The following is a 138,531-nucleotide window of genomic DNA, read 5'->3' on the forward strand; positions in this document are numbered from 1 at the left end:
TCCTCCCCCTGCTCTCCTTCCCCTGGATGTCCAAAAGCCGGGCTCCAGCTGCTGAGTGCCACCAGATCGGTGCTGGAGCCCTGGGTACTGAGAATTTCAGACTTTCTGTGCTGCCAGGCACTGAGCCCCAAGAGAACACTGCATTGACCTGAGGCCGTGGAGAAGGCTTCCAAAATTTAATGATAAAATTGAGATTATAAGTTTGAATAAAAGTAATATCACATACTAAAAAACTTAATGGTTTAGAAAATAATAATATATGTATATAAAACAATATAGAAGTTTTAGAGCAGTAGCTAGTCGTTCTTCACCTTCTTCATAAGTTCAAGGTGTATTGTGTAATTAGATAAAAAGTCCACATTACAAACCACAAGTAGTTAGTTATTAAGTTAAAAATAAAAGTAATTTAAGTGTCATTTCTTAATTAGACAGTTTATCCTTAAAAAGCCTTACAGAAAGAAAAATACAGCTCCATTTTTTCAGTTTTTAGTAAAGTACTATAAAACTCACAACTTATAAATATAGTATATATATATAAATGTGGTATGTATATAAGTAATAGAAATAGTGTATATAAAAGTAATAAAAATAAATATAGTATAGTATATATGAAATAATATAAATAAAACAATATAAATAAATAAATAAAGTAATATAAATAAATAATAAAGTAATATAATAATAAATCTATAAACAATAAATATAATAAAGTAATATAAATAAAAGCTAATAAACATCTAAGTCCAAACAAAAAATACCATCTCACACATTTAATCCTAACCTTAAAAAAAAAAAAAGAAAAAGGAAAAAAAAAAAAAGCAGCACAAGTTCTTCCCTTGCACATGGAGGTGGGGACCTGGCCTGGAGATAGTCCTGGAGCCAAAACTCTCAGCAGGCTTGAGGAGGCTCAAAGGAAGGAGGTTCAAACCTCTTGCAGGCTTTAAATCCATTTTAATTTGAGGCTGTGAAGGTCAGAACAGGCATCAATTATCCTCAGAGTAGGAGGTTTTTCCACATGACTGCCCTGGGTGCTGTTTGCAGCCTCCGGGTCAGGGGCCAAGGCCTCCATCAGTGCCCAGGCCTGGGGAAATGAGGCCTGTTCTGGCAGCCAGGGGCATGGGGAGCACGGGACAGATCCTTGGAGAGCTCCAGCACGGGCTCAGCTGGTGGGAGCAGAGCCTGGAGCTGCTGCTGGGTCACCTTGGGTGGCACCTGGGTGCCCACAGAGCCTGGATCACCGTGGGCAGGACGGGATCACTTCAGAGCTGGGACCATCAGTGATGCCCCGTGGGTTTGGGCTGGGGGAAATAACCCTGGTGAGGGCACAGGTTGTGTGAGGAACCCAGAGTTTCAGCCCTTGTCCAGGAGTCCCAGAGCCACTGAGGCTGGAAGGGACCTTGAAGGTCCTCCAGTGCCACCGGGGCCTTGCAGGGACATGGAGGGCAGCAGAAGGACCTGGAGGTTCCTGTCCCAAAGGGAGCTGAGACAGGAATCAGCATGGGAGAATGAGTGTGGGGCTTGGGGCATCCTATCCCAGCGCCAGGAAGCCAAACCCGGGGAGCAGGAGTGCTGGAAGCCGGGCCTGGCTGCAGGGACACTTCAGGGGTCTCAGGGCACCCGGTGCTCCCAGGAGAGCTGGATTTATGGGATCAAAGCAGCTCCATTCACTCTTCCCAGGGTGCCACCCTGATTATTTAAGATTTTCTAAGCCTTCTGATGTTTACATTCTTGTAACGAACTTTCTCACACACTTTCTGTAAATAACTTATTGTTTTGCATTCTTTTATAGAAGAAGAGAAATTTAATAGACTGTTAGTTTGTCCAGTGTCATTGGAGAGGTGGCACTGTCACCCTCCAATCCACTGTCACTTTTAGAAAACTATAAATGTTAGAGTCAGAAAATAAACTGCCCTTTTGTTCACCTTGAGAGCAGCAGTGTGTGCACTCGTGTTGTTTTGTATCCTATAGAGACACCAGGGCATTCCTTCATTCCTCAGAGCTGGGTCCAGCTGGGATCCAGCTCATCCCCAAGGCACTTAAGGTGCTGTTAGGCTCAAAGGGGCCATTACCCCAGGTGCCCACAAACTGCAGGCTGAACTCCTGTTTTTAACATTTCAAAGTCCCAGCTGAGCCACCCCAAAGCAGGGTGGCCAGCAGGGAAGAGAAGCTGCCATCAGCTTTGAAAGAACAGCGAGTGTTTCATCTCCTGCAGGGTAATTAGAGCTGTTCAAGTGCTTTTCGGGGAAAGCAGATCCTTTCCAATTAAGGACTGTGCTGCTGATTTCAGGCACTTGAAGAATTTCTTAGGGAAGAGTTGGTGTGGCTGTGCCTGCACTCCTGAGGGACAGGATGGGACAGGATGGCTGGGCAGGGACAGGTCACCCTCATGGGGCCAGGGCAGCTCTGCAGCCTCGGGCACAGCTGGAGGTGCCCCCTGGTTCATCCACGGGCTGTGATCCATAGGGAACACTCCCTGCCGGGGATGGGAGAGGAGTCTGGGGTGCTGGAGCTGCTCCAAAACTCCGGGGCATGGAAACAGCCGGGCCAGGGCAGGGACCCCAAGGAGTGTGCGGAGGGAGAGCTGAGCCGGGCCCTGCCCCTGAGCTGGGCTGGGCTGGGGTGAGCCCTGCCCCCTGCCCCTGAGCTGGGCTCTCCCCCTGAGCTGGGCTGGGGTGGGCTCTGCCCCTGAGCTGGGCCCTGCCCCTGAGCTGGGCCCTGCCCCTGAGCTGGGCCCTGCCCCTGAGCCGGGCTCTGCCCCTGAGCCGGGCCCTGCCCCTGAGCTGGGCTCTCCCCCTGAGCTGGGCTGGGCTCTGCCCCTGAACCGGGCTCTGCCCCTGAGCCGGGCCCTGCCCCTGAGCTGGACTGGGCTCTGCCCCTGTGCCCCTGAACATTGCCATCCAAACAAGGGTCCAGCCATTTTACTTATTAAATAGCCTGGAATTGCTTCCTCATTAAGTAGCTCGGAATGGCTTTCCTCATGGGATGAGGAGCTTCAGAGTGTCCTCAGTGGGACACTGCAGCCAGGCTTGGTCCCAAACCAGGGGATCTGTGGCTCTCAGCAAAGCTGCCTGTGAGCCCCAGGGCTTCCCAGAGGTGGGAACGAGCTGTGTGTGTTGTCTTGGTGGTGTTCCAGACCTGGGAGTGCTGTCTTGGTGGTGTTCCATGCCTTTGGAAATTGGATTCTGTGTTACTTAGCGCGGGTTTAAGCAGCAGCTCCCTTTGCAGTGTGCAGTCTGAGGACAGAGCTGAATGGCATTTTGGTCCTGTGCAGAGAGGACATTTATCTCCTGTGCTGGGTGGCTCATGTTGGATGCTTTGTCAGTGGGAATGAACCATTTTTATGGATCTCCTGCTGCCTGGGACATCTCAGTGCCCCATCCCAGAGGCTGGTATCCAAAGCTGAGCACCAGTTGCATTTATCCAGCACACAAAATAAGGGATTTAAAGTACCAGGGACATGAGCTGAACCATAAATCACAGGTTATTCCAAATACCAGAAGGAATACTGGACTATGAGCTGCCTGTTGCATATTTGGATGGCACAGGGGTGGGTGTAATCCTTGGGAATGTTTGCAGAGGGAGAGGAGCTCTGGGGAATTGTTCATGATCCCGATGGGAAGAGCAGGGGATGAGCAGTGGGCAGATCCCTGGCTGAGACAAGCCAGGGGAGGAGGCTTTGCCAAGCCCAATGCCATGAGATCAGCACCCAGCATTCCTCCTGGGCACGTGGCTTCCCAGGAGTACTGCAGGGACAGGCTCACCAGCAGGGAACAACAACCTCCTTTGAGATTCTCCCAAACAGGGTTGGGCCTTCTTATTTCTGACTGGCAGAGTCATTCCAGAATCCAGGAGAGAGTTTTGGCAAGGGAAGGCTGGGGGTGGTAAAAACTGGAAGGTGTCCCTGCCATGGAAGAGTTTAGAACTGGAGGAGATTTAAGGTCCCATCCAACCCAAACCATTCTGGGATTCAATGTGGGATTTTCTCCTCCAAAACCAAAAGCTGGTCCTGTAGCTTCCATGGAAAATCTAGGACTGCAAAGAACTGAACCATTTCTGACAAACACAGCCAGGTGCTGAATTAACCTGGATCCTTCTCATCCCACCTGACACAAATCCCAAGGGATCCTTGAGGTTCTGTGGACTCCAGAAGGTCTGGCCCAGCTGGACACTTTTGCAAGGTTTCCTCCACCACTTTCCTCCCAGATCTGGAAAAACACCTCTGGCATGGCTGGATTTGATTTTCCCTGTCTTGATGCTGCAGGTTCATGGATGGGGAGGAATCCCAGCTCTGGTGCAAGGCCAGAGCCTCCCCATCCTCTGGCTGTGCCACCACTGCTGTGGCTCTGTGGCAGTGCTCTCCTCTCCCCTTGCCTGCCAGGTTTTCATACCACAGCTGATATTTTGCTTATCCCCTTTTCCATGTCTTCCAGGTCCTTGTTGGCTGTGAGCAGTGGCAGAAGGGGAAGGTGCTGCTGAGACCATGATGTCCCTGGGTGTCACTAAAGGTAATTCCTTCCTCTCCTGGTTTTCCTCTGTTTCCCCTGCCCAGCTGGAGCTGCTGGAATGTCCCAGCTGGGACAGGCCACCAGGGAGGTGTGAAACTCTGAGTGACCCTGTGTGATCCAGCGGGATGCTGATCCCGAGGTCTGGATGGCCTCGTCTCCATCTTCCACCAGGGCTGGAAGCTCTGACAGGGAGGGGAGGGCTCCGTGCTGGGCTGGATCCCACCTGCCCCGGGGTCCTGTGAGTGCTTCCCTCCCTGTCCCTGCTCTCCAGGAGGGCTGATCCCGCCCACGGACGAGGATCGCCGCAGGATCATCCGGCAGATGAAGGTTCGCACCACCCTGCGAGGGGACAAGAGCTGGATCCAGCACCACAACTCCGACTCGGACGAGGAGAAGAGCAGCCCCCTGTAAGAGCATTTCCTTCTCCTTCCCTTTCCCCATCAGAATTCCCTGAGTTGGGTCGTTGATCCCACCCTGTGCCCGAGGGCATTGTCCGGACCCTCCCGGAGCTCTGGGCTCCCCAGGCTCCGTGGTCTCCAGCTGCACAGGGTGTGCTGTGACAGGCTTTGAGGTGCCCCTGGTGCCAGGCACTGACACTGCCTGTGGGAACCCAGAACATCCCTCTGGCTGTCCAGGATGGCCAAGACCCCTGCCAGGGGGCTCAGAAGCCCTGGCACAGAGCCCAAAACACCTGTGGGTTTGATTATGACCCGTGGAGCAAATTACCAACCTTAGATGAAGATCAGCCAGCCACAACAGTTTAGGTGGAATAATAGTGAAGTTATCAGGGGGTGGAAAGTAGATTTTGGGGTTTCTGGTATGGGGGTTCAGGAGGCAAGATGGAGGCATCTGGGCCTGTCCAGCCTTTCTCTTTCTTCTTCTTGGCCTCCATCTTCTGCTGTGATGGTGGCACTCAGATTGGTTTAGAGTAGAAGCTCACTGTCTAACACAGGTGATGGGTATTGGAAAGTAATTGTAAACATTGTACAGGTAGTTTTTAGTATAAAGACATAACCCTGCCCTGGGGGCAGGCAGAGTGCCTGGAACTGTCCTGCTGGATGGACCTCAGCAGGGCAGGAGAAAATTTTTTTATAGATAAGGAACAATAAACAACTTTGAGACCAAGAACTGAAGATCTCCAACTCATTCTTCAAGTGCTTGGGCTGGGAAAAGACTTTCAGCAATCTCGGGGTTGCAGTGACCCAGAAAGACCCTGAGAACTGCCAAAGGAGTTGCTGCTCCTCTTTATTTCTGATAAATGCAGGGTGGGCAGAAGCTTGGACAAGTGTCTTCTGCTGGAGCTGGGATTCAGCAGCACAGACAGATTAGGAGGCTCAGGAGAGCTCTGAAGTTTTGTGAAGCCAGATTGTGCTTTGGGGTGACAAACTCAGGGCAGGCCTGGAGGGAGTTTAGGATGGGAGGGGCAGGAGATCAAACAGTCCCTGGATGTCACACAGTGCCCTGTGCCAGGGAACACCAGTCTGCTCCAGCTCCTCTTTACTTGGGAACAGACCCAATTCCAAACCCCTCTTCCCTTCCCCTCTCTCCAAACCCATGCTCAGCAATCAGTTAACCACATCCTTGTGTTTGCTGTTCCCTCAGGTCTGGCCAGGCTGGTGGGGCACCCCCAGCCCCCAAACCCGCTGCTCCCCAGCAGGACAGGTAATTCCAGGGGCCCATTCCCACCCCATTCCCTGCTCTGCTGCCTGCTGGGCTCAGTGCCAGCCCTCACCTCGCTGTGTGCCCCCCTCACCTCCTGCTGCCAGCACAGCTCTGGGCACAGCCCTGCTCACAGGGATGTCTCACCTTGGAGAGAGCAGGGAGTGGCTCCTGAGAGGTGCAGCAGGATGCAGGGATGACTTTAATTCAGGGGAACGCAGCCTTTGAGCCACTGATGGCACAAGGCTGGGCTGGGACATCATCTGCTCTGCTGGTGCAGCCCCTCAGTGCTCCAGGCAGGGGCTCCTCAGGGCAGGGGGAGCCCTGGGTGGGGCTGAGGTCAGTTCAGAGCATGAGGGGTCTCCAGGAACTCAGGAACTTGGAGGAATATCCTGAAATACCAAACTCTTGGGAAGGGCCTGGCCCTGTGTGAGAGCTCTGCCCTCTCCCCTGAGCACTTCCCTGCTTCCCTTTCTCTGTGGCAGCTCTCCCCACTCCTGGTGCTCTCCAGAGGAGCCATGCTGTGCTTCCCCCTGGGAATGCACCTTGGAGGAGTTGGAGTGCAGCTCTTGCTCTCCAGTGGTAAAATAATCAGGGTCTGCATCACAGCTGATTTCCCCCTCCTGTGCCACCAGCCTGGGCCAGAAAACACTGCCAGCATGGCTAATATTAATTGGCTCACTCTAAAATTCACTTTCCCTATAAAAAATCCTCTATAGAGCTTGTTCTGGTGATTATTCATTTGAAAACATCCCTCCAGAGTCAATCCAGCTGTGGGATCCCTCCAGGCCTGCTTAGCTGGGTTTTTGGTTTGACATCCACATGGACTCTCCCCTTCAGTCCTGGTGCTGCTGCTGTTGTTTTCCCCATGTTTTTTACTCCCTGATGTCTGTTCTTTGTACAGGTCCTCTGCCTCCAAGCCCCAGTCTGGATACCTCATCAGGTGGGTATGGAATGGGAGAGATCTGGGCCGCAGGGGGAGGAGGGCTGGATCAGGAGCAGAAAATGTTCCCTGCTGGGTTCCATCAGCTGGGAACATCCCAGTGCTCAGGGCCAAGAGCCAGCCCTGTTGTTTCACTGCTGGTTTGAACTTGGCTCCAAACATTTTCCATTTTATGTAAGATGTCCCTTCCCTCCCCAGGGGGGTGTTCACCAGGACCATCGATAAAAGCTCCTCCGCACCGGATCCTTCACCTTCCAGCCCAGCACAGAAAAAGTACGAGGGGTCCCCCTGTCCCCTCCCCTCCAGCTGAGCAGCATTCCCTGCAGCCAGAGTGGGGATATTTGGGGCTATGCTGCTGTCCCCCTCCCTGTGGAGCTCCCCTGGGGAAGGGGGTGGGGAGGGATGGAAAGGTCACATTCCCAGGCGTGGTTTGTGTCCCCCCCAGCACTGCCCCGAAGGGACAGAGCCGCTCCCCCTCTGGATACAGGATGACCACAGAGGACTACAAGAAACTGTGAGTGAGCAAAGGGAGCAGCTCCTCCTGTCCCTGCTCAGTGGGAGCCCCAGGAATGCCCCTGGAGCTTCCAGAGCTTCCACTGGGAATTCCAGTGGTTCCCAGGGCCACCTCTTTGTGGGCCAGGAGGTCCTCCTTGGACTGACACCAGCCTTTGCATGGAGGGGATTTCATCACCAGGCAGAAATGGAGGGTGCAGCCTAAGAACTGGGTTTGGAGCTTTCCTGAAGCCTGGAGAAAGGCAGAGCAGCACTCTGGGCATTTCCTGCCCAGCTTTTTGTGTCCCAGAGCGTGGCTTTGATCCAAAATGGGGTTGGGGCCTCTGGACTAAGGACAAAAGTCCTTCAGGGACACGTGCACCCCTGTGGAAAATACAGGTGTCTTTCAGGGTCTGACCCAATGCTTTGGAATCACTTCTGATTGGCTCTTGCTGCCTCTGCCCCAGCCCCAGCAGCAATTCCCTGACCCTGGCTCTCCCTTCCCTCCCTCCCAGAGCTCCGTACAACGTCCGGCAGAAGTCTGTGGATGGGGAGGAGGAGGATGTGCCTTTTTCTCCAGATGAGCATAAGAAGAGGTGAGGCCTGGAGGTGCCCCCATGTTCCTACAGGGACAGTGACAAGTTCTGTTCCATCCTGGAGGGTTTTGGACCCAGGCACAGCTCAGGGCTGGGTGCAATCCAAGGATATTGCCAGCTCTCCCTGCTCCGAGCCCCGCTCTGCCCACGGGCCACTGCGCTCCCAACAAAACTTAATTAAAATCCCGACGTGATGCAGCCTGACAGCACAGCCCAGTTACCCAGGCAGCTGGGAGGGGCTCTGGGATCCCTGGGCTGCCTGGTGGCCATGGGGCAGATGGAAATGCACAAACTGGCAGGAGGGAGGGGCCCAGCTCTCCCCACTGTGGGTGTGCCCAGAGCTGGGATCACTCCAGGACTGGCACCCGAGGGCAGCTCCAGGCTGGGCTGTCCTTCTCCTACCAGGAATAGGATCAGAGAATCATCCCGGTGTGGTTTGGGTGGAAGAGACCTCAAAGTCCATCCAGTGCCACCCTGCCATGGGCAGGGACACCTTCCACTGTCCCAGGCTGCTCCAAGCCCTGTCCAGCCTGGCCTTGGGCACTGCCAGGGATCCAGGGGTACAGGACAGGAACAGGTCTGGTCTGGTCTCTCTGGCTTCAGCCTCATTGCTTTTGATGGAGTTTCTGAGGCCCCTTTTCCTCAGCCACAAATCTTGTACAAAGGAAAACTTGGTCATTGTCTCCCCTGGGGTCCAACCACTAAAGAGCTGGAGAGGAACTTTGGATAAGGGATGGAGGGACAGGACACAGGGAATTTCTGACTTCCCACTGCCAGAGGGCAGGGATGGATGGGATTTTGGGATGGAATTGTTCCCTGGGAGGGTGGGCAGGCCCTGGCACAGGGTGCCCAGAGCAGCTGTGGCTGCCCCTGGATCCCTGGCAGTGATCCCTTCTCCCCTGGGACACATGGTAGGACCCAGGTCAGTGCAGACACTCCATGGAGTGTCAGGCACAGAACCCATGCCCCATTTTTCTGTCCATGGAATCCAGTATTGCACTAGTCCAGGTCTGCAATGGATGATCCAGGCCTAGCACAGCTGCCCAGGGCAGTGGTGGGGTCCCCATCCTTGACAGTGTTCAAAAAGGCTGTGGCACTTGAGGACGTGGGTTATGGTGACCATGGTGGTGGTGCTGGCTGATAGTTGGACTGGATGATTTTTAAAGGCCTTTTCCAACCTTAACCTGTTGTCTTATATATCAAGAGTTCTGTTATCATTATAGTGCAGGGATTCCATACCACCAGAGTTTCGTGCCTCCTTGATGTTTCTTGTAGGCAGCTCCTCTAAGCACTGACTGTTCCCAGTCCTTGCAGAAGTCATCTGACTCTAGATCCCACCAATCCACTCTTTTATAATACTGTTCTTATTTGCTGCAGGTGTGGCCTGTTATCCTCAGGCCTGCTCCTAATCTTTAGTAACTGGTTCAGCTGCAACTCTTTAGGGGATAAGATTACATTCTATACCACCTTCATTTCCCCATCCTGTATCCCCCTACATTAACCCATTCCACGATTCCATGAAATCTGCTCCCCAGAGTGCAGGGGCTCGCTCAGGGTTAGCCCAGCCTGCAGTGGTTGTTCCCTGCCCCTGCAAGGCTCCAGGCAGCCAGGAGCAGCAGGATGAGCAGGCTGTGAGCCCTTCCCTGCTCTGTCCCCCCCTCCAGGACCGAGGCTGCCAACAGCGTCCTGCGGCGCTCGGCCGGCCGCGAGCGCGCCTACGTCCTGTCTGCTGCCAAGAAGAGCAACGGGTGAGTGCAGGGCTGGGAGGGGAACAGGAGCCAGGGAAGGGCAGCTGGAGCTGGGGGGAGCCTCTCCAACACAGCAGCCAAGGACAGGCCACAAGGGCTCCAAGGACTGGAACTCCTTCCCTACAAGGGAAGAGCTGGGAATGTTCACCTGGAGAAGGGAAGGCTCCAGGGAGGGCTCAGAGCTCTTCCAGGGCCTGAAGGGGCTCCAGGAGAAGTGGAGAGGGACTGAGGACAAGGATGGAGGGACAGGAGCCAGGGAATGGCTCCCAGTGCCAGAGGGCAGGGATGGATGGGATATTGGGAATTAGGAATTGTTCCCTGGCAGGGTGGGCAGGCCCTGGCACAGGGTGCCCAGAGCAGCAGGGGCTGCCCCTGGATCCCTGGCAGTGCCCAAGGCCAGGCTGGACACTGGGGCTGGGAGCAGCCTGGGACATTGGGAGGTGTCCCTGCCATGGCAGGGGTGGGGCTGGAAAATCTTGAAGGTCCTTCCAACCCAAGCTTTTCCATGGTTCCTTGGTGTCTGCAGGTTTCTGCAGAACTGGGAAATCATCCACTTATTCCTTATTGAGAGGGATGAAACTTCCAGAAAAGAAAATCCATGGGAGTCCCTAATTCCCTAAGGCAATCAAGAGTCCCATTTTCAGCCTCAGTCCTTCAGCTGCTCTCTGCAGTTTTGTTGCATTATTTCATTGGTGTGACACCCCTTGGGGCCAGCTCTGCCCAGAGAGGTGACAGGACCTTGCACACCTGGAGCAGGGTCTGGGGGGGCTCTGCCCCTGCCCAGGGAGTGTCTTTCCCTCCAGTCCTTTAACTGCTCCTTAATCCTTCCTCCACAGCAGCCCAACACAGGAATTCCCACCCCTGTTTGCCAAGAGGTAGGTGCTGGACCTCAGGGAGCACTGCTGGGGCTGGGTGCACGTACCAGGCTGGGATAGCAGATCCCAGCAGTTTCACAGCAGAGGAAGAACAATTCCTTGAAAAAGGATGCTGGGGGTTGGATCTCACTGCTTTTTTGGGGATAAACAGTGTTGGAACAACTAGGAATGCAATCCTGATGGTGCTTTGGGTTATGGACAGCCTGAAAGTGGGGAGACTCAGCCACAGCCTCCCTGCTTCCTGGGAAGCTGCTCCAGGCCACCAGGAGAATGCTCCTGGAGCTGTCTGTGGGACAGGGAAACGTGCCCAGGGCTCCCTCTGCTATCACTGCCACTGTTAGTAATGAAGGGATGGGACTATTTTTGAGCTAAGAACGACTTACTGCTCAGATAAACATCAGTCTCAGAGGCTGGGAGATTTTAAGAGTCAGTCATAGCTCAAGAGTAGTCACAAGTTCTTTGTTAGAAGACAATGTAGAACTTTCTAATCTAATGAACAGATATTACAAGGGTTAGTTTGCTTTTCTAATTGGTCATTTTTATTTAATTTTGCTGCACTGCAGATAATTTTGCCTAATGGGCTTCTGTCTCACATGCACACGTATGCCTCTGTTATAACATCTAAACTCTCAGCTTACTCTGTACAACTACACCCCTACACTACAAACCCTTCACCATCTTACCAATACAGTTTCTTACTTACTTAAGGCATATTCTTACTTACAACTATAAAAACATAAGTTTATAGTTTTTCTGCTTAATGTCCGTGTATTGTTTTTTACATCAATCCAAGCTTCTCCTAAGGCTGCAGGTCAAACCCTTCAATGTCTGTGGAAGTTTCTGTTTTTCCAATTCCCACACTCTGGAATCCAAGAACTCAGCTGATGCTGTGTGGAAAGATCCCCCTGACCTGGCTGCATTCTGCCCCTTGGGATGCTCAGCAGGAGCACAGGGAGCAGCAGCAGTAACCTGCTCAGGAAACAGGGAAATCATGGCTGGGGAAAAACAGGGATAAACTGCCTGGAAAGCTACAGAAAAGAGGAAATGATGTGCCATTTGTCTCTTTGTCCCTGTGGAAAGAATTGAGATAGAAGAGGAGGAAGGACAGCAGAGGAGGAGTCCGACTGTGCCGGCTTCATCCAGGGGTGCTCCGGAGAGCAGCAGGTACTCATTCCTCAGGGCAGGATGTCTGATTCCAGCCTTTGCCAGCTCTGGGGATAACTGCTTTTATCAGCTGTCCAAACACTACCAGACATGGGGACTTTGCAGAGGAGACCTCCCAGGAAACACTGGGGATAGAAACAGCTCCAGCTGGGATAAATGGGGAAAATCAGTTTCTAAACCCGAGCAGAAAGGCAGATGTGAGTGACAGCAGTGCCACAGAGCACAGGGACACTGCTCAGGGAGCAGCACAGGAGCTGTGGGCACAAAGCAGCATTTGTGCTCCCATGGGAGAAGCTCCTAACAATCACCTGGGTTAATGTTTTGTTGATTTGTTGTTCTCCTTTTTTTTTTTGTCAGTGCTAATGGGCTAAGAAAAACCAGCCCTGGGTCTTCCTGGGATGAGCCAAAGGCAGCAGCAGCCTCTCCCTCCAGGTAGGAGTTCCAGCACAGCCAGGATGGGTGGGACAGTTTGGGCTGAAGGTCAGAGACCTCTGTGGGCACCACTCTGGAAAAGGGGAGGAACCAAACCCATCTTTCCATGGGAAGCCTTTCCTGGCTGCAGACAGCTCTTAATAAAGGTTTTATGGCTGAAACCCATGGCAGGATCTGCCAATATCCTGATAGAAGGGGTCAAAACCCAAAAGGAAAAAACCCAAATGTAGAATCCTGGATTGGTTTGGGTTGGAAGGACTTTAAAGCCCATCCAGTCCCACCCCTATGGGCAGGGACACTTTCCACTGTGTCAGGTTGCTCCAGGCCCCATCCAGCTGAATCCTTTCTTGCCAAACAGGTGTAAGGGAATAATTTTTAGCTGTTTTCCAAGGTTTTTGACTGAATCCATGCCTGGTGTATAAAAAAGGTGGAATAGTTCTCACTGCAAACAGCGGTTTGGCTGCTGCCCTTGTCCTGGTGCTTTTACTGGTGTGCCACTGTAGAAAGTGGACATTCCTGGCAAAATCTGTGCTTTTAATTTAAAATTGCTTCTGAGAAGATGACTTTGCCAGTGAATGGATTGAGAAGAGTGATGATTCATTCCCATTTTCTTCATTCCCATAAGGAGCACTCCAGTGCAGGGTAGATTTGCTGCAGCTGGAGCTGGTTTGATCAGGAATGACAATTTTGTCCTTTGTCCTCTCCTACAGCCCCAAACCAGGCAGCAGGAGCCAAACATCCCCATCCCTGAGTGACACTTTGGGGAAAATCTCCACTTCTGCTGAAATCAGGTGGGTCTGGAGGCCCTGCAGGATCCTGAGGGCAGGATGGGGAATTCGGCTCTGCCTGGGGGGATTCCCTGGAGACACAAAATCCTCCAGGACATGTCCACATGTCCATCCATCCCACATGTCCATTCATCCATGTCCACCTATCCATCCATGTCCACCTGTCCATCCATCCATTGTATCCATCTGTTCATCCATCCATGTCCACCTGTCCATCTCCACCTCCCCTGTCCAGGTGGGCAGCACATTCTGGAGCCACGAGGTGCAGGTGGAGCTGCAGGTGATTGGCTCCAGCCCTGTCTGTTACCATGTGTTCCACCTGCATCCACCCCACCTGTCCACATGTCCATCCATCCATGTCCAGCTGTCCATCCATCCATGTCCATGTGTTCATGGAGCAGCACAGAACAGCAAACACCACACAGAGAATTCCAGGGAAGGGGCAGAAGCACCTGGGAGGAAACATTCCCAGATGGAAGCCAGGGCCTGCCACAGTTTGAACATTGCCCAGCTCTGTGCTGGGAATTGGAATCCAGACCTGCAGCCCTTTCTGTGCAGCTCCTGTGGCTCCTCCTCCCCCTCCCTCACACTCCTGCTGTTTTGCTGTTCTCCCTGCAGGAATGGTGAGGACAGACAGGCCCTGAGTGGGAAATTCTCCTTGGAAACGGTGTCCCAGGGTGGAGATGGGTAAGGACTGGGCAGGGGCTGCTCTGTGCTGCTGAGCCTGGATTTACTGGGGAACAGCAGCTCCCTGCTCCTGGTGTCCCCCAGCCCGGGCTGGGCTGCACTCCCAGAGCAGCATCTGCTGGCAAAGCTGAGTCTGGCAGAGATCTCCCCTCCCTCACTGCTCTGGGATCCTGCCCCCTGAACACTCCCCTCCCTGCATTTCCCTTTATTTTGCTGCTCCCTTTGCCTCCTGCTGCCATTCCTTGGAGCTGTCCCTCCTCCCAGGGCTGTGCTGGTCCTTGCTGCCTGCTGGCTCCTGCTGCTCTTGGGCCATGGTTCCATGATCCATGATCTGCAGTCAGACCCACTGGGCTTGGGAATGCAGCCCTGCCTATCCTGATGGAGAGATTTAACCCCATTTTGTTCCCTAACCAAATATCAGCTGATTTCTCTAGGATGATACATTACAAATGCTGACAAGTCCCATTTTTACTGGAATTTTCCTTTTTTTCTAGTGACAAAGCTCTGAAGGAAAAGCCTGAGAGGTTCCCATGGGATGAAGGGACCCCCAAAGCCACCAGGGCTGCCACGAATGGAAGGTAGAGTCACTGTGGGATCCCTGACTTGGGCACTGCACAATCCATAAACTGCTGTTCTGGAGCTGGCTGGGATCTTGGAATGGATCTTTACTGGTGGAAAAACAGATTCCACATGGGCTTTGTAGAACTGCTCTCTCCTCTAGGAAATCAGGGAAAAGTCACTGTAGAACATTCCTCAAGTCGTGTCTCTCTTTTCCAGTTTTGCTGAGCACACAGATGCCAAGAATGGGTTTTACCCACCAGAGTAAGTGCAAAATTCCCTTTTTCTCCTTCATTTTAGAGTTGGGGGCAGGGGGAGGTTCTCCTGCCCTGGGATTGCCCTGTGGATGAGCTCTGGGAGCAGCCCTTGCAGAGGAGGGTGGGCCTGACCCGGCAGCTCAAAAGGCCTGGGCTCTTCCAGCTGCTTTCCTCACATGAGGATGAGTGGGTTGGATCTGGGGCTCAGCCCTTCAGGAAATTCTCAGGGCTAAGCAGGAGGGAGGGAAAGATGCTCCCCTGGAGCCAGGAAAAGCTGGTGGTGGATATTTTTTCTTCTTGGTGTTCTCCTCTTGCTGAGCTCCTGCTGGGACCAACCTCCTTGTCTCTCAGGTCCAGCTCTGGTTCCTGGCACGCTCCTGAGGATGCTCCAGAGAAGCTGCTCCAGCCTTCCCAGGGGGACACCAGGTGTGACAGGGCCTGGGGCTGGCACCCTCTGCTTCCAGAGGGACCTGGGCTGGGAATAAGCAATTTGTCCAGAGTAGAGCTGGGATTAGAATCCAAACTGGGCAACAAAGCAACTGGGAAAGGAAAATCCTGTGTGGGTAAACAGTGGGAGCAGCATCTTCCTGTTCACTGTTACACAACTTCTTCCCAGAAAAGCAGCCTGGGAATTCAGGGGGAATTTCTTCTAGAAAGGGTGGTCAGGCATTGGCAGGGGCTGCCCAGGGAGGTCTGGAGTCCCCATCCCTGGAGGTGTCCAGGGAAAGACTGGATGTGGCACTCAGTGCTCTGGGCTGGGGACAAGGTGGGGATGGGGCACAGGTTGGACTCAATGATCCCAGAGGGGTTTTCCAGCCCCTGGGATTCTGGGAGCAGATCCAGCAGCTTTAGCACTGCCTTTAGTGCCTCCATCCCACAGGGTTTTAGAGCCTTTGCTCCCCTGACTTTGCCAGGGGTGCATGGTCAGGGAGGAGTTGCTGCTGTTGGCAGCACTGATCTCCCTGGAGCTGCTTCCCTCCCTTGTCCATTACTTTGGGATTCATTTCCCTGTATTGGCCCAACAAAGGCATTGAGGTGAGCAGGTTTCAGTGTCAGGTTGGACACTGGGGCTTGGAGCACCCTGGGATAGTGGAAGGTGTCCCTGCCCATGGCAGGGGGTGGGACTGGGTGAGCTTTAAGGTCCTCGCAACCCAAACCTTTCCATGATTCCTGGATTCTGTGAAATGAATTCATCCCCCTGAGCTGAGGAGAGGAGGATCCCATGGCCCGGAGCTGCTGCTGGTGATGTAGGAATGTCTTCCCCAGAGTTACTCCTATTGTGCTTTGTCCAGCTGCTCCATCCTGGGACAGGACAGGAAATTCCCGTACAGACATGTGTGGGAATTTAATCCCAGTAACCACCTCAGTTCCACCAGCAGCCTCTCCTCCTCTTGGATAGGATTGAAAATGGGTTTTTCTGAGGGCAAATCAGTTCTCTGAGACAATTCTTTCCTCTTTCCTGGGCTGATAAAAAGTGCAGTGTTGCTGTTCCATACAAATCTCCTAGAAATTTCTGGAAGCTCTAAATTCCCCATTTTTTTTTTTGCCAGGTCAGCCTTGCAGCCTGATGTCCCTTTTCATCCCACTGAGAGAACCCCTGTGCACATTGAGAACACAGAATATTCCTTTAAAAGGTAAGAGTAGGGTGAGTTTAGTGAGTGTAGGAACAATCCTGAGCATTAAGGGAAACCTGAATGGGCAGGCACAGAAAGAGGCTCCTTCTCCTGCTTTTTTCCCAAGGATGGAAACAACTGAGGTTTAAATAAACCAAGAGCTTTGTGTTGTATCCCCCTCCACCTCCTTTGAGCACTCCAGATTTTTCCTCCTCCTGTGCTCTCAGTGGGGTTCAGTCACTCCCTTTCAATTTCCTGATAATCCAGGATGCTGCAGCAGCAGCAGGGAGCAGCTGGAGCACAGGGACATGGGCTGTCCTAGAGAAAACCCCAGTGCCAGTGCCACCTTTCAGCTGGCACAAGGCTGGCCGGGTGAGCAGAGCAGTGCCAGGATCCAGGTGCCAGGTTTTAGGGATGTGATGGGTGTTGCTCTGGTTTCCAGCTCTGTCCTGGGCTATGAGGAGAGGAGCAGCTCCACGAATCCTGAGGGCCCATCCCACCACCAGCCTTACTGGGATGAGACAAAGTGAGGACTGGGGGGACTGGGGTGTGTGGGGTTGGTGACCCGGGGTGTGTGGGGTTGGTGACCCGGGTTGTCTGGGGTTGGTGACCCGGGTTGTCTGGGGTTGGTGACCCGGGTTGTCTGGGGTTGGTGACCCGGGGTGTGTGGGGTTGGTGACCCGGGGTGTGTGGGGTTGGTGGTTTGGGATGTGTGGGGTTGGTGGTTTGGGATGTGTGGGGTTGGTGGTTTGGGATGTGTGGGGTTGGTGACCTGGGGTGTGTGGGGTTGGTGACCTGGGGTGTGTGGGGTTGGTGACCCGGGGTTGTCTGGGGTTGGTGACCCGGGGTGTGTGGGGTTGGTGACCCGGGGTGTGTGGGGTTGGTGGTTTGGGATGTCTGGGGCTGGTGACCCGGGGTGTCTGGGGCTGGTGACCCGGGGTGTCTGGGGCTGGTGACCCGGGGTGTCTGGGGCTGGTGACCCGGGATGTCTGGGGCTGGTGACCCGGGGTGTGTGGGGCTGGTGACCCGGGATGTCTGGGGCTGGTGACCCGGGGTGTCTAGCCTTGGTGATCCAGGATGTCTGGGGTTGGTGGTCCGGGATGTCTGGGGTTGGTGGTCCGGGATGTCTGGGGTTGTTGATGCAGGATGTCTAGCCTTGGTGATCCAGGATGTTTGAGGTTGGTGATCTGGGATGTCTAGCCTTGGTGATCTGGGATGTTTGGAGTGGCTCTGGCCATACTGGCTCCTGCTCCTGGCCTGCTCCTCTCCAGGGAATGGGTTTCTGCCCATCCCAGCATGGGTTTTCCCAATCCTGGATGTCTGGTTTAGGTTTCTGGACTCAGCCAGCCTCACTGAGAGGGGCCAAGGAGCTCCTGGCCATGACAGCCCCCCAGAGCCCCCCAGGCTGAAGGATCCCACTGAACCCAGCAGGGCTGGGTAAGGAATGGGATATTCCCCCTGCCTTCTGTGGGATGAGGGGTCATTCCTTGGGCATCTTCCCCCCTGCTGATAAATATCCTCCCAGGTTCTCCTTTTCATAGAGTCAAGGAATTGTTAAGGTTGGAAAAGACCTCTCAGATCAAGTCCAAGCATCAGCCAGCACCATCAACACGTTCAGCACTAACCCATGGCCTCAATGCCACACCCACACATTTCCTGAATGTTTCCAGGAAAGGACAGCCCTTTCCATGAAGAAATGGAAAGGACAGCTCTTTCCATGAAGAAATGGAAAGGACAACCCTTTCCATGAAGAAATTTTTCCCAATATCCAACCTAAACCTCTTCTAGTGCTACTTGGGGCCTTCTGGTGCCTGATTCTAGTGCTGCTTCTACTGGATGAACCTTTTACCATGGTTTTATAGGAAAATCTGGGAGAAAAGATCCTCCTTAGCTGGAGCCATCAAACCCTGTCCAGCTGGACTGCCAGGAGTGCCTTCCTAGACTTGGGAAATCTGCTCCCAGCTTTGGGAGCGGAGGGTGTCTAGGGAGAGACAACAAGCAATAAAATTTGGCATTGGGCTCCATAGTAACGCTGGGTCTGGTTTTGAACTTCCCCAGTCAGGACTGGGTGTCCACATGGGAGGACTTTATAGACTGATTTCCTTTCTTTTGTCTATATTTTCCACCTAAACTGGAAGAATTGAGGCTCCCTCCCCGGTGTGTCAGTGAGAACACAGAGGGTGAGCAGAGTGTTCTTCTCCCCAGGTCTGAGCTGCACTCCCAGGACACTGCTGGGAGCAGGGACAGGGACCTGGGACTGTCATCCTGTGTGCAGAGTGAGGAAAGCACTGCAAGAAGGCAAGAGTGATGAGGGGACTGCTTTTCCTGGTGGGAGGACATGGGGAATTTGCTGCAGGGGGCTCTGGAGGAGGCACTAAAGGTGCTGTGGTTGGGGTCCTTCCTTTCAGCCCTGCTTCTTAAGAGGTCTGGATTTTCCATCTGTTTTTTTCACATCGCTTTGGGTTATTTGAGGACTTGGGTTAGTGCTGGGTGGTTGCATTTGATGATCTTAGAGGGCTTTTTCAACCTAAACAGTTCTGTGATTCCATGATTCTATCTGGCACATTTCCATGCAGGGATATTGCAGGTTTTTATTTTATCCTTGTGGCAGAAGATTCTCCAGGGGCTGCATCTCCACCCCACAGGAATTCTGTGCTCAGGGTGCTTCCACAGGCCATAAAGGTCTCATGTCTTGGCAGGTCCAGCTCTGTTCCTGGAGGAAGCAGCATCCCAGCTCCAGAGATTCCACATGCAAACAAGTCTGAGCCCCGCCGGGACAGGTACAGAGCCAGGGCACCAGGACATCCCTCACACACCTCCAGGTCTCCTTCCTGGCCTGCCCAAGGCATCCAAATGCTCATTTCCTGGCCCAGGGAATTCAGGAACCAATGCAGGCTCTGCCAGTGCCACCTTTCCCTGTGGAAGGAGCACAGCCCTGCAGGGACCTCCCAGGAATTGTTGCAGTTCAGCATCAGAAGGATCTGGAGCTGCTGGAGAGAGCCCAGAGGAGGGCACGGAGCTGCTGCAGGGCTAGAGCCCCTCTGGAGCCAGGCTGGGAGAGCTGGGGGTGCTCACCTGGACAGGAGAAGCTCCAGGGAGAGCTCAGAGCCCCTGGCAGGGCCTGAAGGGGCTCCAGGAGAGCTGCAGAGGGACTGGGGACAAGGGATGGAGGGACAGGACCCAGGGAATGGCTCCCACTGCCAGAGGGCAGGGATGGATGGGATATTGGGAATTGTTCCCTGGCAGGGTGGGCAGGCCCTGGCACAGGTGCCCAGAGCAGCTGGGGCTGCCCCTGGATCCCTGGCAGTGCCCAAGGCCAGGCTGGACATTGGGACAGTGGGAGATGTCCCTGCCATGGCAGGGGTGGCACTGGGTGGGATTTAAGGTCCCTTCTAACCCAAACCCTTCTGGGATTCTGGAATTCCCTGATCCTGTGATTCTATTAACACCATGGTGCCCCATTTCTCCCTGTTCCCTTAGGAAGTGGCAAGATCCACCCTCAGCACACCCTGAACACTCATGGGAGCTGCTCAGGGCAAAGACACCCCTTGGCTTTATGGTCAAACTGGTTTTAATTCTTCAGCAGGTCTGACTTCAGCTCCCAGGAGGGTGTTGGCAGTGCCCACGAGCCCCTGCCCCCCGTGCCCCTGTTCCAGGAGCAGCAATCCTTCAGGGGCTCTGTGCCCAGCCACAGGATTCCAGGCTACGTGGACAGCCAGGTGTTCAGCACCAGGAGGTGAGGATTTGGGGGTGAAGGGTTTAGGATGCAGAGACAGGGAAAGCTGCTGGCATGGGACACTTGCCGCTGTCCCAGGCTGCTCCAAGCTCCATCCAGCCTGGCCTTGGACACTTTCAGGGATGGGGCAGCCACAGCTTCTCCAGGCAATCCATTTGGGAATGCTTTGGCTTTGCTCAGGTGTTGGGTTTGGAGCCTGCTGTCCCTGTGGAGCACAGAGCTGACACAGGGGCATTGCATGATGGAACCATGGAACTGTAGAGTTCTTATGGCTGGAAAAGGCCTCTGTGATCATCAGCTGTGTCCCATGGTCACCACCAAGCCACAGCCTCAAGTGCCACATCCACACATTTTCTGGACACTTTCAGGGATGGGGATTGCACGCTGTGCCAGGGCTTGGCAGTGCCAGAAGCAGGCAGTGGCTGTGAGCCCAGAGTGGGGACTCCAGAGATTCCCAGTGCTGTGTGCTCAGGGCTTTGTGTCCCCCAGCAGGCCCAGCCCGGATCCCAGAGGGAACGTTTATTCTGGGAGCAGCAGCCCCAGGAGCAGCTGGTATGACAGTGCCAGGGGGCACGGGGACTTCAGCCCCCCTGCAGGACGGTGAGTGCAGGGCTGGGATCCTTCCCCAGCCAGGGAACTCCCACTGCCACACCCACCCAGTGTCCCTGTGTCCATTTGCTCATTGCCTGGGTGTGAGCAGGTGTGGGGTCTGCCATGGGAGGGGTCAGTGCCCAGCAGGGAGATTCCAGCCCAGATTCCACCCTGGTGAGGATCCCTCAGGTGCCCAAACTCAGAGCTTGAGACTGTTCCACTTCCTCTCGCCAGCCATGACTCCTTTCCCAGAGATCCCACCATGTCCATGTCCCAGAGAAGCCACAGGGTGCCGTTCTACATGGACAGCTTAAACTCTAACAGCTCCAGGTAAATGGGGAGTCACGAGGGCTCCGAGGGAAATCCCCCAGAAATTTATGACATAGGAGCCAGCAGGCAAAGCCAAGAGCTGAGAGAGGGAGGATTGGTTTCCAGGGAGTGGATGTATGATCAGACCAGCTCTTAAACCATTCCTAGCTAAAGCTGCCTAGCAGAGTGTCTGGGATACATCCAGAAAAATCCCTGGAGATTTTTCATTGTGTGGGAGGCTAGAAGAGAGGGACAGGAGAATGGGGAGCTGGTTCCTGGCCAGGAACTGGCCTTTGCTGCAGGAAAACAGAGATCACAGCAAAGAGAGAGGGTCACTGTCCCCAGAATGTCAATGGTTAAATGACAGAACTGCTCCCAGAACAAGGCTGTGTGAAGGGGCAGGAGGTATCCAGTATGGAATACCATTATCCTGGGCCCCTGCAGTCCCTCCTGCATGGGCAGTGCCAGCCCACCCATGTGCTGTCTGAGGGATCTGTAACAAGGAGTGGTTGTGGGGGTGAAGGGGAGGCAGAAGATCCTTGGACAGGATCCTTAAAGATCAGCCTCATTCCAGGTCTCATTGCTAAGCAGATGGACAGAGCTGTTTTCCATAGTTTTGTCGCAATCTTCCTTCAAATTACTGAGTTGGGGACAGTTCCATTGGCCTTGGGAATGTTCCCATCTCCTGCAGTTCCTCCTGTGCCCTGTCTCCCCCAGGCTGCTCCCAGTCAGGCTCCCACTCACTCAGCCCATCCTCATTGGATCTTCTGCCTCATGGCCCTCCAAGTGAGACTTCCCCAAATCCCTTCTCCAGGGGAGGATCTCTGTCCCGTGGCAGATGTAGAAGGAGAAAGGGGTTGGTTTTGTCCATGACAAGGTCTGGCAAAGGGCTGTGCTGTCCATCTGCCCTCCCAGCAGTGGTGCCGCTCTCCTGGCGGCCAGTTTGGATCCTGCCATGGCTCACAGACTTTTCCCTCTCTCCACAGGCTCCTCTCCAGTTCCAGTGAGAGGCTCTGCAGCTCCCACCACAGCTCTGGGTACCAGCCTGACTCCAGCTCTGCCGGGTAAACAACTGAGGGGGGCACAATTCCCTCACTGCAGGGTGGGGCCGTCCTGCTTGGGAGGAATTGCAGCTTTGGCACCTGGCTGGTGTCACCCACTGTGGCCAGCAGGGTCAGGGCAGTGATTGTTCCCCTGCTGGGGTCAGTTCTGGGCCCCTCAGGACAAGGCAGACCCTGAGGGGCTGGAGCATATCCAGGAGCTGGGGAAGAGGATTGGAGCACCAGAAGCATCTGGGAGCTGGGAAGGGGCTGAGCCTGGAGCAAAGGAGGCTCAGGGGGCCCTTCTGACTCTGCAAACTCCTGACAGGAGGGGACAGCTGGGGGGGTCAGGCTGTGCTCCAGGGAACAGGGACAGGAGGAGAGGGAACAGCCTCAGGCTGGGCCAGGGGAAGTTGAGGTTGGTGGTGGAAGTGTCCACAAAATGTGTGGATGTGACACTTGGGAACATGGTTTGTGGTGGCACTAATTGATGGTTGGATTTGATGATCTTAAAGGTCTTTTTCAACATTAATGATTCCATGATTCCAGGATGTAGAAAGAGCCCATGCTCAGTTTAAGGGGAAAAAGGAGGTTTCTTTCCTTAGCCATGACAGGTCTTAGTGTAAGAAGGGAGGATTAATCCCAGCTTTTAGGCAGCAGTGGAAATGCACCATGGAAAAAGGCTGATTAATTCCTGTCAGGGCTGCAGGCTGAGGGTGGGGGGGCACAGGGCTCCCCTCGGCCCGCACACAGCTGCACCAGGGTGGAACATGGAATTCTGGAGCTGGGATTGGAAAAAAGCAAGAACATGCAAGGGAGGTAAAAATATCCCCAACCAAGCAGCAGCAGTTTACACTCTGGCAGGAAACACTGGAGACATTCCAGAGGCAGAGCAGCCCCTGGAAGCAGCGCTGTGCTACAGGGCTCGGCGGTAACCGGGAGCTGGGAGCTCTCCCCGTGCCCATTGTGTGCCTAATCCTGACGGGAGCTGCGAAAGACTTATCCCTCAAACCCGTTACTGGATGAAAGGGCTACATTATCCATCCCATTCTTTCCAATTAACTCGATTTGTTTTGGTGGGGTAATTAGAGGAGTTGGTATTTAGCAACAATGCTCGATATGCAGGATTTATTCCAGAACAACAGCATCCGCTTGCTCCGAGCCTCTCCCGCACGCGTTCCGTGTCCGGGGCACACACCCGAGCCCCAGCCGCTCTTTTCTCATGCAAATGCTTCCCGTTTTCCCAGGAGAGGGATCCTCTTTGTCAAGGAGTACGTGAACACCGGCGGCTTTGCAGCCTCGCCACGCCACAGCAGGTAGGGAGCGCTGGGGACAGCCGGTGTCACACCCAGGTGTCACCCAGGTGTCACACCCAGGTGTCACCCAGGTGTCACACGCTGGGCTTTGCCGCCTCGCACAGCCCACCGGAGGGAGCAGCTGGAGCTGGTCAGCCCGGGGGGTTACTGGGAGGGGAGGTTCTGCTCTCTGGGGTCCTGCCCTCTCCTCCCGCTGTGCTGGTGACAGCAGGACCCGTGTCCCACTGCTCCCAGGGGACAGGCCAGCTCCTCCTGGAGTGGCTTGGTCTCTGAGATGGGTGAAAACACCACACTGCAGGTTTGGCACTGGGAGGCTTCACCGTGCACCTGTAAACAATGACTGGAATGCACGAGGAGAATGTGGAGGCTGAGGGATCTCAGAGGTAGAACTCCCATTATATGAGTTTAAAAAGGTTAAATTGTACCATTTTCAAGCTTAAGTCTTCAGTCCTTTGAGCTCTGCTCAAGTGAAGCTGCTCCAGACTGGCCCCAAGTGACAAGAGCAGGATTTGGCCCCATGCACAGCATCCTCACAGTGATGTGGCACCAGTTCACACCAGTTTGAGGCTCCCTGCAGGCATTATCCTCCCTCAGTGCTCTGCTGGCATCCCTGGCAGAGCTGATTACACTCCCCACACCTCCAGCCTGTCCAGAACTCAGCAAAGCTGCTGGCAGCAGCCACAGATAAGCCAAAGATCCAGGAAACTCAGGCAGAGAGGGAAGGGGACACTCAGCTGGATGAGGGGTGAAACCAGGGATGTGCTCCGTGCCTTTTCCTGCACAATAGTGCAAGATTTGGAGTTTTAGCACTGAAAAGCTGCTATTTGTAAGGGCCAGATGCAAACATGAGGGCCCTTGTGAGGCCAGGGGAGTTTTGCCTGGAGAGTTCTCTGGGAAGGCACTTGGAGGACCCTCTCCCCAAGGAACAGGTAGCCCAGGATATTCCAAGTCATTGGATTATGATTCTATCTGAAATTCTCTTCCTACATATCACTGCCAAGTGCTGATATTTCCCTCCTTCCTTCCCCAGTGGCAGCCTTGTGGATTTGAGTGACCTGGAGAGAAGCAGCTACAGTCACCACAGTTACCTGTCCAGTGCTCCCCTGCACAGGTAGGACAGGGTGGGGCTGCCCTGGGCAGGTTCACCAAATTCTCAGTCAGAAATGATTGCAAGGTTTGCTTTTTGAGGACACTGGGGTGTGTTTGTGGAACATCAGCACAGTAAATGGAAATACAGTGACATGGACTCCAAGGCCACCAAGGTGACCAGAGGGATGGAGCACCTCTCCTGTGAGGAAAGGCTGAGAGAACTGGGGTTCTGCAGCCTGGAGCTGAGAAGCTTTGTGGTAACCTAATTGTGGCCTTCCAGTGCCTGAAGGGAGCCCGCAAGAAAAATGGAAAGGGATAATTTCCAAGGGCCTGGAGTGACAGGGCAAAAGGGAATGCCTTCTCACAGACTGAAGGAAGGGTTAGATGGGATATTGGGAAGAAATTCTCCTTTGGGAGGGTGGGGAGGCCCTGGCACAGGGTGTCCAGAGAAGCTGTGGCTGCCCCTGGATCCCTGGAAGTGTCCAAGGCCAGGTTGGACAGGGCTTGGAGCCCCCTGGGATAGTGGAAGGTGTCCCAGCCATGGCAGGGGATGGAACTGGATGAGCTTTAAGGTTCCTTCCAACCCAAACCATTCCATGATTCCACAACTGTAGGATTCTGAAATCTGCCCCACTGCTGTGTGGCACCCCTGGGACAGCACAGTCCCCTGTTCTGTCACACCTGTGGGAGCAGGCTGCTCATGGACAGCAGTGCTGATGGCTGGGATAAATCCCTGGCACCAGTGCTGGCACTGGAACCAGAGCATCACAGAGGCATCCACTGCCCTGTTCTTGCCAGGTCCAGTGAGCCCCTGTGCAGCTACTGCAGCCGGGAGATCCGAGACTGCCCCAAGATCATCATAGAGCACCTGAACATCCACTGCCACGAGTACTGCTTCAGGGTAAGCCCCAGAGCCTGCCTGCTGGGAATGGCAGGGCTGGGAGTGGGGATCTTCCTGCAACTTCCATCCCCAGGCTTTCAGAAGGGTATACATGGGGTGTGGCAAATCCTTACCTCACATTGGGACAAAAACAGTCAGGCAGCCACAGGTGTCCCCGGGAGGTTTTCAGGTCCTTGAATAAATGTTAGAACAAGGGAAATTCTTTATTATTGGCAGCATCCTCAGAACACCCTCATGTCCTTGCCCCACTGTCCTTGGGGCAGACTTGCTGCTTTGTGTTCTAGTGGAGGTGGCTGAATCCTCAAACCCTGCAGGGTTTCCAAGGAAAGTGTGTGGGGATGTGGGGAGGGTGAGAGGAGGAGGGATGGGGAGTGTGGGAGGAAGAGGCCTGCAGGGACATTTGGCTGTTGTAGGAAAGTGCAGCCTCAAAGGTTGCATCCTCACCTTTTAATAGAATGATGCAGAGCCCTCTGCCCCCTCCCTTCTGCTGTTCCTGCGTGGGCTTTTGCCCATTGTCCAACCTCCTTGTTTTCCCTTTGGCAGTGTGGAATTTGCCACAAAGCAATGGGAGATCTCCTGGATAAAATATTCATCCACCGGGACATTGTCCACTGTGACAAGTGCTACGAGAAGCTGTTCTAGGTGGGTTTCCAGGGCCCCTTTCCAGAGCCATTCCCAGGGGGATGGCTGGGTGAGGGCTCAGGGTTCACTGGTGAAGGGCATTTAACCCTCACATTCCCAGGGTGGCCAGGCAGGGATCCTCCTGGGCTGTTCAGTGGGAAGCAGTGACCTTGCTGCAGCATTAGCTGGGAACTCACTCGCGCTGTCCCGGGGGTGTTGGTTGGAGCCAGAATCTCGGTGACAAACAGGCTGCGGTGGCTTCCCGGGGGTGACAGGCAGAGGCTGGCTTGAGTGATGACAGAAATGCCCCTCAGAGGTGGAGAGTCCCCACGGAAGGCAGCTAAAGGTCCCTCGCTGTGTCCTGGGCTGACCCCGCGCAGGGACCGCGGGCGGCTCGGAGCTGTGACACTCCCGTGACAGGGACAGAGCTCCTCGGCGGCAGGTGCAGCCACCCCTTTAGTAAAGATCCTTGGAGGTGAAAACCTTCGCGTAGAGTTGTACAGTCCAACAGATCGACAGGAGCGGGTTGGACACGGTTTGGTTTTGTCAGATTATCTGGAAGGAGCAGGAGGTGCCATGGCAGCGACCAGAGCTGCTGTGCTGGGGCTGGGAGACCTCGTGTGCTCCCGATGCAGGAGGAGGAGCAGGGAGCGGGGCTCCTGCCTCGCTGCTCCCCGTACCTGGTAATGGGATGTGACTGGTGCGGTGCTCCACCGACCTCCAGGGCCGCATTCCCGGCGGGATCAGCCCGTGCTCAGGCGCTCTTTGTGTGCTTGCAGGGCCCTGCGGAGCTGGGAATGCAGCCCGTGCCCGGCGGCACACCCGGGAATGCCGCAGCTCCTGACTGGCTGAGATTGCACAACTCCCGCTCCCGCTTCTCTCGAGTTCTTTTCCCTCTCGCTGCCCCGTGGCCGTGGATGAGTTCAGCACCTGCACCAGACAAGAGTGACGGGAACGAGATAAGGCAGCCTCCTCCTCAAAGATAACGTTTTCCAGAGGTGCTGAGCCCCGCTCAGCCTGGCTTTAGCTGCGTGAAGATTCCGGGTGCTCCCGGAGCTGGGAGTCAGGCACAGCTCCTCAGGTTTATCCAAGCTAATTGCCACGATCTCTCCTGATGATATTTGTATTTCTTTATCCTGTGCAGCCAGGCTGTGTGAGCTGGCACACAGATACTGGGAGCCTTAAACACTAAATGTGGATTCTTGGGAGGGTTTGAATTTAGTCCTTAGCAAAAACCTATTTCTGCATCTTTCACCCCCAAATTCAGCCTAGAAATAGCTTCTGCCCGATTTCCATTTGCTTTCTCCAGGATTCCAGGAGCACTTGCAAACTATTCTAATCGTGTGTCAGCTTTAATTCCCCTTCCTGCTTCTTCCCTGAGGATGCTGCAGCAGCACTTGTGGCTGCTGCCTGCTTGGGGAGATAACAGTGTCCTTCCCTGGGGTCTGACTCGGGCTCTGAGGGCAGGTGTCCTGTGCCAGAGCAGGGCCATCTCAATTCCCTCTCCTGACAAAGAGCTCTGCTCAGCTGAAATCCCACTTTCCCCCTCACCAGGGCTTTGCCCAGACCTCTCATTGTTGTAGGTTACTCACAGCCCTAATGCTCACTAACCACATTGAACTTCCAGCAGATGCTGCACTCAGTAAAATCAGAATTGTGTCATTTTAGCCCTTAACTCAGAGCTGAGAGGTTGGGAATGCTGAATACTGAAACCTTTCAAAAGTCAGGTGTCCTAAAAGTGTCCAGACTTACTGTTTCCTCATGGGAAGCATTAGGAATCATGGAACTATAGAGCCCCAGAATGCTTTGGGCTGGAAGGAGTTAAAGTTCATCTATTTTAAAGTTCATGCCCAGGGACACCTTCCACTATCCCAGGTTGCTCCAAGCTCCGTCCAGCCTGGCCTTGGACACTTGCAGGGATCCAGGGACAGCCACAACTGCTCTGGGCAACCAGGGCTTCCCCATCCTCACAGCCAAGAATTGCTGAAAACCAAGCTCCTCCTAAAATCCTATGATTACCTGGGGAAAAAGGAACCCTGATCTCCCATGTGAATTTTTGTTTGTTTGAGAGTAGCTGAGGGAGTTGGGAAAGGGGCTCAGCCTGAAGAAAAGGAGGCTAAGAAGGGACCTTCTGGCTCTGCACAACTCCTTGACAGGAGGGGTTTTCCCCCCTTAAAGCCATGTATCACCTAAAGGGAACCTGCAGCTATTATAAAAATGTTATGCTTTATAATTTGTATTGGTCTGAGCTTTGAAGAATTGCTGACCCCATGAATAAAAAACAAATGAATTATTCAAAGAGGTGAATCTTCCTGGTATTTGTGGAGAAGGGTCACCTGCACACAGATTTTTCCTACATGATGGATGAGGTGCATTTTCTTTAACATGCATTTTCTTTAACAAAAAGATCTTACTTCTCTTGGGATTCTGCTGCTTGTGGGGACAAATCTTGACCAGATTATTTCAATGAAATGAAATAAATAAAGGGTATGAAATGTGCTGGTGGAGACTGAGCAGAGGTGGAGGCAAAACCATCCTGGCACTACAGCTCCCATGGTGGCACAGGAACCTCTGCTTTTGGAAATCCCATCTTCTGCACAGACCAAACCTCTCCAGAGCATCTGAAAATTAACAACAGAGTGACAGAATTAACACTAGCCCAGCTGACACCAGGACACACCTTGAGCAGTGCCAGTGCTGGATGTGGTGTTCAGGCCAAGTGGTACAAAAACGAGATTCTGGATTCTGCTCGTAGCACGTGGCCTTGGTGACTGCCAAACATCCAACACTTCTTATCAGGAGGTGCCAGAGGCTGTGTGTGGGTCCAACAGGCACATCTGGGAGGAGGATGTCAAAGAATGGAGCTATTTTATTGTTGTTTGATAAAACTGTCCTGAAGAGACATTACACGCACCAAGCTTTAGGAGATCCCAGCTAAGCTGTATTTTGTGCATTTTTCTGGATCACATGCACAGGGAGAGACCCTTTCCCCCTTCACTCATCTCTTCCCTATTCAGCCCTTTTCCCCTCATTTGCTCCTCTTCCTCTCTCCCTTCCCCTCTTCCCTCACTTCCTCACCTTTTTCACTCCTTTCCTTTCCTCCCCCTCACTCTCCTAGCCCCTCACTTACCCCCTTTCTGCCATCACTTACCCCATTCCCTCTCACTGCCTTTTCTCCATTCACCTTTTCCCCCTTTTAAACCTTTTTTCCCCTCATTGATCCCCACTCTTCTTCCTCACACTCACTCACTCACTCACCTCCTTCCCACCACCACTCCTTCATTTTCCCCTCATTCATCTGACCCTTTTTCTCCTCTCACCCCTTTCCCCCATCAGACATCCCCTTTCTTCCCTCACCTGCTCTAATTCCCTTTCCTCCCTCACCTGCTCCGTTTCCCTTTCACCCTCACTCCCCTTTCCCCTTCACTCGCCCCTTTCCCCCACTTACCCCTTTCTGCCATCACTTAACCCCTTCCCTCTCACTCCCTTTTAACCCTTTTCCCGCCACTCCCCCCTTTTCCCCTCAATCCCCATTTCCCTCATCCATCCCTTTTCCACCTCACTCACGTCCACATCCCTCTCACTCCACTCACCTCCTTCCCATCATCACTCCCCGCTTTCCCCCTCATCCATCCCCTTTTTCCCCTTCTCACCGCCATCCCCCCTCACTTCCTTTCCCCCCTTGCCCCGGCCCTTGTCCCCTCACTCCCGTGCCCCTCACCGGGGCCGCCCCCCGCCCGCCGCCCGCCGCCGCCTGAGGCGGCCCCGCGCAGGCGCAGCGCCCCCATCCCCCGTTCCCCACACAGGGGCGGAGGCGGCGCCTCCCGCCGTTCGCGGGCCGGGCTGAGCCGCCGGAGAAAGGCGGCACCGGCACCGACCGGGCGGGCGCCCGCCCTCCGACCGACCGCCATCCGCCTGTCCGGCCGTCTGCCCATCCATCCATCCATCCAGGTACCGTCCGAGGGGGGAGGTGCCCGCCGCGCTCGGCTCTGCCGCGCTCGGTGCGGACCGGCCGCGCCCGTGCCCCCCGCGGGGGTCGCGTCCGCCGGTGCCGCACAGCGCGCTCCCCCATCACGGCCATCGGAGCCCGCTCAGAGCCCTCCTCAGAGCCTCAGCCCGTCCCTTGCCTCACCCCCCCGGCTCTCGGAGCTGCACGGAGCTCCCACAGCCCCCCGGCCATCACAACCCCCCGGCCTCTCAGAGCCCTCTCACAGCGCTCATGGCCATCACAGCCCCGCAGCCCCCTCACAGCCTCCCCTCCAGCTCTTCCAGCCCCACGGCCATCATTGCCCCCCAGAACCCCCCACGCAGTCCCATGGCCATCAGAGTCCCCCACAGCCCCCTCATAGCCTCCCCCCTGGTTCTCAGAGCCCCCGAAGCCTCCCCAGAGCCTGCACCCCCCGTGAGCCCAATGGCCATCATTCCCCCAAGACCCCCTAAACCCCATGGAAGCCCCCCCAGGCCCCCCCCAGTCCCTTCCCAGCCCCTGCAGCTCTCGGAGCCTCCGAGCCCCCGGCCCTGGCAGCCCGCGGGGTGAGGGGACCGTTACCCTCGGTGAGACACCCGGATGTCTGCTCGGCAAACTCCGAATTATTGTCTCCGACCCGCTCACGGCTGCCGCCTTTTTGCCTTCTTCTAAACGTATTTTATTTCTTCCCCCCGTTACACGATGAAATTAACTTTCACAGGTTTGTATCTCTTCCCCCGCATGTCTTTGCGGGGGTTTTTTTTTTGGTGGTTTTTCGGCTTAGTGGTTGTGGGGAAAGACTGAACGCTTTTCAGCTGCTCTTTCCCCTCAGTGTTTGTTTTTTCCTCACGTTAGGTTTTTTTGCAGCTCCTCACCCTTGGAAGGGAACCAATTTTTTGGGTGACCCATCTCCTTAATTCCCTCCTTGAGCCACTGTTTTGCTTGGACAGTGGAACTCCTAGAACGCTCCACTGGTGCATCCTGAGAGTTGCTGAGCTTTGGGATATCTCTGGGAATCACACTGCCCCTTCCTCGGAGATCTCTTTGGAAATCTCAGTGCAGTTACCCGAGGGGATCCTATGGGTTTGGAGGAGTGGGAATCCACGTGAGGAGCTTTTTGAAGCTGCCACATGGGTGGGAATGGGATTGCTTGGTAACTCCACAGTAAATTTACTTTCCCCAAAGCAAAATGCCTTCAGCTGTGCTGCTTACAGGCACAGGTTTGGAACATGGGTGGAAAGTGTGCTCTGTTCCTCACAGCTCTTCCTAAGGGCTGTTTGTATTTTTTTATTAAATTGAGTGGAAGTTGAAAATTTACATCTTGCAGATAGAGGACCAAAATAATAATAAAAAATCAATTAAAAAACCCCAACAAAACAAAATGTATTTTAAAAGAAATGTACCCAACTGTTGCTGTTACAACAGCCTAAATAATAGAGAGATGCTGAGGTACCTATGGGGGTGTCTGTTTGTAACCTTGCTTTGTGTGACACTGAGTTTTTGTGGTTTCCTTTGCCTGCTGTCACTTAAAAACAGATGACATTTTCAGGCAGCAGAGGGAGGGGGAAGAACATCCACAGCCACAAAAAGGCAGGGTTTGATTGCAGTTGTAACAAGTGCATCAATTTTTAAACTTTGAATTGGTTGTGTTGACTCACCCCCTCTTCTCCTCCTTCTGCAAAACAGAGAGGATTTCTGACTTTTAACCTTTTTTTTTTTTTACTTTTAACCTTTTTTTTTAAATCTTTTTTTTTTGGTTTTGCTCCTCCGTGGACCGTTAGTTTAGGGGTTTTCAGTGAAGAGTCAGTTTGGAAATGAATGTGCCCAGTGAAACTGAGAACTCACGTAAATCAAGTGGAGGGGAAAAGCAGTGTTTGCCCATGTTGTAAAACTAGTGTGAAATACACTTCAGGGTTTTTTGGCTCAGTGGAGTGTGTAATCTTAAGTTGGTTTTTTTTTATTTTTTCCCCGTTTGCACGCCTCTCTTTTCAATTTTAACAGGAAAATACACCAGTAAAAACATTACTTAAGGTTATTTTCATGTACCACAGTAACTCCAGTTCCTGTTGTTACTTTGGCATAAGGTGATACAGAAATTTTTCCAAGTTTTTTCTGTTTTTCCAGGATAAACCTGGTAATGAACAAAGGATGTTTTCACCATTTTCTTGACACTGTTGTTGTCTGACGTCAGTACCTTGTTAATGATGTTTCCTGACTTTGCTCCATCAGTGCTTTTCTCAAGTATTTTGTTGGTAAACAGATGGAAACTAAACTATTGTGGGGGATTAAATCAGCTTCCTTCTATTAAACTCATTGATAGCAGAACAGGTGCACATCCTTGCAGTTCAAAAAGAGGAATTTGTGGGCTTTGCAATGTTCAGCCCTAATTTCAGTCATTCTTTTTGGGTTTGGATGAAATTCAGACACCTTCCACCCCAGTGTAATTAGCCGATGCTTAGAAAAGCCAGAATTTTTGGTGTCGAATTCCACTTGCCTAAAGCTCTCGTGGCTGTTTGCTGTGTTTGGTGCCTTGCAGCGGGAGCGGGCATCCCGGAGGATGGTGGTGCCCGGGAACGCGCCGCTGATCCAGCAGGACCCCGCTCTGGAGCCGGCCCTGGGCAGGGACGCCCCCGAGCACTCGGCCATGGGCCCGGAGCCCCCCGAGGACGTGGGCCCCGAGGTGCGGAAGCTGCGCGAGCTGGTCCGCAGGCTGGAGCTGGACAATCAGCACGCCAGGAGCAGGAGCAGCAGGAGCCTGCTGGGGACAAACGTGCCTGGGGACATCCGCGCCGGGGTGGACAACCACGAGCCTGGCCTCAACGGCATGGAGATCAACAACAGCATCAACGCCATGGCCGAGCAGCAGGAGCTGCAGCTGATGGCGGATCTGCACAGCCAGCTGAGCAAGATGAGGCAGGAGGAAGGGGAGAACAACTTCAGAAGAGCCCTGGATGCCCCAGTGCAATACAGCTGCAACAGTGCCCCCGAGGAGGTGTCTCCCAATGGGGGGCAGAGGCACAGCAATGGCCAGTGTCCCTCGCCTGTGGATCCAAGTGACAGCGCTGAGCTCCTGGGCAGCCTGCTCATGGCAGGGATCCACACCCCGGCTGCGATCCATGAACAGAACCCCGGTGAAAAGGGTGCAGATCTGGAGGGGCTTCCGAGTCACGCGGATCTGGATGAAGTCAAAGTGTTAGAACTGGAAAATGGCCCTGAAGAGGAGGATTGCTGGTAGGTACCCCCAGGCCTGGGGGACAGGGATGTGCTGTGGTTAGGTGAGCAACTCCTTTAAAGCTATAAACTGATTTCTGTACAGGACCTGGATTTCTAGCAGCAAGAATGCAGTTCTCATTAGTGACTGTTCTTATTTTTATGTCCATTGTGCCAGACCATTATGTTTTAAAAAATAAGTTTACCTGTAGATGCTGGTTTTTCCCCCTTCCTTCCAGCCACTGCTGCAGCTTCCTTTCCCTCTAAGTTTAGTTATATATAGCACATGCAGATGAATAATGGAGCTTTTAAACCTTGTATACAACTGTCAAGTACCATATTTTAACAACAATTTTGTCAATAAGAATCCATAGACCATTTAGAATTTGTGGCTTTTGCTAGGACCTGAGGAGACAAACCATTCCCAGCTCCTGGAGGCTGTTTCTTTCCAGTTAAGCACCTCTTTTGTTCAGAGACATGAACTGAACCAGATCAATGATGTAATCCTTAACTGACCCGACTCTCTGGGACTCTCCCCTCCACCACCAGCCTTGTTTAGAACTTGTTTTATGAATTAGTACATTAACAACCTTTGGAAGGGCAAGGGAAATGTAACATTTAAGGCTTATTCCAGCTCCTGCAATAGCTGGGACTTGAGATTTTACCCGGAGTTGTTAATTTGCAAGGAAGGAAGAGCCGCAGGGCTCTGCAAATTGGGTTTCAAATTTGTGTAGCCAGATTAATCTGGCAGCAAGGACAGGGCTGCTGAACACAAACCAAACCTTCAGCTCCAAACATTCATTAGCTGTTAGAAGGGAAAGTAAAGTTTTTGTTAATAGAATGGAGCTCAATGAGGTCATGGCATCAGCTCCAGCCTGAATTTGAGGTTACATTTAAAACAGGATTTTTTTTTTCTTTGCAAGTGTACTTTTGAAACCCAAATACTTGATCACTGGAACTCTTCAATATACCTCAACAGCATTTTGAGCAGATTTCTTAAAACTATATAAGGGAATATATTTAACAGGTTGCATATGGAAGATGAACTTTATTATTTCTGTGTTAATGGAAGCAGCTAGGTTTATACTCACATTTATAGAGCCTGTGACAGGGGAGAGTCTTCAAATTCTGTTGAGTCTCAGAGGCTGAGATTTATCCAGGCAGGGGATGCTGCCCAGAGTATCAGGAGAGATTCTGTGCTCAGGAGTTCTCTTCTTTGACCTTTCCTTCAGTTGGTGGCTGGTAAGGCCCTTCTTTCCCAGGTACCCTTCACTCTGCCCCTTTTTGGATCCTTGTGGCTTTCTTAGCTCTGTTTTATGCCAGATTTGGTAGGAACAGGGTAACCTGTGACAAAGAGGCCCCTGAGGAGCTGGATAAGGGTGGTGATCCAGAGCACTTGTGCAAGTGCTGTTTCCATAAATTATCTTTGATTGTGCTGCATCACTTCCATCTGTTCCCTTTTCCTCTTGTCAAACAAACCTGCTGAAACAGGAAGCTGCTTTTAGTGGTGGCTTCTTGTTCTGGAGCTCGTTCTGAAAGTGGGGAATGAATCCTGTGTACAATCAATAGTGCCTGTGCTCACTGCCAAATATCCCAAACTGTCTCCATAAACACATCCCACATGCAGCTCCTGCAGGTGTTTGTGCTTTCCCACAGCAAGAACCAGTAAACTGCTTGGAGGGGAGGGAGGGTTTTCTTAAAGCAAACAAGAAGAAAACCCAACAAATGCCTTTAATTCTCTGTGAATTTAGGATCAGCTCTAACAAGGTGGCTTTGCTGATGGGGGGAATTTAGTGCTGCCTGGATTGAGCAAATCCAGAGGGAATGGCTGAGTGTATTGTGTATTTGCAATCCTTTTTAAAATATTGTACATCCTTCTTCCCTGGAAGGAGGATGGACTGGAGAAGGATTTCTTGCTGTTCTCTGCAGGTGCAGGTGGAGTCTCAGTCCCTTCTCTATTTTGAAATAATTCTCTTTATTCAGCTGGAAGTGTCAGAAGTGTCTGTGCAGCTGCCCTGGTCAGCAGCTCTGAGGTTGTGTTCTGGAGCTGTGTTTGCAGCGGCTGAGCTGTGTGAAACCCGAGGCAGAGCCCACTCCCAGCTGCTGTAACTCTGCCCTGGCCTGCCTGGCCTGGGCTGCTCCCTCAGCTCCCTTTCTCAGATAGCTGCTCAAAATTGTAAATATCCTGGAGACCAATGCCATGGAGCTGGGCTCTGGCACTGAGGAGCTCAGTGATGCTCACCTTGGACTCGAGCACAGGGCAGCTCCTGAGCTCTTTTGGGAAGGCTTTTATCCAAATTCCCTCTTACCCAGGGAGCAAACCAGATCTGCCGCTGATAGCATTACATTGGTTGTGTTCCCCAGTGTTTGTCATTCTGGGGTTTTTCTATGGGGTGAGAAGAAGAAGGAATCCCTGGCACTCAGGTGAATCCCTGAGTTGCAGCTCTCATTCCCAAAAGTCTCTCTCTTGACTGAAACTGGGTCATGCTGTCTTCTCCTCAGTGTTGAGTTGTCTGCTGCCTGAATCCGTGCTCAGCACAGCAAGTGGGGTGCCCTTGAATTGGTGTTTGCAGGGAGCAGGAGTGTGTTGTGCTCTCAGAAATGCCAGTGCAGGAGTTTCCTGGGTATGCAGTTCTCAGCCTGAGCTCTGTGTCCAGTGACCCTCTTCTACATTCATGTTTAAGTCTTTAATTCAGTGTACTGGAGGAAACCATTGCTGCTTGTACCATCAGAGATAGGGAGAGAAATTCTGGGGAAGTTCCACCAAGTGAGGATATGATGCTGCACAAAATCCAGGAAGTCTACCAGTGCAGCCCCTTGTGCCTCCAGCCTGGGGGAGAAGGTTACTTACAGAGTGTCTGAGTAATCCATTTATACCTTCACAGGCTGTGCTGTAGCTTCCCTGGGATCTCTCCTGGTCACAGGGTGCTGCTGACAAGATCTACATGACTTAGAAACAGCGATTTGCAAGGTCCTGTTTTCTCAGACTGATCGTTTTATCAGGTGTTTTTACCTCTGTTGCATTAAATAATGCACAAGTGACTTCTCCAAAGCTTTCCTGACTGGTTTGAGGTGAGTGCTGCCTGTTTGTGCTGGGTGACATCTGCCCTGCTGGGACATCTCTGGGTACAGGAGCTGCTCAGAGCCCCGTGCAGCTCTGTGGGAACGTCCCTGGTGGCAGAGCTGAAAGGCAGAACCTGCCTGGCGCTGACATCGCGTGCAGAGCTCGGCCTGGGAGGGAGAGCTGCTTCTGATGGCAGGGCTGGCTGGGCCTGGCTGAGGCTGGGAGTGCTGCAGGCTGTGCCTCCCGTTCCTCACATCTCTGTGAAATCAGGGGTAGGCAGGGAAATCCTCAGGGTCAGTGCCAGAGAGGTGGGGAGCAGGCTGGGCCTGCTGCAGGATTGCTGGGGGGGGGTGGGTGTGTGTGTCTGTGTGTCTGTCTGTCTGTGTGTGTGTCTGTGTGTGTCTGTCTGTGTGTGTGTGTGTGTGTGTCTGTGTGTGTATGTCTGTGTGTGTGTGTGTGTCTGTGTGTGTGTGTGTGTCTGTGTGTGTGTGTGTGTCTGTCTGTCTGTCTGTGTGTCTGTCTGTGTGTCTGTGTGTGTCTGTGTGTCTGTCTGTCTGTGTGTGTCTGTGTGTGTGTCTGTGTGTGTGTCTGTGTGTGTGTCTGTGTGTGTGTCTGTGTGTGTGTGTGTGTCTGTGTGTGTGTGTCTGTGTGTGTGTCTGTGTGTGTCTGTGTGTCTGTCTGTCTGTGTGTGTGTGTGTCTGTCTGTGTGTCTGTCTGTGTGTCTGTCTGTGTGTGTGTGTCTGTGTGTGTGTGTCTGTGTGTGTGTGTCTGTGTGTGTGTGTGTGTGTGTGTCTGTGTGTGTCTGTGTGTGTCTGTGTGTGTCTGTCTGTCTGTCTGTGTGTGTCTGTGTGTCTGTCTGTGTGTCTGTCTGTGTGTGTGTGTGTCTGTGTGTGTCTGTGTGTCTGTCTGTGTGTGTGTGTGTCTGTGTGTGTGTCTGTGTGTGTCTGTGTGTGTCTGTCTGTCTGTCTGTGTCTCTGTATGTTCACAGCAGCGCTCTGGAGCTGCACCCCAGCTGCCTTGTCATCACCATGGGCTGCTGGCTGGGGCAGGAGATTAATTTAACATGAGCTTTGGAGCTGCTCTGACTTGGGGACTGATTTTTTGGTGTTTTGTTCAGCAGGATTAGTCCCTAAATAGACATGAGAAAGTGTCTTTGCAGTGTCATTTTTTCCTCTCTTTGCAATTTCTTAGGAATAAAGCTCAGTCCTCTCCTTGGGCTAACAGCAGAATGTTTTTGTGTGGAGTGTTCTCCACAGGATTTTCCCCATTTTTTCCTTTTATGTTTCTGTCATTTCAGAACCTGGATGTTATTGTTTCACTGTGACTTTCTACTCCTGTCTTGTCTGTGTTAGGATTTCTGTTCAGCAAGAGTGTTTAGATTTGAGATTAGCACAGCATAAGCAGAGTGTAAATCTGAAAATCAACTCTCTGAAGTCTGATATGTAAAGGAAAGGAAAATGAATGTATTACCTGTTTGAAGTCCATGCTTTGGAGAGGAATTCAGTGCCTTTCAGCACTTGAAGGAGGTGCATCTCATACACCTGAATCATTCTAAACCCTTTCAGCTGTTTGAGTTCTACTTGCTGTGTTGTGTATAACTCAGAGGTCTGCAAATCAGTGCAGTGATTGCCATTTTTGGAGCTGCTGCAGACACTGGTGCCAAGTGCTTTGGAAGATGGATAATAACCCAAGCTGTGTCTTCAGAAATGGCCTTTGCTTTACGCTCAGTTTAATTCCCTAATGCACTAGTTCTAGAGCCTTCTGCAGCCTGAATTCTGCTCTTACAATTTATAGATTTCTGCTGCAGATCCTCTGCATGAGCAGGATCTAAAATTCCCGGGATTTCACTCTTAAAGCTGCTCTGATCAGTTTTTCAGTGTGAGGATGCTTTTTCTCGGTGCATTGTGCAAGTTGAGAAAGTTGTTGTGTTTCCTGCATTCTTGGGGTTTGGTTTTTTTAAAGCAGGAATTTCAAAATCCAACAATAGTGGCCATTAACTCCTGTAAATCCTTCTGTGACATTGATTCCATAAGGGAAGTAGTATCTCTGGAATATTCCTTGGTTTTAGTGCTCTGGATTATGTCAGAATAAAGTGCAGAGTGTATCACAAATTTATTTGTGAATGGCTACAACTTAATGAAAGAAAAATCCTTGTGGCACTGGTCCTTACCAGAGATGTTTGTCACAAAATACTCTGTTTTACAGGGTAAACACAAACATTAGTAAGCAGAAAGTAAAGATACTTTGTTATTGAAGGGTTTCCTCTCAGAAGCTGAATAAAATCTCATTTGTACTTAATAATTTATACAACAAACCCCCAATCCATCAAACTGGGAATATTTGCCCAAATGTTTACTTTGTGCATTTTGTATGAGGCCTTGTAAGTATCTAAATAACCAATTTTCATTTGCAGTTTGACAAAAGAAAACATTCAGAGACATTTAGAGGGAACACCCAAAGTGCTGAGCTGAGGAAAGACTGCAGGGTGAGGCTTGGTCCTGAGCAGGGCTGTGTTCAGCTCTGCCTGACTCTGGGGTGGCCCCTGCTTTTCCAGTGCTTCTGGGATTCAGTTCCCCTGGCAAATCAAGCAGCCTGGAGGCTGAAAGTGCCAGAAAGAAAAATTCTGACTGTTTTTAAACAAATCCAAAAGTTTTTACCTTTTCACCCCACCCTCTTTCCAAGGTTTTAGCTCCCTGGATGTGAGGCTGGGTTAAGTCAGCCTCTGGTGGGTGACACTGTTCACTGGACTTTCCTGAGCCTAGGAAAAGGTGACTTCTGGCTCTTAATATGGCCAGAGAAATATTCACATTCACATATTTGAGGGGCTGGAGCTTTTAGTTTAGTGCTGTGCCAGCACCTTTGGAGGAATCAGGGTGCTGAGCCCTTCCCAAAGCTCCTGCAGAAGGAAAACTGGAATCCTGGTGCTGTGAAATCAAACCAGAATTCCTTTTGTTTTAAACTAAGTTGCCTGTCAGTGCTCTGAAGAATTGAGCTATGTTCACTTAATTGGGTTTGGGGAAATTGTGAGAGCTTCTCTTGCCAATGGATTTGTCAGCAGAAAAAATCAGAGTCCTGTGGCAGAGCCCAGAGGACTCCACAGCTTTGCCCCATGTGGGAATGGCTCTGCCAAGCAAACAAGTGTTGCCATCCTCAGCTGGGATGGAGCAGGGAAGGAGCTGGGCAGGATTCTCTCCCTGAACCTGGAATATGTGCAGAGCAGCCTGACCTGCCCTGAGGAGGCTGTTGGCCTCTTTTTTGTCTGATGGTTTTACTGCTCCTTTTGTGGTCTGAGCTGTACAGTAAATCCAGGGAGAGGGAGCACTTTGCTTCCTGGATTTGATTGGATTTGAGTGCTTGTAATGCTCATTTATCCATGCAGAAATGCAGCAAGATTGGCTGGGGGGTCTGTCCTGAGAGGTACCTTTGGAGAGTCAGGAATATTTGCATTCATTCCTCAGCATTTATTTTATCAATAACAAATTAGCCTTTGGATTTTTTTATTTGCATTTGGGTTTGTGTAAACCTTGGTGGGGAAGAGCTTCTGTTTGAGTTGTGACTAAAGAGGCTGAGTCTGTTCCCTGAAAAAGATGGCTCTGACCAGAGGCAGGGCTGGCAAGTCAGGAGTGGTGTGTCAAAAAACAGAGAATAAATGTCCTTCTGCAGGTGACAAACAGAAATAGAGAATAAATGTCCTTCTGCAGGTGACAAACAGTATTTGGAGAGCTGTTGCATGCAGTGTGCATGCATCCATCTCATAGCCCCAAAAACTGCCATGTCTGGGGAGTGTTGCTTTCTGCATTCCCTGTTACCCCTGCCTGGATCAGGGTTAGGGTCAGGACAGGAGCCAGGGCAGTAGGTCAGGCAGACCTGTACAACATTTTCAATATCCCAGCTGTTTGTGTTCTGTCTTGGCCAGGTGTTGGTGTTCCAGCCAGGACACCTGACAGCTGTAAGTCCCACAGTGTTTCTCTGTATTTTAAACCTAGGTTTTCAGGAATGAGTGGGATAATGACTGACGTTCCTGCTGATTTACTGCGGTTTTGTTGAGGAAATCAGTGTTCTATGGGTTGGATCTGAGCTGGCTGTGAGAGAGTGAGGAATTGGAGCAAAAAGGCTCTGTGTACCTTGCTGCAGGAGTGACAAAAGTTGGGAGAGAGAGGAGGAGGCAACTGGAGCACAGGCAGACATCTCTTGAAGTCTTAACTCCACCCCCAGGGTTACTTTATGCTTAAATACTGGATTTTGGCCTGAGGAAGGGGTAATGCTCTGGATACAGGTATGGCTATGGGTGTTTGCTGGTGACCAGGAGGGTTCTCTGTCAGCTGGGAGCAGTTCCTGAGGTGAAGCAGCACCAGGAGAGGGAGGTGCTGGTGGGAAAGCAGCAGCTGTGGGATTGTGTGCATGGGAGAGCTCCCGGCTGGCCCAGGAGTTCCTGGAGCTGCTGCTGGGGATTTTCCAGTGCAGAGGGAGCAGCTGAAGGCTGTGCCAGCAGCTCCTCAGAGCCTCAGGAGAGGGGGAACCTGAGAGCCAAACCTGATGTCCACAAATCACAGAATCCCAGAAGAATTTGGGCTGGCTGGGACCTTGAAGACCTTCAGGCTCCAGATCTGGGTCGAGGTCTCACTGCCCTCTGCACCAGGGTGTTCTTCAGGTGATCTGCAAGAATTAAAAACAGTTTCAGTTTTGGAGGTACAGAGGACTGATCTTTCTTTCCCCTTACAAGTTTTGAATGCGTTGCTGAACAGCAAAAACATTAAAAAATAGGGAGCTGCTTTTTGCTTTTAAAAATACAAATGTGGGATGTGTAAATAAAATACTTGAGTTGCTTTTATAGCAAAGGCTCTTCCAGATTTGACCTTTTCTCAGAGGAATGTTCTGCTTGGGAAATCTGGTGAAGATGTTGCTTTCCACCCCATCCCTTGCAAATAATCCAGGAGTTGAGGATGAATAAATCTGCCTGTCCATAAGGCTGATCTTGGGTGTCCATGCAAAGCAGTGGAAGTGTCAGAGATGTGGCAGACACTTAGGCTGCAGGAGAATGTATCTGACATTACAGGGAAGATAAAGCACAGCCACACTTCCTGCCTGTCTAGGAATGTCTGAATCCTCCAGTGAAGGGGTTTATCCCTGGAACCTGGGAATGCACCTTTGGCTGTCTCAGAGCTGCTGGGAGGGCACATCCAGAGGCTTTTAAACAACAACCACAACTCCTGGAAGGAGATCACCCTGCAGCTCAAGTTAGGAGCACCTCACACCCTCACTGCCTCTGAGGGGGGGGTTTGGAAGAGGGCAGTGGAGGGAGAGATAGGTGAGTATTCCAACAACTGTTGCAGTAGCCTAGGATGGCACCTTGCCTTGCAGAGCCTCTGGGTTTCTCTGTGAAGCCATTGATTTTCCTGTTGTGGCAGTAAATTTTCTTACTGAGTCATAATATGCTATTTAAACCTGAATTTTTTAATTTGGGTAACTGTTAGTTCCTCATGGCTACACTCTAGCAAATGGCACTTTGGTAGCTGTGTGCTTTGAATTAACGAGCATTTCTTCCTGTCTCCTTTGAATCCTTGCAAAGGCTCTATGTGTCTCCAAGGAAATCCATGGATGAGAAAACAGCCTCTCCTCTGAAGTGGTGCCGGCAGGTGCTGGATAACCCCAGCCCTGAGATTGAGGCTGCCTGCAGAACCCTCATCAACAGGCTGGACCAAGGTAGGGCAGCTGCAGCCTCTGCTGCTCTGGGCTCCCTTGCAAATCTCATTCTAAGCAGGAAAATCGAGCTTAGTGTTGTCAGGCTCTTGAATTTTTAAGTTTTGTTAATATTTAAACATTTTTAAATGGAAAAAATGTGTAGAGGAAAAAATGTGCTGCTGGGGAGTGGGAAAGGAACCATGGCAAACTGTTCTTGCAGCTTCTTGCTGGAGAAGAACTCCTGGTGCTCAGTGTTCCTAGTGGTGATGACTCCTCCTCTGGATATCCTACTGGATATTCCTGCTGGATCTTCCCAGCTGCTCTTACCCAGGTGAAGAAATTGTCTGCTGCTCAAAGCTTACAGCAATGAAATATTAAACTTGAAGAAATGGTGTCACTTGGAAACCAGGTTTTTCCTCCAGTTTATCATCCCCTAAAAGCACTTCCTGGTGGCTGTGGGCTGTGTTAATCCTGAGGGGAAATCCCTGATTTCATCTGCCTGAAATAAAAACCTGGAATGTTGTGTGCAGTGGGGACATCTCTGATCACAGGCAGTGTTCTGGGGCCTGGCTTTGGGGCTTTGCTTTTCCACCTGGGCTTTCAGTGGTGGGACAGCTCTCACAACAGTTGCAGTTCACAGGACAAAAATGAATTTATTCTGCTCTACCTCTGTCCTGCATCACCTGCAGTGCACCTGGTGCATGTCCTGCCTGTGTCAGCCCAAATGCCCCCAGGTTTGTGTAAAATGGGCAGGACACTGAGGTCCTGACAGCCTGGACCCTGAGGGGTTGGAAAGGAATGAGGAACTATTTTTTACCTTCTCTAGATTCCCTCTCCTGCAGCTCTCCTGGTCAGGACTTGCTGCAGCTGCAGGATTATTGCAGGCATGTGCTGCAGTCTCCTCTGTCCCACTGGACTCAGGAACCTTCAGACAACAAAAGCAGTGTGTGGAGAAGTGACACTGCTGAGAGAGTCACTCTTTGGAAGTTCATGGATATCCCTGATATCCATGTTCACACTGCTGAGAGAGTCACTCTTTGGAAGTTCATGGATATCCCTGATATCCATGTTCACACTGCTGAGAGAGTCACTCTTTGGAAGTTCATGGATATCCCTGAGCTCTGGAATGCAGCCCCAGCTGGGTCCTCACGTTGCTGTCTGAGGGTTTGTCTCCATGGGAATGCAGAAATTCTGATTTCACTTGAACCAACAATTCGAGCCCTGTGGTTTGCAGTCTGAGGTGGCTGCTTTGGGGATTGGTTTGGGTTATTTTAGTTTTCATTCTAACAGTGTTTGGCACTGCTTGAGATCTCAGGCTACTCTTGAGTTTAACCTTGGCATTCCTGATTGGAGATAACGGAATAGACTTTGAGAACAAACTTCATTTGCTTTCATAAACCATCTGTGCTTAGAAATTTGAATGAAATCTCTTTGATTACCTCTTTTCTCTCTGAAATGTATCAGGTTTCAGTTGTGCTTAGTCTGACCTGGTAATATTTGTGGGAGAAACAAAAAAAAAGAAAACTTAATATGATGAATCTTCATTATATTCTTAAAATCTTCATTATATTCTTAGCTGATATTCTCACAGTAGGGAGAACTGAGTTCTGTGTGCAGTTGAGCAGCACCTTTGAGTATCTCCAGATCATGGTGTGAGTAATTTCCTCAATGTTGTAGCTGCTTATTTCCACCTCCAGTAAGGATGGGGGTACTTGGTTTTGCCACCTGCCTTATTTTGGTTCGTTTGTGAACATGTGAGTGTGTGTGGGCTGAATGAGTTTAATTCAAATAGCTGGTTTTTATTTATTTTATTTTATTGGATTGGCATGATTTCTGTGGTTTAACACTGTCTTTGTTCCATCACAAAAATTCAGAATAACACACTTGTAACATAAAGTTCAGTGAGGTCGCTAAAATGAGGGGGTGTGACCGTGTTCACAGGGGTCTGAGGATGAGGGAAAAGATGAGGATCTGACTCCATGTTTCAGAAGGCTTGAATTATTACTTTATAATATATTTGATATTAAAACTATACTAAAAGATTAGAAGAAAGGATTTCATCAGAAGGCTGGCTAAGAATAGAAAAGGAAAGAATGATAACAAAAGCTTGTGTCTCAGACAGTCTGAGCCAGCTGACTGTGATTGGCCATTAATGAGAAACAAGCACATGAGCCCAATCCCAGATGCACCTGTTGCATCCCACAGCAGCAGATAACCATTGGTTACATTTTGTTCCTGAGGCCTCTCAGCTTCTCAGGAGGAACAATCCTAAGGAAAGGATTTTCCATAAAATGTGTCTGTGACAAGGGAGTGTAGAGGTGGCAGATACTGATGGAACTAGTCATCCATCCAGCACTGGAGCTTGGTGAAATGTTTGGCTTCTTCAAGGCCAGGCTTGTCAGGAGTTCCTCTTGGAGTTCCTCAGAGGGGACAGAAGCAGTTAAAGGACACCAGTGGGGGACTGGGCACTGCTGCATTCCCTGCAACGTGGCAGGGAGCAGCAAATACCTCTGCTGCAGAATTTAATCCTGTTCTTGATCTTGCTCTCTGTTTCCAAAATATATAATTTGCTAACCTTTGTGGCTTTTTTGTATTTTTCCTTCTAGCCAGTAGATGGAAAAACCTGTATTGCAGCCCCCTGGCATCTCCCAGCGCACATAACCTGAATTCCGAGGCAGGCTCCTGTAGCAATGCACTAAACTCTCCTGGGCACCTCAAATCGACTAACAAAGCACTACTAACCTGTGGCAGCTCAGGTATGGCATGGCACTGCAGCACTGGGCTCTTTAAAATGCAAGGAGGGGTAGGGATTGGCACAGGGAAAAGTTCTCATGGCCACTCGTGGTGTTTTCCCCTTTTTGTTTGCTCCCTTCCTCACCCAGGTTTCATTTGTGTGGGAGAAAACCTCCTTGCATTCTAAATGTCCTGTAGTTATTTCTTGGTTTGGGTTTCTCTACTTTCTCTCCCTATATATATATATATTTATAAATTGTACTAATTTTAAGTGGCTTAAAATAGAAAGCAGCTGTTGGGGCAAAAATATATTGCTCTTGACTAAAGTTGTAGACTGCAGATGTGATCTTTATAGAGTCACTTGGATTCAGTTTTCTGGGGAAGGTTTCTCTTGGGAATATTGATTAATGCAGGGAACAAAAAGCTGCCAAAGCCTCCAGGGTAAAGCCTTCAGTTGCCTGAGTGGGAAGCTAAAACAAAATACCAAAAGTTTTCCTTCAGCCTTAATTGTGTGTGGAGAAGATTCCCTACCTTAGAGGCAGCTCAGCCACGACTCTTGTTACAGCCTGATAATGAAGCTCCTCCAAAATGTTGTAGCCTGCAGCCTCCCTGTGCCTGAGGAGGCAGGAATACCCTTCCAAGAGCTCCATTTGTTATCCTTGGTGCAGTTCCTGCTGTTCCCTGCACAAAGGCTTTGCCTCTTGGCTCTGTTATCAAAGGACTCGTCCTTATTTGTTTGTTTTGTGTGAAATTGCTAAACCCTACTTTGCATGTTTCAAAACACAAAGCATGTTTAACAGTCTCTGCCTCCAAACTTGATGTTAAATGAACTTTTTTTCCCTCTGAAAAAAGAAGGGTTGCCTGTGGCTGTTTTCACAGGTGCAGGTTTATTTCTGAGGTCTGATTTTCTGCTATAAATAGAAATTAACACTTATCTCTGTTTTGCAAACAAAAGGATGCACGTAGGACTGAGGATTTTTGCCAGCTGAGCTCTGCAGGGAAACATCTCTAAGGCAATTTCTTGTTTTTCATATGAGGCTGGGGGGCAATCCAGGTGTCTGAGCACCTTTTCACCCAGAAGCAGCTCCTGATGAGTAAAACCAAAGTGTCTTTGGCCTCTGCAAATGTGCTGGGTGGAAGGGCAGGGCCAGGACAGGCTTTGTCCTTTCAGAGCATGATGAGTTCTTCATCTCAGGTGCCTCTTCCCTGTGCCTTGTGCAGGTGCTAAGACGAGTTTAAAGTTTCCTGTCAATCTGACTGACCCAAATCTTCTTTTATTTCCAAGAAAAAACAGATTTTCTACCCTTCAAATGGAAAATGTTTAACTGACTTCCCTTGAAAACCAAACCAGCCCCTTTGACAAAGCCCAGATGTGGTTTCTGTTTGAAAACCATCATCAGCTCAGCTTTACTGATGGAAGGAGGAGCAGTTTTTCCCCCTCCTTGGCTATTTTTAACTAGACCTTCATTTTGAAATGCAACAGCCAAACTAAACAAAGTTGGATTGGGAGTTTTGCCTTTTAGAAAGCTGGTCTCAAGGTCCAGCTGGATTTTTAATCAGTGTTGAATGTGCTGTTAATTACAGCAGGAAACCTGTGCTTGTTCATTCCACCACATCCTACAGGTGCAAGCCCAGCTGAGGATGGATTTATTTCAACTCTTACAGTCTTTTCCTGACACCAGGAGGAAAGAAAGGGGATTTTATAGTGCAATATCTTGACTTGGAGTGTGTATTTGTGCAGCATACACCCAGATGCACCTTTAAGGTAGAGCCACACTTGTGTCACTGTATTATTTCAGCCTCCTGAAGCTCACAGTTTTCCTGCAATGTTCTGAGAAGATTTGAAGGCAGGGCATTTCCTGAATACTCAGCAGTGATGTTAAAATAAACTATTTGCCAGCAAAGCTGAGCAGCCCTTTCCAACTGTGATCAAATGCAGCAGGCAGGAAAAAGCAGCAGGTTCCCAACATGATTTCTTCAACCAGCTTGGAAGAGAGTAAGTGCTGACATGGAAAACACAGGTGTGAAGTTCAGGTGTAAAATGAATTTCTTACATGGGCACTGACCAAGCTGCTTCCTGCCAGTCAGCCTCACTGTCCTCGTTTGAAAAGCACCTGAAAACTGCAGGTTAGAAACGGAGCATTGGAATTTCTAAATTCTTATTTCTCACAGCTGCACTGCTGCATTGCTGGGATAGATCCCTGCTGCTCCTGGTGGGTTTGTGGGTGTGTGACTGGGTTTGTGTCCCTCTCCCCCAGGGTACCTGAGCATGCACTCGGCCCTGAGCTCCCAGTCCTCGGTGGACAGCGAGCTCAGCACCTCGGACGACTCCATCTCCATGGGCTACAAACTGCAGGACCTCACTGATGTCCAGGTCATGGCACGGCTGCAGGAAGAGAGTAAGTTTTGTTTGGTTGGTTTGGGTGGTTGGGGTTTTTTGGGGGGTTTTATTTGAGTTTGGTGTTTTGTTTAGTTTTTTTTTTTTAAGTTGCTTCTATATTGTCAGGCAGGAAAACTTCAATAATGGCATAAACTGGTGAGAAGCTGTAAATAACCCAGGTGCCACATAGGCAGGTGTGTTTTCATGGGAGGCAGACTTGAAATCTTTGTTTCCACCTTTGAAATGCTGGTGGGTGCAGAATGAATTAAACTAAAAGATTTAACCTCTAAATGAGACTCCATACCTGTAGATTAGACTCCTGTACCTACTTAACCTGCTGGAGTTTGTTGGCAATGTCCACAGTCTCAGGTGGGATTAGGGAGCACTGCAGGTCCCCTGAATGTTAACCAGTGCTGTAATTAACCAGTGCTGTAATTAACCAGTGCTGTAATTAAGCAACGCTGATGCAGGTGATGCTGTTCCTGCTGATGGATTCTGGAGAGGACAGGTTTTAACCTGACCCTCCTTCCAGAGTGAAACAAATCACTACCAAAGCATTGCTCTGGCGTTCGGGCTGTGTTGTTGGAATTGGTGCTGCCCGTGTCCCCCGTGTCCCCAGGCTTGCGGCAGGACTGCGCCTCCAGCTCCGCCTCCGTGTCCCGCCGCAGCTCCAGCGCCTCCCTGCACTCGCTGCGCCGCGGCACCTACAGCGACCAGGAATTCGACACCTACAGCCTGGAGGACGAGGACGACTGCGACTGCTCGCTGTCCTTGCGCAGCGCCCACCGCTACTCGCCATCCCCGCTGAGCTCCCCGCGCTGCCAATCGCCCTCGTCGGGCGCGGAGCTGGGCAGGGCCGCGGCCTCGCGGCTGCGCGCCCCGCGCAGGGCGGTGCAGAGCCCCATGCAGGAGCGCCTCAAGTACGCCAACAGCGAAGGTGAGGGCGATCTGAGCTAGGGACGGGGCTTCTGGCACGCACGGATCCCTCTGCAGGGCTCCGGGCTGGGAGTGCTGGCGCTGCTGGGTGGGAGGTGCCCAGGGGTCCAGGCCAAGGGACGCAGGGGCCGGATCGAGAGCAGGATGGCCACAGGACCAGGGCAGGGATTGCCCCCTCTGCTGGGCATACTCGAGTGCTGTGTGCAGTTCTGAGCTCCTCACTCCAAAAAGGACATTGAAGGGCTGGAGTGTGGCCAGAGAAGGTAATGGGGCTGGAGCACCAGGAGTGGTCGAGGGAGCTGCAGTTGTTCAGTCTGGAGAAGAGCAGGCTCAGAGAAGACAGCACTGCTTTCTACAGCTCCTGACAGGAGGGTGCAGCTGGGCGGGGGTTGTTCTCTTCTGCCGTTTCCCAAGTGAAGGGACAAGAGGAAATGCCTCAAGTTGCACCAGGGGAGGTCCAGGTTAGGTGTTAGAATCAATTGTTTCCCTACAGAAGTGGTCAGGCCTTGGAATGAGTTGCCTCAGGAGGTGGTGGAGTCACCATCTCTGGATGTGGCTTAGGGGTGATCATGGTAGAGCTGGGTTGATGGGATGATCTTGAAGGTCTCTTCCAGCCTCCTTATCCTGTGGTCTCAAAATCACTGCTGTTTACTGGAAGCTAAGAACTAGGTACAGACTGCTCTGCTTTGGAGTGCATGGGTTTCTGCAGAGCCTTAGAGCAGCAGCAGGGGGCTGAGGCTGTGTCTGCTTTCAGAGGAGCTGAGGCACAGCATGCCCAACCTGGCCCGCAGCAGCCTGCGCGCGCTCGAGGCCGTGCGCAGCAGCCGCAGCCTGGAGTCCGACCTGCAGGTGCCCAGCAGCCGCATCCCCAGGACTCAGCAGCGGTCAGCAGGTCAGTGCCTCACCTCCCACACGTCTCCATTCCCTTCTCCCTTTGGCCAGCCCTCTGAGGTGCTCTTGTGTCCCTGCAGGTCTGACTCCCAGCAAGCTCAGGTATTCCTCGGGGGCCGCGCAGTCCCCGCTCACGGGGCGCCAGCCCAAGGCGGCCTCGGGAGCCAACTCCCTGCTGCCCGGCAGGCAGGTGGGGAAGCCCTGCAGCTACACGGCTCCTGTCCCCCCAGTCCGCAAGGCACAGCTCCACACGGGCTCTCCCAGCAGCAGTTGCACTTCCAGAAGCAGCACCATGGTCACTGTGGCCAAAGGCTCTGCCCTGAAAGCACGGCTGGGCGTGGGAGGGGTGGCCGTGCCCAAGGGAAAGGCACCGCCCCCGTCCAGGAGGTGAGAGGGGCTGCAGAGCTCTTTGGCACTGTGCTAACTTCATGCCATGAAGTTCATGTGAGAAAGCAGAGCATGGGGAGTGGTGTAACACCACTTGGAGTTTTTGTTCTTGTTGCTGGTTTTTTAACAGCTGTTATGCTACAATTCATTAGTGAGGGAAATTAAGTTGATTCAGTTTTTATGATATGATTGATACCAGACTAATAAGCAACCAGTGCTTGTTGATCTTTAATATCCCATTAGAGCTTACATTGAAATCTTTAAAAACATGAAAAAGGGAAATTTTAATTTCCTAATTTATATCGGTACTCTGCATACCCAAGTAATTTTCATGTGTTCAGTTGTATTTGCATGGAAAAATATTTCTCTTGGACTCAGTCACGGGCTGAAGTCACAACAGTGTTAATTTGGCAGATGTCAATGTCTAAGTATCCAGTAACAGCCACTGAATTTCTTAAAGTGCCTCAAGTTGGTGTTTGCTGATGCTCAGGGCATCACCCAACCCTTCACCATGGCAGGGGGATGTTGGTAACCCAAGCCCCAAACCTGTGTCCACTACAAGGCTTTTCCTGGAGCTGTCCCTGACATGTTGCTTTGTCCCCCCAGGTTCCTCCAGGCAGCACAGACCCCCCAGGCCCCCGAGGACGACTCCTGGAAGGATGGGTGCTACTGAGAGCCCAGAACACCTCTGTGGAGCAGATCCCAGCTGGCTGGGCATGACCTCACTGGGAGAGGCCCCGAGCCCCTGTCCCTGCAGACTGCTGTACATACCCTCATTCTGTGCTCTCCACACCTCCCACCTCCCTCTGCTCTGCCAGGAGCCGGGGCTGGGACACACAGCTCCCACCCTTCACTGAACCCTGAGTCTTCCCAGGAAGACTGGAAAAGCCTTATTTCATCCACACCCCAGCTGCAGCCCTGGGGAAGGTCTGTCACCATCCCCTCCCAGGGATGCTGCAGAGCTGGGGGTGTCCTCAGTGCCAGAAGCAGCTCTGAGCTGGTGCTGTGGCAGAGCTCGTGGGGAGTAGAAATAGTGACATAGGTGTTAGATTTGAGACTTTTTAAACCCAACCTGATGTACTCTAATATTTGTCTGGAATTCAACTGGGTTTGGTTTGTTGGTTTTGTTTTTTTTTTTTACTTCTGTATAGAATGTATTTCTGCTACTTTTTATTGTTTGGTCTAGAGCTGCAGCAGGTTTTTATAACTGTAGAACACTGAGCTGTTGTATCCAGGTGTCAGCACAGGTCACGAGGAGCAGTACACAATATTTGTGTGGGGTGTGAACAGGCAGGGACAGGGATGCCATTAAAAACTGCTGGGCACCAGCACCTTACCTCAGCTGAGTCAGCTCAACACCACTTAAGAGTAAATTTTTAAAAATCCCTTTCCCTCACAACTTTGTCTTGAAGTGTTGGAGATCTCAGCTGGTTCCCAACTGCCCTGACTTTTGTAGAAGTTTTCTACTGTCTCTTAAGGATTCTGTTCCAGTGTCCTTTTTCTCAGCAAGTGCTGGATGCTACAAATACAGTCTTAGTCCAGGAAATATGCACTGATAGCAATGTTCTCCCTGCCATCAATGTGACTTTGATAGTGTAGTTTAATAAAATGTTATGGTGCTGAAATAGATCTGCTTTATTCCAACAGTGAGTTTTGTGCCACAAACGAGGCCTCTCCTGACAGGAAAGAGCTCTGCAAGGATAGACAGGGCCTCAATAAAGTCTGGTAGGATGCAAGGAGTGAGATTTACCTTTAATTCCTCAGGGATCAGGACAAGGCACTCGGTGTGTGCCATTTCTGAAACCTCCACACGTGGCCTGAGCAGGAACAGAGGCAGGAAGCAGCACAGGGGAAGTTCTGCACTGCAGGGATCTCTTGTGATCCAGGAAAAGAGGAAGAGACAGTTGTGCCCCCAGTGCTGTGAGGGGCCCAGCAGTGTTCCTGTGCCAGCACCCAGCCCTGCCAGGCCAGGGCTGGCACCAGCAGCACTCAGGGCAGAGAAGGGGCCCAGGAGGCTCAGCTGGAGCTGCTGCTCTGTCCCTCCCACCCTGATAAAGCTCCATGGGGTGCCAGCACTGCCCTGTTGAGGCTCTTCCCTCATCCAGAACACTTTTCTGAGACCTCTCCCTGCTGCCACAGCTGGACCCTGCTCACACTGATCTTCCCAGGGCACAGAAAGGTAAAAGAGCAGCAACATCTGATTTCTGTTACTGGAGGCTTCTGTTCCCTTTTCTGTGCCCTGTGTTCCAAAGTGGATTTTCCAGGCACTGCCTTTCTCCACTCACCAGAGTCAAGCGCTGCTGCTCCTCCATGGACATGTAACAGTAGGTGCAGAACAGAAACGTCCTGAAAGAGTCAGATATTAACTAGTTGAAGGCTACGTCCCAGTTAAAGCCACTCAGGCAGGTGGGATTGTTTCTGTGTTTTCCAGCCTGGCTGGCTGTGGAGATGCAGAACTGGATGCAGTTCCACGCTGAGCAGAGCAGCAGGAAAGTGCTGAGGTTGGATTTGTTTGGATTTCCAGGTGTTTCCAGTACAAACCTGATGCTGACGGGCACTTGGGAGAGGCTGTCCCACTTCAGGAGGGAACACAGCACAGCTCTGACAGAACCATCACACTCAGGAACTGTTAGTTTAATTTTATCCTTTCGTTTTTCTGAGCTGTTCCCACACCAAGTGATCTCACTTCAGCTCCCAATATTCTCTATCATCCCAAGCCCTGGCTGATACCATTAAAATGCAGCTTTGCCTCAAACTGAGGTAACATTCAACAACTCCCAACAACTTCTTCAAGTCCAAGAGGAAATCCAACTCCCTCATCCCCAAGCATGAGCCTGCTTCCAAAACCTCCCCCTGCATCAGCACAGAGCATTCCTAAGGTAGGTGTTCCACAGAACCATGGAACTCTGCTTTCTGTACAGGAATTTTATTGAAATCAAGGTAATGGTTTTTTACACTAATGCCTCAGTGCATCCTCGAGAAGGAAAGGAAGGATTTTCTTTAAAAATTGTTTGTACATAAGACAAATCATCCAAATGAACATGGTACAGCACAATCCCTAAAACATGCACAGCTGGACCTGGGGCTGCAGGAGCAGGAGCTGCAGGGAGAGGGCTCCAACTTCACATTCAGAACAGAAAGAGAAGCAGGTGCCAGTGGCCACTGGCACTTCATGGATATCAAGAGCCAATCGCCCTTGGTGAAACTTCAGCCTAGCAGAAGACAAATCCAAAGGAGCCACTGTTCCAAGGAGACTGTAACTCTTTACCTGGGCCCTGCTGGGAAGCTCCATGGTCAGTGCCACACGGGAAGGAGCAGCAGAGCCACCTCCCCACCCTGCCAGTGTCACCAGGACCTCATGGCACCAACTCCATGCTCCAGCTCAGGCAGCACAGGAAGCCTCCCCCTCCATCCCTCGACTTCTCTGGGCCAAAAGCAGATTCCTTCCCCCCTGAAGCATGTTTCCATTTTTTCCCTGGGAAAGGAGCCCCTCAGCTCCACAACAGAAGTGCCCCCAGACCTTTCCCAGGCCCCAGCAGCTCCAGCTCCTCAGCCAGGCCTGGCTTGGGATGGAGGTGTGCAGCTGGCACAGAAACAGCACCCCTGAGCCTGCATTTGGTTACCAGCCTTGGGTTTGGTTTGAAATCCTCCCACAGGAGAATGCTCATCCTCTGGCAGAGCCCTTCTCCCTCAGACCTTGGAGAAAGTCACCAGCCACCAACTCCACCACTTGTCTGTCCTCCAGTTTCAGTGCACACCTTCCAGGAGAAGCACAAGCAGCAGCTCCCTGGCACCTCAGCAAACCAGATTGGCCCCAAATTCACCGTAGCCAGTGCCAGAATTATACTCATTGCAGTCCAGCCTCCAAAGAAGAGCAGGAGAAATCATCTGTGAGGAAGCAGATCCTGAACCGTGTGCAACCAGCCCCATTGCTGTGTCCGTTCAGCCTCCAGCCCAGGGGGAGATGAGGAAGAAGTGAGGATGAAGAGGCAGCCATGGCACACCCTGAGGTGACCCCACACCCTCCTCCTGCCTGCAGGATCACTGCAGGAACAGGGAGGTGTCCCCAGCAGCAGCACCTCCACCTGCGAGTGCACAAAGCCCAGACCCCTTTTGTTCCTACCAGGGTGACACCGTGACCTCCCCATGGTGCAGCACTGGGAGCCACCAGATGTGGCCAGATGTGCAGGAGAGGCTCTGTGGGACCCCAAACCCACCTGTCCCCGTTAGTTTGACCCAGCCCACCCTGAACCTTCTCTGTGGGACAGCTCCATCCCAGGGGGAGAGCTGCAGCCACTCCTGTCCCCAGCCAGGAAAAGCCACACGGACACGGGGCCAGCATGCACAGAACCCTCTGCAGGGGTGGCATTGGGACAGCAAAAGGAACACAAAAATCCTTTCAAGTAATTCACCCAGCCCACTCTTGAGGTCACAGCTGCAGAGCAGCGACCAGCTGGGTCTGTCTGGGTGCTAAGGCAAAAAGTCTGAAGTCCTGGAGGGATGGGAGGTGGAAGGTGGCAGTGGTGACAGGCAGGAGTCACTCTGGAGGTTCCTTCTTCACACTCTGCCTCATCTCCTGGTGAGCAGCTCCAGCTCCAGTTACTTCTGCACACAGCTGGGCCAGGCCAGGCCACCACACACAGCTGACAGGATGATGTACAGGATCACCTGGGGAGGGATGAGGGATTCCCAACATTCACTGACTGCCACAGCACAGACATGGAAACCTCTGATGGTCAAAGCCTTGAAGAACCTAACACCCTCCTGTCCCTCCACACCCCTGCAGCTGAGAAGTGTCCCCATGGAGGTGACACAGTGCTTCCCACCCTGACCCTGCAGTTGCTCCATCCAGAGTCCTCACAGCTGGAGGGGAACCGTCACACCAAAAAAGCCAATTCAGAGTCACAGAACAAGATCCCACCAGGACTGAGAGCTCAAAAGCCAGCCCAGCTCAAGCAGGGCACCTCAGCTGCTCCTGGGGCAAGCAGGGGCAGCTCCTGGTCAGGGTGTCCCCATCTCCCCTCAGAGGGTCACAAAGGTGGGAAAAGACCTCCACAATCATCGAGTCCAACCTTTGATCAAATCCCCCCACATCCACCAAACCATGTCACAAAGTGCCACATCCACTCTTTTCTGAACCCCTCCATGGTGACCCCAGCACTGCCCTGGGCTGTCAGGGAAGGAATTTTTCCTAATATCCAACCTTAACCCCCCCAGTGCAACCTGAGCCCATTTCCCCACTTGCCTGGGAGAAGAGGCCAATCCCCACCCCATCACAACCTCCTTCCAGGTGCTTGTAGAGCCAGAAGGTCCCCCCTGAGCCTCCTCTTCTCCAGGCTGAGCCCCCCCAGGCACTCCCTGCAGTCCTGATTGCCCAGGCCCTTCACCCTCTCCTCATACAAGCCCATCAGGAGGCCCTGCCCTGGTTCTGCCCTCCCAGGCAGAGCTGGGCACACAAAGATCCCAGGACAGTGACAGGGGTTTGGAGTTTCCAGGGGCTCAGCCTGGCACAGCAGCACCAGGCTGCACACTCACAATGGACACGATGATGATGACGATGGTGAGCTTGAGGTTCTTCATACACATGGCTCGGGCAAGGTTCCTGCTGGTGGTTTTGAAAGTGACTGACTGCAAGGGAAAACAAGGGAAATCCCAGGATGGATTGGGTTGGAAGGAATCTAAAGCTCATCCAGTGGCACCCCTGCCATGGCAGGGATACCTCCCACTGTCCCAAGCTGCTCCCAGCCCCAGTGTCCAACCTGGCCTTGGGCACTGCCAGGGATCCAGGGGCAGCCCCAGCTGCTCTGGGTAACCTGTTATGGAAAGCTTGTCCCATCCCAAGTGTCCTCTCTGTACCCTGCAATTTCATGCATTCACAATAGGGTTTGGGCACCAAATGGCCCCAATGCCCCCAGGCTGGGTCAGTGCAGCCATTCCCACACAGCTCAGGCAGGATGCACCTGCCCCTGGGAGCAGCCACTCCAGCAGCTCCTCCCACTGGGCAGTGCCTGCTTTTCCTACAAACCACCCTCCTGAGGCTGCAGCATCCTGGGAGCTGCAGTTCTGCCTTGGGGTACATTCCCAAGGTGAAGAACACCAGCCCTGGATCTCCAGGGATGCTTCCTCCTGGGCTGTGGACATTCCCACTGAAGGATGTTCCATCCTTCCATCTCCCTGTGCTTTCCAAAAGCCTGCACTCCCTGGGCCAGCTCCTCCATGAGCTCAGCCCAGCTGGTGAAGGGATCCCAGTCCCTTTCCCTAAAGCTTTACCTGAGCTTTCAGCCCTGCCACCACCTGAGGACAGGGGAAGGTTTGAACACCTGGGAGCTGCAGGACTGCTCCCTGCTGGATAAACTCCTGGCACCTCTGCTGCCCTCCAGAGCAGGAGGGCTCTGGGACAGCTCAGGGATGTTTGGATCCCCACAGCCACACACAGGAGCTCCTGGCACTCTCCCAGCCCCAGGACTGGATGCCACAGGAGCTGGGCACCGAGCCAGGATGCTGCAGAGGAGGATGCTGAGCCAGGGCCAGGGATTCCCAAAGGAAAGACAAAAAGCTTCCAGAGTGCACAGCACTTTGCTAGATAACTGTGCTTTATAATTACTTTAATTTGGGGTTTTTTTAGTCTTCGCTTCCTCAGAAACACTCCAAGAAGCTCCAGAGTCTTTAAAGATTATTTAGATGCAACAACTCAGCTTTTTTAATTTGAAATCAGCCACACTTTCCCTGCTGGTATCAGAACAACTCCACAGATGCACATTTTCCAGTTTATTTGCAGCCTGGCTGAAGGCCAGGGAAGTGTAAATTGTGATTTTATCTCTCCTATCACTGCATTTAACGAGAGGGTCTTCCCCACCTTGGACACAAGGGATGAGGACAGGGATGTGTCACCCTTGGCTGGCTGTGGCACAGGGAGCAGGGTTGGAGCTTTCCCAAACTGGGAAGCAGCTGGGAAACAGCTTGGAGGGGAAAGGATTCCCTGCAGGCCTCAATTCCTCTGTGCCCTTTAAGTGTCTCCAGGAGCTGTCCCCACCTCCCTGGTGCAGGAACACAACTTCCCCACTCCCAGGACTTCCCCAGACTCACCGAATCCACAAGATTCTCTGTTTTATCAATCAGCAGCTCCAGCTTCTCTCCTCTTTGTGCCACAAGGTCTGGAGACAAGAGACAAAAAATCCAGCTCTGAAGGTGAAATCCCCAGAGCAAAAAGCTGCTCCCAACACCCAAACCCAAGCCAGGAGCTCCTGGCTGCAGCTTCCAGCCTTCCTGGGATAACCAGGGCCTTAGAGAACAGCCCCACATCACACAGGCTGCATTCTGAATTCTGCTCAATTCCAGATCTCACCCTCTATTTTGAGTGGTCAGACTTGGCAACAGCCAATCCCCAAATGAAAGCAGGTGCAGAGAGCATTTCCCAGGGAAGCAGTACCTATGTTCCGGACCATGATCCCTTTGAGTTCATCGATCTGGGCTTGTGTCTCTGCCACCTGGTCCGGGCCCTTGCTCTCTGAGTGGTATTTCTGCAACAGAGAACATCATGTTGTACTCCTTGAGCTTGGTCTTATGAGCTCTAAGAGGAATTTGTTACACTTGAGATAACTCTGCTACTTGGAATGGTTTAAAATTAGTAGGATGGTTTTGGAGGTTGGGTTGGAAACAGAAAAAGGTTTTAAAAAAGGCAAAATAACAAAGATAATAAATAGTTTAATGAAGTGTAATAAAAGGCAAAATAACAAAATAACAAAAGGCAAAATATAGAGAAAAACTTGTTTATTTTGTCTTTTGTTATTTTGCCTTTTATTATTTTGTTATTTTCTTATAGAGAAAAACTTGAGTTACGGGTAAGAGATTTGTACTCTTATTAAAACACTCTAAGTGATTATTTCTTTTATTTTCTTTTTTTTTTAGTGAATTACTGAGGAGGACCTCTTGGCTTCTGGCGAATTGGGTAGCTCTAGGTCTGAGGTGAAGTCTTAAAGGTTTTATGGGTGCCCTTTTACTAAATTGAGAAGAGAAACTTTTGGGTTTTTGCCTTTGTAAGCAGACAAAGAATAATTTGGTCACTCCGTCAACACGGGGCACATTCCTGCAAGAACAGGGAAAACAGGAGCCTCAAAAACCAGGAGCCAGGGAAAACAGGAGCCTCAAAAACCAGGAGCCAGGGAAAACAGGAGCCTCAAGAAGCCAACAGCTTGGGAACACCACACCAGATGGAGAAGGTGGCCAGTCTGAGTGGCCTGACTGCTGTCCCCAAAGGAATGGAGGAGCCAGGAGCCATCCCATGTCCCAGAGCCATCCCAGAGGATCTGCCCTGTCACCTCCTGGGTACAGCTGAGCCCTCACTGACAGCTCTGCTGCTGCCAGCCCCTCTGGTGTTTATCCTGAGCACCATTCCTGTCATCCCTCCCTCTCCATTCCCTTCACAACTGACAGGGACTTCTCTCAGACTGTTCCCCCAGTTTGGGGATCCCAGGGATCCTCTGGTGACTGCACAGCTCGGGGTGGGTGAGAGCAGCATGAGCCAACAGCAGGCTAAAGGAGCCTGAGGGCTTGCAGGATCCAAGGCCAGTCAGCATCAGGGAACTGAGCTCTGTTATTCCTGCATGGATTTTAGTCACTGTTCACATCACAACCGCTCTGCTCCATGATCACCCACGTAGCTGCTTAAATCCTGATTTTCTTCTGGTTAGGAGTTCAATTTCTGACAGCACAGGGAGCCAGAGTCTGACACTGCCACCCCCACCTGGGCAGTCACAACTCGTGGTGACAGCACCAAATCCAGCAGCTCCTCCTCCTCCACCTTCTCCTCAGGGGGAGATTCCCAGGAGGTTTCAGGCTGGCCACAGTCAAAGCTGGGCACTGGTTTTACTGGAAGCACAGCCTCCCTCTCCAGGATTATCTGAGTGCTGCATTGAGCTGGGGCTGGATCTCTGCCTCACACAGGAACCTCCTGGAGGCCACCCCAGCAGGGAATGTCAGCCCTCACATCCCATGGGATCAGGGCAGGGAAGGGCTCTGTCAGCACTCAACTCCCCTCAGCTGATCCTGCATCCCAGCAATGTGGAAAAGCTCAGGCAGGCAGCTCCTCCTGTGCTCAGGGAGATGGAAAGGTTGGGATTTTAGAGGAATATCAGCCCCATGGCTCCCAAGACAGCCTGGCCTTTCTGATAAGGCAATTCCAGCTTATTCCAGCCCTGAAGAGCTTATAAAGTGATGAGTCAGCACTTTGGGTAGTTTCAGTCCCCACACAGCAAAGCCTGGAGGAAAAGCTCCTTCCTCACACACAGGAAGTTAATCCTATTCATTTTGCACTGGCATTGCTATTCCCTGCTCTCCCCCTGCTGTGGAAGGCAAGGAGCAGCTCCTGGAACGAGCTCCTGTGACTCTCCCTGCTCCAAACCACCTGCACAGCCCCAAATTCCAGTGCAAACTTCAGGCAGGAGCAGCACAGGTGCAAATCCTCCCTCAGAGCCCTGGCCTCACCCTGCAGCCACCACACAACTGGTCCAGCTGGGACTGCTCCACAATTCCTGCACTGGGGAGGGCTCTGCTGTGCCCACAAAGGGCCCCTCCTCCTGCAGCTGTGACACCCCCAAACCTGGCTCCTTCCTTCCATGGGATAAACAGCAAAAGAGCCAAGGCCTCCCTGGAGAACAGCCCCAGCAGAGCTCTGAGAGCCTGGGGACACAGACCACAGGCTGGGGACAGCCCTAAAGCCACCATTCCCAGGACACCTCATCTTTAATGCAAGGGACACCTCAAATCCCCCTGTCCTGGATTGTGAAGCAAATTGTATCTATTTGCCATCTGTATGGCAGTTGTCTTCTGTCAAGTGGGCAGTTTTCCTTATCTCTCCCACACCCACTCCTCCCTCTGGGGGACACCTGCTGATAACAGCCATTGAATGTCTCTGCATGGCTGATAAGAGCTACAGCATCCCACTGGGAGATGTGAGCCCAGAGGAGGAGCCAAGCATTCCTGCCTGGATGTAATCTGAGATTCTGGAACACCAGCACAGCTTCTGCACTGGATTCCCCAGAGGAACAGCAGCTGCCTCTGCCCCTGGATCTTCAGAGGAAGAGACTGCACCTTTCTCCAGGATCCCTGCTCCAGCAGAGCCACCCCTGACACTGCAGGAGGGCTGAGCCACAATTCCAATGGCACTGCTGCCAACAGCCTGACCTACAGGGTGTCAGAATGTAGCTATGATATTTTTTGAAAAATCTTTAAGATTTTTTTCTCTTGAGAAGCTTCAAGAACAAAATGTAGACAATAATTATCTGCTGCTGTGGAATGCAACAGGTGCATCTGTGATTGGTCTCATGTGGTTGTTTCTAATTAATGGCCAATCACAGTCAGCTGGCTCAGACTCTGTCCAAGACACAAGCTTTTATCATTCTTTCCTATTCTATTCTTAGCCAGCTTTCTGATGAAATCTTTTCTTCTATTCTTTTAGTATAGTTTTAATATAATATATATCATAAAATAATAAATCAGCCTTCTGAAACATGGAGTCAACATTCTCATCTCTTCCCTCATCCTCAGACCCCTGTGAACACGGTCACACACTGGATTTCCCAGAGGAACAGCAGCTGCCTCTGCCCCTGGATCTTCAGAGGAAGAGACTGCACCTTTCTCCAGGATCCCTGCTCCAGCAGAACCAGCCCTGACACTGCAGGAGGGCTGAGCCACAATTCCAATGGGACTGCTGCCAGCACCCTGACCCACAGGGTGTCAGGTTGTGTTCTGACTCTGTCAGTGTTGGTTTAGTTTACTGCATTTATTTTATCTTTTTATTTTCTTCCCTAGCAAAGAACTGTTATTCCTGCTCCCTTATTTTTTGCCTGAGAGCCCCTTAATTTAAAATGTATAGCAATTTGGAGGGGGGGGGTTTACATTTTCCATGTCAGGGGAGGCTCCTGCCTTCCTCAGCAGACTCCTGGTTTTCCAAGGCAAGACACCCCCAAGGCCACCCGAGGAGGGTTTCTGGGGAGGCTGGGCTGCCAGGGAGCTCAGGGCCTCACCAGCTGTGCAGCCAGCACAGAGGAGAACTCGCTGTTCATGGCATAGGGCAGGGCAGTCTGTGCCCGCGAGCCGTACGTGGTCTGGAACCGCTTCTTGATCTCGTTCAGGAACGTGAAGGCTCGGGAGCGCTCAAAGTCCTGGCAGCAGAGAGCACACACAGTCAGCAACAGCAGCCCCAGGGCTGGGGGCTGCACTCCAGCTCTGGCTGGGGCACTGGCAGCCCCGGGGCTGGGCCAGCTCCACTCCTGCACTCAGCGGGAGCATTTCCTGCAGCACTCCCAGAATTCAGGAGCACCAGGCAAATTCCACTGGCAGCTGGAGTGGGCTCTGCACCACCAACCCCCTGCACTGAGACAGAAACTGGGCAAAGCCAAGAGCTTCACCCCAGAACTCCCAACCCATGGGACTGGAAGGTCCCTCCCATGGCAGGGTTGGAATGGATGGTTTTGAAGGTCACTCTCAACCCAAACCATGCCACAACTCCCATGTGAGCTCTGGGCTGAGCTCAAAGCTGTAACCGAAGTTACAGCAGCTCCAGAGGGTGAAAAGGCACCTCAGAGCAGCCCTCACTAATAACTGCCACATCAAAACCAAAATTGCCCAATTTCCCAAGGCTGTAGCTGTGTCCCCAATACTCACATCATCTGTGATGCACAGGTAAATGATCCTGTCCTGGCAGATGTAATGGAACAGGTAACTGCAGGAAATTGAAAGGAACAAACAAAACGTCATTGGAAGCTGACACATTTCCAGAATTTCATTTTCCAGGAGACAATGCTGCCTGTGGGGCCTTTGGGGGCTGGCAAGAGAAAATCCCAGTTACTCTATGGAGCTGGCACAGATGAACACGTCCAAGGTAAATGTCCAGGGAAGTGAGGCTGGGGCACAGGTCTCTGCTTTGAAGGTCTGTTCCTATAAAAACGTTCAAAAATCCTTGCACATCCACAACTCTCCTGGAAAGAGGGGGTGAAACTTGTCTGGTACCACCCTGTAGATTCCTCAGAGAGGCCAAGAGCAGAGAGAGAGAAACCCAAGAATTCCTGATGCCAGAGGGCTGTTTTTCCTTGGAGATTTATACAAAAGACTCAGAAGTTCTTAGAAACAAAAAGAACTCATTAAATGAATTTAAGGAGTTCAAAGTTCAAAGAAACTCAAGTTTTTCCTGTTTCAGAACAGGATGAACTATCTTGGACAGAACCCAGGGAGTTTCTCAGCCTATAGGCTGGGAGGCAGAAGATCCCTGGGAGGCTCCAGACAGGAGGAACAACTCCAAGTGCTCATCAAGCTTCACAGCTCCCACATTCTGCCCAGTTACCTCCAAAAATGCCCCACAGCACTCCTGAAACTCAGCTTTCCACTTGGCTGAACAGCACTCAAGGCAAAGTTATTTTAAAGGAATAACTTAAAATATTCAAATTTATCCTTAAAATTCCAGCAGGAGAGAAGAGCTGCAGCATCCAAGGTGTGTCAGACTCCAGAGCAGGCACTGCCTCCAGAACATCTCCCCCAGGGACTGCTGTGCTCCTGAGCATGTGGGAAGCCCAGCCCAGTTCTGCATCCTCAGAACAGCTCTGACACAACAGCTTGGGCACCAGAGATGATCCAGCCATGCTGCCAATTCCAAAAAAAGAGCTGGACTGGGCTCCAACACCTCTAAATCTGTTTTTTCCACAGTTGTTCTAGTTTGTTCCTATTGACTCACCTACTTCCCACGTGCAGGAAGTCACAGATGATGAAGCATCTACTCCCTGTCCTACCACCACTGACCAAGGGTTCAGAGAGCTGGGAAAATCCTGGGAAAAACCCCTCTGTCCTGCAGACTAGATCTGGGGCAGCTCAAGATGTGATCTGTGAGCACAGCTTCTCTCCAAGCCCCCAGGAAGGGTGACAGTTTCACCTAAAGCCACGTTCAAGCCTCAGAAAATCCAGGGGAAGCTTCCAGAAGCCAAACTCCAAAGATTCCACACCTGGGCACCCTCCAGCTCACTTTGGAATTGTATTAAAATGAAAAATTTGATTTTGTATCAACTGCTTTGTGCTGCTGCTGGAGCTGAACTCAAATCTTGGTTATGCTGCAGAGTTCTGAGGGACAGAAGTAGCTACTGAGCTGGTGGCACATTCCATCAAATGGGAATTTGGATGGAAAGAAACTGCAGAATCACAGAAAAACCCCCAAACACACCCCACCCAGTTTGTCCCTGCCCTCATGCATCCCCACAGTCCCCCAGGAGAGGAGTTACTCACTTGCCATGGGAATAGGTCAGTTTGTTGTTCTCAGATGGGATTTTGGCCAGGATCTGCTCGGTGACCTCCAGGAAGTTCCCCCCACACCAGGCGTGCTTGGCCAGGATGGTGGTGCCCCTCGCCACCACTGCAAACAGGATGGCCATGGCTGCTCTCCTGCTGGGGACAAAACAGGGACATCAGCACTGGGGGCACCTGCACACTGTCCCCTGGCACAGGGACCAGGACAGGGGCAGGACTCAGCCAGGACATCACAACCACCACATTCTCTCATTTCCCCTTTTAGCTCTGCTCCCAATGACACAAAACCCTCTAGAAAAAGGGTTTTCATCACCTCTGTGCCCTGTGAGGGTTGCAAAGCTGAGGCTGTCCAGAGAAGCTGTGGAGCCAGCATCTCTACCTGAAGAGCAGAAACCAGACCCAACAAGTTTATGAGGGTGAAAGAAAACTAAACCTTGGAAAAGTCCCATGAAATGCTGCTCACAGCAGAGGGAAGGGCAACCCCCACAGCCAGAGCAGCTGGGGCTGCCCCTGGATCCCTGGAAGGGGCCAAGGCCAGGCTGGATGAGGCTTGGAGCCACCTGGGATAGCAGAAGGTGATGGGAGTTGGAACTGGATGAGCTTCAAGCTCCATTCCAACCCAAACCATTGTGGGATTCCCTAAGTCTCCAGAGCTGGAAAAACACCCCTGCTGCCACAGAAAGGGACACTCTTAATCAGCTCAAGTATCAGCACATTAATCTATGGCCAGAGCCAGATCTAACACACGGAGCACATGTCAGAGCCCAGCTGGGCCAGCTGCCCTGCTCATCCTGCACATCCATAAGCCTCTTTTCTGCTCAGCAAGGACTTAGAACGACTTTGGACCCTGCAAAACCCAAAAATCTCATTTTTCACTTTGTGCTTAGGCCCTGCTTATTACCTGCTCTCTTCTGTGCACAGAGCTCTCCTGAAGCCCCAGGAGAGCTCTCTGGGAACAGCCACAGAGCAGCAGGGCTGCCTGGGCTTCTGGACCCAGATTTTCCATCCCCCTGGCACTGCCTGGTGAGAATTAGGGATCTCTTCTGGATTAACAAGGCCATGAAGGGAGATCCAACCACCACCCCAGCAGGGCTCACCTGGGCAGGCTGAGTCCCACAGATCCAGGCTTGGCACCAACCAGAGCATCTCCAAACCTCCCACAGTCTGAGCCCAGCATTGGAGAGGAAAAGGACAAAGTCATGGATCTACTCACAAGACAGACTCCACACAACCACCTGGGAGCACTGCCAAGGGGAACAGAACCATGGAATGGTTGGGGCTGGAAGGGACCTCAAGACCATCCCCATGGCAGGGACACCTCCCACTGTCCCAGGTGCTCCCAGCCCCAGTGTCCAGCCTGGCCTTGGGCACTGCCAGGGATCCAGGGGCAGCCCCAGCTGCTCTGGCTGTGGGGGTTGCCCTTCCCTCTGCTGTGAGCAGCATTTCATGGCACTTATCCAAGGTTTAGTTTTCTTTCATCCTCATAAACTTGTAGGGTCTGGTTTCTGCCTTGGTTGCTCTTCAGGCAGAGATGCTGGCTCCTGCAGGAAGCTTCCAAGGAATTGCTTACTCCTTTATGTTTCAGCTCTGAGTAATCTCCACTTTGGCGCATTTTCAGGTCAAAATGCTCCTGTCTTAAATAATATTGTGAGCTAACTCAGCCCAGGGAATTCACTGCACCCTCCTGTCCCTGCAGAGCCACTGGACACAGAGGGTTTGGCCAGCCCAGGGCTGTCCCAGGCCCATGGAGCAACAGCAGGGCACAGCCTGGAATCACAAACACCTCTTGAGCAATCAGCTGAGTGTCCAGCACCAGGAAACCACTGTCTGCTTCTGCAGTCACCCAGGAGCCACAGAAAGGAGCAGCTGCAGCAGAAAACACATCCCAAACCCTCCCCTTGCCCTGCAAGGACAGCTGAGACTCGGGGTACAGAGCCCCCACACACACAGATACCTCAACAAATGCAGCCCCAGCTGAGGATTGTGAAGGGTTTAGACAATTCCCACAGATCTCTGCTCTTTTAAAAGTGGATTTTGTGGAACCTGAGGTGACACCTCAGCAGCAGCAGCAGTGAGGTGGCACTCACTGGCACTGGAGGATCCCACAGACCTCAATTCCCTGAGTTCCTGGCTCTCCCTCCTGGGGTTCACACCCTCAACTCCCCGAGTTCACAGCCCTGACTCCCCAAATTCCTGCCCCTCATCGTGCTCAGGACACAGGAGCTCTGTGCCTGGCAGGAACACCAGCCCCAGCTCTGAGCAGAAGGGGTTAAATGAAGTAGAAGACATTAACCAGGAGCATTTTCCTCCCTGAGCAGCCTGTACCAGCCTTGTGTTACTCCTGTTAGTGACACAAATCTGTTAAACTGCCACAGAACGTCCTTCCTCAGCAGTTACAGCAGTCAGGAATGAAATCCCTTCGAATCAACCCCTCTGCTGAACTTTTTCCTACCTAAACTTACAACATTACACAGCTGGAAGCAGCCAAGACCAAACCTTCCAAAAAGACCCTGCAAGATGCACAAGCTGCTGCCTGAGGTCCCTCTGGGGACTGAACTGAGGCATCCTAGAAACCCAGAATGGTTTGGGTTGGGAGGGATCTCAAAGCCCATCCATAGCCACCCTTGCCATGGCAGGGACACCTCCCACTGCTCCAAGCCCTGTCCAGCCTGGCCTTGGGCACTGCCAGGGATCCAGGGGGAGCCACAGCTGCTCTGGGCACCTGTGCCAGGGAACAATTCCCTCCCAATACAAGGGCACAGAAAAACCTCTTAAGGAACATCAGAAACACAGGCTCAGTCCCAGCATGATGTTTAGAACTCCTGTAAGGATGATTTACTGTTTTCCAGCCACTCTTCTGGCCCAGAAGATTCCCAGCTTAGTGCCAGTGAGCCAGGGAAGGTCCCTGCCTGCACTTGCAGAAATCCTCTTACCAGAAAGCAAAGGGCACCACGCTGCCGTTTAGGCACAGAATAAGGGAACAAGGGGAGGTGTTGCAACCCAGCGAGTTGCAAACTGCTGCAATAAAGAGATCGTTTGAGCAGGGTGAGCTCAGCAGAAAGCAGCCTGAGCTTCCCTTTAACCTCTGCTGGGCAGCTGGAAAAATCATTATTTCATTACAGAATATTCCACCATGAAGTCCTGGGGCTCTCCTGTTCATTTTGAACCTGAGAATTGCAACATTTGTGCTCCAACTGATCCCAAGTTCAGCCTCCCTTCTGCACACAGAATTTACTTCAGGTGCCCCCATTGCATCACTAGGGAAACAAATCACCAAGGAAATCAATCCACACCCCATCACCTTTGGAGGCAGCATTGCAGGGGAGTAAGGACACGCAACACCACAGTGACTGAGTAAGCAGCTCTCTAAAGAGGGAACACGTGCAGCCCAAAGCATGGAATCAGGGAATTGTTGAGGTTGGAAAAGCCCTGCAAGAGCACCAAGTCCAACCATCCCCCAGCACTGCCAAGGCCACCCCAACCCCTGTCCCCAAGTGCCACATCCACACGGCTTTGAAATCCCTCCAGGGACGGGCACTCCACCACTGCCCTGGGCAGCTGTGCCAGGCCGGACAGCCCCGTCCAGGCCAGAATGTTCCCATTATCCCACCTGAGCCTCCCTGGCACAGCCACATCCCGTCATCCTGCGGCTGCTCCCGGGGAGCAGGGCCCGACTCCCTTCAGCCTCCCTGCACCCCCCACCAGCACACCTGTGCTTAATTAACTAATTAACCCCTGCAGTGCTACATCCGCAATGCCATCCACCCCCAGACACACCAGTAACACCTCAATAACACGCCGGTAATACACGGGTAACACCCCAGTAACAAGCAAGTAACACACCAATAATACCCCAGTAACAGGCCAGTACCACACTAATAACATCCCAACAACATGCTGGTAACAGCCCCGGTAACAGGCTGGTAACACGGCAATAACACCCCAGCAACATCCCAGTAACACAGTGATATAACACCCCAAAAATAACCCAGTAATACAGAGATGTAACACCCCAGTAATACACCAATAACAGAGAGATGTAACACCCCAGTAACACAGTGATATAACACCCCAGTAATACCCCAGTAATATGCCAGTAACACCTCCGGTAACAGGCCAGCAGTACACTAATAACACGCCAGTAACATTAATAATATCCCAATAACCCACCAGTAACATCCCAGTAACACGGCAAAAACCCACCAGTAACACAGTGATGTAACACCCCAGTAACATGCCGGCACCACCCCCGGTAAACATCCCAGTACCACACCAATAACATCCCAGTAACATGCCGGTAACGCCCCCGGTAACAGGCCGGTACCACAGCAGTACCAGGCCCGCAGCTTTCCCGTGACACACCAATAACACCCCGGTAATCCCCGGTCACCCGCCGTGCCCCCCGTGCCCGTGTCCCGCTCCCGGTGCCGAGCGCGGCCTCCTCCCGCCGGCAGCGCCTGCGGCCCGCGGGGCTGGGGCTGGGGCTGCGCCCGGCCGGAACCCCCGCACCCGAACGCCCAGCCCAGCCCGGCCCGGCCCAGGCCAACCCAGCCCAGCTCCGGGCCGCCCCGGCCCCCCGCTCTCACCGGCGCTCCCGGGCCCCGCCGGCCCCGCTCGGCCCCGCCCGGCCCGGCCCGGCCCCGACGCGTTTCCGGCCGCGGGGCCGCCGGGAGCCCGGAGCTGCGGCCCGGAACCGCCATGGCCGGCAGCGGCAGCGGGCCCGTGCTGGAAACCGTGAGGGGGCACCGGGAGCGGGGGGTGGGATCGGGGTCAGGGTCGGGTTCGGGGGGCCCCGCTCCCTCCCTTCCTTCCCTGAGGTGGAGCGGGGGCCGGGCCCTGCTCCCGATGAAAAGCAGCCTCACGTTGTGCCAGGGAGGCTCAGGTTGGATATTAGGGGAAATTCCTTCATGGACGGGGCTGTCCGGCCTGGCACAGCTGCCCAGGGCAGTGGTGGAGTGCCCGTCTCTGGAGGGATTTCAAAGCCGTGTGGATGTGGTACCTGGGGACATGGGTTGGGGTGGCCTTGGCAGTGCTGGGGGATGGTTGGACTTGGTGCTCTTGCAGGGCTTTTCCAGCCCAAATGATTCCCTGATTCCATGATTCTGTCGTTCCCAAGCCTGGCTTAGTGGTAGGGCACCCTCTCGTGTGGTGGGGTGGCTTCGGCATCAGGACAAATCATGTCAGGGTGGCTCCAAGGGACACCCTGTCATCATCCTGTGGTGAACAGCAGCAGCTGTTTAAAACCCTAGTTTAAAACTAGGTGGAATTTTGGAGCTTTCCCTCCTCTCTGAAGGTGTTTTGGTCCCACAGCAGCACCAGAGGTGGCCCAGCGAGACCTGCAGCCCTCCCAGCTACTCTGGGAAGCTGAGCACGGGAGCTGAGCCTCACCCTTCAGGTGTCCCCTACCTCAGGGAGGTCACAGCTTCTCTCCTCTCGCACTGGTGACAGATCCAGGCGGATGGGACGGACGGGAACTGCGTCACGTTCGTGCTGCACGACGAGGATCACACCCTGGGCAACTCCCTGCGCTACATGGTCATGAAGAAGTGAGTGGGGCCTCTGAGGGACATCCATGCCCTGCTCCGGCCTTCTCCCAACTGATCCACACCTCAGCTGTCCCTGGGATGAGACAAACCATCCCAAATCCCCTCTGTGCACACCCTTCCAGCCTTTCTGTCAGACATGGAGCCCTGCTCCCACCTGCTGCTCCTCCTTTTCCTTGGGCTGTGTCAGGACTCTGAGAGCACCAACAGCCCTTAAAGGGCCTGGCCAGCCTCTCCTGAGCTTCCCCCCACACCCTCCCCTGCCCAGGAGCACAAGTTAAGTTCAGCCCAGGGCTTTCAGTCCCTCCTGAGCAGCTGGAGGAGTAACCGGGTCCTGGACTCTGTTTGCTGCCCAGAGAGGCTGTGGATTTCCCATCCCTGGAACTGTCCCACCAGCTGGACAGCACCCTGGAGCACCCTGGGGCAGTGGAAGGTGTCCCTGCCCATGGCAGGGGCTGGGACTGGGTGGCCTTTAAGGTCCCTCTGATAAATCACTGTGACAACACAAAAGAAGCTGCTGGCCAAAGTGGGGGCAAAGCCCCAGCACTCAGCTCAGCTGGAGAGAGAGGCCCTGCAACATTTTGGGAGCTCCTCCAGTGCCCTGGACCACTCAGCCTCTGGCAGCAGCAGGGCAGCAGCAGGTTGCTTACAGAGAGAATTGCAAGCATCCAGGATCCTGTGTTTGGATCTGCAGAGCTGGCACTGCTCTGGTTGTGGTGCCAGCCATGTCTTTGCCCTGCAGAGCTCCAGCTCAGCTCAGAGAGAGATGGGTGTGAGGGAACAAGGACACACAGGGAGTTTCCCCTCGGCACATCCCTCCCCTAAGTCATTCTGGAAACATCCAGAGCCCCAGCAGGCCTGGCATGCCCTGAGCCTCTGACTTCCCTGGGATTTGCCATGGATTGGCCTGGGTCTCACTGCTCCCTCTCCTCTCTCCTCTCTCCTGCTGCCCTCCTGCAGCCCTGACGTGGAGTTCTGTGGCTACTGCATCACACACCCCTCAGAAAGCAAGATCAACTTCAGGATTCAGACCAGAGGTGAGCCTGGGGCTGTCCCTCCATGGCTTGGACCCTGTGCTTATGGAATTCCCCCTGCTCATGCCAGCTTCCCAGCAGTCTGTTAAATAAAGAAAAGCCCTTTCTCCCTGCCCTCTGCCAGGCACTGCAGTGCTGAGCCCCTTTGCTGAGCCTCAGAGGCTGCTCCCAGAATTCTGCTCTGGCTGCAGTGGAAGCAGGATCCCTGCCTCCAGGCACCTGGGCTGGCTGGGAGCAGCCCTGGCCCCCCAAGCTGTGGGGCTGGGGAGGGGGCACACCCCTAGGGAGGTAAGGACTGCCCCCAGCCACCTCCCATGTCCCTTAATCCATCTTTTCCCAAAGGGGCCCTTCCTGCTGTGGAGCCATTCCGGAAAGGGCTGAATGACCTGATGGGTGTTTGCCAACACGTGCTCAACACCTTTGAGGTGAGACATTCCTGGAGGGCTCAGGGTCAGTTCTGTCCCTTGGGCCATTCCTGGAGGGCTCAGGGTCAGTTCTGTCCCTTGGGCCATTCCTGGGGAGTTCTAGGTCAGTTCTGTCCCTTGGGCCATTCCTGGGGAGCTTAGGGTCAGTTCTGTCCCTTGGGCCATTCCTGGGGAGCTCAGGGTCAGTTCTGTCCCTTGGGCCATTCCTGGAGGGCTCAGGGTCAGTTCTGTCCCTTGGGCCATTCCTGGGGAGTTCTAGGTCAGTTCTGTCCCTTGGGCCATTCCTGGGGAGTTCTAGGTCAGTTCCGTCCTTTGGGCCATTCCTGGGGAGCTTAGGGTCAGTTCTGTCCCTTGGGCCATTTCTGGAGGGCTCAGGGTCAGTTCTGTCCCTTGGGCCATTTCTGGGGAGCTTAGGGTCAGTTCTGTCCCTTGGGCCATTCCTGGAGGGCTCAGGGTCAGTTCTGTCCCTTGGGCCATTCCTGGGGAGCTCAGGGTCAGTTCTGTCCCTTGATCCCAGAGTGGGAGGCTGAGGCCTGTGTTGGGGACACCTTTGGCAGGAGAACCTGGGAGGTTTTTTGGCCAGGCTCTGCCTGATCCATGGCATGGCCTGGCTCCCTTTCCCTTGGAGTGACTATAAAGCTCAGTCACTTCCAAAAGCACCTGGAGCTCTGTCAGAGCTTCCCAGCCTTTCCAGGCTCTGGTCAGAGCAATCCCAGCACAGCAGGGTGGTGGCTCTGTGCCACCCCAGGGACACGTTGGTGACATTTGTGCTTTTGTTTCAGAGGAGCATGAAGGAGTTCAGGGCACAGAAGGAGGAGGAGATGCAGTAGCCTTTGGGAATGGCGTGGATGTAACCTCTGTTGAATTCCCTGTGTCCAAACAAGGTGGTTTTTTGTTGTTTTTTTATTACTTTGCTGCAAAATGTATTTTCTTTAATAATAAAGTTTATTCATTTAAATGCTGCAGAGCTCATGATGTGTTCTGCTCAGCACAGGGATGGAAGGTCATAGAACGTGGAGACAGACTGCTCCACAGATTGGGAAATTTGGGAAAATTTTTGCTCCACAGATTAGGAAAATGGGCTGGTCTTGATATTCCTCAGTCTCTGTTTTCCTTGAAACCCATTTGTCTTTTATGATTTATTTGTAAAACATTTGCATTTCAGTGAAAGTTAAGCTAAAAGCCCACCCCAACACCTGGAGAATGTTTTAATTGCAGGTCTCGTCTCTTCTCCCCTTTTCCTCTCTCCATTTTTTTCTATGACAAGGTAGAAGGGGCAAAGAAGGAAAAGAGAGAGATGTGGGAAAACCAGCAAAGAATCATCAAAAACCTGATAAATACAACTTTTTCATGTAGTTTTTCTGGAAGTTTTGGCAAGAACATTAGAATGGAGTCACATGGATTCTCAGTCACATGGAATCACATGGATTGCAGTCACAGACTGATTTGGGTTGGGAGGGACCTCCACTCCCTCTCCTCCCACCCCTGCCATGGGCAGGGACTCCTTCCCCTATCCCAGGGTGCTCCAAGCCCTGTCCAACCTGGCCTTGAGAGCTGCTGGCAGATCACCTGGGGGATGAATTATTGCCAATAATAAATTTGAGAGAGCCCTTTCCCATATTTTACTTTGCTCTAGTGGCTCTTCCAGCTGAGATTGGACCTTCTCCACTGCCTTTCCCACCTCCACATGACCACAAGGACATCTCTGTGCCTCACAGGGATTTATCCAGGCTTTGCTTGGCTTTTACAGCTGGGAATTGTCACTCTGCCTCTCCTCCTCACCCCACAGAGTGACCACCCCACCATTCCTTCCCTTCCCACACGCATCCCCCCGCCCCACATTCCACCCCGAGGCAATGGCCAGAAGTCCCTTGGTTTTCCTGTGAGGAAATGAAAAATCCTGTGAGGATGTGAATGCCCTTCCCTCTCTGAGGGGACATCTGGGGTCAGGGGCTGGGCTTGGAGCAGGTCCTGGGGAATGCTCCAGCTCCTTCCAGCTGGGTGGGGACACGATGGCAAAGCAGATGCAGGCCCAGCCAGGAAGAGCCTGGGGGAGGATCGGAGGGGTCCTGCTGTCCCTGTGCCTTGTCCTGGACAGTGACACGGGTTTAGGAAGAGCTGTACTTGTTGCTCAGGCGGGAGCTGCTCCGGTCCAGCCCCAGCTCCTGCCCCGTGGCCTTCCACTTCCCAACAGATCCCTTCTCATCCGTGGGGGTGATGCTCAGGGCTGGCCTCTGGCACCAGCAGCACAGGCAGGACTGGGGAGACACAAGGAGGAGAGGTCATACGTGGGATGTGGGAAAAGAGGAGGAAGTATTCCTGTATTGTACCAGCAGGTGTCCCTGCACAGAGCCTGGCTGGGAACTGCTGAGCCTTGCTGTCCTGCAGCTCTGCTGGGAGCAGGTTTTCCAAGATACAGCTGGTGCGGGTGGGAAATGAGGACACTGAAATTTGGGTAATTTTTTGTAATTGTGTGTTCTCGTCATTAGGGGACAGAAAATACAGGTAATGCTTAGCTCCCATGCCAACAGGTGGGCTCAACTCCCATCCCATCCCATCCCATCCCATCCCATCCCATCCCATCCCATCCCATCCCATCCCATCCCATCCCATCCCATCTCCTTCCCTTTCTTTCTCAGGGCTTCACTACTCCTGACAATTATCTCCCAAAATCTTGGGTTCAATGTCTGCAGCAGCCCCAGCCCCATGTCTGATGGTTTGTGGGGATGTTCCTGTTCCAGAGTGACAGGGAGTTTTTGGGATTGTCCTAAATCCTGCTCTGGCAAAAGCATCCCCCCAGCAGGGCACTGAGCTCTGGTGTACTTGGAGAAAAGAGATAGCCAACAGGGAAAATTTGGGATAAGGAATAAGATCAGCTGGTGCCCCTGGGCCTGGGGGGTCATTCCTACCTGGAAGCAGTTCTTGAATTTCCGGCTGACAAAGTACAGAGCCACGGGGTTGATGCAGGAGTTGAGGGAGGCCATGTTGATCCCAAAATAATCCATCACCAGGAGGAAGCTGAAATGGGAGAGAACAGATGTGTCAGAAGCTCATGGAGAACAGAGGAAATTTCCAAACTGCCTGGCCTGGGATCCTGCTTCTGTGGAGGAGCAGTGACTGATAACAGAGCTGAGCACAAATCCATCCTTCCCTGAGAAAAACCACTTTTCCTTGCATGGAGCATTCCCTGAGGAAGCCAAGAGCAGGAGCTGTGATTTCTCCTGGTGCTCCTGATGTTCCCAAACCCCAGCACAGCAGCAGCCCCTGGCCTGGGCTGGATTTTGGCTGATGGGTGGAAGGGGAGGGAGACGGGCACCTCCCACCTGGCAGAAAGTGAGGAGCCCTCAGCTCTGCTGGGAATGTTCCTGTGCCCAGGAGACCTCAGCCTCACAGAGACATTCCAAAATTTAACTTAAACCCTTCTCTCGCCCCCCCGCCCTCTCTGTGCCCATCAGGGGGCGGTGCAGTCCGGGCAAGGAATTGCTGAAAGCAGGAGGTGGAAGGCAACCCCCCAGTCTGGTCCCACCCAGCAGGGCCTGTGCTGGTGCCAGGGGGGCTCCCAGGCTGGTGTCCCCTGCTGGGGCCCCTACTGTCAGGATCTTAACTTGTCACAGTGACCCTGAGAAGAGTTAGAAAGTCTCTTTTCCCAGCCTGGGCTTGAAGAAGGAGTCAGGGCTCTTCATTTCTCGGTCTCAAGGTTGTTTATTGTATCTTATCTATAATAAATTTTCTCCTGCCCTGCTGAGGTCCGTCCAGCAGGACAGTTCCAGGCACTCTGCCTGCCCCCAGGGCAGGGTTATGTCTTTATACTAAAAACTACCTGTACAATGTTTACAATTCCTTTCCAATACCTATCACCTGTGTTAGATAGTGAGCTTCTACTCTAAACCAATCTGTGAGTGCCACCATCACAGCAGAAGATGGAGGCCAAGAAGAAGAAGGAGAAAGGCTGGACAGGCCCAGATCCCTCCATCTTGCCCCCTGAACCCCCATACCAAAAACCCCAAAATCTACTTTTCCACCCCGTGATAACTTCATGATTATTCTACCTAAACTGTTGTGGCTGGCTGATCTTCATACAAGGTTGGTAACTTCCTCCACAGGTCATAATCAAACCCACAGGTGTTTTGGGCTCTGTGCCAGGGCTTCTGAGCCCCCTGGCAGGGGTCTTGGCCATCCTGGACAGCCAGAGGGATGTGCTGGGTTGCCACACCCTACCTGAGCAGCTCGCAGCGGTTGGGGTCTGTCTGGTCGTAGATGGTCTTCTTGAGGATGCGGCTGAGGTGCAGGGGCAGCCAGCAGAGAGCAAAGATCACCACCAGGCAGAACACGGTCTTGGCCACCTCCCGGCGCTGCCAGACAGGGCAGGGGGAGGATGAGCACAGGGGAATGGGTTCCAAATTGTGGAATCGTGGAATGGTTTGGATTGGAGGGAACCTTACAGGTCATCTCATCCCGTCATGGGCAGGGACATTTCCCACTAGCCCAGGTTGCTCCTGGAACTCTGCATCAGGTCCAGACTGCAGAAAGGGGCAGGGCAGCAGCAGCTCCACCTGGACAGACCCCTCCCCACCACTGCTCCTGATGGCTCTGCTGGGATGGTGTTCCCTGGGACATGGGGCCTCCTCCATCCACCCAGCACGCTGCTAAGGTGGCAACCAGCTGGAGCTCCTCAGGGAATCATTCCCAAAGTGTGGGAGGGGACAGTGAACTCTTCCCTGCACCCCTTATCTGGGATTTGGCGCATCCAACCTTTGGTCCAGTGTGGCGTGGGCTGGGATAAATGACCAGGAGAGCTCTAATGAAGCCAGAAGGGTTTGGGTTCATCCCTGAGGCTGGAGATTATGGAGCTGAAGCCCTTTTCCCTGGTGTAATCCCTGCACCAACGTGCCAAGATCCACGTGAGGCTCTGCCAGCTCATCCTGTCCTTCAGAGGGATGGGAAGCGTCCCCCCTCCAAGAGCACTCCCTCTTCTTTGGGAATGCCAGCATTCCTCCCTGGTCTCTCACCCGTTTCATGTGGTCATTCAGGGCAATCCTCATCCCGTTCCTCTTGCTCAGCATCTCACAGGACATGAGGGTGTAGAAGATGCCCGTGCACACCAAGGGCAGGCAGAAATAGAAGCCAAAAAGCCACCAGTCCTTCACATCCCGGTAGAACTGCGGGGGAGAGGGAGAGAGGGCAGCTGGAAATGGGGCCAGGGCAGCAGGGGGAACTTGGGATGCACACGTACCTTCCTGGAGCGGGATTGGGATTGGGATTGGGATTGGGATTGGGATTGGGATTAGGATTGGGGTTGGGATTGCGATGTACATGTATCCTCCTGAAGCAGGATTTGGATTAGGGTTGGGATTGGGATGCATGGGTACCCTTCTGAAGTCAGATTGGGATTGGGATTGGGATTGGGATTGGTATTAGGGTTGGGGTTGGGACTGGGGTTGGGGATGCTCAGGTACCCTCATGAAGCGGGATTGGGATTGGGATGGGGATGGGGATGCTCAGGTACCCTCATGAAGCGGGATTGGGATTGGGATGGGGATGGGGATGCTCAGGTACCCTCATGAAGCGGGATTGGGATTGGGATTGGGATGGGGATGCTCAGGTACCCTCATGAAGCGGGATTGGGATTGGGATAGGGATGCTCAGGTACCCTCATGAAGCGGGATTGGGATTGGGATAGGGATGCTCAGGTACCCTCATGAAGCGGGATTTCTGCTCCGAGGCCAGCATGCACACCCACAGGTGCTGCTCCCAGTAGCTCAGCTCCACCATGTCGAAGGCGATGGCCTCGGGCACTGCCAGCACGATGGCCACTGCCCAGATCAGCAGCACCTCCACAGCCTTCCACATGGGGATCCCAATGCCCTGGATCCGGCTCCAGGACGCCACGGCTCGGTACCTGCCCGGGAGTGGGAGCAGAAGGTGCAGGTTAGAATTGTCCCCAAAGGTCCTTTCCCTCCACCTCTGGACCTTCCCAGGTGTGGGAATGGGAAGCAGGGGCTCAGAGGATGGATGGGGTGGGGGCTGTCCTTGGCCACCCTTCCTCACCACCCCACCCACACCACGATCCTCCCCTCAGCCTTTCCCAGCAGGATTTCAGCTCTGTCACCAGAGAGTTCCTGCTGGATTGCAGCTCCACATGAGAGCAGTCTGTGCCCGTCTTGGCACTGGCCTGGGAATGAGCTCCTGGTTCTGCCTCTGGTTCCCACCAAGGGACAGGGCAGGCTGGGCAGGGCAGGGGTGGCTGTTGTGTCTCACCTGTCGATGCTGAGGGCGCAGAGGCTGAGCACTGTGATGCCCACGGAGGCTTTTTGGATGAAGGGCACCAGCTTGCAGATCTGCACCCCAAAGGGCCAGTCCTTGGCCAGGAGCTGGGGAGGATCCACAGGTTACCAGGCTGCTTTGGGAATGTGCTCCCAGCTTCCTCTCTGTGGGTGCACCCACGGGCTGTGGGGAGCCCACAGAGAGCAGGGAGAGCTCCCTGAGCTTCCCACCACTGGGAATGTGGGCACTTTCCCATGGTTTGCTGGAATTGGGAAACTTTCATTTCCCTGAATGGACACAGAGATGAAGGATGGTCCAGACACCAGTTCCTGACTCCAGACCCTGGGGGGTTTTGAATGGAGTCCTAAACTCCACACTAGGCTGCTTTGGATTGTTTTCAAAATGAGAATCAAAGTTGTGCTCTGACACAGCCAAAAATCCAGCCTGGCCAGCTCCAGAGCCGTGTGTCCTGAGCCTTTTACAGACTCTGACCCCTGAGCGCACAGGATGGGCTCTGTGGCCCCACACTCTGCCAGGACAAGCAGAGGTGGGGACGATGTGTCCTGGCAGCTGGAGAAATCCAGGCCACTCATTCCAGAGGAGACTGGACTGAGTTCACAATCCTTCTGTCCCCCTGACCCCTGGAGCCTTTCCTGAGGCTACCCCAGAACCCATTCCAGCTCTTTCCTTGGGCCTCAGCAGTAACACAAACCATGGAACCCCAGAAAGGTTTCTGGGGCACCTCAAAGCCCATCCCATCCCATCCCATCCCATCCCATCCCATCCCATCCCATCCCATCCCATCCCATCCTTTGCCATGCCCAGGGACACCCTCCACCACCCCAGGCTGCTCCAAGCCCCATCCAGGCTGGCCTTGGACACTTCCAGGGATCCAGGGGCAGCCACAGCCCGCACAGGAGCTCCTCCAAGGCCACCAGGGATGCAGAGCAGCCCCATGCTGGCCGTGCCAGGCGGAGCTGACCTTGTAGACGTTGATGGGCAGCGCGATGAGGATGTAGAGCAGGTCGCCCAGGGCCAGGCTGGCGATGAGCACGTTGGGGCCGTTCCTCATGCACTTGTTCTTGTAGATGATGCGCAGCAGCGTGGAGTTGCCGATGATGCCCACGACGAAGATGGTGCAGGACACGATGGTGTTGATGTACTTGAAGGCGTGGCGGATGTCGGCGGGCCGGGCGCACACGGGCAGCAGCGGCGGCTCCGAGGGACGGCTCCCGGCGGCGCCCGACGCGTTGGACACGACCTGCACCGGGCCGTGGGGCTGCTCCTGGCCCAGCTCCCCCAGGGGCACCGGGCTCTCCTGCACCGCCCCGGGGGTCTGGCTGTGAGCCCCAGAGAGGAGGCAGCTCAGGACCATGGCCAGGGCGGCGGGGAAGGGGATGGGTCCTGCTGAGGAGGGGACGGCGAGGCTGGGGGCTGCAGGAGTGCTCATGGTGCTTGTGGGGTGTCCTTGGGGTCCTGCTGGGATCTGCCAGGGGAGAAAGGGAGCAGGGAGAGAAATTGTTTAGCAGAGGATGGAGAGATGGGATATTGGAGAGAGGAAAGTTGTCCAGCCTGCAGAGGAGGAGGCTGAGGTCCGATCTCATCGGGGTCTGAAAGCTCCTCACAAGGGGCAACTCTGAACTCTGCTCGCTGTGAGCAGGGACAGACCCAGGGAACAGCCAGAGCCGTGCCAGGGAGGGTTAGGTTGGAAATCAGGAAAGGTTCTTCCCCCAGAGGGTGCTGGCACTGCCCAGGCTCCCCAGGGAATGGGCACAGCCCCGAGGCTGCCAGAGCTCCAGGAGCCTTTGGACAGCGCTCCAGGGATGCCCAGGGTGGGGTTGTTGGGGTGTCTGTGCAGGGCCAGGGGCTGGGCTGGGTGATCCCTGGGGGTCCCTTCCAAGCAGGGATATTCTATTTTATGATTCAATTCTATTTATGAGTTGCTGGAGAGCTCCATCATCCCAGCAACCAAACGATGCCAGATCAGATCCCACCAGGTCAGAGCTGTTGACCCTGAGGGTGGGGTTTGTGCTGCTAAATTTAAACAGCCCAGTAGAACAAAGTGGAAGGAGAACAAACTGTCCCTTGTGCCTCTGACGTGGCCCTGCAGTGGCTGGGACACCTGTCTGTGCTCAGGGACTGTGGCAGCAGGGACTGCACCTCCTGCATTGCTGCTCTGGGGACAGTCCCAATTCCCTCCTGTGCCCATCCCACTCCTCACTCAGAATCCCAGAATCACTGACATTGGAAAAGGCCCCCAGGAACATCGAATCCAAGCTGTGCCCAATCCCCATCTCCTCACCAGCCCAGAGCTGAGTCCAGGTATTCCTTGGACACCTCCAGGGATGGGCACTCCAAACCTCCCTGGGCCGCCCCTGCCAAGGCCTGAGCCCCCTTTCTGTGGGGAAATTCCTGCTGTGCCCACCCTGAGCCTGCCCTGGCCCATCCTGAGGCCGTTCCCTCTGCTCCTGTCCCTGTTCCCTGGGAGCAGAGCCTGACCCCTCCTCATGTCAGGAAGCTGTAGGGTTTAGTTTTGGGACATTTAGTTCCTGGCAGGTTGAGGTTGCAGTTTTGGGGCACCTCTGTCAATGCCTGCCCATCTGGGCAGCTCTGCAGCCCCACCTCAGGCTCCAGAGAACCAGCAGAACTTTTCCAGCTCATTCCAGGGGGAAACTGAAGCCTCACCACCATCCCCCTGCCCAGCTGGTCCCACGGCTGCCCCTGCAAAGGGAGGGCTCAGCACAGCCCTGCTGGGGAAACGCTGCAGGGCTTTTGCAGCAGTGCCACAGTGACCCCTGAGCTCTCACCCCATGGATGTGCAGCAGCACAGCCCCTCCCTGCCCTTCCTCACCCCATCAGCTGAGCCCCTTCCTCCCCAGCCCCTGCCTGCCCTGCCCAGGGCTGTAACTCTCCCTGGGCTCCTTCCAGCCCTGGCTGCTGACACAGGGAAAGGCCTCCAGGGCTGGAGCACCGGGAATATCCCCAGAGGGGTTTTGCTCTGCTCAGCTCTGACCAGGCAGGAAGAGCCCAGGGGCTGCCCCACAGCCACAGGAGAGAGCTGAGGGTGGTGGTGGCTCCATCCCAGGGCTGGGGTTGAGGAAAGGGCTCTGGAAGATCCAGGCTGAGAAATGAGCCCAGAGAAGGAGCAAACTCTAGCTTGTTCCTCAAACAGGGATAAATCTGGGGGCTCCTGGTTGGAGTGAATAAGGAACAATTTTGTCAAACCGTGAAACTTCCCAGCTCTGAAGGGAGAAGAAATTGCTGTGGCTGGACTGGGAACTGGAGCCTTTGTGAGAGTCCCTGGGATTTCCCTGCTGTAGGGAGCAAGTGAGGCAGGGACCAGGGAGCCTGAGTGGGATCAGAGCAGGGGCTCAAGCTCTGCTCTGACTCCTCCAGGCAGAGCTGGGATCTGATCCCAAACCCGCTGCACCGCAGGAGCTGCTCCCAGGAGCAGCCAAGGCACTCCCAGGTGTAGCAGGGCTCTCCCTGCCCATGGCCAGGGGAACCCCGGGCCCAGCACAGCTCCCACCCTGGGAGGAGGTGGCCAGGCCAGGCAGGAGCCCCCAGGACTGACCACAGCTCCTGTGGACACGGCCATGCCTCCCCAGGGGCTCAGCCTTGTGGGAATGCCTGGGCTGGGCTGGGAAGGGTGAAGAAAGGAAAGGAAAGATGGATAAATACCCCAAAGGATCACAAACCTGGGCACAAATCCCTGCTCTGAGCTGTTCCAGGGATTTCAGCCTGGCTGAACTCCCCCAGCCATGCTGGGCACAGGTGCCCACTGGGGGTGTCCCCTCCCCACAGTGCCCACGGGGTTGCAGCTCTCAGGAGAGGGCAGACCCCACTCAGAATTCCTGCCCGAGCTCCCTGAGGGCTCTCAGGGGCAGCTTTGGATGGCACAGCCTCTTGTGGCTGGGGGACAGAGGTGGCACTGGCAGAAAGCGCCCGAGCACCCCTGGAACAGGGAACGTGCCCAGAGCCCCCCACAGCCCTGGGCTGTTTCATGAGCCCAGCCTGGCCTCAGAGCTCTGGTAAAGAAAAATGCAGAAGCATAAAAACCCTGGGGCTTGGCAGAGGAGCTCATGTGAGGGAGGATCACAGGACACGGCTCCTGCCCAGCCTCTCCATGACACAACTACAAAGCACTGGAGAGGAAAAACACTTCCTCCCCAGTTCGCCTTAAACTCAATCAAATCTGTTATTAAACCCAAAATTTAGGCAAAGAGAAACTGTTTCCTCCTGTCCAACTGCCCTTTTACTCCTTGCTCTTCCCATCTTGGAGTGCTTGGAAGCACAGCCCTTCCTCAGCTGAGGGAAAATGAGGCACAGGAACATCAAGAAGCTTGTTCAGATGAGAAACCAACACCAGCACGGTTAAACCCCAGATCCAGAACTGCTTTCATCCATCCCAGTGGGAATTTTAACTGTGCTGAGCCCAAATGGCAGCTGAAGCCATTGGAATCCTGACATGGATTCAGGGAACCAGGGAGAGACTCCCAGAGAGAAACTCACACTGAAAACTGTCACCTCAACCCTCCAGAGCCTGATTCTGCCTGAAAGGTGCCGTGAGTGGGATTGGAATCCCCTTTCCCTGGGAGCCCAGGAGAGCCCAGCACGTCCATCCTCACATCCAGCAGCCTCATCCTCCCTCCATCCTCCTCCTCCTCCTCCTCCTCTCCCTCCCTTCCAGAGCAGTTCCACCTCTCCAGACTCATCTCTGCAGACACCAAACACAGCTTTTCAGTGGGTAAATATTGCAGCACAATCTGTGTGGAGGGAGAGAGGCGGCAGCAGCACATCCCACCCTCAGGGCTCCCTGCCCTGAGCCCAGCCTGCCCCGGGAGCAGGAGGAGTTCCCACCCCAGGTGTGCTGGATTTCTCCTCTCCTGCCACAGCCTGGACCTTGGCCAGCCACCGTGGTGCCTCCAGCACCTTCCCCAGAGGGGGCTGCAAAAATTCACCCAGACACAAGGAATCATTTTGTCTGCAGATTAATGCACAGGAGATCAAAGCTTTCCTGGGAGTCGTTACCTTCCTGCTGACCCTGGAATGTGGGAGCTGCTCCTCAGGGCTCCTTCCCCCTGCTGGGCATGTCCTGGGGGAGCTGCACTGCTTTCGATGCTGGAGTTGGCTTTTGAGAGGGGCTGGAGCTGTGGAAAATGCTCCTTCCTGCCGTGGGTGGTTTTATAGAACATCCCAGGGCTCCCCCAGCACAGCCCCTGCGACCAATGGCTGAGGGCGGGATGGGGATGGAGGAGGGAAAGGCGGGAGAAACACGGGATAGCTCTGGGAAGGAGTGAAAATAATAAACAAATAAAGCTGCTCAGGGGGTGGCACTGTCTGCTCCATGAGTGACACGATCCTCAGCTCAAGATTTGTTCAAAGTTCCTGATGAGAACTGGAGCAACCTGGCTTTTCTCAGTGGTCAGGGTTTGTAAATAGGGTAGAAATCATCTGTATATGCAGGAGAAGCCAGGTTTGGTGGGAAGGACATGGAAATAAAGCCAGGTTTAGTGGGAAGGACATGGAAATAAAGCCAGGTTTAGTGGGAAGGACACAGAGGAAGAGCCAGGTTTAAGTGGGAAGGACATGGAAATAAAGCCAGGTTTAGTGGGAAGGACACAGAGGAAGAGCCAGGTTTAAGTAGGAAGGACATGGAAATAAAGCCAGGTTTAGTGGGAAGGACATGGAAATAAAGCCAGGTTTAGTGGGAAGGACAGCAGGAAAAGCCAGGTTTGCTGGGCTGGGCTGGATGGACACAGCCCATCCCTGGCCTTGCCTGGAGCACTCAGCTGCTGCCCTGTTTTGTCCAGCAATACCCAGAGATGTTTCCACCTTTTGTGTCCCAGAGTTGACTCTGGAGCTCAGTGGATCATTCCTGCACCTTGGTGCATTCCTGGGACTCTGGGGCTGGACTTTTTCTCTGGGAGCAAACGAGTCCCTTGCCAGCTGGAGGCTCTGAAGGGCAGCAGGAGGTGACCTGGCCCTGTCCCCCCTGCCCTCTCCATCCCAGGCAGAGCAGGGAGCAGCCCCTTGAAGGGCTCCTCTGCCCGGGGCAGAATCCATGGATTTAGCTACCCTTTAACCCTTTGGCCTCTGTGAGGAGCTGCAGCTTTTCCTGGGCTCTCTTCCCCAAACAGAGAAGTTTGGGGCGTGCAGGGCCCCCCTTCCTGTCTATTCTGGGCCAGTCACGTTCCTGCACGGGACAGGGCATGAATGGCCCTCTCTGTTCTGCTGGGGACAAAGGATGGCTCCTACCCCTGGGAGACCCCCAGGAAAACCCAACCTTGCCCAGCCAGAGGGGCCCTGACACACCCTGGGGTCCGAGGCTGGTGCTGAGTCACTGCAGGGATGAGAATGAAACCCCACAGCCACGCCACATCCCCTGCTTTGTGTCCCAGCAGGAAAGCAGGACAGCTTCCAGGGATCCCTGAGGCCTGGCAGAGCCATAGCCCAGGGCATCCATCCCTCATGGCTTTGCCAGCTGTGGGAATGTGCCAATGGCTTTGTAGTCCAAGCCATGGGAACAGCTTTGCCAGACAGGGTTGGTGAAGGGGAATGGCTGCTGCTCCCAGCTGGAATCACAGGGTTTGACCTGCAGTGGACAGGTTGGAGCTGCCCCACAGAGGCTCAGCTGGGCTCTGCTTTGGGGTGAGGAGATTGAGAGGAATCTGATTTACAGGTGTGGCCATGGAGCAAAGAAACATCTGGAGAACCATTTGGGAGGTTCTCCTTTCCCCTCCCAACATCTGGATGCTCTCCCTGTGGCAGGGGGAATGCAGCTGTGTGCCCAGGGATGTGCACAGGAGGGGATGGAGGTGCCTCCCAGACCCCCCACTAATTGCTCTAATTATGGCACTAATTAGGGCACTAATTGCTCTTCACAGCCCTGGCCCCGTTTCAGTTCAGCTGGAGGCGCCCCAGTGCCCAGGTGTGGGTCTGTGTTATCCCAGATGCTGTGGGAAGTCAGGGATGCCTGGCAGGAGGGAGCATCCCTGGAGGCAGCACAAACAGAGCCTCTCCTCTGGGAGCTGAACAGGAGAGCTCAGAGACAGTCCCTCGGGAACTGAGACAGGTAAAACATCACAGAGAAGCGACTGCTGGGGACCTGCAGGGACAAATCCTTCAGGAAGACGTTTTTCCAGGGCTGTCAGCTAGCAAATTCTGCTTTTGGGAGGCCTGGTGTCATCTGACTGAAATTCTGGGTGTATTTCTGCTCAGGCATCCTCTGGGAAGGCTTGGATTTAGTTCTGCAGCACTGGGAATGCTGAAATGGAAAGCTCAGAAACTGCCTCCCAGCCCAACACCTCCACTGGCATCACTTTAAATAAATAAATAGAAGATTGTGCCTGCATTTCTGGTCATACTCCTCAAGTCCTGCTGCCAGCATTCCCTTTGCCCTGCCTCTTATGCCAGAGGGGTCTGGAGAGCTGGGGAACAGCTCTGGCATCTTTCCAGCAGTGCTTTTCTGCTGCAAATATTTTCATTCACATCAAGTTCTGGTCTCTGGGTCTCTCTCTCCCCTTCTCCTTCCCCCTCCAGGATGATATTCCTTGGTTTTAACTCCTGGAGCAACCCAGCAGTGCAGCAGCAAAGAGTGAGGAGAACAAGAGGTGGTGCCAGTTCCTGCCCTGCCCTCCGCTCCTTCCCTTTCCTATCCTATGGAGAACTGAGCCTGAAGCCTCAGAGCCAAGAAAAATGTCCCAGTGGCTTGGGAACCATGGGAGCAGCGGGGTGCAAGCCCCCATTTGTCCCCTATTCCTGCCCTGCTGCCCATCCTGCCCCAGCAGCCCAGGAGGAACTCCAGGAAATTCTCCCTGGATTAAACTCTGGAACCTCCAGCAACTCCGGGCTGGATCCCCCGACCCGGGCATGTTCAAAGAGCCGGAACAGGGATTATTGCAGGGTCTGCAGTGTGTGCAGCCGGGATGGGTGGGTGTCTCTGGGGGTGCAGGACGGCGTTGTTCATCCCCACGGGATTTTCCCTTCCCCGGAGGAGGGAGGGGATGTCTCGGGAAGCGCAGCCACATCCCTGCTGTTCCCACGAGCCCGCGCTGACCCCGCACTTGAAGTTTTTTTTTGCTCATAACTTTCTTATCAGCCGGGGCCGAGCGGAGTCGAGTTCTTGGAGCTGTTGGAGGGGACGGGGCGTTTGCAGCCCCGCCCGGGACATCCAGAGGGACACGGGACAGACGGAGGGACACGGGACACCGGGGGGGACACGGGACAGCAGGGGGGACACGGGACAGCCAGAGGGGACACGGGACACCGGGGGGGACACGGGACAGCAGGGGGGACACGGGACAGCCAGAGGGGACACGGGACAGCCAGAGGGGACACGGGACAGACGGAGGGACACGGGACAGACGGAGGGGACACGGGACAGACGGAGGGACACGGGACAGCGGGGGGGACACGGGACAGTCAGAGGGGACACGGGACAGACGGAGGGACACGGGACAGACGGAGGGACACGGGACAGACGGAGGGGACACGGGACAGACGGAGGGGACACGGGACAGCCAGAGGGACATGGGACAGACGAAGGGACACGGGACAGACGGAGGGACACGGGATAGAGGGGGGGACATGGGATAGAGGGGGGGACATGGGACAAACGGAGGGACACGGGACAGCCGGCGCTGCCGCTGCTGCTGCCGGGGTCGCACCTCCTGTGCCCGTGTCACCACTGGGGGTGGCCGTGCCTGGGACGTCGGGCACAGCGGGGATGCGCAGCTGGCTCTGGTGACAAGGATCAGAGGCTGAGCTGTGTCCGTCCCTCGGGGCGCAGGAGCCTTAAGGAAGTCGCAGGGGCTGGGGACAGCTCTGTGTCCCAAAGATGTGGAAACCAGCGGTGGGAGGATGTTGATCCTGGCCTGGTGGGAAGAGGGAATAACATCACAGAATCATGGAGCTGTTGAAGTGGAAAAGACCTTTTGGCCACCAAGTCCAACCATCAGCCACCAGCATGAGTGCCACTAAACCTTGTCCCCAGCTGCCCCATCCGTGTGGTTTTAGCCCACTTCCAGGGATGGGAATTCCACCACTGCCCTGGGCAGCTGTGCCAGGGCTGGACAACCCTTCCTGTGAAGAATCTTTCCCCAGTTTCCAATCTGAGCCTCCCCTGGCACAGCCTGAGGCCGTTTCCTCCCATCCTGCCCCTTGTTCCCTGGGAGCAGAGCCCGATCCTACCTGGCTGCTCCCTCCTGGTTTCTCCAGGAGCCCCACAAGTCCTGAGGGCTCTCCAAAGGCAGAGGGGAGGCACGTCCCAGGTGTTCACAGGGTCGGGATTGCTGCTCTCAAGGCAGTTGGTGACTGCAGAGGATCCCCCAAAGTGCTGGTGGAGTTGTCCCTCCTCACCCCGAGCTCTGCCATGGCTCCCAAGAGGGTCCTTGCTCTCCTGGGTGTGGAACTGGGGCTCCTCAGGATCCATAGGTTGCTCCACAGCTGATCTGGTGCCAGGCTGGACATGGGAGCAAGGCCCTTGGACACAGAAATGGGATTTCTGCCAGGGTTTTATGTGTCACAAGGTGCATTTCCCTGAGGTGTTTTGGGGAGGTCTCCCACAAACCTCCCTCTGTTGGAAGCACCGATGCCATTTGCTAATGAGCTTGATTAAAGGTGGGCTACTGGCTCCTGCAGCAGAGCTGGGATGTAATTATTACATTAATTTCTCTTTAGCAGGTCTTTGACTGAATCCTAAATGCTGTGGGCTTTAAACCTGAGCAAACTCCCCTGCCCTGTGTAATTGTTCTAACCTTTAATTAATCCTTTGCTTTTACACACCTATGTATATAAAAGATATTGTTATTAATTGATAGAAAATGGGAGTGGATTTGGGCTTTTTAATTTCTGAATCCTGTTTATTATTTTCATTCATTTTGGTAAATCTACTTCACTTAAGTAGTTCAGCTCCAGAACTGTGAATATTTTGAATTCAGGGCCAAACTTCCTAAAAAATTTCAATTGAAGTAAATCCAAGAACTATCAGTACTGGAGTGGGTCCAGAGACTTCATGTGAAACCCACAAAGATCTGGGGAGATCTCCAGATCCTTCCAGTGGCTGAAGAGCTGGGGCAGATCCTCGGTGGCTTTGGCAGGACCATGCCAGCAGCAGAGCTCCCACAGCCACACCGAGCCAGAATCTCAGTGGGACATTCCCTGGATTATTTCCCAGTGTCTCCCACCTTCCATTCCTTCCTTCTGCTTAACAAGCTTCTGAGAAAAGCTTGGACAAATGGGTTATTGCTCCTGAAATGATTGCAGATAATTATAGAGAGATTAATGGCCTCTCCTCGAAGAGCCACCGACGGCTTCAAGTGCTGTTGACCTTTCCAGGAAATGGGAATGGGGAAAGGCAGCAGGAAAAGGGCTGGATAAACAGTGTGGAATTTAGAGGCTTCATAGTTCTGGGGAGGGCAGGACTGCTGAGACTCCCCATATTCAGCCCATGGAACCCCCTCAGTGCTCACCAGAGAAAGCTGGCAATGGGGAAGTGAAAAATGCCTCTTTGGCAGTGGAAAAAACACCTTGGGAATGAGAGAAAGGAGAGGAAAACACCAGTGGGGATCCCCTCCCTGGCATCTGGGAGAGGACCCATCCTTCCTGTGGTCTGGGTTTTGGTTATCTCTGGGGAAGGAGGGTGAAACAGCCAGGAATTCCAGGCTGCCCTCACTCTGGAATTTGCCAGATCACTTCCACACACTGGTGGCCAGCTAAAGGATGAGCCAGGAAAACCAGAATTTAATACAAGTGGTGGCAAAATCTCAACTGGGCACTGCTGAGTTCAGACTCACCCCTGAGCCTGGACCCTGTGGGAAGAGAAAAACATGGATGCCACCCAAGAAAAGGGAGAATCCCTGACCCTGGGACTCCCCACTGCCTAAAGAGGATCTCAGCCTTTTTGGATGAGTTTTGCTGTGGCACCTCCAGCAGGGACCTGGAGGAGGGAATGAACCAGCTGAGTTTTAGAGCTCTGCCCATTGGAGCCACCCCAGAGAGACAATAAAAGGAAGGCTGGAAATTGCTTCAGGAGCGTTGCAATCCTGCCAGGGGATGTCTCCTACTGAAGGTGAGAGCCCTGAAGTTTGGCAGCCCCACCACAGCCTGGGACAGTTGTCTCTGGGTCAGGCACTGGCTGTTGAGATCAGTGTCCCCAAAAACGTTTGAGGAAGACAAGAAGTGTCCCATCTGTAATTCCCTGGCTGCTTCAAGGGAATCCTGGGAGGAGAGGTGGGAAGAGCACGGAGTCCACGTGTGCAGAGCTAGCTTTAGCAAGGAGCCATCAGCTAAAAATCCATCCCTGCACAGGAATCATCCCATCTCAGTGCCCCAGGGAGGTCTTCCTGCCCTCAGCAGCTCCAGTCCAGGATTTATTGCCATGAACCTCTAATCTTCCATCCTGCCTCCTGATGGGGAGGGGCAGAGCCGGCAAATCTCCCTTCAGAAATGTGTTGGGGAGCATCCCAAGGAGGCCTAAAGAGGTGGTGAAGGATGGAGGGGCAGCCCAGGAGCTGTGGCTGAGGTGACTTGAGAAGAGGAGGTTCTGGAACCTCCTCCTGAGGGGCAGCTCCAGTCTCTGCTCCCCGTGCCAGGAACGGGAATTGGGGAATGGCTGGAGCTGTGCCAGGGAGGGTTAGGTGGGAGATTAGGAAAGGTTCTGCCCCCAGAGGGTGCTGGCACTGCCCAGGCTCCCCAGGGAATGGGCACAGCCCCGAGGCTGCCAGGGCTCCAGGAGGGGTTGGACAGCGCTCCAGGGATGCCCAGGCTGGGATCTGGGGGGTCTGGGCAGGGCCAGGGGCTGGGCCCACGACCTTTGGGGTCCCTCCCAACTCAGGATATTCCAGGATCCTCTGCAGGAGGGGATGTGCTGTGCTGGGGGCACAGTGTGGAGCTGAGCCTGGAGCCCAGGGTGGGTCAGGGACAAGGGGGACAGAGGGGCTCAGAGGGGTTTCCATCCTGCTGGAGTGGGGCTGGACTGACACCGATGGAGGGGAGAAACCGCGACGGGGAAGAGGAGTTGCCTTGTAAACCAAGGATGGCCTGGGGACAGCAGCAGTCACGTGTGCCAGGGCTGACTGGGCCATGTGAGGAGCCTCAATGGGGCTCTGTGAGGGGACACTGGGCCCTCTGTGAGGGCTGCACGTCCCCACAGAGCCACTGGGTCACAAGCACCACATGTGACTGGACACTTCATTTAAGGACAGGGTTTTGGGGAGGCCCTCCCTGCTCCATAAATTAAGCTGGAAAGGCAGAGAGGGAATGGAAATGGGGGGTTTTTAGAGGATTTCGTTATGAAAACACCCCCAATATCCCATTTAATGAAATGCTGGTTTCTGGGGAGCTTTGTGGGCTCCTGCACTGGAGCTCTGCTGCCATGGATGGATGAGGACAAGGATTTCCTTGTGGAGACTCCTCATTTGTCACCTCCAGATCTCCTCTGGGAGTCAGGAAGGGAGAGCAGCACATGGGCAGGAGTTGGTGCCCTCTGTCACCTGCTGAGCACACCACAGAATGGTTTGGGTTGGGTCACCCAGCTCCATCCCCCACCACGGGATGCCTCCACCAGGCCTGGGAGGTTCCTGAGGGGTCTCTCCACCAATGAAAGCACCCTGAGAACACTCCTGGGACACCCTGGAAGGAAGGGAGGACCTCCTTCAGGGAGCTGGGATGTCCTGAGAGCCTCACCACCCATCTGGAAGGTCAAAGGGAGGGGAGGAAGGAGCCCCACCTGAGAGCAGGGAAGTGGAAAGAGATGTCTCTACTGGGGGCTGAGATGGGCCCCAGGGTTTCCCACTTGAGGAGGGGACAGCAAAAGTGGAATAACAATTCCAAATGAAGCCCAGTCCCCTCACCCCCACCCAAACAGGATGGGACAGTGGCAGGGTTTAAAGGCAAGGCTGGGTCCTCCTGTTTATTTTAAGCTGGAAGCCAAGAGGCTCCTGCTGGTGACTTCAAAGAAAAGTTTGTTTCTGTGTTCTGCTAATTACCAGAACACCCAGACCCTGTCTCTGGGGCCTGGAGTGTTGCAAAAACATGGAAAGGTTAATTGAAGGCAAAGGGAAAAGGAGAATCCCAGCTTTAACCTTCCTGGGCTGCCCTTGTTACGCTGACAGCACGGTGCAGGCAGATTTAATGACTCCTCATTACCCTGCTACCTAATTAACCTCCTGCCCTAAGCACCGAGAGGCTGAGAAAGAGCTCCCTGCCCAGGAACCCCTCTGCCAGCACCCCCAGGGTTACAGGAGACACCTCCAGCAATGCCAGGCTCAAATCCTGCCGGGATTCCAGCTCACTCCTGAGCTGGAGAAGGGGAGTGCTGGGATCCGTGGGGTTGGATTTTGGGAATCTCTTTGCCCATCATCCCAGTGGGATCCCTGGGAGCAGGGTGGCTCCCAGGGACAGAGCTGGCACCAGGCTTCCAGTGGGACAGGGAAGACTCCAGCTGGTCATGGCAAGGATGCTGCAGGGCTGTGTGAGGGTCTGGAAGGTGGTTTGGGAGCACAGGCCTGGACAGCTGCCCCTGCACCCTCCTGGCAGCTACAGCAGGATCATGGAATGGGTCAGGTTGGAAGGGACCACAGTGGATCCTCTGGCTCAACCTCCCTGCTCAAGCAGGGCCAGCATCTGGAATATCACTCCAGATGCTTGGGATTGTCCTGTATGGAACAGGAATCTGTCCCAGTTAATGGGGAAAAATGTTATGTGTTCTCTTTGCTGGATCAGCTCCTGTTTTTCCTCTTACCTCAAATACTGGTGCAGGTGAAATCAAGGACTGGCCCTGTGATTTCACCTCCAGGAGGCTGCAGAGGGATTTCCCCTGAGGGCATGGAGTGACAGGACAAGGAGGAATGCCTTAAGCTGAATGAGAACAGGGTTAGATGGGATCTTGGCAATGAGGAATTGTTCCCTGGCAGGGTGGGCAGGCCCTGGCACAGGTGCCCAGAGCAGCTGGGGCTGCCCCTGGATCCCTGGCAGTGCCCAAGGCCAGGCTGGACACTGGGGCTGGAGCAGCCTGGGATGGTGGGAGGTGTCTCTGCCCAGGGCAGGGGTGGGGCTGGATGGATTTTAAGGTCCCTTCCAACCCAAACCATTCTATGATTCCATGACCCACACTTCCAACAGAGCTGGTGGGAGCTGCCAGTGCTTGGTGGGACCTGGCCCTGCCTCTGAGAGGGAACAGTTCTGTCACCTGTGAGAGCTGAACCACCAACATGAGCCCAGTTGGTGCAGGTTTGGAATTTATTACAGGAATTGCAGTTTAATTTCTTGGTGTCACCGCCTGGAACAAGTCCATGAGTGCCAAGTGTGGGTAAGGAGCACAGATGCCATGGCCACAGTGTCCAGTGGGAATGCTGAACATCTGAATGCTGAGCAGTTGGGCACCCATGGAAGACCTGGGGACAAGGATGGGCAGCAGAGAGAAAAGGAGCAGGAGCAGAGAAAAGGAGCAGAGGCAGAGAAAAGGAGCAGGGGCAGAGAAAAGGAGCAAGGGCAGAGGAAAGGAGCAGGAGCAGAGAAAAGGAGCAGGGGCAGGGAAAAGGAGCAGGGGCAGAAGCGTCTCCATTGGCCACAGCCACGTGATGGGCCAGAAATGCAGAGGCCAGAGCTGGAGGGAGATAAATCACCCCAAGCTCCCCTGGAGAGTGCAATGGTCTGCAAGGCTTATCTGGGCTTTGATGTGTCACTGAACTGTGCAGAAGCAGGGCCCGTGTGGAATTCACTCGCCAGGACATGAACAGCGTCCGGGCTGTCACAGCCTCAGCCCGTGGGACACCGGGGCCATTGGCACGGCCTGACCCGGCTGGGGCTCCCGGCCCTCTCTGGGAGCTGCTCGGGGCCCACGGGGGCTCCCTGGGGAGCTGGGGCAGCAGCTCAGCTCCTCCTGCCCTCCTCCTCTCCCCCTCCTTGGAAACTTTGGGATTGTTGCTGCTGGGCAAGGAGAAAATCGCTCCAAGGTCTGAGTGCTTGGGGCGGTGGCAGCAGGCTGGGGGGACAGTGGGGCTGTGGGGCGTTCTAAAAACCACTTGGGGTGCCCCTTTTGGGGAGGTGGGTGTAGGGTCCGTCCCAAACTGCCAAACCATCACACATCCACAGAGGTTTGTACATAATTTGTGTCCATTTATTTCATTTATTTAGGCATTGAGGATTTTTAGAATGGTTTGGATTAGAAGGGACCTCATCCCATTCCATCATCCCAGGCTGCTCCAAGGCTCATCCAACCCAGCCTTGGACACTTCCAGGGATCCAGGGGCAGCCACAGCTGCTCTGGGCAGTGCCAGGGTCTCCCCAGCCTCACAGGGAGGAATTCCTTCCTTTCCTTATACTCTTGCCAAGGTGAGCCATCCAATCCCACCTGCAGCTCATTCCCAGTGCCCCTGGCCTGTCTCAGGCGGCACGGATCACATCCCTTCATTTCTGCTGGAGTGCAAAGACAGTTCCTTGGACTCTCCAAAGCAGGACCAGGCACGGCCAGGGCTGCAGAGACAGAAATGCTGCAGGTCCTGCCCCAAACCCAGAGCAGGGGCTGGCCAGCAGCTCCAAAGGGAAGAGTCAATCCCAACCCTGCCCTCGCCACGGATAAACTGAGGGATGCCCTGGAGTGCTTTCAAAGCCGTGTGCATGTGACACTTGGGGACATGGGGCAGTGGTGGCTTTGGCACTGCTGGGGGAATGGTTGGACTCGGTGCTCTTGAAGTTCTTTCCCCGCCTAAAACATTCTGGGATTCCAGCAGCCTCTGGCCGAGGGGCTGCTCTTGGCCAGAAGATGGTGCTGGTAGGAAGGTGGTGAAGCCTTTGCTCCACTCCGCTCCTGCCAGCAGAGGAGAGCTCAGATCTTTCCTTTTCTTCCCCTCCTTCTTCCTCGAAGAATCCCTGTGAAAATAACTGGGCTCATTTAATGGTCCCAATCCCACCCCACAGCACCCACCGGGTTATTTATTGCATCCAGCGGGGTCCTGAGAGCTCAACTGCAGTAACCTGAGACCCGGGAGGCTCCGGCAGCTTCTGGGCAGAGGGTTCTCTAATGGAAGCACAACCCTGATGGATAATGGTTTTAAGCTGATTTATTTTTCCCCAGGATCCTTCTCAGAACATCCTCCTGACAGGCTGGGCTGGGCCAGGCTGCCCCACAGTGTGGTAACTCTGGGGATTTCCCCCAAAAGCAGCACAGGGGGACACCTCACCCTGGGGAAGGGCTTTTGGGGGTTTAAAGGGTTTGCCCTTCTGGCAAAGGCTGTGAAATGCAGGGCTTGGTTTATCCTGCTGCAGTTTGGGGCACTGAGAGGGACCAATCTTATTTTTATTTATGACTCAACATATGTTATGTTCTTATAGGGGCTGTCCCAAGGAAGGCTTCGCCTGGCAAACAACCAGGGCAGAGAAATCCTCCAGGATGGGGCCGTGAGCAGCACCCGCCACAGGTTGGTGATGCAAATGCCCAGGTGCCCGCCAAAACAGCCCACCAAAAATTCCCACCAATAAAATCTGCTAAAAAAATGTGCCAAAAAGCCCCCCAAGAATTCCTGCTAAAAGTCTGCCAAAAATGTGCACCAAAAAGCCTGCCAAAAATTCCTGCCAAAAAATTTTGCTCAGAAAGCACACCAAAAGGCCTGCCGAAAGTTCCCACCAAAAAAGTCTGCTAAAAAAGCACACCAAAAAGCCTGCCAAAAATTCCTGCCAAAAAAATCTGCCAAAAATGTGCACCAAAAAAAAGTCCACCAAAAATGTGCACCAAAAAGCTGACCAAAAATTCCTGCCAAAAACGTCTACCAAAAATGTGTGCCAAGAAATGAGCGCCAAAAATAAAAAGCCCCCCAGAAGTGCCCAGGAGGCTGGGTGTGGGAGCAGCCTCAGCACTCAAACACAGCCAGTGGACACACAGTGGGAGCTGTTTATCTCCAGGCACCTGGGAGGGAGCGGGGCTCACCTGTGGGGTCTGCTCAGCCCCTCCACCCCTCCTGTTCTCCTCCCTGTGGTCCCTGCCTGCACCTGAGAGGGAAGATGTGAGCTCGTGTCCTGCAGACAATTGGATGGGTGAAGGGATGGGTGGAAACCTTTGGAATGGGTCTGAATGTCTCTCGGAGCTTCGGGCAGCAGGTTTGGTGCAGAGCCCACACAGTTTGGCTCCTGATAGAGTCAAGGGTCTGCACAAATCTGATCTTCTGAACTTTGGGGTGAAACAGTAGGTTCAAGGGAAGAATACGGGGTAGGCAGCTCGGGGAGGCTGCACCTTCCTGGTACCTCCCAGTGGGGGAAGGAAGAGGGCAACAAGTGGCTGGGAGTTCAGGATAAAAGGAGGCTGTGCCCTCCAAAACCCAGAGAGAGAAAACCCCATGGATGTGTGCCCCGGTGGACTCCCTCCCTTTGCCCAATAAAGTTGCAGGACTCCTCTGTGTCCTTTTTTGGACATAAACCTCTGGTTTGTGGATTTTCCTGATGGAAGGAACACGCAGGCTGCTGCTGTTTGGAAATGGTGCCCAGCCCAGCGCGGAGCCACACGGACACACCACGGTTCAGGGCATGCTGTGTCTGCCAGGCTGGGCTGACAGACAGACAGACAGACAGACAGGCTTCTTCTGGGAACCTGTCCCTGCCTGCTGTTTCTTTCTCTGTGTCTCTTTTCCCCCTCTCTGCTCTTTTTTTCCCATCCCTTTTTAGCAGAACGCTTTCTCTTTTTTATCAATACGCGGTTCTCAGATATAATATTGCTGTGTTTGTGTTTATTTTCATCCGAGCAATCGATCAAAAAGGATCCTTCCTAAGTCCCCCTTTCACAGCAGAGCGGGACAGGCACAGTCAGTCCTGGGGGTAAATCCCCCATGGAGCCACAAGGGCTGTGGAGCCTCTGGGGCATCTCTGGTGCCTCTGGAGCTGCTGCCCTTGGCTGCTCCCTGATCCCCCTGCCCGCAGAGCCTGGCAATGCCACAGGGATCCCCGTTCCCAGGGCAGGGGGATAAGCTGCCCCAGTCAGTGCCAAGGAAAAAGGCCCCAAAGCCATCAACCACCCCAGGGCAGCTCCTTCCCTCCTCCCAACATCCTCCTGCTGGGCTTGGCAGCAGAGACTGCTGGAATGGTTTGGGTTGGGAATGACATTAGAGATCAGCTCTGCCATGGCAGGGACGCTTCCCAGTGTCCCAGGCTGGTCCAAGCTTCAATGTCCAACCTGGCCTTGGGCACTGCCAGGGATCCAGGGGCAGCCCCAGCTGCTCTGGGCACCTGTGCCAGGGCCTGCCCACCCTCATAGTAAGAATATTTTTTCCTCATATTTAATATAATCCGTCCCTCTTTTAGTTTAAAATAATCACCCCATGCCTGAGGTGTGAGTGGGACTGGGGCTGGGATGTGCCCCAGGATCATGGGAAAGTGGCTTTGGGGTCTGAGCCCCCAGCTCCCAGCCTGTGGAGCCCAGCAGTGATGCTGGAGGGGAAAGGCTGAGCTGAGCCAAACGTGGTTTGTTCCCTGCATATCCAACATCCCAAATTCCCAATGCCCAAGGGCTTCTCCCCAGCCTGGGCAGTGCCAGCACTTGGGACTGTGCCCTTCCCGTGGCTGGTTGCCCCCACACTCCCACTGGAAGGGGGAGAGCAGGGGCTGAGGGGCGCTAACCCTCGGGATGAGTGTTACAGAGTGGGTGGGAGCAGGCTGGAATTTATTCTGAGCTTGTCAGAGAATGAAATCATCCTCCTGCAGGGTGAGGATTGATGGCTGTGGCTCTCCAAACCCTCGGCACTGGGCAGGTGAGTGGGTCCCAGGTGTTGTGTGACATCCAGGGCAGCAGCAGGGAGGGGATTGTCCCTCCCTGTGTCTCAGGGCTCCTGCTGGACCACTGTCCCTTCTGGAGGGGGGATCCTCACTCTGGACATCCTTTCAGCTGCAAACCATCTCCACTGGGATCCCCGGGCCTATTATAGGCTGATTAAATATTAAAACAATTCATTTTGTACTTAAACTGTTCCGAAGGCTCCTGCTGACGAGGACTTTGAAGTCTGTGGTGCAAGGCTTTGCTCTCGTTCCCTCCCTGCTCCATCCCCTCCTTCCACACCTTTTCCCAGGCAGGGAAGGAGGGCAGGGGAGCCCTGCCTGGGTCTGTCTGTCTGTCCCAGGGGATGGGGTCTGGCCTGAGGGTGTGGGGGGTGTTGGTGCTTGTGTGGGAGCTCCATGGTGCTGCTGGAGCAGGAGGAAAGCTCTGGGTGCTGATTCCAGGGACCAGGGTGGACTCTGGGGAGAGCTCAGCAGCTGTCTGGACATGGCTGGTCAAGGAGAAGGGGCACTGAAGGCTTTCACCTGGCCCTGCTGGTGCCCTGGGAGCCCCCAGGAGCTGAGGGCAGCATTTTCATGGCAGGGAGGTCCCCGTTGGTTTCCTTGTGCTGCTCTTTCCAGGCACTCCAGGAATCATTTGATGCCTCCAGGACTTGAGTCTGGAGCATCCTAATAGTGGGTGACCCCCAGGGTGCCACCCCTGGTGTCCTGCCCCTCAGTGCCCTGGGGTCCTGCAGGGAGGGACACCCACCTGCAAAGAGCATTCCAGGGATGGATGTGGTGAGCTGGTACCTGCACCAGAGGGACTGAGGCTGGAGATGTGGGAGAGGCACCCTGGGGTCCATGACAGTCCCTTCCAAGGGATGGAGCTGAGTGAAGGAAGGCAAGGAGAGCTCCTGGGAATGAGGGATTGCTCAGGGTCTGCTGGGGGCAAGGTCCAGTGTGGAACCCCAGCAGAAGGATGTCTGAGCACCTCAGGGCTTCCATTTCCAGCTGCAACCTCTCTGTTTGTGCACCTGATCCCAGCTCAGGAGCCCGAGGTTCCCGAGGACCTGAACTTCCTCCTGCAGAGGGAGGAAAATGGGAGTGGCGAATATTTCCCCTCCCCAGCTGGATCTGGCCTCCTTCCCACTTCCCTCCCCCTTCCCCCGTCCCATCCTTTCCATCTGCCGGGTGTGAAATGCAGCAAACTCTCAGCAGAGCTCATTACTCCGGGCTGCTGCTCTGAGGGGGGCTGAAAGGTCCTGCTCGTAATGATTGGAGGTGATTTGTATTTAAGGCACTTGGCTTTCAGATGCTGCCAGGGGGAGGGGAAATTAAATAATTGAAAGCTGTGGGGAAGGGAAGGAGAGAGCCCTGGATGGAGGGAGAGGACCAGAGTTTCTCCTGATCCAGAAGTGTTTCGTTCACCTGCATCGACCGCATGGGTGCAGGTTTAAAAGGATTGAGGAAAATCTTCCTCTTGTCCATGTCAGGTCAGAACATGCTCCAGGGATTGATGGATGCTCCAGGGATTTTTCCAGGGATGGCACAGCTGGCCAATGGGGCAAAAGGTCTGACCCAGGTGGGACAGGGGACACTCTGCCCTCCATGTCCTGGTGGGACGTGGCTGCCTTGGCCACGCTGACTGCTCCTCTTCCCCACTCCCTGCCTCTGGCACACTCCCCTTGCTTTCTCCTCTTCCCCACTCCCTGCCTCTGGCACACTCCCCTTGCTTTCTCCTCTTCCCCACTCCCTGCCTCTGGCACACTCCCCTTGCTTTCTCCTCTTCCCCACTCCCTGCCTCTGGCACACTCCAGGAAATAAGGGCACTTTTCCAGCCTGGCAGAGGGTGTGAGGAAGGCTGGAGCCCACGGGGATGTTCCCCAGTTGGGCAGGACAGAGCTGGAGCCCCAAAGGCACCGACTGAAAACTCACAGTGACAGCCTCAAGGTGTTTGTTAAGGTCTCAGAGCAAAAGAAAACCCAGGACAAACTCTGTGGGGTGGGTGGGGAAACTGAGACATGAAGGGTGGAAATGAACTTCCTGGGAAAAGGGCTGGTGGGTTCTGTTGTTTACCTGGAAGTTCAAGCTGGGATACACAGCTCAAACTTATCTAAAACAATGCTGATCCCCTTTCATACACCAAAGGTCCTTTCAGCCTAATTGCTTCTCTCTTTTTTTGACCAAATTGCCAAAAATTTCACCAGTTAAATGGAAATTAATTGAACCTGTATGCTGCAGGGTTGTGGCTCCTGCTCCTCTCCAGCTGATGCCAGAGCCTGGGCTCACCAGTGCTCCTGGGTGTTTGTGGGGTTTGACACTAGCCTGTGGCTTCTGGAAAGCAGAGCAGCCTCACAGAGCCCTTCTGCACCTCAACGTGGAGCTCAAGCTCCAAAGCCCATCTTTAACCTCGACCCAAACTCGTGCCTGGCTGCAGGTGCTCAGGGGGTCCTGCTCCCAGTCTGGGGAACCCACGGATGCTGCTGCCCTTGCCAGGCCCTCACGAGCTCCTGGTGCTTCCAGGAGTCCCTGGAGGGGACAGGTGACCCTTTAGGCTCGGTTTTAGGGCTGGGAAGGAGAATTTTCCTTTAGCCTGGTCAGTGAAGATCACAGAACCAGCTCAGCTTAGCCTGCTCTGGGGCTAATGAGCCAGGAGAGGGCTGTGGAATGAAGGTCAGGAATCAATAGCCTGGGAAGATCTGATGCTTTTCCACAAGCCCTTCATGTATTTCCCAGCTCTGTGCAGAAAGCAGGGAAGTCTTAGGAGCCTCCCCTAAAGTCTGGTGTTTAACCCTTGTGTGTTTTCCCCTCCAGCCCAGTTTTCTCTCCCAAGGTGAGATTCCTACAGTGCCACCCTCCCAGAGCATCACCTTTTCTCCCAAAAAAGAGGTGGAGTGTGTGCCTGGCTCTCTTGCAGAGAGGGAAGTCTAAGAAAATTAGTTTTTCTTAGTCCCATTGTCACAAAATTCACTTCTAGGCTAAAGAGACTGGGAGGGCAAAGGGCTGGGAGAGGTGATAATTCCCTAATGTTGGCAACTGGTTTTCAGGCCCAGTACCCAAACACATCTTTCCTTGCAATCTCTTGGGAAAAACTCTCTCCTACTGATTTTGGGATGAGGACAAACAGCATTTTGTTGTCCCTGCCCCCACGTGGCTCTGGCTGTGGTTGGAACTGGCTGGTGCCCTCGAGGGTCTGGCCATTCCTGCCTCCCTCCCTCCACCCCTCACTCCCTGCAGCCTCTCCCCTTTCCTGCTGCATCCCTGCTGGATGTGCCTGATGGACCTGCAGGTCTCCCATTCCCACTGTGGATCACAGCCATGTAGGGAAGAGTGAAAGAAAAGTGTTTAGAGAAAAGGCTTCCATGTTCTTATAGCTCCAGCAGTGGGAATTCTGGATCTCTGCTCCAAATGTGGGTCCTTTACTTGTGACCCTCACATCCCATGACGCCTCCCAGCCAGCATCTTTGGGGAGTGGGAAGGCAGTGCCTAATTAGAGCAGGTTTAATTGAACCTGCTGCCAGGTGAGTCACCCCTGTCCATCCCATATCAGCTTCCCTGGGTAGTGAACTTAGAGCTTGTACTTGGAATTTGGAGTTAAAATCAGCCAGGGATGGAGAGAAATGACCCAGCACACCTGGAAGGGGAAGTGGGTGCCCTTCATGTGCTTCCTGATAACCCTTATTGCCCTAAATTTATTGGGAAAATAATTAGGTTATATGAAAAATAATGACAATAACAACAGCAGCAACAATAATAATAACAATAATATTAATACTATTATTAATAATAATAGAGACCCAGGGGGTTTACAGAGCATTGCATCCATAAAAACATTTTCCTGAGGACTCAAATCCATGGTAAACACTCTATCACAGAGCTCCACAAGAACAGCTGGAATGAGCCCTAAATATTTATAATTAATAGCAAAGCTGTTTATTTTTTACATATTAAATAGGTCATATCTCATCTAATAAAACCTCAGGGCTGGCTCTGCTCGCTGGGAGAAGGATTTTGCTTTGTGGTGTGAGCAGAAAGAGGGAATGCAGGAGTTCCTGCTTGGTCTGGGCAGGCTGAGACCACATCCAAAGTTGCAGCCTTTGGATTTGCAGGAGGGCTGGAAGATTCCTGCCTGGGAAACTGCATGGCTGCTTCTGGCATCTCCCAGGACGTGGTCTAGAAATGTGACCAAGAGGTGGGGATGCAGGTCCAGCCCATCCAGGGATTCCCTGTGTCAGGATGGATAAACCACTTAAACCCTAGACTGGGCTGGAGTCTGGAAATGGGATTGCACCAAGCAGCCCTTTGGGATCCTCCGAGTGGCTGGGAGGAACATGGTGACAGCAAAAGCTCTTTCTCCCCTTCTGAGACATCATTAAGCAAATATCTATGAACCTTCCCGAGCTCCAGAGCCTGAATTCCTGAAGTTTGCTGGATGCTTAAGTGCATCAGGACTTAATTGCTGCCAGGTCCAGGTGTCGGGGGGAAATGAGTGTTGCACAACCCTCCATCATTTCAGCCCCCTTCCAATGGCATTAACCCCACATCAATCTCCCCAGGCCTCCCAGGAGCTGGGAAAAGCTGGGTACCCCCATGGAATTTCCTTCCAAGTGCAGTGCAGCCCCTAATTCCTGACCTGGACGTGGATACAGCAGCAGGCTCTGCCCTTCCCCACAGCTGGGGGTGTGGAGCCACCCCTACAAAGCTGGGGAAGGAATTCCTTCCTGGAGAGTGGGGACAGCCTGGTCCCAGCAGCACCTGGGGTGGCCCAGACCAGGGACAGCAGGACCAGCCATCCTCGCTCTGAGAGACCAGGAGTGAATGTGGGTGCAATCATAAACTTGGGATTGACCCATTCCTGGGCTGGTTTGGGAGCAGAAATGTGCTCCAAAAGCCCAAATGTCCCATTTTCAGGATCGTTGGAGACACTCAAGAGCTTTCCCAGAGACTGTCAAACCCTTCCTGTAGGACAAGAGAAAATGGCCTCAAGTTGTGCCAGGGGAGGTTTAGATTGGATTTAGGGTATCAGGGAAAAGATTTTCATGAAAGAGCTGTGGGAAGCATGGAAAGGTGTTCATGAGCAGCCGTGGCACAGCTGCCCTGGGCAGTGTGGACTCCCCATCCCTGGGGCAATACCAGACCTGTGGATGTGGCACTTGGGGACAGGGGTTACTGGTGGCTTTGGCAGCGTTGGGAGAACAGTTGGACTCGATGGTCTCAGAGGGCTTTTCCAACCTGAAATGTTCTGTGATCCCATCAAAACCCCATTTCCCACCCGCCTGTGGTTCCACCGTCACCAGCATTGGGAGAACAGTTGGACTCGATGGTCTCAGAGGGCTTTTCCAACCCAAAGTGTTCTGTGATCCCATCACAAACCCCATTTCCCACCCGCCCGTGGTCCCACCGTCACCGGCTGCTCCACCACGTGTGCAGATCCTGCCGTTCCTCTGGCAGCTCCAGCGCCTGTCCAGGCTCCTTCCCTGCTCCTGCAAACTCTTCCTGGCACATTTCCATGGAATGCAGAGTCCCACGGAGCATTTCCATTTAAAACAAGCCTGGAAGCTCCATCAGGAGCCTCCCTCCGAGGGCCGTGGAGCCTCGACAGCATCATGTCAGTAATTTGTTCTACATTGGTGATAATAAGCAATAAGAACATAAACACAGGCAGGGCTTTGTGTGGAGAAGTTTTTTTTCTCCTTTTTTTTTCTTCTTTTCCCTTTTTTTTTCCCCTAAAGGAACCTCTGAGGTGGGGGGGGGAAGAAAAAAAAGGCATGAATGATTCATCGATGTGAGGGGGGAAAAAGGCGGAGAGAGGGAGAGAAAGAGAGAGAGAGAGATTAAGAGAGAGGAGCTTCAAAGTGACTGGAGAGGATTTGAAGTGCTGAGCGTTCCTGGGCTGGGCAGAGCAGCAATTCACCAGAGAGGCCCCGTCAAGCTCCCTCCGCCCCGGCCTCATCCCGGCTGCCTCCTCCTCCTCCTCCTCCTCCTCTCCGGAAAAAGCAGCCTCCAAATCACAGGTTCAAAGTTCAGCATCATCTAATGATGGGAAGGCCTCCCAGCCCCTCTGTGAGTGGCATCTGTTTATAGACATGGCCCTTCCCTGGTGGTTTAGCCTGGCTTAAAATAATTTTAAAAAGAAAATATTTATATATATATATATATTAGAGGAGGAGGAAGTGTGGAATGAGAAGCAGGGCTCCATTTAAAAAAAAAAATTATAAAAGAATCTACTGGTGGTGAGGTGCCTTTGATTCTGAATATTAAAAAAGACCGTTGGATTTCAATGTAATGAGAATATTAACACTGCTGCCTTGATTTGTATTCACCGGCCACCCCAGGCAGTCTGGGGAGTGGGGAAGGAAGGTACAGCTCACTCCTGGCTGGAGCTGCCACCCTGGGCAGGGATGAGGGAGATGGAGGGACCAGCCCTGCCCTCCCCATCTCATGGAATGGGATGGGCACTTCCAGAGCCATCCCCGTACTGCTGGAACTGGTGCTGTCACCACCAGCATGGTCAAAACTCAATATCCTTTCCCAGGGAAATTCAGGGATTTTGAAGCAGCATTTTGGGTTCATTCAAGGGGAGTTGGAGGCCAGGTTTAGCTAAGGTGGTGGTTAGGAATTAAAGGGGGATTAGATGGGATTTGGGATGGAATTCCTGGCTGGGAGGGTGGGCAGCCCTGGCACAGGTGCCCAGAGCAGCTGGGGCTGCCCCTGGATCCCTGGCAGTGCCCAAGGCCAGGCTGGACAGGGCTGGGAGCAACCTGGGACAGTGGGAGGTGTCCCTGCCATGGCAGGGGTGGCACTGGATCAGCTTTAAAATCACTTCCAAGCCAAACCATTCCATGATTCCACAACTCTATGACTTCCTTGTCCGTGGAATTCAAGTCTTGAAACAATTATTTTCTTTTTAATTTTGTCCAAAGAGCCATTTGGTTCCTGCTCCTCCAGTTGCCATTGAACTGAGCACCTGTGCACTGAGATAAATCTGAGAGAGGGACAAGTGACATTCACGAGTCCTGCAAGACCCATTATTGCTCCTGTGTCACAAAGTAAATGGCCCAATGATGAATGGCTAATTAGCAATTCAGTCTATTTTATTAATCAAAGGCTGTGCCATTCACTGGCCTAATGAAAGAGTTTGATGTTTTAATATTTCTGAAAAAGGAAAAAAAGAAAAGATCTCAGGACTAATTAGAGGAGAAGCTGATTTTAGAAGAAACATCTTAAATTATTGCTTGGCTGAAATAAGGGTATCAATCACTGCAAATCTCCCAATTTGGGAATGAAAAGAACAGAAAATAAAATCAGAGGCTTGAAAATAAAGTTAAAAAAGAGCACAGTTGTCCATTCTGTCATATCAGAATATGTCAAGACATGTCATCAGAAGTCACCAGTAGCGTGTATGTGCAGCTCTGAACAAAACAGAAAGAAATCGTATTGAACAAATAATTCCATCACAAATATTCGACCACAGCTAATGTTTAATTAATAATAAGGTGGACTTTCAGGGATTTCTAACTTATTTTTGGGAAGTGCAATATTCTAAAGACTTGGATAGACTTTCCCAACCCAAACCATTCCATGAAACTTTCCACGCCCTCCCAAGCTGGAAATGCCAAGAGGGGGATCAAGCACGGCCCTGCTCCTGTTTTGTCATAAGTCCCTTAAAAATCTCATCTCCATGTGACAAACAATGACCAAGGACTGATGGAAAACCGATTTTATCAACTCCCAACTCCTCATTACCAGAGTCTGGGTGAAGCCACAGCCTTTAGCAGAGGGAAGGGAAGCTCTGGAAGTGGATGAATTCCATGGGGCTCCAGCTGGGAGCCTGGGCAGGGGTGTTGCCATTGTAATGGGATTTCCCCCAGAGGAAAATTCCCCCTGCAATGCCCAGACACAGCAGAAAACACAATTAACTCCACTGGAGGAGCCTTAAGCCCACTTTCCTTGAGTGTTGTGTAATTAAAACCTCAGCCTTGTTAATACATTAGTGAGATGTTTGCATATAATTCATCAAATGTTTATGAAAATGCGTAACAAATAATCCTGACAAACAAGTTGCTTAATTGAGAGAAGGGCTGGGAAGCCTTGTGAATTTTTAATAAAAAGGGGGAAGGAAGCACACTACATTAATCAGACAAAGTTATCTCATTCAATATTTTCAAGTGGCTTCTCCAGCACACATTTTATTTCATGTATTGCACAAAAGGAACGTCTTGGTCCTCCAGTGAGATTTGCAGAGCAAACCCTGCCTTGCTCCAAAGGGGCCCTTGGCTGGAGGCATTCCCTCTGTTACTGATCAAAATCCCAATTTTTCATTCTCAGATAACAGCACTGAAGCCTGGATGGGATTTTTCACTTTGTGTGTGGGAAGAGGAACCTGTGTGTCTTTCTGCAGGTTGTAGAGAACCAGAGATGATGTCAGAACTCACAGCCCAGAGCTCCCATCCAAGCCTGCCCTCTTGTAGCCACTCTCCCCTGTCCTGTCACTCCATGCTCCTGTAAAGTCTCCATCTTTCCTGTAGGATTCTTTCCCACCACGTCCATCTCCTCTTGCAGCAAGAGGTTGTGAGTCCACAGCTCCTCAGGTTGCCCCATCAGCACAAGAGATCTCCCCCAAGGAGGGAGGTGCACCATGAGGAGAGAGCATCTGAGCCCAGAGCAGCCTGGCATCCAGGGCTGATCTGACCCCATTGTTTCCTCCAGCTCCTCACAATCCACTGGGATCCCACAAACCTTTAACCTGGATCTGCTGTTCAGCATCCATGGGTCAGCCTGAGCTTCCTCAGCCATTGGCTTGGTGTAAGTTTGTATGGACAGGAGACAGAGCGAGGCTGGGAGTGGAGGGGAGAGAAAGAGTGGAACAGAAGGAGAGAAGGGATGGAAAAGGAGGGTTTGGGATGGGAGAGGTGGAGATTCACTGTGGGTGCTCACAGGAGGCAGCCCAGGTGTGCATCACAGCACCAACATCACGCCTTGCTTTGGTCTCCTGGCAGATCCTCAGGTCCTCCATGGTCTTCCTCCAGCCCCATCTCCTGCCCTGGCTGGTTCCACCCCTCTCCTCGTGGCTCCTTCCATCCTGGCTGGAAGCAGGCAGGAAAAGCTGCAATTGGGAACCTGATGTGAAAATTGCTCAGCCCCAACAAAGCTCACCCTGGCACGTTTGCCTGCACTCCCAAAGTGCTCCCACTGAGCAAGTCAGGGATGAAGAACCAGAGACTCCGTGGTTTAAAAAGCTCCCAGCCCAGAGTCAGCATTTCTGCCCTGCCCTGCCTCATGGATTATTCAGCAGGGGACTTGTTGATGCACACTTATATTCTGCTCCCAGTGGAGTTGATGATCTTCCTTCCTCAGAACGGCCTCTGCTCTCTCCCCACCACGGGGGGACAGTGGCTGGAGCAGGGCTGGGCTGGGCTCTGGCATGTCCAGGATGGGGATGGAGCACGGAGCTCCTGGCCATGGCTGCTGCTGGTGGCAAGGCCTGGGGGGCAGCAATGGGAGAGGGGTCTATGGGAGAGAGAAAAGTGGAAGAAGTGCAGTGGGAAGTGAGTGGTGTTAATGAAATATTCAGCAGTGGTGGGCCTGAACGCATTGCCGAAATTGCAGAAGCAGGGATGATTAATATTTCACAGGGTAAGCTGCCACTTGGCTGCTTTCTGCACACAGATTCCAACCCCACATGCACACACACCCCTTCCTCCTCCTCCCCACCCTCCTCTGCTCCCCCAAACTCTGCCTCCACCACTGCCCTGGCTCCAGCTGATGGCTCCCACCATGGCTGGGGGAGGTTGTCCGGCCCCTCCATGAGCTCTGCCCAAGGGACACCAGGTCCCAGAGTTGCCTGGTGGGAAAAGCACCAGCAGGAGGGGGGAGGAAGTAGAGGGAAAGCACATAATTCATTTTTCATGGGGATGGGAGAGCAGGTTGTCCTATTTAGTCACATTAGATGCTCTGTTAACACAACAGGAAGGAAAAAAAGAAAAGGGGATGAATAAATGCTTGGAGCTGAAGAAGGCTGCTCCTGGCTTCTCTGGGAAAAGGGGCCTGGGCTTTCAGCAGTTAAAGTGTTTTGGCTCTGGATGAGTCTCCATGGGGTGTCCCACGTAGAGAATGGGCAATTAAGAAGTCAGGGAATATGAGGCTCTCCATCAGCTGGTTTGGTGCAGGTGGAATGGCCCAAGGGTGGTGTTTGGGACATTTCCACCTGTCTGGTGTGGAGACAGGTGAGTCCCAGCAGATGGAGGAGCTCACTATAAACATCCTCAGAAGAAGCTCAGTGCTTGACCTCTTGCAAACAAGAAGCTTTGGGGTGACCTCATCATGGCCTTCCAGGGGCTTAAGGGGCTCCAAGAAAAATGGAGAGAGACTTTGTACAAGGGATGGAGGGACAGGACGCAGGGAATGGCTCCCACTGCCAGGGGGCAGGGGTAGGTGGGATATTGGGAAGGAATTCCTCGCTGGGAAGGTGAGGAGGCCCTGGCACAGGTGCCCAGAGCAGCTAGGGCTGCCCCTGGATCCCTGGCAGTGCCCAAGGCCAGGCTGGACATTGGGGTTTGGAGCAGCCTGGGACAGTGGGAGGTGTCCCTGCCATGACAGGGGTGGCTCTGAATGGGCTTTGAGGTCCTTCCAACCCAAACCATTGCATGGCTCTGGGATTCTCCCTGCCCTGGTGGATTCTTGTCATACCCACCCAGCCTGGCAGGGGCACAGAGCCCATCCTAGCCACCCCTCCTGGAGCTGCTGCCCCGCTGGGACCGGGCTCACTCAGGACTGAGGCAGCTCCTGAAAGCTGAGGTGGGCAAAGGCAGGAGGAGGAACCCTGTGCAGAGCCCCAGCTCTGGGGACAGCAGACGCCTGGATTTCCATTGTGTAAGCGGGGATTTGTCCAGGATGGTGGAGGAACAACTCAGATTAGAAAGGAATAAAGAGTGAATTCTTCCTTCGTCCCAGGAGCGTTCCCTGCAGGACAAAGGTCAAGTGCATTGTGTGGCAGTGTTTGGATTCAGAATAAAATAAGTGACAAGGGCGCAAACCTGGGGCACGCACAGGGACTGAATAAAGAGGAGTGTGGGTGAGCCAGCAGAAAGCACCCCCTCACCCTGGGGGTCATTAACATGTGCAGGAGGTGACCTGGTGACATGGTACAGGGGACAGGGACACCGATGTGAGGCATTTAAATGCTGCCCTGAGCATATTCAGCTATTGATAAGAGCAGATTTCTGAGCACAGCTGTAGGGGAAGTGACCAACTCCTCTGGAGAAGGGAGACTGCGCTCAAAGAGTTGGCTGGAATTTACTCTCAGCTCTGTTCTCCACTTCTCGGTGGAAATTGGGGGCTTTGTTGGTTTCTCCCTTCATATTGTCCCCCCATCCCATATGGATTCTTTAGGCAGAGCTCAGTCATCAGTTCCTGAAGAGGGCTCAGCATAAAGCCTGAAATGCTGGTTGAAGTGGGATTTGTCCACAGCTTTTGTAGAGGGAGGACTTCCTAACTCAATGAAATTCTGGTGAATGATGCTGATGACCTCAGGAAGTTCATCCTTTGTTGTGAAGTTGGATCAAACCTAAACCACAGCCACTAAAAATCTGTGCTTTGGGATCTCCCACCTTCCCCACCCTCTGTGCCCAGCTCAGCTCAGAGCTGGTGCCCTGCACAGACCCTGCACAGCCTGGCACTGTAGCTTCAGGCTTCAGTCTGAAGAGTTCCTTAGACTGTTGACTGATTTCATTGATTTATTTAAAGTCAAGAGCTTTTTTGAGATTCTCTCTTCTCTTTTGAACTCAGATTGAGGGACCTTTTCTTAGAGCTCGGGTTTATTGGGGCTGCTCAATAGCAAAACCAGGCTTAAGCAGCAGGCCCTGGCCTGGGGAGAGATCTGGGTTTGGAATTTTAGTTTGGAACTCTTCCATGCTGTGACACAGCTGTTCCTGGAAAATTGGAGATGTTCTTTGGAGATGTGCAGGAGAAATCTGATGGAATAAATAATATAAGAGAGTTTCACCCACGTGTCTCAAAGCCACAGAAATATTTGGTGCCAGGGCAGGTGAGCTGGGTCTAAACAGCATCAGAACTCTTCAACTCAACCATGGCCTCACCCAAATTCCTCATCCTTCCTTTTGATTGCATCCTGGGACCTTTTGTTCAGGTTCCCTGTCTATAATGGCATTGATTCCCTTGAAAACTGTTCAGTGGCTGTGGAAAAAAACCCAAAATTCTGCTCATGGGGTTCTCCTCCTGCCTGGGGTGAGCTGCAGCCCCAGAGGGAGCGGGTGAGTCTTGGTTTGGAATCCTTGTGCTCGGATTTTATCGGGACTCATTGAATCAGGCTTCTTGGAGACCTCTTCTACCAGGCTTCTTCTCTCTTCATGGAGGGGAGCCCCAGGCAAAGCCTGGCAGAAAGCCCCAGTTTAACCTCCCTGGCCACGACACCAGGGAAAGTTTGGGAGCAGCAGAGGAGCTGTTATTACACCAAGGCCAGCTCCGAGTGCCAGGCCTGGCAGCCAAGCATCAGTGAGGGATTGTCCCAGCCACTCCCAGCTGTGAGGGGAGGGGAGCTCAGCTCCCTGCTCAGACCACTGCCCCTCCTGAGAGCCCGAGATATTGATTTTGATAGCGACACTCCCTCCCCACAGGAGGGGCCACACCCGCCCCTGCTGCTGTGACATCAACTGTGACACCGGGCTGTGATACCGGGCCATGACACCAGGCTGTGGCACCAGGCTGTGACACCAGGCCATGACACCGGGCTGTGGCACCGGGCCGTGACACCAGGCTGTGACACCGCGCTGTGGCACCGGGCTGTGACACCAACTGTGACACCGGGCTGTGACACCAGGCCATGACACCGGGCTGTGGCACCGGGCCGTGACACCAGGCTGTGACACCGGGCTGTGGCACCGGGCTGTGGCACCAACTGTGACACCGGGCTGTGGCACCAGGCTGTGACACCGGGCTGTGACACCGCGCTGTGGCACCGGGCTGTGACACCGGGCTGTGACACCGGGCTGTGACACTGGGCCATGACACCGGGCTGTGGCACCGGGCTGTGACACCGGGCCATGGCACCGGGCTGTGACACCGGGCTGTGACACCAGGCTGTGACACCGGGCTGTGACACTGGGCCATGGCACCGGGCTGTGACACTGGGCCATGGCACTGGGCTGTGACACCGGGCTGTGACACCGGGCTGTGACACTGGGCCATGGCACTGGGCTGTGACACTGGGCCATGGCACCGGGCTGTGGCACCGGGCTGTGACACTGGGCTGTGACACTGGGCTGTGACACTGGGCCATGACACCAACCTTCCTCCTCATCTGCTGCAGTGACAGCCGTGCTGTGCTCCCAGACTGCTGGGGACATTCTCCTTTTCCCACCTGGAGTTCTGCCAGCCTGGCCGTTCAGTGCTGGTGTCACAGTTTGCTCTCATGGCTTCTCCTGAGGGAGCAGCAAGCAACGTCTTTGGAGAATGAAGAGGAGCAAGTTTTGATCTTATTGATGGAATCACAGATCATGAATTCCAGGATGGTTGGCTTGGAAGAGACTTTAAAGCTCATCTCCTTCCTTGCCATGGCGGGGACACCTCCCACTGTCCCTGGCTGCTCCAAACCCCATCCAGCCTGGCCTTGGGCACTGCCAGGGATTCAGGGGCAGCCCCAGCTGCTCTGGGCACCCTGTGCCAGGGCCTGCCCACCCTTCCAGCCAGGAATTCCATCCTGACAGACCCACGGAGCCTCTGGCTCTCCACAAGCCTGGCTGCCTGCCATGAGCAGCACAGCGACTTCCAGAAATCCAGGAAATACCAGCAATCCATGCTCAGATCAGGTGGTGAGGGAGGAAATCCAATCATTTGACACTGGTCAGTGAGTGAGAATATGGGTTTGTCAATAATTGGCTTTAATTAAGTCAAAGTTGTTTCATTAATATCATTTTAAATGGATTCCCTGCAAATCCTGCCTGGGGGAAGGTCAGGGTTGGGAGAGGCTGATTTTACTGCAGTGTAACTGAGGAGGGGCTGGGATCCCAACAAAGGAGAGGGAAAACCAGCAGGACCAGGTGAAACCAGGTGAAATATCCAACTGCTCTGCCTTTTCCTCCTGGGAATCTGGCTCTTCCTTGTCAGGGCTTAGGGAATTACAAAAACCCCAACCAGAGATCTCTGTTACCCCAGAGATTTCTGTCCAAAAACTACAAGGAATAAATTACTTATTTTAACCAAGAACTGGATGCTGTTTCCTGGTTTTCCCTCAGCAGGGACAGGGATCACACTGGAAAAGCTGCACTATCCCCAGGCCCAGGCTCTGATCCAGTAAATTCATTTTCTCCCTGACCGAGCTGGGAATTAAAATTTGTCTAATCCCAACCAGCTGACATGAGCTCCTGGGTGCCACCAAACCACTGAGTGCCATTCCCCATCCCCGGCAGTGCCCAAGGCCAGGTTGGACACTGGGGCTTGGAGCAGCCTGGGACAGTGGGAGGTGTCCTTGCCATGCCAGGGGTGGGATGGGATGAGCTTTAGGGTCCCTTCCAAACCAGCCATTGTGGGCTTCTGTTTGGGTTTCAATTCTTTCTTTTCCATTTCTTTCCTGACCCGTGGCAAAGGCTGCATGACTTCCAGAGCACAGGGTTGAGGTGTGTTGGCATCCCATTCCTCACTATTGGCTGGGACAGCCCAGCAGTGGGAATTCCCCACGGACCCTTCGCCCAGTTTTAATCTGCTCTTTTATAAGGCCACCCCATTCCTTTCAAGTCCCTTTGGTTGTTTCTAGAGCTGAATATCTACAAACAATTCCCATTTTCTCCCTTCTCACTCACACCCACAATGCAAATGTTCCATCACCTAGTCCCCAGCATGTTTGCCTTTCTATTTGTGTCTTCTTGGATTAAAAACAAACCAAGAGGTTCCTGCAATGAGTCTCCTGCCCTGGAAACCACCACCAACCAAACCATAAATTCCCCCTTGCTTGGAGCCACTTGATGCTGGGATTGTGCTCACCCCAATTTGAATTCTGGTAAATAATTGAAATTTTTGCTCCTACTCTTTTGTTTTGTGCATTTTTAAAAACAACAACTTAAAAATTAACCAAATCAGGTTGCTGGGCTGCCCAGTGAGGCATCAAAATAACCAAGTGTAAATAAGGATGTGAGGGGAGATTGGGGTGAGGATGTGAGGGGAGATTGGGGTGATTGGGGTGAGGGTGTGAGGAGAGATTGGGGTGAGGATGTGAGGGGTGGTTGGGATGGTTGGGGTGGTTGGGGTGAGGATGTGAGGGGTGGTTGGGGTGGTTGGGGTGAGGATGTGCTCTGCCCCAGGGTGGCTGCAGAAGGTGAGGAGGGGCCATCAGGAGATTCCTGCATTTCCACCCCCACACCCTGATGTGGATGGAGCCTTTGCCATTTTGTCAGGACAGGACCAACCCCACTGAGTCCTGTGGATCAGGGAATTGGCAATTTATTGAAATAGTGTTTCAGCCAAACTCTTACTGTTGGACTGCTCAGGGGCAGCCCTATCGTCTGTGGGGCAGAAAAGCCTGGGGTATCTCCCAGTTCCTGGGAAATCCAGGCTTTTGCTGTAATTCCTGGAAGAACAACCCTTTTGGCAGGTGTTTTTCCCATCTGCCTCACACTTCAGTCCAGGGCAAGTGAATCAGCTCTGGGCAGCATTGCTGTCCCTCTCCATGGGACAAAGGGATGCTTGGGCTCAGATACCTCATCTTTGGGTGGATGGAGCTGTGGGAGGCCTCAGGGAAGAGCTCTGTCCTGCAGCCTCAGTGTTGGAATTGATTGGGAAGTTGCTTGGTGACACCAGGATTCTGACCTGTCCCAGCAGGTGAGGCCACCTGGCCATCCTGAGAAGCAGCTGAGACACCTGTGCCATGCTCAGAACAAGAGGCTGGAGTCACTGTCAGACCTGGGATGTCCTCAGCCCATCCTTCCCTTTGGCTGTCTGTGGAGTTTGCCCATTTCTCACCTCAACTCCCTTTAACCACCTGTGAAACCCCCCTTGCCCCTCGTGAAGCTTTACTTCCATCATCTCCTGGCACATCTGTCCCCACCAGCAGTATGAGCTCCAGCCAGGTGCTCATCCATGGTCTGCTCACCTCTCTGGACCACTGTCCAAATAGCATAGGCTGGTGGCAAACAGATGGACCAGGGCTCGTGCTGGAGGTCAGGTGTGGGATGTGCTGGGTCAGAGGTGTGGGATGTGCTGGGTCAGGTGTGGGATGTGCTGGGTCACAGGTGTGGGATGTGCTGGGTCAGAGGTGTGGGATGTGCTGGGGCAGGTGTGGGATGTGCTGGGTCAGAGGTGTGGGATGTGCTGGGGCAGGTGTGGGATGTGCTGGGTCACAGGTGTGGGATGTGCTGGGGCAGGTGTGGGATGTTCTGGGTCACAGGTGTGGGATGTGCTGGGTCAGAGGTGTGGGATGTGCTGGGTTAGAGGTGTGGGATATGCGGGGTTAGAGGTGTGGGATGTGCTGGTTTCACCCTTCTTTCTCCTGGTGCTGCAGGACAAGGTGAGGCAGAGGGCTCCCTCAGCCCTCTGGGTGCTCCTGGAATGCCTCACCTTGCCGAGGGCTCCCATGGCAAACCCTGGAGAGCTCCTGACCCTGGGCATGTGCCCCCCACCCCAGGGGCGCCCTCTCCCCCCAGCCCTGCCCGGGGCACTGACCACCTCTCCTGCTAGAAGCAGCTGGATTTTGGTTCCTGCAAGGGAAAGCAAAGCCTTTTTCTTTCCCCTTCTTCTCCTCCTGCTGCATTTTGATGGGGCTGGAGATCTCTCGGAGGAAGATGCTCTTCCCTTTTTATCAATTAGGAGCACACACGCGGCTCCCTGGCTCTCTCCCACCCCTGCTCTGCTTTCCTCCCAGCTCCTCTTGGCTGCAGACAAAGATGTGTGAGTTCTTTGATCTGCCTGGCAGCCCCCACTGGGGGATTGGCTCCAGGGTTAATTACACACAGCCCGGCTCGGCTGTGGCACGGAGCCGTTCGGCTGGAGAGGGAGCTGTCCCTTCTCCCCCCCAGCTACAAACTTCAAGGGGACAGGAGGGCAAGGAAGGTACCACTGAAACCCCTTTTGATATGACAAACGGGCTCCTTGCTTGGCTCTCTGGTTCTTGTTTTGTTTGTCTAACTGGTGTTTGAAATATGGATGAGCTCTCAGTCCTGAGGGTGCAGCCACTGTCTCAACAAAACCTCGTCTTCTCCCCCAACTCCCCATCCCTGCCTGGAGTTCAGCTCTGTCCATCTGTCTGTCTGTCATCCTGCCCGTGTGTCCTTGGCCAGGAGCCCTCTGTTCAGCCCATTCCCAAGGGGATGCAGAGGCTGGACCCTCTCTCATCCCACACTGAGTGCTCTGCAGCAGTGACAGAACCAGGGAACAGAGGAACACCTTGGGAGCCGATGGCTCAAAAGTGGGAGCTTCGTATTCCCTCCCTCTCCCTGTGCCTGCCTTGCTCTGGGATTATCTTCTTGATTTCCTCTTTTTTTCCTTTAAAGCCACTTAAATCCCTCTTTGCCTCAGTTTCCCAGTCTCCTTGATAAATGCAAGGAACATTTATCCCCTCCTCAGGGCTGGATTGAGGCTGATTGATTCGCTTGTCCAACATCCCGAGCAAAGCGGTGCCGTGGAGGAAGCTCCTGGCCTAATCCCCCTGCATTAGGAAAATCCTTCCCAAAAGGAGTTTACACAGCTGCTCCAGGGCAGGATGTGCTTGGATTTCCGTGGTTTCCATGGGCTCACCAGCCCCTCTCCTGCTTCCTGGGCTTCCACACCGTGCCCAAGAGTGGGACAGTGGGAATTCTGGGCAGTGAGGTCAGCCTTCAGTGGGATCAGAGCTGGGCAGCGCTTTGTGTCCTCAGTGCCGTCACCACACAGGGCACAGCCCACAATGTCTTCAGAGCAGGTTTAGGGCAAGGTCCAAATTCCCCACATAAAATGCTTTTCTGCTGACATCCAGAACCAGCTCCACTTCCCGTCAGTGGAGAAAAATCCATGATTTCGGGTAAAACTTGCCTGACTTGAGGATTTGGACAAGGCCAACACATGGGAGAGGTGACAGAGCCAGGGGCCAAGCAAGCTGAGGACAGACATCTGCAATTCTCCCGGGCAGGAGGAAGTTCCAGCTGGCTTCTGCATGGACCCTTGGATGGATCCCACGCCCTCCCACACCACAATGGCCTTTGGACTTCTTCTTAGACCCCACTTTGCACAGGAGACATTGTTCTTCTTGGATGAACCACCAAGGAGCTGTAGCTCATCCTCCTTCTCACCACCCACACACTTGGGTGGAGACACAGCTCAGCTCTTTCTCCATCCATCCATCCATCCATCCATCCATCCATCCATCCCAACCACCATCCATCCATCCATCATCCATCCATCCATCCATCATCCATCCATCCATCCATCCATCCATCCATCCATCATCCATCCATCCATCCATCCATCCATCCATCCCAACCACCATCCATCCATCCATCCATCCATCCATCCATCCATCCATCCACCATCCATCCATCCATCCATCCATCCATCCATCCATCATCCATCCATCCATCCATCATCCATCCATCCATCCATCCATCCATCCCTCCATCCATCCATCCCTCCATCCATCCATCATCCATTATCCATCCATCCATCATCCATCCATCATCCATCCATCCATCCATCCATCCATCATCCATCCATCCATCCATCCATCCATCCATCCATCCATCCATCATCCACCCTCCTCCCAGTCAGTGTTGCTGTCCCAAGCTCCACATGTCCCTTTGAAAAGCTGCTCTGTGGGCAGGGGACTCATCTGGAGATGGCACCTGAGGGGTGCCAGCTGCCCCTGCGGCTGTCTCTGCTCTCTCTCAGAAGGTGAAATGCCTGGGCAGACCCAGAGCCCCAGAGGAAGCTCCTTCCCCTCCTCAGTCCTGTCCCTGCTGGTGGTGTCACCATCTGCTGTCCCCCTCTGCCTCCTGGCACTCTCCCCAGGCACCCCACAGCAGAGAAAAGGAGAGGAGCTTCCTTTCAAACTTTGCTGGTGCAAGAGAAGGAAAAGATTCCTTCAGGGATATTTTTCCAGCATCGAGTTCATGTCACACTTCCTTGTGGGGCTTTTTTTAATCTTGGATCACCTTTACCCATCTCCTGCTGGCACTGAAGGGAGATGCTGCAGTGGAAGGGGATACAGCGTGTCAGGAAATGAAAATTCACATCAGAGAAGAGTTTGGCTCTCTCAAAGCAGCTTTAGGAGAAGTGGAATCTTCCCCAGAACTTGTTAAACACTCACTCGCTGTCTGAAGGGGCTTTTCTCTCTCTGCTTTCTGTGGGACAATTCCACAACCCAAACTCAGCCCTCCTGCCCCCCTCCCTGGCTGCAGGGACACATCTGGGGGAGCAGTGCTCTGGGTTGACCACTTTTTTATGGTGCTGCCAGGGTGGTGGATTCTCCCATAGCCCTGCAGGACCCCCAGGATCCCTCAGAGGGTCACAGCTCACCCACACTCAGCCAGGTGCTTTTATTCATCTCCTCCTTAAATGTTTCTACTTGAGTCATCTGTAAATGAAACAAGACATCTAAAAAGTTGGTTTTTAGTGGGGCTTTTACTCATTTGCTTGATTTTTACACATTTTACTTGGCCAGGGACCTCTCTGCCCAGCTCTGGGGGAGGCAGAGGGGGATCTGAGAAGTCACCTCAGAGCTCGGTGCTTGGGCTGAGCCGTGTGAGAGCAGGTCTCCAGGGCTTGGCTGTGTGCATGGGAAGCCATGGCCACCAAAATGGGCTGTGGAGACACGGGGGTCAGCAATGCCCACAGCAGCAGCTGGGTTGTGCCAAAACAGTCCTGGAAGCTGCTCTTGTGAGACACCAACAAGCTGTTCCTGGGGCTGCCTTCCCTGGAAGGAGCTGGAGCCTCTCCCTCACGCTCTCCCAATCCTCAGCTTGTGCTCAGTGGTGTCTCAGCACCCCTAGGCACTGCTGCACCCCCTCTGTGATGGAGAGAAGGAGTTGGGAGCCCCCTGAGCAGCACCCTTGGGCAGGTGCCACCCAGGGAGGCAATGGTTAATCTCCTAAAGCCTCCAACCCTGGTGGGCTTTTCCCCCAGAATAATGAGGAGTGGAGTGTGCACATGGCAGTGTGATTATTACCTGTTTATTTTTTCATGAGGCTCCTCCACTGTGTGTCACTCTCGTGTCACCGTCCATAAACACATTGATTGCACATTCCCGGGAACAGCGCTGCTGCTCCTCGCTGGATCCCTGTCCCTGGGGCCCTGCAGTGAAGGGCGGGCTCGGACCTCATCCCCCGTCTCTGCTCCTCTCCTCCCACAGGATCCACCCCGCCTCTACCCTCTCTTTCCTCTCCTCTCCTGCCTTGCCCATCCCATGCTCCATCTCCCCCTCCCACGGAGTTTTCTGGCCCCTGCCCAGAGGAGCAGGTGAGGAATGTCACAGCTGTCCCACCCCAAACATCCCCCGACCTGCAGCCACTCCATCGGACACCTTCTGCTCGAGGAGCATCCCTGCATCCCTCCAGGCACAGGGATGCTCCTCGGGGAGCTCTCCTGCGGGAGCTTCTAGCTCACAGCAATGACAAGAGGTGGCCGTGCCCTGGGGGTGTGCACCTGCAGGGTGGGATTTGCCTCTTCTCCCCTAGAGGTGTGTAGGAAATAAAACCTGCTTTTCCTGGCATCAGCTGAGGGGATGTCACTGCAGGGACATCCCAGGGACCTCCTTGGGGAGCTGTGTCTCCCTGGATGAGAAGGGAAGCAGCCGCCTCAGAGCCCTCACCGTTAAGCACAGGAGGGGGACAATTCCCCGGGGACCCGCTGGGTGTCTGCCCTCACACTGCAGTGCCCGGGGCACCTGGACACTGCCCTGTGCCAGGAGCAGCCTGGAATGGGAATCAGGAACCACTCTGAGTCTGAAATCCACAGACGTGGGGCTCAGGGAAGCTCTGGGGACCTGAGTGTGATCACACAGCTGTTGGCAGAGTGCACCTGCTCTGAGGGGACCTTCCCTTTCTGGGGAATATCATCTATATATATCTATATATATATATGAGAGATATATATATATATATCATCTGAGGATGATATTCTGGGATATAAGCTTGGAAGTTGCAAGAATGAAGGGAATAGGGATGATGGATGGATGGATGGATGGATGGATGATGGATGGATGGATGATGGATGGATGGATGGATGGATGGATGGATGGATGGATGATGCATGGATGGATGATGGATGGATGGATGGATGGATGGAGGGATGGATGATGGATGGATGGATGATGGATGGATGGATGGATGGATGGATGGATGATGGATGGATGGATGATGGACGGATGGATGGATGGATGATGCATGGATGGATGGATGGTGGATGGATGGATGGATGGATGGATGGATGGATGGATGATGCATGGATGGATAGATGGTGGATGGATGATGGATGGATGGATGGTGGATGGATGATGGATGGATGGATGGATGGATGGATGGATGGATGGATGGATGGATGATGGATGGATGATGGATGGATGATGGATGGATGATGCATGGATGGATGGATGATGGATGGATGATGGATGGATGGATGATGGATGGATGGATGATGGATGGATGATGGATGGATGATGCATGGATGGATGGATGATGGATGATGGATGGAGGATGGTGGATGATGTATGGATGTATGGATGGAGGGATGAGTAGATGAGGGATGGAGGGATGGATGATGGATGATGGATGGATGGATGATGGATGGATGGATGGATGGATGGATGGATGGATGGATGGATGGATGGATGGATGATGCTCATGGCACCAACCTCCCATGGTGCTGCCAAGGTCAGTGACCCCACCAGGGTCTCTCAGTGTGCACCAGACAACCTCCATGGATAAAGGGCACTGGGAGGGGGAGTATCAAGTGCAGGATGTGTGGGAGGAAAGACAAACAGGGAGGTGATGGAGGAAAGGAAGAGGATGCAGAAAAGAGAAGGAAGAAGGGAAAGTAGGGAGCAGACTAAGAATCCACACTGGAATCCAGAATTGAATTTTTTTGTCCCAGAAGCCTCCCAGTTTTTAGCAAAGTCCTTTTCTGTCTTTAATGAATTCTGGTTCCCTTCCCCCTGCCGACCCCGGCGACGATGGAACATTTCCAAGAGCAGGAGGGAGGCAGCGGCACGAGGGGCTTGGAAATCAAATTTAAAAGAAAAAAAAAAAATACTCCTCTTTAAAAGTCACTTTGCATCCCCTCCCCGAGCGGGAAGGGAGCACGGGTCATGTCAGAGCCCTCCGCCGCTGTGCCTCGCCTTTGCCGCGGCGCTAATGACACTGGGAATATGCTAAGGAGCTGCCTGCGAGGGGCTTTTCTAATGCGGTCACTTCCTGGGACCTCAAAGAGGCTTTAATTGCCGGGCTCGGCGCTGGCAGGTGTGCTTGTCATGTCTAATCAGCGCGCCCGGCGCACGGCGCCGCCAAAGGGCGATGCTGCCGCTCCCCTCCCCGCCGCGCCCCCGCACCCCCCAACTCTTCAACCATTGCACACCTGTCAAAATGATTATGGCAATGAGTCTCCATCACGGGCAGACAGAGCAGATTTGAAGGAAATCCTCTTTCTCCCTCGCTCTCGCCCTTTCTTTTTTGTGTGTGGTTTTTATTCTGGTGCTCGCGTTCGCTCGGCTCGGGAGGGATTAGGGGAAGGGGGGGAAAAAATCCCTCTGGTAAATGGACCCTAAACACGCATTGTTGTCGGTGGGGTTTTTTTCTGTGGTACATTCTGGAGTCAGGGCAAGGTTTCCACGCCAGGAGCTCCTGGATGAAGCTGTTAGGAAGGAAACGGAGCAACCCCTGTGCTAAGCAGCGGGTTCCTTGTACATCACAGCCCTTGCACACCCAAAAATGCCCACAGAGCACACCCAGTCACTGTGCAGACCCCCAGCACTGCCACACACACACACACAAACCGCAGGCAGAGCTGAAATGGGCTGTGTCCCTGTGGCTCACACAAACCCACACTGCCACCTGCACACACTCACTCACACTCACACCCCTCAGCACACCCCAATCCCTGTGCACAGACCCTCTCCCAGCAGAATCTCTAGTTCAGCCCCACACGTCCTGTCATAGGATCAGACACTGGTGGGGTTGGAATGGACCTCCAAGATCTCCCAGTTCCACCATGCCATGGCAGGGACACCTTTCACTGTCCCACATTGCTCCAACCTGGCCTTGGACACTTCCAGGGATGGCACAGCCACAGCTTCTCTCAACCTCAGGGCTTCCCCACCCTCACAGGGACAATTTCCCCCTAATATCCAACCCAAAACTGTTTCCTGTCAGTTTGGAGCCATGTACCTGCCACCACACAGCTGTTCTCATATTTTGGTGATTTTAACACAAGCTGATGATGCTCTCTTATTAAATCCTTGCTGAGCAGCACTCAGCAGTGAGCTGAGCACTCAGGATGTGCCCAACAGCTCTCCAGGAGGAGCCTGAGCTCAGCCATGTCCCCACCTCACTGCCACTGCCCTCCCAGGGGCTCCCAGCCAGGGGGCAGGGAGGAATTCAGGCTGGAGGGAACCTCCTGAGGTCTCCAGTCCAAATTCTTGCTCAAAAGAGCTCAGCAAAGACCCTCAGGGCTTCATCCAGGCACTGTTGAGTTCAGCTTTTCTGGGGAACCTTAAGGTGATTTTTTACAGAATCATGGAACTGTTGAGGTTGGAGAAGCCCCCTGAGATCCCAGAGTCCAACCATTCCCCAGCCCCACCAGCCCCACCACTGGCCACGTCCTCAGGTGCCACAGCCACAACTTTCTCCTACATTTCCAGCAATGGTGACGCCACCACTGCTCTGGGCACTCTGTGCCAGGGCTGGAAAACTTTGGAGAAGAATTTGTTGTTAATAACCAGTCTAAACCTTAGGCCCAGTCTGAACTTCTCTTGTTTCATCTCAACCCCTCTGTCTCTTGTCCTTTTCCAGTGGAAAAACAAAAGAGGATTTTGATGGGAAGCTTGAGGCACATTTTCCTGCTTGGTGGCCCTGGTCACCATTTAACCCCACACCTCTCACCAGTCCCAGGAGCAGAAGAAAAGAGGAAAAAGGAAGGAAAATAGAATCTGCCCATGCCTAAGGAAAACAAAAATGGGGAAAAGAGAGAGAAAACACAAGTGAGGAGAGATAAGCTCATTTTGTCTATTGAAAAGATTCTGTTTAATAAAAAATTGATGATATTTTAGTGGCCGTTCCCCTTAAAATGATTCCCATCCCTCTGCTTTTCATCTCACTTGGCTCCTTTTGGATAATCAATCAAGAGTTTCCTGGGACCCACCAGAGGCTCCTGCACGTAGCCCCTTTTGAAGTGGGAGGGAAGGGTTTGTCCTAAATAAATAACAAATAAACTAAATTCTTTCTTTGTTTTGTTCCTATAAGGAATAATGCAAAGGGTTTCAAAGGAGAGGGAGAGGGAGAAGGAGCAAAGAGAACAAAGAGTGTCAGCTCCATCCTGAGGGCACAGACACAAAATCCCCCAGGTCAGCCCCTGTGCCAGGGCCTGCCCACCCTCACAGGGAGGAATTTCTCCTCCAGCTTGAGGCCATGTTCACCTCACTGGTTCCAGCTCTCACTGCTCAGCCCAACAGAAGCAGGTTTGCTTTGGCCTCCAGGTATCCCAGATTCTGAAGGAAGAGAAATCCTGGGCAAAGTGAGGAATGCAGACACATGTCCAGGCTTTCCAGCCTGTCTGTGCCCAAGGGAAGCACTGAGCCCACATCCCCCAGTCCTACTCCAACCTGCTGTGTCCAGGGGAGCCAGCTCACTCAGCAGGATCAGAGAAAACTCCAAGATCTGATCCCACAAATTGATTTCTGCAGCTGTGCCACCCTCTTGTCAACATCTGCCTTGTTCTTGCCCTGCTGGATCAACCAATCCCTCAGGAAGTCCTTCCTGGCTGCTTTCATGGAGCTCCACAGGGTGGGAGTGGGGAAAAGCACAGCCCAAAGGTTCTTCAGCCAGGCCTCACCTGTGATTTATTTAAAAGCAGCTTGGGAAATATCTGTAGCCAACAGCTGTCCCCAGACTGCCCCTCTCAGCCATTCAGCTGAAAGATGCCTCATCCCATGCGTGTCATCCTGCCCTTCAAATTCTAATCACAACTATCAGAAAACAGGAGCTCAGAGAACTGAAATAAAAGTCACCAGCCCAGGTAATTCCTTAGCAAGGCCCTGGTGCCATCCCTGGGATGTTCACTTGGATGTTCTTCTCTGCCAACAGCATCCTTAAAATGCCCGAGGGTGGGATGAAGGGACTGAGCAGAGCATGAAGCACTGCAGGAAGTGTCCCCTGCTCTGCTGGGAGCAGCTCCTGGCTCCAGGCAGCTCAGCCATGCTTTCATTGGGATGTCAGGGGGAGAAGGGACCCCAGGTCAATCCTGAGACCCATTGGGCATCCTGAGAGGGTGAAAAGCTGATGTTTGTGAGGGAACCGCCCATGGAATGAGGTGTGGCAACCTGCTGATGCCATGTGAGGGCAAGGGCAGAGGGAGCTGTTGGACAGGTGGCTGGTCATGGAATCTGGAATCATGGAGTGCTTTGGGTTGGAAGGACCTCAAAGCCCATCCAGAGCCACCCCTGCCATGGCAGGGACACCTCCCACTGTCCCAGGAGCTCCCAGCCCCAATGTCCAGCCTGGCTTTGGGCACTGCCAAGGATCCAGGGGCAGCCCCAGCTGCTCTGGGCACCCTGTGCCAGGGCCTGCCCACCCTCACAGGGAACAATTCCTAATTCCCAATATCCCATCCATCCCTGCCCTCTGGCAGTGGGAGCCGTTCCCTGTGTCCTGTCCCTCCATGCCTTGTCCCCAGTCCCTCTGCAGCTCTCCTGGAGCCCCTTTAGACAGCAGGAGGGACTCTGGGCTCTCCCCAGAACCAGGCTGAACAATCCCAGCTCTCCCAGCCTTTGCTCATGGCAGAGCAGCTCCATCCCTCTGCTCAAACCTGGGCTCTCTCCCACAGCTCCAGCTCCTTGCTGTGCTGGGCTCCAGGGCTGGGGCAGCTCTGCAGGTGGGGTCTCACCTGCATGGACACCTGGGAACAGCTGGAGCCATGGGAGGGGCAGCCCCAGCACTGGAACTCCTGTGCTGTTAAAGTCAACCAAGAGGAGAGCTGAGCTCTGAACCTCAAAGCTCTCCCCTCACCTTGCTGGCACCTCCAGGCTGGCACTCAGATCGAGGGGTGCAACCACAGCAGGCTCCAAGGCAAGGTCTGGACCATTCCAGAAGGAAGGAATGCCTGCTCTGGAGGCAAAGGAAGGGAAGGGCTGGGAGAAGGGGCCAGCCCTGGCGCAAGGAGAGCCCAGTGCTGAGGGCAGGGCTGGTTTTGTGCAGCAGAGAGCAGCGCTGCAGGCTGAGCCCAACTGCAGAGAGGTGTTGGCAGCGTGTCAGGGCTGCAGGAAATCAGCAGAGGTTAAGATCCTGTTAATTTGTACACACACAGGGGATCGGGAGCCCTGGAAGCAGGGCAGGGAGAGAGGGAGGGAGGAGGAAAAGAGGAGGAGGGAGAGGACTTGCACACGAAAATGTCGGGTTTATGTGTGTGGGGGGGTCCATTTCCAAAGCAAGAATACAAATGATCCCAACAAAGCCCAAGCTGTCCTGAAACCCTGTAGCCAATTAGTGCACATCAATAATTAATCAGCTCTCGCTATTGTGCAGCCCGGCCTGTGCTACCCCAGCCCCTGCCACACTCACTCTTTCCCATCACAGACACACTGTTATGACACATAATGATATTGTCCATGAATAATTTAGAGCAGTTTTTCTCCTTTTCTCTCTCTGTCTCACTCTCTCCCTGTGCCCTTATTAGCAGAAAATGTGGAACACACTCTGGGAGGAGGCGAGCCAGGAGCTCCTTCCGTGAGGAGCAGCCCAGTCCCTGCTGGCCCAGGAGCTGGAGCCAGTGCCCAGCGCTCCCAGCACGGCTGGGGTGGCTGCCCTTGGTGCAGGGGCTGGCCTGGCAGGGGCTTGGCTTGGAAAAGCTCCTGGAAGCAAAGACTGAACCTTCTGCAGTGTCAGGGGTGAGCAGCACCTGCAGCCCATCCAGGCTGGGCTGGGCCTTCATCCATTCCAGGCTGGGCTTTACCTGCATCCATTCCAGGCTGGGCTGGGCCTTCATCCATTCCAGGCTGGGCCTTCATCCATTCCAGGCTGGGCTTTACCTGCATCCATTCCAGGCTGGGCTTTACCCCCACCCACTCCAGGCTGGGCTTTACCTCCACCCATTCCAGGCTGGGCTTTACCTCCACCCATTCCAGGCTGGGCTTTACCTCCATCCCTTCCAAGCTGAGCTTTACCTCCATCCCTACCAGGCTGGGTTTTATCTCCATCCATTCCAGGCTGGGCTTTACCTCCACCCATTCCAGGCTGGGCTGGGCCTTCCTCCATTCCAGGCTGGGCTTTACCTCCACCCATTCCAAGCTGAGCTTTACCTCCAGCCCTTCCAGGTTGAGCTTTACCTTCATCCCTACCAGGCTGAGCTTTACTTTCATCTTTATCAGACTGGGCTTTACGTCCACCCATTCCAGGCTGAGCTTTACCTCCATCCCTGCCAAGCTGAGCTTTATCTCCATCCCTGCCAGGCTGAGATTCATCTCCATCCCTGCCAGCTGGAACTCCACCTCCATTCCCATTAACAAAGGTGTTAATTATTGCAACTGACTGATCCTTGTGCTGAGCCCTCCATAAGACTGTGGGACCAAGAGTGGTGGAAGCACAGATCTCAAACCTGATATTTTTTAGACTGAACTGGGCAAACTAATCAGGGCAAATACTGAATTTGAACTGGTTTTCTGCTGGCTCCACTCTCTTTTGTCCTCATGTCTGGCAGGCTCTGCTCTTCTCATCAGAGACTTCTGGGCCTCTTGGCTGAAGTCAGGCTCGTGGGTGAGGAATTTTAGGGATTATAATGTTCCCGTGGAATAAAGATGAACATGGAGGGGGACTGAGTTAGCACCTGTTTTGTGGGAATGGTGGAATGAGATTAATGCAACTCCTGGTTGTCCTTGCCACAGATGATAAGGGGAGGATTAATTAACCCTACCAGTTATTCTTCTGAAATTTGCACAAGGATTTCTTCCAGCATTTCTGTCCCCAAAAGCAGAGATTGTTTGGCTAAAATGAATTTGGGGAAAGAAGGGTTTGTTCTGAATTCAAGCACTGGAGTGTAGGAAATTCAGTTGCCCTCTGCCATGAGACCTGATGCAGCCACGATCCCTCCATGGTCAATAATCCAATCCATGGTCAATAATCCACTTCCCATCCTGCCATTCTCACCTGAGTTTTGATGCCACTGTGGGCTCCAGCAGCTCCCACTGCTCTGCCCTGCACACCTGGTCCAGCCTGGAATGCTGCTCTCCTTGGGAATGAAGCATGGGAGCCAAGCTGCAGAGGTGCCTGTCCTGGTGGTCCTCCAAGGTTTCCCACAGATTATGATCTGGTACCTTCAGATCTGGAGCTTCCAGACCTAAATATTTTCTTTAGGAACTGAAGAACTGAACTTGACCTGAGCTGTTTGAAATGAAAACCCAGAACCAGCCTATCCTTCTGGAAATAAGGCAGCCCTGAGCCTGGGGCCCTCCATGGGAGATGGGGCAGGACTTTGGGAAGTTTGATTTCCAAAGCCCCCAGCACTCGAGGTGTCCCAGCAGTGCCAGCACAGGGGACAATCCTGCTCTGAGCAGGAAAAGATGTGGTCACACTATTTTTGGTACAGAAATCTCTCTTGTCACGTGCTGTCACAACATCCAGATGGTCCCTGTGGCCCCTGTGCCCTGTGGGCACTGTTTGGTTTTATTTCCATGCTCCAAACCCATTCTGTGGTATCCATGGGGTTCCATCCTCCGTATTTGTGGTTCTGGAACAATCCCAGCAGCTCTATCCCCACCTCCACATGCCCAGCACAGCATCAAGGATCTCCATCCAGTCCTGAGATCATTACTATTGGCAAAATAATTGCAACAACAAAATGAGGACTAAAAGCCTTGTTTGCTCCCCTTTCATCTCAGCTCTGCCTTCCTAATGTGGATTTTAAAGGGGAGAGGAAGAATGGGAAGGAATCCAACCCCTCTCCATGTCTTCAGCAGGGCTTTACTGGCCATTTTCACGCTATAAAGCACCAACATTCTTTGAGTTCAGGGGGATTTTGAAAGTTTCTTTCTGAAGCAATGACTGTCAAAGTTGGTTATTGATTGAGGCTGCGGGATCTGAGGGCTGCGTGAGGAAACCTGGCTGATTATTCCACCCCTTCCTCTCTTCTTTCCCTTTCTTTCCTTTGCACCAGGACTGGATTGATCGACCCTGTCTTCATTGTGTTCCCTTCTCCTTTTTCTCTCCTGGTTCCTACTGGGGATTCCTGATTAAACTATGGCAGGGCTCAATTGATCCTCTGCAACTCTCCTGCTCCTCACAAGGAGGAAAAACTGCCTGGCTGCATAATTCAGAAAGCAAACACAGAGAGGAGAGGCAGGGAGGAAAAATCAATACAGCTACAACAGATCCTGCAGACAAATTAGAGGGAGGATCCCTGGCAGCAGCTCAGGGAAAGTTCAGCGACTCCAGAATGGGCTCAAAAAGCAATGGAGCCTCTTGGAGCCCTTTGGAGTGGGGCAGGAAGGGAGGGATCCCCTGGTTCTTTCAGCAAATGGGGGCTGAGCAGGAGAGACCCTCTGCAGTGTCTGCAAGAGGGGAATAAATGTTCTTGTCCTCATCTCCCTACCCAGACTCCAGGGATCCTCCTTCCCAGCCCCAGCTGGGCTGGTCCTGTGGATTTCCTCTGGAACCAGGGAAGTGGGAAATGAAGTGGAAATGGGATTCTCTGCTTCTCCAGCCTTGCAGGGGAGTGGAATCCCAGTAACTCCCTAAATCCTGAGGAAAGCAGGGCTGAGGCCCAGTCCTGCCCCTTGGGTCACTGCAATGGCTCACCCTGAGTCCTCAGGGAGCAGCAGGCAAGCAGGTTTGTCCCAGGAAATCAGAACAGAAACCCAGCAGGAGCAGGGCAAAACAGTAAAACAGTAAAACAGATCATAAAATCCCCAAATGGGCTGGGTGGGAAGGGACCTTAAAGCTCATCCAGTTCTACCTCTGCCATGGGCAGGGACATCTCCCACTGTCCCAGGAGCTTCCAGCCCCAGTGTCCAGCCTGGCCTTGGGCACTGCCAGGGATCCAGGGGCAGCCCCAGCTGCTCTGGGCAATTCCATCCCAGCCCCTGCCCACCCTCCCAGGGAGCAATTCCCAATTCCCAATATCCCATCCATCCCTGCCCTCTGGCAGTGGGAGCCATTCCCTGGGTCCTGTCCCTCCATCCTTGTCCCCAGTCCCTCTGCAGCTCTCCTGGAGCCCCTTCAGGCTCTGGCAGGGGCTCTGGGGTCTTGCTGGAATCTTCTCCTCTCCAGGCTGGACATTCCCAGCTCTCTGACAACAGCCAAGAGTTCCAGCTGCTGGCAGAGGGAAGGTGGCCTAGAGACACCCTCCTGTCCCTGGATAGAGGGAACTGTCCTTGGGTCCTCCCAAAATTCCCAGTCCATCCCCCCAATCCTCTCTCCAAGAGCACACTGCAAAATGGGAGAATTGGAGATTCTGGGCTCCAGAGCAAAGCCTGGGTGTGAATGGCAGGCCCAGGGCCATTGCAACCAAGCCCTGCCTGGAAAGCAGGGATCTGGGCACATCCCCCTCTGAGGTGCATTTGCCAGCTGAGCCATCCTTCCCTGCCCTTAAGCAGCTCACAAACACAAACACTGCCCCAGCCACGGGGACCTGGGCTATTAAATGACAAACACTCCCTGGGCTCAGTGCAGCCCCAGGAGCATCTGGGATGACGTAGGGGGAACTCCAGCACTGTCCCAGAGATGTCCCTGTCAGGCAGGGCCCGGCCCTTCCTGGCCAGTGATGGATCCCCAGGAAGCCCCGGGCTGGTGTCGAGCTCTGCTGAGGTTTCCTGCAGCAGGGGAGAGCAAAGGCTTTTAAACCAATATTGCTCCGTATTTTAAGATGATTTAAGATCCCAAGGACCAGCCCAGCTCCGGCTCTGCCAGCAGAGGGGATGGATCGTTCCCTTAAAAGCTTTTAAGTGCGTGTGATAGAAAGGGGAAGTGCAGCTGCCTGGCTGAAAGGATTGCAGTGGCTCCAGCTTCCAGCCTGCCCACACATCACTTTAACTCTGCCTGGGAGCTGAGAGACACTTTCCTTCCACACTGGGATCTTCAGGGATCCCAGGAGAGCCAGGCACCCTGGAGAGGCATTTCAAAAGAACCTGGGGGATAAGAGAAGATGGAGAGGTTTTAGTGCTCCTTAGACATCCAGGTGCCTGAGTGAATTCAGCCATTCAGGATGCAGCACCCCTGGGCAAACCCTGCCTTTGCCACTCTGCTCGGGCTGTTGGGAGGTGACCTCCCCCATTCTGGGTTTCCCAGAGGAAGCACAGAGCTCCTGCTCCCTGCAGACACAGCTGTGCTGACACTGCACCCACCCGGGCTCCAGGGAGGTCCCTGGTGCTGGGGAGCCCTGGAGGCCGGGGGAGGCACCAGCACCCACCGAGGGATGGATGACTCAGATCCTGTGGGATTCAGGATTCTCCTCACTCTCCCTTTGCCCTCAGAGCCCTCCCAGCTGTGCAGCAGGGAATGCACAGCTCCAGGGCTCCTTTTGGAGCAGAGCATGGATGGGGGTGCCCATCCTTCATGCCCAGCACTCAACCCCAGCTGTGCCATCCTGGGCCAGTCTGCAGTGCTGCCCTGAACAAATTCCCTGCTCCTCTGCCCGTGCCAGGCACTTTGCACAGAGGAATGTCCAATTTTCTGCTCTGCTAAGGCTTGCAGCAGGGATGCAGACACCTTCCATTCAGTGTTCCCTCGTGTCTCTGGAAAACCTGTGCACATCCCAGCTGTTCTCCTGCATCAGAGCCATCTGCATCCTGGCTGCTGCCTTTAGAGCCATTTGCACTTCTCCTAGGAATCACAGAGCAGCAGCTGTCCTGACCCTTCTGGTCCTAGGAACTGCTGGAGCTGTGGAAAGGGACAACCACAAGTCCTTGGTGAAGAGGAAGAGCTCCCAGGCAAAGCCAAGCCCTTTCCCTGTGGGGTTACTGGTGCAGCTCAGATGCTGGGAAAGGCTCCCTGGGCCTGGCATCTTGGTTCACTACCAATTCCCAGCCCTCCCTAATGGCTCAGATGGTGTGGGCAGAGTGGGAAGGAGCTGTAGACCTGCAGACCAGATCCAAATTCCAGCAATTATTGGTGTTCCCGGGTGCTCCTTGGCCCCCTGCCCACCACCAGCGCTTGGGAGACTCAGAGCCAGCTCTGGAGCATGGATGGCTCTGAGGAGTCCTGCTCAAGGCTCCTGGGAACCATTATCCACTTTATCCTGCACCTCGGGGGTAGACTTGGTGCCCTCTGAAGGTCCCATCAAACCCCAGCTGTTCCATGATCCTCTGATCCACCCAGGAGCGTGTCCTTGCCAGCAAACCTTGTGGCTTTCCCTACATTGAATTTCTTGTCTGCTCTGTGCTGCCTCTCTCTTCCTACCCTCCAGGGATGGCTTTTGTCTTCTGCTGCTGTGCTACACAGAAACTTTTGTCATCCCTGGATTGCCTGAGGCAGTGGAGGTGACCTTGTTGCTGAGCTTTGTTTCCCTCTCACACTGAAGCTTCTCCTCCTTTGAGCCGAGCCAGAGCCCCGCTCTGAAGCTCCTTTTCCATCTTGTCAGAGCAAGGCTCATTCAGGCAGAACTCATTCATGAAAGGCACCTGTGAGAGGCTCCTAGCGCTCCCATCTTTGGGGCAGAGCTCTGCAGGGTCAGGGATTGGTCTCCACGACCCTGATTCCTCCCAGCTCAGGATATTCATTGTTTCCATGGGATCAGTATCTCCCACCTGGCCTGGATCTGTCTTGGAGGCAGAGGAAGTGAGGGTGGTCTGCCAGGCCTGAGCCCAGCTCCAGAACCAGCACAAACCCCCTCCCAAACGTCCTTCCAGCTCACACTTCCTCACAGGGTCCTTTCTGCCCCTAAATCCCCCGAGCTGGGTTCAGATCGGTTCCAGGGGTAAAACAGGTGAGCACAGGTGAGTTGTCACAGGGAGAAGGGACGGGGAGAGAGGTGCAGGGTTTGGGCAGCTGCAGAGGAGAAGTGGAAGGATTTGTGGCCCAAATATTCCTCAGAGTTACTAAAACTCTGAAGAAATGATGGCACCTGAACTGCCTTAGGCAAGAGAGCCTCGTGTACCTGCAGCCACCTTTGTCACCTGCCTGTCCCTGCTCTCATTCTGCCAGGACCTCCTTGAGAACAGGGCTGAGGAGTGAAGGGGCTTCAAGGAAAAAAAAGGTTTGAGCTGATGCTCAGAGGATTTCAGAGTCTTCCCTTCTCCTGTGGACTTTGGTGCAGAGCTCTGTCCACACTCTGGCCAGGCCAGAATTGCTCTCATGGTCAGCGATGGGCAGTGGTCAGCATGGATGGATGATGGATGGATGGATGGATGGATGGATGATGGATGGATGGATGGATGGATGGATGATGGATGGACAGATGGATGGACGGATGGATGGATGGATGGATGGATGATGGATGGATGGATGGATGGATGGATGGATGATGGATGGATGGATGGATGGATGATGGATGGATGATGGATGGATGGATGGATGGATGGATGGATGGATGGATGGATGGAAGATGGATGGATGATGGATGGATGGAAGATGGATGGATGATGGATGGATGATGAATGGATGGATGACGGATGGATGGATGAATGATGGATGGATGGATGGATGATGGATGGATGATGGATGGATGGATGGATGATGGATGGATGGATGGATGGATGGATGGATGGATGGATGATGGATGGATGGATGGATGGATGGAATATTCCAGCAGAACCTCTCCTAAACATCTCCCAGGGTAACTCATTTTTGGAGTCAGGGTGACTCATTCTTGGAGCTCTTCCTTGCTTCTTGGTTTTGCTTGGGCCTGGAGGAGGGACAGGAGAGGTGGCTGGAGCATAATCCATGGGGAATGCTGGGATTTGGGTTGGCCAATTCCATGCATTGCCCAGGGAGTTGATGCCCCATCCCTGGATGTGTCCAAGGCTGGGCTGGATGGGGTCTGGAAGCAAGCCGGGACAGTGGAAGGTGTTCCTGCCCATGGCAGGAGGTGGGGTGAGATGGTCCTTAGGGTTCCTCCCAACCCAAAGCATTCCCTGATCCATTGGTTCCATAATTCCCAAGGACAGCCAGTACCATCCTCTCCCTAGACCATAAGCAGCTCAGAGAGTCACATAATTGCATTGTGGGGAGACTGAAAGTTTTCCAGGGCTTCTTGACTTCTCCAAATTGGATTTGTGGTGCCCATTTGCTCCCAAAGTGTGCAACAGGACACGCACACAACTCATTATTCCATTTCAAAATCCATCGGTGCTTTCAGCCTCCCATGGGTGCAGAGCTCTGAGCTTTTCAATCCAAATTCCTGCAGGATCCCAGCTGCAGACCACAACCAGAATTCCCAGACTGCAGCAGGTGCTGGGCCAGCACATCATGCAAAGGAGAGAGGAAGGGAGCCTTGATCTGAAAGTGGAAAATGTCACTTGGAGATGGGTTTTGATGGGTTTTTTGGAATTAAGCCGTGTTTGCCACCTGTACTGGGACACTTGAGGTGAAGATCTGGGATGTTTCAGCTCCCAGCTTTCCTGCTGTGAGCCCTGAGAGCTGCTTGCTGTCTCCCAGCAGATCCTGCTGCTCCTGCTGCCCCCTCTCTCCAGAGCAGCCCCTCAGCCTCCAGCAGGATCACGTTATGGGGCTTCCCGTGCTCCAGTGATCCCCAACCTTCATCCCAACCTGTTCCCTGCTGCTCTTCCCTGTGCATGTCCTTCCCACACTCTCCCTCTCCCTGGAGTAACATTTCATGGATAACTGGAGGGGCACAACAGTGGCTTTCCTGCAGAGACCCTCTGAGTGATTTTCCCACTGGGATCTGTTCCCTGACAGTGACAGATGAGAGAAAAGGGAGAGGAGCAAAAGCAAGTTTAGCCCACAGACAAATTCATCCTTCTCCCAAAACTGTTGCACCTGAACATTTTCCCAGCATATTTCATGGAGAGGAAAAGTGACGGAGCCTGAAAATCTGCAAAGCAGATGGAAGGACTCTTCCTCCTTCAGCCGGAGTCCGGCGATCCCGATTTTCAGGTGCGCGGGACTTTTCAGCAATTCCTTTTGATCCGGCAGCCAGGAGAGGGAGCTCGGCATCCTAATCCCAGGCTCCACTGGCCGGAGAGCTCTGGAGACAATGCTGATGATTCTTTTGTTCGACAAATAAAAGAAGTGGCCCGCGAGGGAGCCGTTTTGGCAGCTGCTTTATGAGGGCTGCGGGGAATTGTGGAAAATCGATGTTTGCCAAAGGCGGAATGGACAGAATTGGTGGAAGAAAACAGAAGTAACTCTTGGGCTTCGGAGGGATTACTGCAGGCACAGGATCTTGGAAAAGTGGGGTGGCTTCAGCCCCGGCAGCAGGAGCACGGGGATCTGTGGGTACCAGGAGCAGTGGGAATTCTTGAGCTGGACTTGCGACATTGGACTTTGGCCACCAAAGCCAGAGGAAAGTCCTCTCGATAAAAATTCCCCTCCCAGAGCACCAAGGACTTGCAGGTCCCATCCACCTCATGGGGAGCAGTAGAATATTCAGGAATTTTTGTATTTTGGTGTTTAAGCAGGGGCTGTCACCGAGCTGTAGGTGTCACAGGGAGAACGCTCCAAGAATCACAATGGAAAGGGATTCCCAAATGTCCTGAACATCAGTGGAAAGAGACACTTTAAAAATGGATAATTATCCCATGCCAGCCTGCCAGGGAGACCAGGAATTCAGTAGGATTGGAAGGGAGACATTTATTAAAATATAAAGAGTCCCACACTCCTACCTCAAAACCTCCTGAGTTTAATGATGTCAACTCCTCCAGTTCCGATGAGCAGTGGCACAATTCCTGGACTTCCTGAAAGTCCTGTTTCTTTCTTTCCTTTGGATGTTTAACACCCTGGGAAGAGCAGATTGTGCACCTGGCTTGGCCAGCCTGTGGATGGATGTAAAGATGTCACCTCAAGGACTTTGGAGGTGCTCCTCAGTCACAGGATCCCAGAACCCCTGAGGTTGGAAAAGACCTCCAGGATCATCGAGTCCAAGCTGTGCCCAATGCCCACCTTGTCCCCAGCCCAGAGCTCTGAGTGGCACGTCCAGGCATTCCTTGGACACCTCCAGGGATGGGCACTGCACCACTTCCCTGGAAATGTTCTTCTTCAAGACCCCAGAAACCACAAGAGGCCAATTTCAATCCCAGTGTGCTGCTGGTATCCCCTAATCCAGAGATGCCTGAGCACGAGGAGCTGCTGCTCTTGGTGATTCCCTTCATAGTGTCACTTTTTTCCTGTTGCTCCTGGAAAATACCATATGTGGGCATCTTTTCCCCCTGCTCACTGTGACACCCCTGTCACATGAGCTGCAGCTGTAGGCACGGGGAAGGAAATGCTCTGTGCTGGGAAATCTGGAAGAGTTCAATTCCTTGGCCATGGGATCATCCATGAGCCATCCCAGGCCCTGCCAGAGCTGCTGTAACCACTCAGTACCGACAGATCCATGCCTGGATCCACTGCCCAGTCTGGCTTTTGGAGACTCGAGGGATGGATTTGAGACAGGAAGGCTGCAGCCTTTCCCTGTGTCCTTCCAAATCCTGTTTGGGTAAGGACAGTGCCTGCAGGGAAACTGGAATAGAATCATGGAATGATAGGATGGTTTGGCTTGGAAAGGACCTCAAAGCCCACCCAGTGCCACTCCTGCCATGGCAGGGACACCTCCCACTGTCCCAGGCTGCTCCAAGCCCCAGTGTCCAGCCTGGCCTTGGGCACTGCCAGGGATCCAGGGGCAGCCCCAGCTGCTGTGGGCACCTGTGCCAGGGCCTGCCCACCTTCACAGGGAACAATTTCCTTCTATCTTCCTATTCCTCACCTGACAGATGCATTCCCCCTTGGGCTAGAGTGAAGAAAGGTAATTTGGGGAGTGCCAGCTGGGCTATGGAGCCTCCTGAACAGCAGCTGCCACTGGAATATCCTCCTGGATTAGTTGCTGCTGGCACCCAACAGGCTGAAACCTGTGCCTGAGCTGCAGATCCCAGCTGGCTGCTGAAGCCACCTGACCTTGGTGGGGACAGCAGTGCCCCTGTGCATGGCAGGGGATTGCACCAGGGCGTCTTTAAGGACCCTTCCAACCCAAACCAGGCTGGGATTCTCTGATAGCAAAACGTGCAGGTCTCAGTTCTGGAGACAGCTCTTGAGAGTCCTGTTACAGGTGGGGACTGGAAGAGTTTTGGGTCTGGTTTTGAGTGAGCCAAAGCCTCTGTTCTCTGAAAATGTCCTGTGCAGGGAGAGAGCATTCCCCACTGACCTCCCAGCAGGAAAAGCCTGGGATGTCACTGTCCTGCCCTGTGCCTGGTGAACACTCCCTGGCAAGGCTGGCGTTTCTCCACCAGTGCCTCAGTTTGTAATGCCCCTCCAACCACTCCTTGGAGCATCCCCAGCTCTTCTCCAGCACCTTTCTCTGCCCACATGGATCTCAGAGACACGAAAAATCATTTTTGAGTATCACCATCCCCTGCTGCCCCTTCTCAGGGAATCACAGAACAGCTGGGGTTGGAGGAACCTTAAACACCACCAAGCCCAACCATTCCCCCAGAGCTGCCAAGGCCACCACTGGCCCATGTCCCCAAGAGCCACGTGCACACGGCTTTGAGCACCCTCCAGGAATGATGATTCCCCCCTGTCCAGTTTGTCTCCTGGCTGGAGGGATGCCCTCCCTGCCCCACTGCCCGTTCAAACAGACAATGAAGTGTTTCATGTTTTCTGGGACCATTCTCACATTGACTTTGAAATTTATTTCCCACAAACATTTGTCCTCAAAATCCAATCTCTCTGACGGCTGAAGAAAGCAACATAAAAGAAGCAGGGCATTTATTCATAATTGAAAGGGAAAGTCCCTGGCTCTGCTGACCAGAGGTGCCAATTAGAGCCTGCTGGATGTGGATGGAGGCACCTCCTCCCCTCCCCAGCTCACCCCAGACAGAGAGCAGCAGGTATTTGCTGTGCTGGGTCAAGATTGGACCTCCAAGCAGGAATTCCATGGCTCCAGCTCCCCTGTCCTGAAGCCAGCCAAGCCCCAGAACATTTAGAAACTGAAAGGCTGGATGAAAGCCTCAAACACCAAGACAGTTTGCAGGAATATCAACCAGACAAAAAAAAAAAAAACCCTAAACCCCCAAAAACCCAATTGTACTGAAGCCATTGCTGGGCACAGAAAGCTCCAGATTTTGTAGCTTCCAGACAAAGCAGCAACCGTCAGAATCTGTGTTTCAAGTCTGACCTTCTGCTTTTATCTATATTTTAAACCCCACACAAGGTATACAAGGCGAATGTTGCTGTTACAGTCAGAAAAGCCTAAATAATGGATGAAGAACAGAGGCTGCACAGGGAGGAAGGAGGGGGGGGGGAAGAAAAAGAAAAGAGAGAAAAAGAAAAAAGGAGGAAGAGAAAAGCTGGAGGAAAAAGGAAAAAGAAAAAAAAAAAGGTAAGAGAGAAAGAAAGTCAAGAGCCCTCCAAAATGAGAAGGGGCTGACACCTCTGAGCTGAGCCTGGAAGTGGGAATGTGATCCCTTCCATGGGTGGGGTGGGAACTGGTCAGGGGCTGCTGCTGGAGCAGTTGCAATTTGCTGCTCTCAGGCCAACTCAAAATCGGGCAGTTTCTGCTCTGCCTCTGCCCATGATCCAAGCTCCTCTCCCAGAGGGAAATATCCTCAAGGGAAGGAGCCAGGAGAGGTCTGAAGCTGGATGTGGTGAGAGGAGGTGTTGGGCAGGCCTGTGCTGCCCTTGGAGCTGCCAAAATATTGCCAGGACTGGATCCTCCTGCACTGAGGCATGGGGTGAGGATGAGATTTATCCATGGAAGGTGTCGGGATGGAAACACTTGCTGGTGCTTTCTTATTTCCATGAACATTTATCCTGGAGGCAGCACTGTGATTTTGCAGCAGGGCTGGGAGCACCAAGGGCAGGCAACATCCATTGCCAGGATACCCCACAGCAGAGCTGAGAGCTCTGAAGGGCAGAGTTTCCACGGGTTAAATATTTGGAGGGGCTTGCAGGAGGCCTCCTCCTTCCCTGCCTCCATCCCTTCCTCCCAGCCCTGCAAGGAGCTGGCTCCAGGCAGCAGGGCTTGAGAGCCCTAAGAAGCAGAATGAAGCCATCAAGGCTTGGCATGGAGGCAAACTGCATTTCATTCCCTGCAAACTGCATTTCATTGCCTGCCAAGTGCCCAGTCACTGCTGCTCAGCTCCCTCCTGCTGCCTCTTAGTGGGTTCCTGTGCTCCCTGTCCCTTTCCAGGTGTGCTGGGAGCAGGACACAGCTCCTGGGCAGATTCCCTCTCCTCCACACATCCCCCTTTGGAGAGATGCCCAGGAGCAGCTTTGCATTGGATCCTCTCTGCTGGTGACCCGATGTCCAAGGGCTGCCTGGCTCCCAGCCCATCCAGGAGGAGTGGGATGCACTGCAGGCTGTGCTGTGTGTCACAGGCCCCAGAAAAGGGCAGGCAAGAGGCTTCCTTTCCACCAGCCCCTTACAGGGTGACCTCCCCTCTCCCCCTGTCAGCCCCTGGCACTGTCCCAGGATGGTATCACTGCATCACTTTCATAAAATTTCATAATTTCATATAATTTCATAATTTAATTTCTCTTCTTTCATAAAATTCCACAACACTTCGGGTGAGGAGGGACCTTAAAGCCTTAAAGCCCATCTCATTCCAGCTAGAACTGGGGGACAGAGTCCCCCATTCTGGGGACTTTTCCTCCAAACCAGGCTACTCCAAGCCCCATCCAGCCTGGCCTTGGACACTTCCAGGGGTCCAGGGGCAGCACAGCTGCTCTGGGCACTCTGTGCAGGTCCTCAGCACCCCCACAGGGAGGAATTTTTTCCATATATCTAATCCTAAATCTAATCCTTCCTTGTATCTACCCCCTGTCTGTTTAAAGCCAGAGGTCTCACTCTCGGATGACCCTGGCCATGCTTCCGGGGTTGTTATTCCCAGAAACTTTGGTGTTTGGGCAGTTGAGTGCTCAGCTGTGTCAGACACTTGTACCAGTCACAAATGGCACAGCAAGAAGTGGGGAAGGTGGGCCTGGAGGCACAACTGTGGGGCAGGGACCCCAGCTCCATGGGCAAATCCATCTCCGCTCCCAGTCCATGGCCTGAGTCTCCTGCAGATGTTCCCACCTCATCTTATGGTGTAGGGCCAAACTTTTCCCAGTCAGCATTTTCCTGGCAGCAGAAGGAGCAGGGGAACAGCAAGGTTGGCAAAAAATATAGGAGTGAAAGTTGTTCTGGAAGGTTTCACGCACCAGCCAGGGGAGGGAGATGTTCCCTCACTCGTGGGCAGCACAGAGCCAGGTCACTGTGATCCCTCAGTGACAAATGGTGGCAGGATGGGAAGAGGCAGCGTGGCCAAAGGGGAGACTCAAGAAAGGCTCCAAAGCCAGTCCAGCTCTGTTAGTCAGCTCCTCTAACAAGGCTTCAAAAGGAATCCAGGGCATCCCAAGATCCCTGCAGGTTCCTGCAGCCATCCCAGGAAAAGCAGTGTGGGAGGGGGGGTTCCTGCTTCACCAACCAGGTCCAGTTCTTCTGAACAGCAAGAGAGGACCCAAAGTGCTCTGTGATTGCAGCCCTGGGTCACCAGGACACCTCAGGGAGGTCCCAGCATCAAGGGGTGACAGATGTGGGAGCTGTGGGAGCTGTGCTGTGGGAGCTGCCCCTCCAGTCCTTCACCCAAGGCTGGGGAGGCTCCAAGGCATGGCATGTTTGCAGGACTGTGAGACTGACCTGATGAAAGATGTTTCTTTAGAGCTGGGTTAGATTTGATGATCTGAAAGGTCTTTTCCAACCTAAATGATTTCAAGAATGAGGAAGAAAAGAGTCTGGAAGTGACCTGGCCTGTTAACAGATGAATTCAGTGATCCTAGAGGTGTCCACCTGGATGATCCTGTGATTCCATGACCTGCACAGCCTCTCCTGGGCTCTCTGCAGGCTCAGGGGGACTCCACAGAAGCTGCTTTGAAGTCACAGAGTCACGGAATGGTTTGGGTGGGAACTCAGCTCATCTTGCTCCAACCCCCTGCCATGGGCAGGGAAACTTCCACCAGCCCAAGTCTTCTTGGAAAACCCTTCACAGGGAATTTTCCTGCTGGAAACACGAAGCTGAGCCATTGGATTGATCTCCACACTCGCATGGCTCCGATAATCGCAGGCCATGGCAGAGGCCACAGCACCTGAGCTCTGATTGAACCTTTGCTCTCAGCGAGGCCTGAGGAGCAGCACCCTACAGAGGGAGCTTTCAGGTTCCCTTAATTTAACCAAAATATCCTGCAGCCCACTTAACAGCACATTATGAAATTTTCTCATGAATAATTAACTCTGAACTGCGATTGACATCATGAAGCATGTGGCTGGCTCGGGCAGTGCCTTCCAGCAGCCAGTGGCTCACAGGGGGATGCGCAGCCAGCACGGCAGAAATCAGCACTTCCCCAGCAAGAGCAGGGCCTGCTGCAGCTGCTGCAGGGCAGGGCAGGGCAGGCAGCTGCTCCCCAGTGCTCCTCCAGACAGGGAGGACAGGATGGCCAAGCCTGAGAGCAGGGTGTGTTCGGGGTGGCAGGAGGGCAGGGAGCTTTGGCCAGGGCTGGTACATCACAAGGAGAAGTTCAGAGCTGTGTCTGAGGCCTCCGGGCTGTCAGCGGGGTTGTTGTGATGGGGAAACAGCTCCTGGTGCAAGGAAAAGCTGCTTTTGTCAGCACTGCAGTCACTGACAGCTCCTGGCAGCCCGTGCTGGAAGGCGAGGCTGGAGGTCCCTGCCAGCCCCAGGATCACTCCCTGCTCCCAGGGACGGCACAGCCCTGGGTGCTGCACTCCCATGGCAGGCACGGGCACTCCCAGAGGCTCCAATTTCGGCAGTGTCAGTCCTGCCTGCTGTGATTTTCTCAGCCTCCAGGTATCTGAGAACAAATCTTGACCCAAGGCTCAAAGTTTCCCAAGGGAAAGCTCCTCTTCAGGAGTCGGTCTCATGAACAGCCCGCCGGTTTTGCATCCCTCTCACAGAGCTGGGCTGCTCCAGGAGCCACAGGGAATCCCAGCACAGCCCCTCCAGCAGCCGGGCCACCAGCCCCTGGGGGACATGTCCCTGTCTGCCCACCTGCCTTCACACCCGAGGGGACACAGCCCCGGGGGAGCGAGCAGAGGGACTGCCCTCCGCCACGAATTAGTCACGGCCAGAGAGGTGACCCCGTGTCCTGCTGGCTGTACCGCGCAGCTGTCGGCGGCTGGGAACAGTTGTGGAGCAGAAGATTCCCATGGTTTTGGCTGCAGAGTGAATCCAGAGCTGATCCACCCCCCACTCCCTCAGCCCCCTCCTTAAACTGTGTGTTTTAATAAAGACATCCAGGCAGCGCGCTCGGAAAGCTCGCTTAGATCTGAACTAAAGAGCACAGCCAGGGTGGGAAAAAATCCATGCGAGAAGCCGGAGGAAGTCGGCGTTGCGTGTGCTGAGCGAGGAGAGCGGGCAGGGCGGCGGGAGAGAGCCGGGCACGGCGATGGCAGCGCCCCGGGCAGCGCCATCCGGAGCCACCGCCCGTGCGGGAGGCAGCGCTGGGCGGCTCCGGGGGCGGCTCGGGGCTCCCGGGGAGCGGCTGCAGCCCGGGCTTCGCTCCCGGTTCCTCTGCCCGGGGTTCGTCCCGGCTCCCCTTACTGGGGTTCGGTCCCGGCTCCTCTGCCCGGGGTTCGTCCCGGCTCCTCTGCCCGGGGCCCGCTCCTGGTTCCTCTTCCCGGGCTTCGGTCCCAGCTCCTCTGCCCGGGGTTCGCTCCCGGTTCCTCTGCCCAGGGTTCGGTCCAGCTCCTCTGCCCGGGGTTTGGTCCTGGTTCCTCTGCCCAGGGTTCTGTCCTGGCTCCTCTGCCCAGGGTTCGGTTCCAGTTCCTCTGTCCGGGGGTTCTGTCCCAGTTCCTCTTCCCGGGGTTCAGTCCCGGTTCCTCTGTCCGGGGGTTCAGTTCCGGTTCCTCTGCCCAGGGTTCGGTCTTGGTCCGTCTGTCTGGGGGTTCTGTCCTGGCTCCTCTGCCCAGGGTTAGGTCCCGGTTCCTCTGCCCAGGGTTCTGTCCTGGCTCCTCTGCCCAGGGTTAGGTCCCGGTCCGTCTGTCCGGGGGTTCTGTCCTGGTTCCTCTGCCCGGGGTTCAGTCCCGGTTCCTCTGCCCAGGGTTCTGTCCCAGTTTCTCTGCCCAGGGTTCTGTCCTGGCTCCTCTGCCCAGGGTTCGGTCCCGGTCCGTCTGCCCGAGCTGCTGCGGGCACTGGGCAAGCAGAGCGGGCCGGGCACACCCAGCACCATCAGGAGCAGCTCGGCCTGCAGGGCCCCTCTGGAGGAGCCATGGCCCTTCCCGCAGGAAGGAACCCCGCAGGAGAGAGTCCCCCGTGCCAGGGCCGGGAGAGAGCGAAGGAGAAAAGGAGCCGTGCTCACCTGGCACACGCGGCCACATTCCCCCGTGGAATGGGCTGGTCGAGAGCCCGGGTACTGCAGGAGCTGGGCTGGACCAGGTGAGGAGTGAGAGGGTCCTTGAGCAGCTGGGTGGGACCAGATGTGAGGACAGACCGCCCAGACAGACAGACGGATAGAACTGCCTGGGAAGGAGGAAGGAGGGAGGAGGGAAGAGCAGGAGAGATGGTGGAGGCCCTGGAGGGAGAAGGTGAAAGGGGAAGGTACAAGGGGGAACAGACTCACTCCTGGTGGGACTCAGGGTGAGGGAAGGGGCCTCCCAAAAATACTGACTGATTTGGGTGATGCCATGAGTGCAGCATTGCTGCCCAGAACCCCCACTGCCACCAGTGGCACCCTGACCCAGCCCTGCATCCATTTTAGTGGCTGAAAGGAGATGATGAATTTGTCCTTCCTAATCTGAGGGTCTGGAATGCTG

At 53.5% G+C, this 138,531-nt stretch overlaps 5 protein-coding genes across 7 annotated transcripts; 3 read left to right on the plus strand and 2 right to left on the minus strand.

The window, feature by feature from the left end:
* Positions 1 to 4,252: 4,252 nt before the first annotated feature.
* On the plus strand, positions 4,253 to 27,704 carry ZNF185 (zinc finger protein 185 with LIM domain). Its single transcript, XM_071442940.1, is given in 29 exon segments — positions 4,253 to 4,271; positions 4,434 to 4,505; positions 4,777 to 4,912; positions 6,108 to 6,167; positions 7,069 to 7,107; positions 7,306 to 7,380; positions 7,553 to 7,621; positions 8,115 to 8,195; positions 9,860 to 9,943; positions 10,780 to 10,818; positions 11,899 to 11,982; positions 13,125 to 13,205; positions 13,821 to 13,889; positions 14,384 to 14,467; positions 14,667 to 14,711; positions 15,056 to 15,130; positions 16,255 to 16,338; positions 16,760 to 16,843; positions 17,647 to 17,754; positions 19,017 to 19,097; positions 19,904 to 20,053; positions 20,543 to 20,653; positions 20,879 to 20,974; positions 21,940 to 22,017; positions 23,241 to 23,309; positions 24,340 to 24,420; positions 25,197 to 25,299; positions 25,843 to 25,941; positions 26,700 to 27,704. Coding segments are annotated over 28 exon segments (2,256 nt in total). The 3' UTR covers positions 26,700 to 27,704.
* Positions 27,705 to 29,709: 2,005 nt separating this feature from the next.
* On the plus strand, positions 29,710 to 50,797 carry LOC139597447 (SLAIN motif-containing protein-like). 2 transcript variants are annotated; one of them, XM_071442820.1, is made up of 9 exons: positions 29,710 to 29,871; positions 32,424 to 33,118; positions 41,731 to 41,864; positions 44,450 to 44,599; positions 46,835 to 46,975; positions 47,576 to 47,893; positions 48,647 to 48,784; positions 48,864 to 49,170; positions 49,777 to 50,797. In XM_071442820.1, the coding sequence occupies exons 2-9, from the start codon at positions 32,445 to 32,447 to the stop codon at positions 49,841 to 49,843; spliced, it is 1,929 nt and encodes a 642-aa protein (XP_071298921.1). In that variant the 5' UTR covers positions 29,710 to 29,871; positions 32,424 to 32,444; the 3' UTR covers positions 49,844 to 50,797. The 2 variants fall into 2 exon arrangements, with proteins under 2 accessions (XP_071298921.1, XP_071298922.1); XM_071442821.1 differs by lacking the exon at positions 44,450 to 44,599.
* A 1,283-nt stretch (positions 50,798 to 52,080) lies between these two features.
* VAMP7 (vesicle associated membrane protein 7) lies at positions 52,081 to 67,177 on the minus strand. 2 transcript variants are annotated; one of them, XM_071442824.1, is made up of 8 exons: positions 67,047 to 67,177; positions 62,440 to 62,595; positions 60,835 to 60,892; positions 60,195 to 60,332; positions 56,600 to 56,690; positions 56,257 to 56,324; positions 54,706 to 54,798; positions 52,081 to 53,838 (listed from the first exon to the last, which is right to left on the minus strand). In XM_071442824.1, exons 2-8 carry the CDS (start codon positions 62,583 to 62,585, stop codon positions 53,770 to 53,772), a joined length of 663 nt encoding a protein of 220 aa, XP_071298925.1. In that variant the 5' UTR covers positions 62,586 to 62,595; positions 67,047 to 67,177; the 3' UTR covers positions 52,081 to 53,769. The 2 variants fall into 2 exon arrangements, with proteins under 2 accessions (XP_071298925.1, XP_071298924.1); XM_071442823.1 differs by having other exon boundaries at positions 62,440 to 62,598; positions 67,047 to 67,153.
* LOC139597449 (DNA-directed RNA polymerases I and III subunit RPAC2-like) lies at positions 67,062 to 70,420 on the plus strand. The gene is made up of 5 exons (XM_071442825.1): positions 67,062 to 67,194; positions 67,909 to 68,006; positions 68,964 to 69,040; positions 69,380 to 69,462; positions 70,245 to 70,420. Exons 1-5 carry the CDS (start codon positions 67,159 to 67,161, stop codon positions 70,290 to 70,292), a joined length of 342 nt encoding a protein of 113 aa, XP_071298926.1. The 5' UTR covers positions 67,062 to 67,158; the 3' UTR covers positions 70,293 to 70,420.
* Positions 70,421 to 71,396: 976 nt separating this feature from the next.
* LOC139597112 (endothelin receptor type B-like) lies at positions 71,397 to 80,857 on the minus strand. Its single transcript, XM_071442080.1, has 8 exons — positions 80,758 to 80,857; positions 76,709 to 77,212; positions 75,721 to 75,833; positions 75,157 to 75,361; positions 74,472 to 74,621; positions 73,681 to 73,814; positions 72,372 to 72,480; positions 71,397 to 71,720 (listed from the first exon to the last, which is right to left on the minus strand). The coding sequence occupies exons 2-8, from the start codon at positions 77,174 to 77,176 to the stop codon at positions 71,571 to 71,573; spliced, it is 1,329 nt and encodes a 442-aa protein (XP_071298181.1). The 5' UTR covers positions 77,177 to 77,212; positions 80,758 to 80,857; the 3' UTR covers positions 71,397 to 71,570.
* Between the last annotated feature and the right edge of the window lie 57,674 nt (positions 80,858 to 138,531).

The sequence above is a fragment of the Agelaius tricolor genome, unplaced genomic scaffold (assembly GCF_023055355.1).
Source record: "Agelaius tricolor isolate 1412-34295 unplaced genomic scaffold, bAgeTri1.0.p SCAF_17, whole genome shotgun sequence".
In the NCBI taxonomy this organism is placed as follows: domain Eukaryota; kingdom Metazoa; phylum Chordata; class Aves; order Passeriformes; family Icteridae; genus Agelaius; species Agelaius tricolor.

Excerpts from the sequence above, each read along its gene's own strand:
- LOC139597449 (XM_071442825.1), top strand. The coding sequence starts at position 67,159 with ATGGCCGGCAGCGGCAGCGGGCCCGTGCTGGAAACC. Across the intron at positions 67,195-67,908 it reads GCGGGCCCGTGCTGGAAACC|ATCCAGGCGGATGGGACGGA; the intron begins GTGAGGGGGCAC and ends CACTGGTGACAG. Across the intron at positions 69,041-69,379 it reads CTTCAGGATTCAGACCAGAG|GGGCCCTTCCTGCTGTGGAG; the intron begins GTGAGCCTGGGG and ends CTTTTCCCAAAG.
- LOC139597112 (XM_071442080.1), bottom strand. The coding sequence starts at position 77,176 with ATGAGCACTCCTGCAGCCCCCAGCCTCGCCGTCCCCTCCTCAGCAGGA. Across the intron at positions 75,834-76,708 it reads TGCCCATCAACGTCTACAAG|CTCCTGGCCAAGGACTGGCC; the intron begins GTCAGCTCCGCC and ends GATCCTCCCCAG. Across the intron at positions 73,815-74,471 it reads TGAATGACCACATGAAACGG|CGCCGGGAGGTGGCCAAGAC; the intron begins GTGAGAGACCAG and ends CCTGTCTGGCAG.
- LOC139597447 (XM_071442820.1), top strand. The coding sequence starts at position 32,445 with ATGGTGGTGCCCGGGAACGCGCCGCTGATCCAGCAGGACCCCGCTCTG. Across the intron at positions 48,785-48,863 it reads GACTCAGCAGCGGTCAGCAG|GTCTGACTCCCAGCAAGCTC; the intron begins GTCAGTGCCTCA and ends GTGTCCCTGCAG. Across the intron at positions 49,171-49,776 it reads GCACCGCCCCCGTCCAGGAG|GTTCCTCCAGGCAGCACAGA; the intron begins GTGAGAGGGGCT and ends TTGTCCCCCCAG.
- VAMP7 (XM_071442824.1), bottom strand. The coding sequence starts at position 62,585 with ATGGCCATCCTGTTTGCAGTGGTGGCGAGGGGCACCACCATCCTGGCC. Across the intron at positions 56,691-60,194 it reads CTGTGCTGGCTGCACAGCTG|AAATACCACTCAGAGAGCAA; the intron begins GTGAGGCCCTGA and ends TCTCTGTTGCAG. Across the intron at positions 53,839-54,705 it reads TCATCATCATCGTGTCCATT|GTGATCCTGTACATCATCCT; the intron begins GTGAGTGTGCAG and ends ATCCCTCCCCAG.